This window comes from Chamaea fasciata, unplaced genomic scaffold (genome assembly GCF_029207755.1).
Source record: "Chamaea fasciata isolate MVZ Bird 193981 ecotype frontalis unplaced genomic scaffold, bChaFas1.0.hap1 SCAF_6, whole genome shotgun sequence".
Taxonomy (NCBI): domain Eukaryota; kingdom Metazoa; phylum Chordata; class Aves; order Passeriformes; family Sylviidae; genus Chamaea; species Chamaea fasciata.
Window position 1 is genome coordinate 1,923,747 of NW_027094091.1, and position 141,334 is coordinate 2,065,080.

The 141,334-nt window shown below is 45.2% G+C and overlaps 1 protein-coding gene across 1 annotated transcript; it reads left to right on the top strand.

The window, feature by feature from the left end:
- The first annotated feature begins 12,670 nt into the window (after positions 1-12,670).
- Positions 12,671-79,208, top strand: DNAAF9 (dynein axonemal assembly factor 9). Its single transcript, XM_066185197.1, has 37 exons — positions 12,671-12,755; positions 22,114-22,193; positions 27,260-27,379; positions 28,266-28,390; positions 31,649-31,745; positions 32,831-32,937; positions 35,258-35,335; positions 36,454-36,552; positions 37,358-37,413; positions 38,411-38,546; positions 40,058-40,139; positions 40,802-40,838; positions 43,483-43,570; positions 43,993-44,069; positions 44,352-44,396; positions 44,860-44,905; positions 45,220-45,331; positions 45,793-45,863; positions 46,585-46,635; positions 47,445-47,532; positions 49,619-49,722; positions 52,306-52,452; positions 55,013-55,101; positions 55,335-55,433; positions 55,690-55,807; positions 56,617-56,705; positions 57,724-57,882; positions 59,712-59,837; positions 61,779-61,816; positions 66,281-66,416; positions 66,762-66,848; positions 68,299-68,405; positions 69,088-69,162; positions 69,311-69,513; positions 71,128-71,193; positions 71,527-71,620; positions 73,072-79,208. Exons 1-37 carry the CDS (start codon positions 12,673-12,675, stop codon positions 73,182-73,184), a joined length of 3,528 nt encoding a protein of 1,175 aa, XP_066041294.1. The 5' UTR covers positions 12,671-12,672; the 3' UTR covers positions 73,185-79,208.
- The last annotated feature ends 62,126 nt before the right edge of the window (positions 79,209-141,334 follow it).

Below are 141,334 nucleotides of genomic sequence, written 5' to 3' on the forward strand. Positions count from 1 at the left end.
TGGGAGGTAAAAATCTTCCTGGGGCAGAGAATTTCCTGTATGAGCAGAGATTTCCCTGGTGTGTAAATATTTCTGAGTGTCATTTAGGTTAATAATGATGTGATATATTCAATCATGGAATATCCTGAGCTGTAAGGGACCCACCAGGGTCATTTAAGGAGAAAACAGACCCAGCTCAAGTGAAGGTTTTGCACATGCAATGGGCACTTGACTCTCACCCTGCTGACTTCTCATCTGCCCTTTCCTGCGCTTTGGCTGAATCCTCTTCAGATCTTAAACGTGGTCAAGAAATGACTGATTGCCAGCTCTAAGCCTCCTGATATTTTAAAGGTGCATCCCCCAGTGGCGTGGAGGTTTTGCTTGATGTTTTTGTCCATTCTTGGACATAATTTTCCCCATTTTTTTTGTTGTTTTTTTTTTTTTTTAAAGTCAAATGAGAGTTTTTTAACTGGTTTAGAATTCCAACAGAATTCAAAGAGGAGGAACAGGGTGATGCTCTTTGAGGCTGATTTCAGCAAGATCTACCATTGCAATTACAGCTCTACCAACCTGCCCTTGGACAGTTTGAACTCATCTGCATCAACATCTTAAAAAGGGCTGATGGGTCTTTTTTTTTTTTTGCATTTTATGATGGGATAAGTGAAATGAGATGTCAGGGGTGAAATCCAAACCAGCTCTGCCCGAGCTCCCTACCAGCGAGATCTTCCAACAGGGAACTAGAAAGCACAGATATAAAAAAAGAAATATTTGATGATGAGAGTTGTGAAGCCCTGGGACAGGTATTCCCAGAGAAGTTGTGGCTGCCACATTCCTGGAAGTGTCCAAGGCCAGGTTGGATGTGGCTTGGAGCAACCTGGGCTAGTGGAAGAAGTCCTTGCCCATGGCAGAAGTTGGAACAGATGTTTTTTAAGGTCTCCTCATATCATTTCATGATTCCATGATTCTAATTGTGAAAACACCCCTTCTGACAAAAGAAAAATAGGATATTTCCCACGTTTCCTTTCCAATATTTGGCATCCTTCGCCTTCAGAGCAGCTCAGCGCCGGGAGGCGGCGGCAGGAGCCGGCGGGGCCGTGCCTTGGGAGCGCTCGCTAATGAGATCAGTGGTTTGTTTTCATTTAATGGGCTGCCGGAGGCCGTGGTGTAAAACCCCGGCCCCTTTGTTTCAGCTGTAAATTGCCATTTAACTCGACAGCTCCGCTCCTATTGTTCGCCGTGAAAAGATGGAGCAAGGTAAAGGACGAGATGAAAAGCTCGGGGTGACACAAGGGAGAAAGGCAGACGCGGTCAAAGTCAAGGTCAGAGACGGGAGATTCCCCACGCCCTTCTCTTGACAATAGGGCAATTTATTTCTGTTCCCCCGGTGGAAGACACTTTTATATCCTAATTTTAGCTTCCTTTTAGCTGGTAAACAGGGAATATTATCGCGCTGGCAAGAATAGGAATCGCATCCACACAACCCCCGCTTGCAGATGCTTTCAATCCGATGTTCAACCCTTCTTCCTCACGTTATAATTTTACAGTTAGGAAAACCAGCGGCGATCAAATCTCATCTTGTATCCCCAGCCCTTCCCTTGTTACATTGTGTTGCCAGCACAACACAGAGGAGCAGGAAAAAAATGAAGAGAGCATCAACACGAGGGGCTTTGTGGACGTTCCTGCAGATGCTCTCCCAGCGATTATTCCGGGCAGCTTCACCCCTCCTCCTTTTTTTTTTTTAAGCTCTTGTCTCGCTTTTACACAGTGCCCTCCTCTACATAAAGACTCCAAACCTCTCCCAGCTGGTCGGGGAAGAAATTGTGATCATTGTCCTCAGCTCTGTCAGCGTCGGGGCTATGCCAGGCGAGCACCGCACTCCTCCTCCCCCTCGCCCAGCGCTCTTTAGAGAACAGAGAATATCTCACAGATATTTTGGAGGCAGCAATTTGGCCATTTCCTTGACACTGGCGCAAGACTGGATCATTTCTAATTATCTGGGATTGTGACTTAAGTGTCTGTTTTTGCGCAGGGAGACGGCAGAGCTCCCTATTTTTAAGTATTTTATTATTATTTTTTTTAATCTAGGAAAATAGCTTTTCCTTTGTCTCCCACAGAACAAAGAAACGTGAACACACGATTTAAACAGCGAGGGCTGTGATGGGCTGAGCCCATCCCCAGGGTGAAGGCGCTGCCTTTAATGGGGTTACACGCAGCAGAAATAAATTTGGCCGGGAGTCTGTAATCACTGCCTGAATTAATGGAAAAAAAAGGGGGTTCTTTGGAGCAGGCTGAATAGCCCAGCTGCAGCAATTATCTCGTCACTCATCGGAATGACGACGAAATTAGTTCCAGATATAAAACTGGGCAGTGGAGGCGAGACACACACCGGGGATTTATTTCCCAGTTAAGGACACTGGAGGTTCCCTTTCCACCCATGCTGGTGCCACATGCTCATGATTCGCTGGGGGTTCACGAGAGACAGAGACCTGGACATCGGTTTGTGCAATTTCATTCCTTTTTCTCAGGGATTTGACAAAGTTTTGTTCCAAATCACCTCCCTGTTCTGCCTTTAAAACTTCCCAGCGTGGCTGAGCCTTGTCGTGGTCACCGCTGGGGATGCAGGGAGCAGCATCCTCACACCTACAGTGACTTACCCAGATATTTATCCATCTGTTGGGAACCCACATCTCTCTTGGGGCTTCTAGGTGCGTGATTTGGTTCTTGGGAAGGCCAAACATAGGACTTTTTGGCTGGACATGCCCAAGCCATGCTGACCCTCAGAACCCCCTTGTTCTGAGTTGATGCCCCAGTTTGGGCACCAGGGGAAGGGGGGGATTCTGCCCCTGTGCCCTGCTCAGGTGACACCCCACCTGCAGAGCTGCTTCCAGCCCCGGGTCCAACATTAGAAGGATTTGGAGTGGCTGGAGCAAATCCAGAGGAGGCCACAGAGCTGCACCAAGGGCTTGAGCCCCTCTGCTCTGGAGCCAGGCTGGAAGAGCTGGGAATGTTCCTCTGGAGAAGGGAAGGATCCAGAGAGACGTCAGAGCCCCTTCCAGGGCCTAAAGGGGCTCCAGGAGAGCTGGAGAGGGACCTGGGACAAGGGATGGGAGGACAAGACAGGGAGGAATGGCTTCCCACTGCCAGAGGGGGCAGGGATGGATTGATAGTAGGGAGAAATTCTTCTCTGTGAGCATGGTGAGGCCCTGGCACATTGGAATATTTCATTCCACCCCCTGTCAAGGGATGCCTTCCACCATCCCAGGTTGCTCCAAGCCCCAGTGTCCAACCTGGCCTTTGACACTTCCAGGGCTGGGGAATTCACAACCCCCTTGGGCAACCTGATCAACTGACACCACAAATCTCCTTGCCATGTTCAATACGAGAATAGGCAGCTCCAAGCCTAAAACAACTCAATAAATGCTGCATTCCCTGTTTTGGGGGACTTAACTGGTGCACACACGCTGGCAATTTGCACATCAGATACAGCTGCATTGGATGGTGGACAAAAAAGAGAATGGGACATTAATTTCGTGTTTTCATTTTCAATATCTGCAGGAAGGACATTTAAAAAAAAATTATAATAACCTGAGTTGACTCATTGCAGTCTCCCATTGAAGGAGGTTCACAAGACGCAGTGAAGAAAAGCCTGTGATTTATTTAAAGACGGCTTTTCTTTTTCCCCTTCCCCTCCTGGTACTCAGAGGCACGCAGCGCTTTTACTTCAATGAAAGCCGTGATTGCACTTTGGCTTGTGTGCCCTGCATCCCTCTGTGAGCAGCATCCAGGCACCACTTTGTGCATTGTGCTCGCAGGCGGCGAGCGGGGCCGCGTAAATAACCCAGCTGCTGCCACCGGGTGTCACACAGGACTTCCAGGAAAGGGCTGACAATGCCCCCTCCCCGAGGAAAGCTGGCAAGTGCGAACCTCGGCGGTGGGAAAACCCCTTGGGAAGAGGCTGCCCAGCTGGCTCAGCGCTGAGTTTCTCAGGGAACGGGGAAACCGGCCGCCTCCATCCCATCGTCACAGTCACGGCGAGTGACCTCAGGTGACAGCCACAATTCTGTGGCTTTGTGGGATTTCTGGAGGTGGGCCCTGTCTTTGGGGTGAAATACAAAGAGACACCACTACCAGAAAGTCTTCTCAGCCTTTTCCCAGCTGGCAGAGCTTTGGGAAGCTCTCTGTGCCTGTGCAGAGAATATTTTAATCTCTGCTTGCCTTTATTAGTATTATCGCTGCTAATGGTAATCGATAAATTAAGGGCTGTGGGATTCCCCACCGAGATATTGCTCAGCTGAGTCTTAGCACTTTGCAAACACCCGCTGGGAAAGCCATTCCTGCTGGAATCGCTGTGGAGCCGGCTGGGAGAGCCCTGGGGGAGATAGAGAGTTGTAAATCACCGTCTTGTAGAGGCTGGTGCTGGTTTAGTGCGAAGGATAAAGAGCCCACAAAGGCTTTTGTGATGCGGGTTGGAGTGACACAATTCCTGCCCATGCCCAAAGGATGGGAAATCACGGATGCTGTCCTTATCAAATCAGGATTTTTTTTCTTGTGAAGAGCCCAAGATCTTTGAATTTGGCTCATAGTGTGTGCGACAACGTAGTGAGGCTGGCAAAGGTGAAATAATCTGAAATGTTCCAGGTAACAAGGGACAGGATGAGAGGAAACAGCCTCAGGTTGCTCTAGGGTGGGTTAGATTGGATATTAGTGAAATTTTTTTCAAGGAAAGGGTTATCCAGCCCTGGCAGCCCAGGGCAGGGGTGGAATCACCATCCTTGGGGGGATTTAAAAGCCATAAGGATGTGGCATTTGAGGACATGGTTTAGTGGTGAACATGGTGGTGAGTTAATTCTTGGACTTTGTGATTTTAGAGGTCTTTTCCAACCTCACTGGTTCTATGATTTGATTCTCTGAAATCACCCCCTGCCCAAGTGCTTCCTGCTTGTCCCACAGCACAGACCAGTGGCTCTCCCTGCAGTTATTTGGGGAAAAAAACCCGATGTAAGCCACAAAAGGGGCTGGGACAATGCAAGATTAGAAGTTTCTTGGATTATGGAGAAGTAGCTCCAGCAAAGCCTGACCCCTCCAACATCAGCACTCAGTCCCACAGCAGAGAGCAGCCAAAAAAGCAGATTTTGGGCTCTCATTTCCTAAGATGTGGGGCCAAAACAGAGCTCACATGAGCCTCTGCAGTTGTCCATGCCCCTGCTGTGGCTTCCCAGGAAGCTCTTCCCAGTGGGGTCTTACGTCTAGAGCTCCCTTAAGTTCTCTGAAGACTTTCTAGCTCACGAAACACAGCAAAGGCTGCTGGCCAATGCTGGAATGGAGTTCTCTTGGATTCTGTAGCCAGCTCGCTTTTCCAGTGGTGATTTCCCCAGCATGTTAAGCAACAGGTTGGAGCATTTCCCTTCCCAGCTGTCCTAGACAGGGAGAGAAGATTTCATTACTAGCCCCAGATTTACAGCTCATTGTGCCTGTGTGCTTTCCCAAGCTGTGTATTTCACAAGGATAATTGGGAAAGGGGAAACTCGCTGCAGATTTCCGTCCAAAGGCTTCATTAAATGACCAGCTCTGTTTTTCTTGCCTGCAGCCGTGAAAACGCGGTGCACCGAGGGGCGACAAATTGACCAAATGCAACATTTTTCTGTGGGCATTCCCTCCCAAATCTTTGCAACTGCATGTTTGATCTGCAGAGGATCCTTTTGTGGTGGCCTCCAGGCTGACCCGCTCGGAGCAAGCCATAAAAATGAGCCGTGTTCCTCTAATTTGTCTTGGTAGCGGAGGGATGCGGCGGCTCGCGAGCCCGGAATGCTGCCATGCAGAGAGGCCTTGCTGAGCACATCCCAGTCTGCCTCTGGTACAGCTCCAGGATCCATGCCGAGCATCAAATCCATGATTAAATGGCTCCGGGGGACACAATGCATTCGTCCCCATCCATCACTGAACAAAACCCGGGAGCTGAGCCCGGCGCGGTGCTCCGACTGCTGGCTTTGTCCCAGTTTTGTCCCTGCTGGTTCCCACAGCCCCTCCACCAAACTGTAAGCTCAGCCTTCCTCCCTCCGGAGCGAGGCAGGATGGAAGAAGAGGATGGAGTGCTGCTGGTTGTAATTATCATCACCTTTGTTTTCATGGATGAGTGAAAATGAGTTTAATTTCAGTTTCCGCAGAGGGTGAAAGGAATCTCTGCTTGCTGTTTGTTGACCACACTCCTGGATTTCCACCGGGCAAGCCAAATCTAAAGGAAAAAAAAAAAATCTTTCCAAGTGATCTCATTGTTGTTTCCTTCCCCTGGAGCCAACAGAGTGCACAGTGAAGTGGTCAGCAAGGTACCGCTCCATCGGATATCTGGGAAACGCTGCAGGGAACCTGCTCAGGAGCTGCGTTTTGCCATGAACGAGGCTCAAAAGGAGATTGAGAGGCAGTGGTGGCTCTGCAGCGTGGAAATCAGTGATGGAGCCTGAGGACATAAACCTTCTTCTTTGGAGAAAAAGGAGGGTTTCAGATGATTTAGGCCCCTGATCCTACTTGCAGTGCTGGTGTTTCCTTCCCCTTGCAAAGGATGTGGGAAGCACTGGAATGAACATGGAGGTGGGTGGGAAGCTCCTGGAGATGAATCAGCAGCATGAAAAGCCTGCTTAAATGAAACGCTGACAAAAGGAGATGAAGAGCTTAGATGGATTTTCCCTTCCTGACATCCCTGGCATTCTCAGCTCACATTTCTGAGACAGAAACCATTGCAAGCTGAAAACGGGGAGTCCAGGAATGCAAAATTCCTGCTAAGGAGAAATTCTGGCTGATTTCTGGGAAAAATGGTAGGTGAAAGGAAATGGTCTTAGAGAGAAAGAGCTTCTGCAGGTCTGTTTGGAAGAGGAAAACCAGGAGAATTTTTCATGGCTCATTCATTACAAGGGCCTGGAGTGCCAGGAGAAGGGGAATGGCTTCACACTGACAGAGGAAACACTTAGATGGAATATTGGGAAGAAATTCTTTGCTGGAGGGTGCTGAGACCCTGGCACAGGTTGCCCAGAGAAGCTGTGGCTCTGCTCAGAGCAGGGAGGTGGAACAAGGTCATCTTTAAGGTGTCTTCCAACCCAAACCATTCTGGAATTCTATGTTCCATATCTTCATAGAAACCCTAACAATTCTGCAGTGTGATGCCATGGAGTTACAGTGAACAGAAGCATCCTGGCCAACTTACTTTGCTAGTAATCTCCTTGTGGGTGCCTTAGGAGAAGCCCAGAGCTCTCCAGGACCACCAGCTGAGGAGCTCTGCCCAACATGGAGAAGCTTGGAGATGCTCTTCCCTTGCACATCCAGCCTTTGAAGACTCTGCACTGCCTGAACTCGCAGCCTCTCCCCAGACCAACAGGCAGAGACTTGAGAGCCAGCTGGGGAGCTGCAAAATCAGATGGTGCTGGCTCAAATCAGGTTTTAAGCAGTGTATCCTCAGGCAGTGATGAGAGGAGGCTCCTGGAGAAGGGTGAAGCACAATGAAGGGAGGGATTTGAGCTCTGGAGGAAGCGGGATGGGAGAGGTGGGAAGTTGTTCCTGGAGATAACGAGATGCAGGGGAGGCCACACAGCAAATGCTGTAGGGCCTGGCTTCCTCTGTTCATCTGAGGCTCAAAGACTGGGAAAAAAAAAAGAGATCAGTGTAGGGTTGGTTGGCTTCAGGAGGATGTGGCCACACACCTGGAATACTGAGGTTGGGTAGGGGGAGGCTGTGGGCAAGTAGTGGGAGAGGAGCAGATCCCAGGGATATCTTTGTGGTTCGGGGTACCAAGGAGGTTCCCAGGGAGGTTGCAGTGTCTCCATCCTTGGATGTTTTCAGGAGCAAACTGAAGACAGCTCAGGGCAACCTGGTCTGACCTCATAGGTGACCCTACTTTGAGGAGGAGGTTGGACTAGAGACGTCCTGAGGTCCCTTCCAACCTGAATTTCCCTCTGATCCAAAGCCATATCCAGACTGTTCCTTCTTTTGAAGAACCTTTCCAAAGCATCTGGGGTGTCAGGGAAGAAACACCAGCACTCCACTCCAGACAGCAATTCCCTGATTTTTTGCAGACCAAATCCCACGTTGGTAAATCTGATATGGCCAAACGAGACGGTCTTCAAGGCCCTTCCAACCCAAGTTATTCCATGACCCTATAACACCTGGAGATGTCCCAAAACACATTGAAATGAAGAAGCCATGACATTCAATTATTCTCAGGGACAGTGGGTCGTTTCCCCATGTGGCAGCAAACACCTCTTTGCTCCACCCACTGTTGGAAAAGCCAAAAGAAACTTCAGCAGTGACCACCACCAGCCCCAAATTCCCTCCTTGCATGGAGCCAGTTTCTAAAAAATCCTTCCCATTTCCTGGTCACCCTCAGCCCCCTCTATTTCTTAGCCAAACTCTTCATTTACAAAGAGCGGTGGCTATAACAAAACAAGTCTGGGTAACTCAGGGTCAGCACTGCTATTTTTTGAAACGTTTCCTGTGCTTGCAGGATCTTGGTGTGTTGTGTCTCCATCGCCTCCTGCATCTCCACCCTGTGTTTGATGGCTGTGCGGTGCCAGATTCAGGGTGGTATAAACAAGCAGATCTCAGCTTGTTGAAGTAACTCACCCTTTTATTTTCTTTGACCTGGGGGCTGCTTTTTTTGTGGTAAGAATAAAACAATAATTTCAGGGCAGAGGAAATTTCAATACCTCTCCTCCCAAAATAGCACTAGAGAAGAATGAAGATCTTCTAGCCTGAAGAACTTGGACAGATGGAGTAGAAAGGTTTTTATTGCCATCATCATTTATTACTTAATTTTCCCTCCCCAGGTAAAAGTGGAAAACTTTTTCAAACGGTCTTGTTTTATCCCTTTCTCATGCTATTCATAAATTTTTCAATAAGAGCTCTGTAGGCAGCAGGTTCATTTGCAGAATGAACATCCATTGCCTGGAGGGTGGACTCCTCTGAAACAGTCATGGGATCCCATAAGTACAACAGGATCCCATAAATCTGAGCAAAAAAGGAAGAAAAACAATTCTTATGAAGCACAGCAGGGACTACCTTGTTTGTTTACCATGCAAGTACAGCACAATTCATGTTTTCTCTCCAAGAAATCGAAATTATTTCCTTAAAAGTGCCATTACAGTAGAAAAACAGCTCCTTGATGCTACTAAGGGATAAGGAAAAAGCAAATTGAAAGCCCTAAAGGATGGATCCTTGGCTCTTAGGATGCTGAAAGTGGGATTTGTGAGTCATAAAGCTTTTCTGTTTGGTTTTATTTGGAGCTGCTGACTCTGGTTTTATTTTTGGGGTTTCGTTTGCCCAGTTGAACACCAGAGGTGGAGACAGGTCTTCCTGGGGTTCCACCATCCTGGGAAGTCCTGCAGGGTGGCTCATAGATGGTTCCTTGGTGTGAACCAAGACGTCAGAGCCACTCTACACCCCACATTCCCAGCAGCCAATGTTTTCCACAGGGAAGGGTTGTGCAGGTCCAAGTATCATGGGATGTATCCATCAAATTTTAAATAAAATTCAGCCTCCAGTCTCATGGACCAACCCTCAGCCCAGGGTGGGAAATTTAGGCATTCCTCATGGATGGGAGAATAAAGGACCTCTCCAGGTGCACATCTCAGTGTGAACAGCTAATTTTGGCCACTCTGTGTGTACAGCATTGTTTTCTCCAGCAGGGATTTACTAAAAATAAACAGGTATCCATGGAAGAGGGTGTGAAGGCAGCTGTTTCCATGGGCAGATGCCAACGCTGAGGTACCCAAGCTGAAAACACAGTGAGGAACAGCCCTACCAGGTCACACGAGCAGACTCAACCCAGATCTGGTGTTTCCTTTGGGGCAACATCTAGGTCAGGAGGACCCGCTAAGGAGCATCAGCAGCAGCTTCCCCCCTCTTTCCAAGCCACTCTGCTCCCCTCTTCCTCTCTTTGGGAATTGTTGTGGGTTTCATTCAGCTTTTGCAGTCCTCAAAACGTGCAACAATAGTGGGACAGCGAAGCTCAGGAAGCTGGAGAGTAGGAACAATAGCTGATGTCATGTTCTTTCCCCTTCCACATCTCTCCTTCTCCAGGAAGCCTGACCTCTCTGTTGGGTGTTTTCCAGGTTGTTGACCTGATTTTTCATCCCAAGGGAAACACAAGGCTACAGGACACAGCCTGGTGTGATGCACCAGTGGTGTGAAATGTCTTCTCTTGTTGGCTGAAAGAGTCTTAGGGGCAAAACATTCCTAAATCCTGTCCTGGGAAGATCCCTTTTCCCTCTCCTCTCCCACCACAGCCTTGCTGTGTTCCTGGGGCTTTGGACTCCCTGGGCAGGCTCATGGGGATGAGGAGGAGATGGAAGGAGCCAACACAGCACCCAGATATTAAGGATGGTGCCTGTTGCAGGGAAAGGATTTGCTGTCAGGAAGTGTCTCCTTCCATATGTGAGTGTTGGATGTAGAGGGGCTTGGGAAAGCGTTTTGGAAGATGGTGGTTCACAGACTGGGATGGGACAACCAGCAGGAGCTCTGCAGGAGACTGTCCCACTCGGCAAATGACAAGAGAAGCAGGAGGGATGCATTTTAGGAACTTTCTAGAGGATAGACAAGGCTTTTTAGCAATCCTATCCACTTTTCCTTCCAGGCCTTCAGCTCTCACTGCTGATGCTGCCCTAGCAAGCTCAAAGCATGTCCAGGGGCTCAAAAAACAGGGAGAGTTTGGGATTGAGATGGTGCCAACTCCTTGTCAGCACAACCTGTGCCGTAGGGACGTGTCCATACATGGAGCCATCAGAACTTTATCAAGACCAGCTAAAACGCTTCCCAGCGGCTGCAGGGCAGCTGGGCTATGGCCCAGAATATTTATTTATCTTGTCTCTGCTCTGTGGCAGCGAGCAAAGTCCGATTTGGTTTTTGGGAAAAAAGGAAAGAACACTTTGGAATGTGTTCTCACCTGCACCAGGTTAAAAGTGAGGTGGGAGTGAGAGCCCCTGAGGAATCCCCACTGGTTTGGGGTCCTTTGGGAAAGGAAAAGGAGTTTGCTCCGAGCAGCCCCATGTCTCCATCACACTCCAAAGCTGCAGATTTTGGGCTTTACGCTGCTATTGGCAAACACTGGTGTAATTAAGATGTAGACAAGGGGTCTTATCCCACTCTCCACCGGGGATGAGGAGCCAGGGTGATTAATGGGGATGGACACGATGCAGGGAGCTCGTCACAGATTAGCACTGGAGGATGGGGATTAATGTTCTGGGGGAGAACGAAGGCCTCCACAGCAAATTCAGTTTTCCTTGATGCTTACCCAACCTCTTGTCATGCCATAGGGCAGCTCTTCGTTCCCCTGGGGTTGGATGGGGAGGCAGGAGGATGCAGGAGGAGCAGGATATGTTCCCCTCAGCTGAGGGATGTGTGATTAACGGGTTTCCAGCCATGTGCCCCTCACGGTTCATTAAAGCCTGGCTCCAGATGCTTCCCTGAGTTATGATGACCTCAGTCCTTTATAGATCCTTGGAGGTTTTCTGTGCAGGACCTCAAATCCCTGCTCCTGCTCCCTGCAAGCTGGGAGTGCTGGCTCAGTTCTTTGGCAGTGGTGACACATCAGTAAAATAGGAACAGACTGGGAAGACTGGGAAAGGGTGTCAGAGGCCAGACAAGGCTGGAATCTCCGGGCTGAGCAGGATAAGGCAGAGGAGGCAAAACTCCCTGAATTTCTGGTGTAAAGAGAATGAAGCGTATCTGTAAGGATGGTTGTGCTGGTACTAGGACGCAGCCAGCACAGAGGGGTGCTGGTTGGAAAGAGAGGCTATTTTGGGGGGATAACAAGAAAAGGAGAACCATGTGGGGTGCTGGTGACACCCCAGAGGGATGCCCAGATGGGGCTGTGGTGGTTTTGGGGCAAATGGGGTAGGGAATGACAACCAGGGAGGGGTCCCATGGGGGCGAGGGGTGCAATGCTGTGGGGACACGGGGGGTCAAGGCATGTCTATGGGCTGTAGAGTGTTTTGGGGGGGACAATACAGGATACATCACTCCGTGGAGCTCCAGGACACATCATCCCTCGGGGTTCTGGGTGGGATCCTGGAAACAACATCCCGCGGGGCTCTGCGGGATGTCGGGGGTCTCCGTGTCCCCCTGCCCCTCGGGGCTGTGTGTCACCCCTCCCTGGCGGGTTTTTGCGTCACCCCTTCTCGGGGGGGGGGGCTCCGTGTCACCTCTCCCCAAGGGTTTCAGGGGGTTCCAGGGGGCTCCGGGTCACCCCTGCCCGGGGGTCCCAGCGGGTCCCTTGTCCCCTCCTGCGGCTCCCTGGCATAGGACGAGCCCACGCCTGTCGTGGGGGGGGGGGGGGGGGGGGGGACGGGGACATCAGCAGCGGTGGGGGCTGGACGCGCCCATAAGCGAGCGGGGGGGGGGGGGGGCGTGAGGGGTGTGTGAGCGGGGGGCTGGACTTGGACGAGCCCATTCCTGGCGGAGGGGTGACCGACCGCATCCCCGCTATGTTTACTCCCAGCTAGGGCCGCTGTCCGAGAATTCCCGAGCGCACTTCCTGCCAGGCGAGAGAAAACTCGGGATAAATCTTCGCGGACAGAAAGGCTGTGTGAGGGGGGAGCGGTGCGGATGTGTCATGTCGTTCCCCCCCCGAGGCGAGTGGTGCGCGCGGCGCGGGGCGGGGCGCAGGGCCGCAGTGGCGGAGCCGCCCCGTTCCTCCGGCGCATCGCGGTCGCCATGGCGCTGTGCGGCCGCTCCGCGCTCCTCCCGCCGCCCCCGCGACACCGACCCCGGCCCCGAGCCCCGGGGCCCTTCGTCAGGTACCGGAGGGGGCAGCGGGGAAGGCGAGGAGGAGGGTGACAGCGAGCGGCAGGGCTGCGCTGAAGGAGCTGTGGGGTGGGGAAGGGGTATGCGAGGTGGGGGTCTGTTGGAGGGGCGCGGAAGGCGGGGGTGTGGAGGGTTTTGGTGAACCGAGATGGAATTTGGTGTGCGAGAAGCTGAGGGGTTCACAGCTGTGGCGCTGCTCGTGGAGGAAATAGGGTTAAACGTCTATATGGGGGCATTGGGGTGGGAGGCATGGGGGGCGCAGGGCTCTGGAGGTGCTGGAGTGCGCTGGAATAGGGGACTTGGGGAGAGGTTTTAAGCGGTAGGATGGGGTGTTAAGGGGTTTGATATGGGAGAAGGTGGGGTGTTCACAGAGCTGACGGTGCTGATTTAGGATAAAATAGGGTTTAACACCTAATTGAAGGCGGTGGGGTGGGAAGGATGGGGGTGCACGGCTTTGGGGGTGGGACAGAAGTGATGGAGCATCGAGGAGAGGTTTTCTGGCGCGCCGGGGCGCTGAGTTTTGGGGGGTGTTACGGTCGGATTTGGGGTCATTGAGGGGGTTTTGTGGGGCTGGAGCAGCATGTGAGGGGCTGGGAACGGGAGAGAAAGGATTGGCCGTGATGAGAACAGGTAGATTTGGCAGGTGGCTACCGGGAGGGAGGTGTTGGTGGCCCTGACAGGGCGGCAGACAGGGGCCTGATGTGACCTTGTGGATGGAGGGATTGTCAAAGGCGGAATCTTGCTGGAGGAGGCTGTGTGGGAGGCTGCGGTGGATGAGGAGCAGCAGGACATCAAGGGGGGCTTGGTGCAGGGCTGGTGTGCAGAGAGTGGGTTTGGGGTTGTGTTTCCTTAGGGGATAAGCCTGGGATTGATTTGGGAGGGAGTAGAGGTGGGCTGTCTTGGCAGTAAGGAGGGGAGAAAAAAGGCTTGTGAAGGTAGGAAAAGTGAATTGGGGTAGGGATACCTGAGGTTTGGGAGGGGCTGAGGGATTATTGAGAGAAAGGAGATGCTGTATTTGTGTGGGCACTTGCTGGGGGGTTTGTGGATGCAAAGGTCGTAAAATTTCCTGAGCTCTGGAAATGTGTTGGGTAGGGCTTCATAGGAGCTGGGGCGTGGGGACATGTGAGATGGTGGCATTGGCTCTGTGGGAGCTCAGGTGTCAGCTCAGGTATCCTTGGGTTGCCAGAGCTGTTTCCTTTTGGAGACTTAAGGTGCACCCATGTGTATGAGGCTGCAGCCCATTATCTGAAGGGTTTGGATAGAGGAAACGGCCTCAAGTTGTGCCAGGAGAGGTTTAGGTTGGATATTAGGAAACATTTCTCTGCTGGAGAGATTGTCCAGCACTGGAACAGGGCAGTGGTAGAGTGGCCAGGTATTTAAAAAGCATTTAAAAGACATTTTTGTGGTGCTTAGGGAAGAGGTTTAATGCTGGCCTTGGCAGCGCTGAGGTAATGGTTGGACTCGATGGTTTTGGAGAGCTTTTCCAACCGAAATGATTCCATGATTCTGTTTTATAGTACGACAAAGGACAACCCAGGAACTGAAGTGCTTGATGCTTTCAATAGTTACAGCACAATACATGGAAGTATTCACCAGTGGGAAGCCAGATAATCAGGGAACGGAGACCTCGCACGTGAATCGCAGACAAACGCTTGGCCAAGCTACCTGGGTCTGTGTTTGCTGCAGATTTTCAATTAAAAAACAAACACCAAAACCAAACGGCTTTTAATGTTAAGGACAAGAAGGGAACAAAAGCATTTTCACTTTTTGGACAATTTGCCAGTGAAATGAGGAATCCTGCAGTGAGAGAGGAATGGAGGTTGTTCTTGCTTGAAACACGTGAACACGGCTGTTCTGTGCTGGTTATGTTCCCTTTCTGCTTGCAGTTAGAAATTGAATTGAAAATAAGACAGGAAAAAAAAGCGTGACCTTTTCAAATATTTTTTTTCACTGAATAAATTAATTATTTAGAAAGAGCTTAGTGTTTCTTTAGAGCTGTAAAGTATCTAAAAATTCACGATGGGTAATGAAATGCCAAGATGGTAAAAAAAAAAAAAAAAATTGCTGAAAGAGAAAATGGTTTCCACTCAAACCTTCCTCTTCCTGAGTGATTTTTGTAATCTGAGACCCTGTTTTAGAGTTGTCATGAGAACATTCAGACTCTGAACATCTGCAAGCTTTTGAGCTCCACTGGGAGATGCAGCCAGCAACTGTAATTTGGTGCATTTGTAGGAGCCATGTCATCTGTTAATTTTTTTTTTTCCTCCTTAACATTCATTCTTGTGCAGTTCTTTTTTAAATTTTTTTATTGTCAGGCCAGATGGAGGGCCAGTGTTTGCAATAAATTTCCCAGGCAGTCAGCAGATAGCAGGCAGTTAGTAAAAAATAACTTAAAACAATCCATTACCCTCCTCCCCCTGCTCCCAAGTTCCCAAACAGGAATGGAAAAATTCTTCAGCCTATATAAAGACTAGAGAATAGGCCAGAGATAATTCTTGGAGTTCTTCCACATACTTGAGAGTTTTGGTCTGCTGTGTGGCACCTTGGGAGCTGGCGACCCTCGGCACTGTAACAAGTAAAGAATGGGTTTGTAAATAGAAACAAAAAAATCCCTTAAGTAAGAGAGGAGTGCTGCCCAAAAAAGGGGAAGTCTTTTTGGGAGGTGATGTCATCTTTCATGCGCCTGTGTTTAGTGGTGAATGAGTGTTTTCCTTGTGAATACAGGCATTTCTGAACAAAACTCCTGTGAAGTGTTTGTTTTAAATATCTGCATTAGAAAATAAATGCGGATTGGTTCTTTTTCAGAGCGCTCTGCACCCGCCCAATCTGAATTACCTTTATGTAAAACAGAGCGAGCAAATCCTCATTATTCATTATCCATGGTGGTAACATAATACAGATGAATTCTCACCATGTGTCCATGTGGGGAAATGCAAAATGAGTCCTTGGGTTAATTTTTCTGTTGCCTCTTCCTGTGTGCTTTAACATTCTCCTGCCCTAAACTGTTCTGTTGTTAATCACATCGTGGTTAAATATGTGGCTTTTTTTTTTTCCATGAGTTGGGTATTTGGGAGCACGGGACCAAAGAGTTGTTGTGGTTTCCCAACCAGTTTTTGTAGGGGGCTTGTCTGTGATGAAAGATTAACAGTCTGTGCCCGTGTGTTCTTTATGTAATTATGCTGGGGTTCAAGATTTTATAAGAGCACAGTTTCACTGGATTTTTTTTTCTTTTTTTTTCTTTTTTTTTTTTTTTTAAGGAATGTGCTGTATTTTAGCAATTCAAAGAGCTGATTTAACTTGAAGTACATGAGGAAAAAAAAGAGAAAACCCCCTGTTCCTTGAATATGGATGGTTTTCTGCCACCCTAGGGAAATAAGAATGCTACAGTGAAAATTGAGGGGGCTGGAACCTTTTGACTGATGGGAGTAGAGAGGTAGAAGGGAAATTTGCCAAGGAGAGGAGCAGAGCTATGGCGTGGACCTTTAGCTGGAATTCTCCCTTTGTGATCATCACAGCATCTGATTTGGAGCTTTGTGGCCACGTGGCTACAGAGGTTCTGGCCCAGGAATGAGCCCTGAAGGTGAATTTAGTCTTGAAGCCCCAAAAATCAACTTCTGATCTCTGCCCAAGTGCCAGGCAGTGCCCTGTCCTTTTAATCAGAGTGAGTGATGGCTGAAAAAAATCACCCTCCAGCTGCTGGTCTTTGTTGTTTCTTCAATTATTGTAATTTTCTCAGCTGGTAATATTTTTGGAAGAGAATAGTCGATGCTCTCCGTAATGTGCTGCAGCATAAGAAAATGAAAAATACAGACGTGGTTTTTGTAAATCAGCCTGTTAAGGAGAGAGAACGTCAAGGCTGAGGGTCTGACTGGTGTGTAAGTGATGGGCAACCCATCGTTTGATAAATAGCCTCAAAAAGTTTGTGATTGTGCAGAATGACATCAGGCAGTTCCAGGTGTTAGGTAAGGAGATATTCAGGCTTGTTCCTATGTGCTTTAAGGTCTCTGGATGACAGAATTGAATATTCCTGTCCACTTAAGGTCAAGATTCGGTCCTGAAAAATGCGCATAGAGTTAAAATTTGTTTATCTGTGTCCATTTTTTTCTCACTGTTCCTAAAAAACTACTTGATCTCCTATTTATAGTCAAGATCCCTGTGTTCACTGTAGAGAAATTTGCAAAATAGCTGGGAAATTGACGTATATTTTAAGATGGGTGAATGTTGTCTTCTATGAGTGCCAAGCAGTGAGAGTTATTTTGAAATCAATGAAATTCTGAGAGTGTTCAGCTCAGTCTGACTTCTGGTGTCTGTTTTCACAGCTACACGAAGGTGGGGATAATGTCAGACTGTGGGAAATCCAGGGAAATCCTGGAATTCTCAATACAAGCAGACAACGTTTCTCATAGAAATCGTGAGGTCAACAAAAAGACCCAAGAAATATAAACTTGATTTCTCGGGGACCAAAGTGGAAACAGATGTTCGCGACAACGAGTTAACAAGAAGTGAGACCTGGGGGGAAAAAACCCTGTGATTTATCATTCTATTTCATGTATTTATTTAAGGTAAGCGGGGCAGCTAATGGTAAAACCATTGGCTTCGGTAGGCAGCACGAATCTAGTCAAGTTGTTCCCCGCTAATGTTGAGGATTCTCCCTGGTTTGCCGGGGTTGTATCTCCGGTTTTCCCTGCCATCCATCCAACCTCGGCCACGTGCGGGTTTTTTAGGGCTGCCAAGCCTTTGTGGGGGAGGAGCGAAACATCTGCCAAGACCAGGCGAAACACACGGAAAGCGGCGAAATCCCAGCCTTTGTCAGCTGAATTGAGTGTTAAAAGCACAGCTTGCGGCCTTGCCAGGAATCCACCGGGAATTGGGAATCCACCGGGGATCGGGCAGGGCTCAGTGATATCGGCGCTGCCTCAGTTCTGCATCACCACGCCGGGGAAAGGCAGCTTGCACTGCACGCAGGTTAAACCCTGCCGGCAAGCCGGGGAGGGGAAAAAAACCACCGCATTGTGGGAAAAGAAACGAGATCGAATGGAAATTCAAGCACCGCGTGGCTTTCTTGAGGAAATGCATTTGTCCTTTGTGATTGAGAAAGGCACAGTTGTTAATATTCTCTTTATTTGCCAACAGACGTGCCTTGCAGCGCCGTGTCTGTTACCAGGCTGTGACAGGCTGGCTGTTGTAAAGCGAGGTACTTTGCATAATTAGTGTGAAGACGTGAACAGATGAGCACTAATTCTTAGAAGTTAATGATTGTCAATTATCTCCCCCTCCGTTTTTTTTTTTTTTCTGGATCTAGTCCAAGATTAGCGGAATATCAAGTACCTCAAGGTATAGTTCCTTAATTGGCCCAAGCACACTTTATTGCCAGATGTCACCCCAAAACGTGGCTTTGCCTTTTGACCTGCCTTCATCAGCAGTCAGGTCAGCTCGCTGCCGTTTGAAAGCGTTGTTTTTTTCTTTTTAATTCCTGGGCTGGAGGTTGTTTGGATCCATAAGCTGATCCGACCTGACACATGGCTTCAAGATCGTTAGTGCGGACAGAAAGGCGGCGAGGAGGGCGAGACTGTCCCTTGCAGCACCGGGAGATTTTATCCTGCCTTAAACCCACAGAGAAATCCCAGCTTCTGCCTAAAAAAGGGTGCAAAAAAGCCCACGTTACCTATTTCAACATCTTGCCCACATCAGAAATTGATGGGTGGAAAAGTAGCGTCCAGCTCTTGTCTTGCTCAAATCTCGTTGAAATCCAGCATTTTGGAGCTTCCTTAGGACCACGTTTCCAAATACACCTCTTTTTATTTGTCTTTAGCAGCAGGTTACTGTATGTTTAGCTGTGATTATGTAGATGGTGGATCCAGAGCCACAACTTCCAGGGAAGCATCCCAAGGCCCACGGGTTTGTGTGGAGCTTGTTGTTTCCGTTCGAATTTGTGCTGCTGGGGTAAAATGAAAAGGAGTAAAAAAGTCAGTGCTTGTTTTAGAGATGGGAAAAGTCATGGATTTTTGTTCCCAGGACAGTGTCTTTGTTTTTGTCAGATGACTGTTTAATGTGAAATCCAAGAAAATGCCTTTATTTTCCCCCCTCTGACTTTATACACAGTTTAGCCTGTATTGTTTAAAAGCATGTTGTAAGAATTCTAATTATTCTCTTCCCTATTTCTGAATGGCATCTTTCTTCAGGCACAGAAGTCTTCTGTGTTTAGTGTCAGCCTTTGAATCTAATGATTTATCCACACTTGAGATGACGTTGAAAATTTTTCAGTGAAGGAGCTTTTTCGAAGAATTCTCTCATAGAAACCACTTCTTAAATAAGGCAAAGAAATATATTCTGCTAAAGGTCTGTTTAATATGAAGAACGAAATAAATGATCTTCATTGGACGTGACATCTTATTGTGAAATAATGAACGTATAAGTTGCCCTGTGCTTTCATGTTTTATGTCAGGACACACAGCACTGACATCCAGATTTACCTGGCCAGAAATGTTTTTGGCAGCTTAATCTGCGATCTTTAGATGTTTTTAAGGGCTACACCAAAGTTCGAATTTATTTGAAAAATAATGCAAGTAATTCTAGGAGAGTAAAATTTCTAACCTGAAAACTTAAAGAAGGAAAGAAATACCCAACCTGTGAGGACTCTCCTTCCCCAATTCTTCTTCCCCTTTTCTACTCAGCACCTGAACTGATCAGAAAATATTTCCCAGAACTCAAGAAGACAGAAACCCCATTTGTTTTGCTTTTCTCTGGTCTGGTATTCTTCCACAGGCTCATAACACCACTTCTTTTGAATTATGAATGTGTTTTATTGGGTCACTTTTTTTGTGGAGGCCTTTGAAATTAAAATTTAAATATCTTAGGAATGGCTTACCTTGTTTCATATGGTAATGTTTTTTGATAAATGGAAAAAAGTCTTTCCCCATGAGTTTCCATACTTGTTCTTTGTCAGATTGACTTCTAAACAGTTTTCTATAAGTGATCAGTACAGGGAGGGAAGAAAACGGGAACAACATCAAGGTGTGTATTTCTGCTGTGTTTATAATTCACAAGAGTTTTAAAAAATGTTACACAGTCCTTAAAAACCTGTTTTTGGCTGGAGAATTAAATTTGCCTTCAGAGTTGACCACGAGTAGCAGAGGGATTATTGAATCTTGTTTCTGAGGAGCTGAAGGAAAATCTCCTTCTTGTGCCCTCAGCATTTTTTCTGTTGACTGTTTCTTTCCTCACTTTGAGCAGGAACAGGAATCCTCTGATATGGCAAAATGTTTTATTAAAAGTCTCTCTGGGAGCTGCTTGTTGTGTCAGTGCAGAAGTCCTTGGACATCCTTTGTCTCCCCAGTCCTTCCAATTTGTCCTTCAGATCCTCTCAGGAATCACGGGAACAATTCCTTTGCAGGCCGGTCAAGAAGCATTTTGAGAAGGATTTCACTTATGGACAGCTTTGTACAAAAAGTTGCTTCCATGTTCTTGTTTTTTTTTATTTTTTACAGAGGCTCCAGCAATCCTGCAGCTGCTCCTCAAATAACTGTGGGCTTGTGCAACTTGTGTTGCTGTTTCCATACCAACAAATGAAATAAGTCCTCTTTGTGCCCACAGTGAAGAGTCTGGGGATTTTTTTCTGCTCTCTATCTCGTGATATGGGAAATATAAACATATGAGCTCTGAATAGCTTGTAGTGAATCATCTGTCACCCAGCTGCCCTGGGCTCCTGTTTAGTGATGGGATGAAACTTTTCCAGAAGAAGAGACAAAACCAGTGAGATTCAGGTTTAGGTGAGGTTTGAAAGAATGAATAATTAGCAGTTGCTTAAATGTGCAGCATAAAGTTCAGTGTGGTTTTCATGGATTTCCTGGCATCGCCCATGTGGGCAAACATCTGATAGTACCTGATGAAGTCTTTGCTGTCATCAGTGGCTTTAATTTCTGTTTCCATATCTAAGACTGGATCCATCCATCCATCCATCCATCCATCCATCCATCCATCCATCCATTCAGTTGAAATCATAGAAATGGAATTGTTCCAGGTGAAAAGAACAATTGAGGGATTCAGAACTGAAACATGTGACATAAAAAGGGGAAAAAATTAATGGTGGAGGCTGCAGTGACTTTGTGTTTCCCCATGAAAGTATCTCGAAATGAAGTGTTGTCTCTCCTTTGTCACTGATGTTTCAATTTCACTTAGATTCACCATAATGGAAACCTTTAATGTTCATTCTCTTTCAGAGAAAGTAGAGCACAATAATTGTAGTATTGCTGAAAAGACCTATTGGCTTTTTTTACTTGGCTAAAGTAATGCTGAAAATAGAAATATTTGACCCTACTTTATTGTTTGCTTGAACTGCTCATAAATTTAGGTCTGTTTGACTGTTTCTGTGAGAGACATTTGTTTCCTGGAGCTGAACAGCTCATAGTTCTATAAATAAGTCTATAAACAAGAAATCCCATTCAGTAATATCAACAGTGAAATTTCTTGGGTTTTTTTATCTGTATTTAAACAAACTCATAGAATGTTGCCTGGAAGCACAAATTGTGTTGCTCTCTGTGTGGCTGTTGTAGCTGAAAGATGCATATTGGGCAACTCAATTAAAATTTGTATAATAAACTATTCACTTTGATTACTAAAAAACCTGTCTCGCTGTTGCAGATGGAATTTTTGCCTGGTTTAAAGATAAATATTGGACAGCTGAATTAAAATTTGTATAATAAACTATTCACTTTGATTATTAAAAAACCTTTCTCGCTGTTGCAGATGGATTTTTTTGCCTGGTTTAAAGATAAATATTGGACAGCTGAATTAAAATTTATATAATAAACTATTTATTTTTGTGGTAAGAAAATCTCAGACAGACTTGGCATTGTTTCATTTCTCTTTAATGTTTGAATTGATGATCTTGGAGGTCGTTTCCAACCTTTATTACTCTCCTAATGGTGCTGGGGGTGCCAGAACTCTTTCCCAAACTCCTGTTGGGATATAGGTGCTCCTGTGGTCCCTTCTGGTGTTACTTTGCTTTTTGCATCTCTGATAGGAAAGGGAATTTCTGCTGGCCTGGTGAGAGCAAACCTGAGCAGCAGTTCTGGCCAGGTTGGAGATTAACAGAGCTCATGGGTCGAAGGAATAGTTACAAGTTCCTGTCTTCTCTCAGTGCTGTGGCCTTCATCTTTTAGTGGGCAAAAATAATCAGGGATGATTTGATTCTAAGATCCACATCTCAAGAAAAAAAAAATCCCCGGATTGAAGTGTGTCCATTTACTTTCTGTTATAAAGAAAACAAAGCTGGGTCAGCTCTTCAGGCTCCTCTTCAGTTTGACATTTCACAACAGTGACCTTGAGGACAAATTCTCTTTTCTTTTGCAGCTGCAGCCGCCTCCGAAACATTCAAAGCATCCTGACACAGAGCAGCAAATCTCAGCCTGATGGAATCCTCTGCATTTTAGGTTAGTATTACATGTTTTGTTGTCATTATGCCGATAAAGATGCCACGAGTTTCAGAAAGAAAAAAATCCTCTCCTTCCTGCTCCGAGCTCCAGCCTGGTTTCTCTGGGAATGAGCAGCTGATTGTTACACTCTTTTCTCCTTAAACAATTCTTCAGCCTATTTACTAATTTTGGGCAAAGAATTTTGAAGAGTGGCCTAAGAAACCCGTGAAGCAGTTAGGAGTTGAATGTTGGCACATCTACAGCATGTGTCTTCAGTGCTTTATTTCTTCTGGGATTGGGAGAAAAGGGCAGCAGGAAATAAAGGTGCATGTGCAAGTGTGCTGTTGGAAAATAACAGGGGTTCTGTACTGCTTCAATACCATTTCATTGACTCTTGTTTCGTATTGTATAATCAGTGTCAGGATATTAAAGGAAAAACGCAGACATTATGATTGAAAACTTGACTCCTTAGAGAAAAGGACTGAAGAGTGATTGTTTAAATAATATATTGCAGTTAAAGAGAAGAAGCTCTGTGTAGGAAATGATACCACAGTCTGGTTTTTTAGGGTTTTATTGTATTTTTTAATGATGTTGCAAGAGAAATTAAAGCTCCTTTACTGGACCACAAAATTAAATTTATAAGTACATATAACCTCATTCTGTTTTAGTCAGTGCCGACTGTACAACATGACCCTTCCTACCCTACATTCTCTGGGGTAAGAGGTTAAGTCTCTGGCTAAGTAGTAACTGTACAGCCAGCAGCTCTGTGAGGTCACTGTGTCAGCCTTCCAGTGAAACTTAATCATACAGGATAAACTCCTTGGGTTTTGCCTTAGCTGCTAATTTAATTTCATAAAACATGTTAACTGATGACACTGCAGTATTTCTTAATTATTGTCAATTCTGAGACTGCAGAAAGTCTCAGGTAAAGAGCAGCCACTGAAAACATGGCCCAGCTTTAAGGGAAGCAAAGGAATTGCTTTGTGTAATCCTCAGTGTCGTGTGGAGGATTAAATTCTATGCACAAGAACATACCTCTTAATAAATAAGCACTTGTGGTATGGAAATATAGGAGGTGTGTTTTGTTAGGAGACTTGTGCTTTGCCCTGATCTCTCAGCAGCCACAATGAGGCTCTTGTCTGCTCTGCCCTGGCTCCTGCAGCCTGCAGAATTTCTGGCATAACTTCCATTAAACAGGCATGTCACTGTTATAAATGCTTTAAATCTGTCATCAAATACAAGCTTCAGATGACAAAAAACATGTAGTTTTACATCCTGAGTCCTCTTTGACTTGTGTGGAAAGTGGATACTCACAACTGTGGTTTTTTACAGTCAGGGCATGTTCTGTTTCACTTGGCTGCTTTTAATGGCCTGGAGTTAATGCAGTTCTCTCACCTCAACTTTAGTTTCGTACTGAGTTGTGAGATAAAAACAGAATAAACTTCCACAGCTTTGCTTCAAGTTCATTAATATTTGTACTGAAGTTAAACCAAGCATTGTGAGATCCCAGAGAGAGATGAGAACTGATCCTCTGTTGATACAAGTATTTAAATGTAGCTCCAGCTGATTTTTTTAGAAGAATCCTCTAATCTGATTTTGAAGGGGTTGCATGGTAACATTCCTGCATTCTTTACTGGGGAGAAAAGGCCTCACAACTGACAGGAAAAAGGAATTTGGAGGTTGGCATGTCAAATGTCTTTCAAAAGCTGTGACGACTCAGCTGAGTTTGTTGCTGTTCAAACTGGTCTACCTAAATTATACTGTAAACTGTTTTTTGTGATAGTGGTGTTTTCTTGGCATCTTACCTTTCAGCAGAGATTTTCAGGTTGTGGTTGAGTTGCTCTGATTTCTGAGGATGTGCATTTAGTGTGAATAGGGTGTGTCTGTAACTGTACTTGCAGCTGCTCCGATTGTGGATGAAGCTCTTTCACCATTCAGCATAGCTGAGCTGAATTTTTGCATTGATATTTATTTTTTATTCTCCTCAAAGAGTGTGGGGATACTTTCAAAGCTGTTCCAGTAAATCTTTGTTTTACCTAGGTTCTGTTCACATATTGCTACTTTTTTTAGATTTCTCTCCATTATATCCATCCCACACAGACCTTTCCCTGCTGGGGTTTCTCCCACATCCTAAGAACATTTAGTGCATTGCACTGATTGTTCATCCCTTTCCAAAGAGAGGCTATTTTAAGGATTATTCTGCCAGCAGTTCCAGAATTGTGTGTTGGTTTTGGACCAATATCTAAAGGTGATGTGTCCATTCCCTCCAGCCTCACCTTCCTCCTCCCTCCCTGCTGTCCCCACGTGCAATTTGCATCACTGCTGGTGCTCTTCGGTATCTTGCACCTACTTTATCTCAGCGAGCAGACAGATTTTTTTTCCCCCCGGATTTGTCCAGAATGTTTTCTGCCAATTTAGCAAACTGAATGGGGAGCAGGAGCAGGAACGGCTCCTCGGGGCTCAGACTGACTCATTGTGTGCCCACACCCCGGCGATGAGTTGGGAACAGGCGGGGGAGTTACCAAACTCCCAGCTCAGCTGGAGACAGGCGTCGGGGTTTCCTAATTAATGGTCTTGCCCATTGTTCTGGGGAGGACTCCTGATAATGCTCTCGGGGGGTATCTTATCTTGGTCATTGTTTCATTTCCTGTTTGTTTTCTGCTAACTATATCTGTTCCTTTAACTCCATATGTTTCTGTAGAATAGCACCAAAGCCTCACTGTGAAAGCTCCCATCTGGACAGGATACTTGGAAGACCCAAGTAAACCACAAATCCCAAATACTCTGCAGAATTCATGGTTTTATGTTAAATAAATGTCTTCCCTGCCTGTCTGTCCATACTCTGCAAGCAATAATTCACCCATGTCTTTTATTATAAGAGTTAAATTTGTCAGCTGTCTCCCTTTAACATCTTTTTGTTTTCCCCTCCTTCTGTCATTAACTGAAAAAGCAGGCATTTGGAGTTTGGCCTGGAAGAAATCTTCCCTGCTCAAAGCTGCTGTGCCCAGACAAAATGTCAAACTCTTCCAGTGATGGTGACATCATAACTGGGTTTTTTCTTTAAATTAGGGCGGATTCTCATTTTTCTTCTGATCTTCCAGGAATTAGAATCAGAGGATCACAGAATGGTTTAGATTGGAAGAGACCTTAAAGATTCTGTAGTTCCAACTCAGTGCCATGGGCAGGGACAACTTCCACTCTCCCAGGTGGCTCCAAGTCACATCCAGCCTGGCCTTGGACACTTCCAGGGATCCAGGGGAAGCCACAGTTCTCTGGGCACCCTGTGCCAGGGCCTCCCCATCCTCCCAGCTGGGAATTCCTTCCCAATATCCCATCTAACCCTGTCCTCTGGCAGTGGGAAGCCATTCCCTGTGTCCTGTCCCTCCATGCCCTTATCCCAAGTCCCTCTCCAGTTCTCCTGGAGCCCCTTTAGGCACTGGAAGGGGCTCTGAGCTCTCCCTGGAGCCTTCTCTTTTCTGGCCTGGACATTCCCAGGTCTCTCAACAATAATCTGCCAGATTATTGCTCCTCTGAGCCTTCCGAAGGTGCCTCAGTTAGGCAGGTAATCAGTGAAACAGATTTTCTTCAGGACATTGTGTGTGCTCACTTCTCAAGGCTGTAGCTGATTCTGAGGAGACTGATTACATTTAAATGGAGTTCCCTAAAACAATGGGACAGCTTCTTCCTGAAAGAAGGGAGTCTGCACTTGTTTGTGACTAAAATCCCATCTAGACATGAGGACTTTGGCAGCAATGTTTGTGTGTTGAGTCCCATTGAATTCCAGATGACATTGGTGTGGCTGCTTTCATGGGACTGAAAATGTAAATAAAACAGAGGGACACATATGAATGAGAGGTCAGAAACAGCAGGAGAATGAGGATTCAAAGATTTTTTGAGGGCTGAGAAAGGTGGGACAGATGTGAGGCAGCTTTCCCCCAAATACCAGATACCTTGTAATACATGTGAGCTCCCCAAAGTTACTGAGCAAACAAAGAGTTTATTAAGATGTGGGATTCAGTAGCTGGATGCAGACACTTCATCTGGTTAGCGCTTTAAAGCTGAAGAATTGCATGAAAAAGGAGCACAAATAGGAGAACCTGAGGTTTGTTCCAATTTTTGCCAGGTTCAGGTGACTCTTAACTGGTTTGGTTTCCAATTCAGGTCCTGAGACTCAGATGTTCAGGCCACGTTATTACATTATCAATGTCCTGATCTCTCCTTTGGCAGTGGTAACAAATCCTAATTTGTTGGCAGCCGTTCCACTGAATCCTCATATAGCTTGGTTGGAAAACTTGCCATTAGAGGAATTTTTTGGCAGTCAGGACTGGTGACCTCTGTGAAGTGTGGATGGCGAGGATGCTGCTTTATGTGCAGTTGTACTTGTTTGAGAATACTGGATTTATTACAGTAGAATTATGACTGACTGTCATCCAGAGAGATGAAGATTGATGAAAACAGTTTCTAAATCTGATAGGCCTCATTCCTATCTTCTTGAATTTATCTTCTGTCTTTTCATACTCCAGATATTCAGATTTTTTAAATTTAATTTTTCCAAGGATCAGGAAAGGTTTCCTTGGAAGCTCTTTGTGCCCCATGTTTTGTCAGAATATCTTTTCACAATTTGTCAGAAGTCTGCAGTGGCTCTCTGGTGTCTCAGGGATTGCTCTATAACACTGATAAGATAATGTTTAATCATGTATTCTAAAGCAGGAGATTTGGGTCACGGGATTAGTTTGTTACGAAGCTTCAATCAAGAACATATTAATTAGAATGCATCCTGCATCCAGACAGATGTTTGAATTACTAGAAAAAAATGGATTTTTGTATGCAGAGCACTGCAGAAAACAACACATTTAAAATTTTTAAGGAATACTCGTGGATTTAGGTTGAAAGGGAGATGTCAAGCTTGTGGCAGTGATGTTGCAAAAACTCCTTTTCCCCTACCCTGTTCTCTCGGTGTGTTGAGTAGAGTAGTTGAGTTCACACTCCTCCTTTAAAGTTTAATAAACTGGGGAAGAAAACAAACTTTTCAGGTGTGCCGTGTTAGGACACACCACAATTCTCCTGTGGTTTTGCTTTTGCAGGAATAGACAGTCGATACAATGAAGGGTGCAGGGAGCTGGCAAATTATCTGCTCTTTGGTTTGTACAACCAGAACAACAATGACTTCGAAAGGACAGGCTTTCCTGAGGAAGTTCTGGATGGTGAGTAATGTTCTCAACATTTTTACCTGTTCTGGATGGAAGATGAGCAGAAAAAGGGACATGGGGGAAAAAAAAAACGGTCATTAAGTCTCAATTGTCCTCATATATCTGTCTCAAGGTATATGAAGTCTCAAATATCTTCTAAGAAGATATTTTCAGTGTATGCCTGAAAATATCTTGATAGAAACACTGCTGCAGAGCTCATTTTTAAACATAAAAAGATGTATTTCATATGTTTTATGCTCCACAATTTATCTCTAGTGTTGTAAACCGACACAATTACAGTCCATTAGTTCAGTCAGTGTATGTATGTACGTTGTTATTAATCATTGTGTGATCACACCTCTACACTTGTAAAGTACTTGAGCCCTTTTTTACTTCACCACATTAACTCACCTTTGTCATACTTGGGATGTGGCCAGTCCCTGTGATCACAGCTTATTCCTTTATTTGCATGAAACTTTTGGATATCTCCCCTGTAGGCTGTGGTGTTGATGGTTTTTAGTTGAAGCAACTGTGATGTAATGTCAGGCAAGAGCAGCTGGAGTTTATAGAGTTTTGAAAGTGCTCTGGGAAGACTCATCCTGACCCTCTTGGCTGCACAAAGGACAGGCTGATGCAAGTTCTGTGCAAGACTTGGGAATAACCCCCCACCCCCCCCCAGTTGTCTGGAACAGTAACAAGTGCTCTTGTACTTGGAACTGTCTGTGGCTGCCAACTGCTTCTTCTGCTTGTTTAAAAGAAATCAGGAATTTCCCTGCATTCAGATAGCTGAACAATTTTCTTTTTTAATGAGGTGCATGATAGAAAAAAAAAAAATGTTTTCTGTTCAGTTTCTCTTGCGTATGGAGTCCTGATGCTGGAATATTGGTTCTGCTTGTTGCAGATATAATCATATTAATAAAACCTGACAGTGTTCATCTGTACTGCAACCCTGTGAATTACAAGCATCTTTTGCCCTACGTGGCACACTGGAGGAACTTGCATTTCCACTGTCTGACTGAAAATGAGGTAAGTGAAAAATGAATGCAGGCAAGATTTGCTAATGAACTTGTTAATGAGCTGAGCCTTAAAGTGAAACTTTAAAAAACATTCTTTCCAGAAACCCTTTTTTCCTCCTCAGCAGGGGAGTCATATGGGTGTGTATCTGGACATTAATCATTTGCTAAAGTGTGCAAGAAGAATATGTTGTCAATACTTTCATTTGTTGGAGTGTGAAGACAAATTGCTCCTCTCTCCCACTAATTGCTGTTGTTTTGACCTGAGTCAGTGATCTTTTAATGAGGAAAAAAATGTGGGTTGTGAAAAATGCAAAATGTGAATCAAGTGTCACAGTCAATGCTGAGATTTCCCACATCAGCCTTGTTTGCTGCCAGAGCAATGTTTGCATTGGTTGCCAGTAGTTTCAGAATATTAGAAAATTTGGCTTAGTTCTTTAAAATGAAGAAACTTCATTATGTATTTTCATTTTAACTATTAAATCTTTCTGCCAAGAACTATTAACCCCACTTCCACAACATCCCATGACTGGTGAGAGTTTCGTCTTGCACTTAAATGTCAAAGTATTCTAGAAAAAGCCCATTTATTGTTGTGAGGTATTTTTAGAGGAGTAAAAAACGAAGATACTCTTTGTCTGGCTATAGAATAAAGACCTTTTAATTCCAGTGGAGACTGGAAATGCTTCTTCCTACACTGAGTTCTGTGTAGTTCCTTTTCTGAGTTAGAATTATACTGAATTCCGCAGGGAGTGAGTTTGGAGCCTGTGATGGTGAGTGAAGCCAGTGGAAAAATGAATGGGAGAGTCAGGGAGTGAAACCTTTTGTTCCTTTGAGTTTCCAGCTTGGAAGTGATGGAGCTTATAATAGACTGATTGTGTTTTTATGTGTCTGGTTGATACCTCACATCACGGAATTAGGAAATAATTCAGATTACAAGGGACCTCTGGAGATCATCTTGTCCAACCTCCTGCTTCAGTGGTGAGATCAGATCAGGTTACTCAAGGTCTTTTTGCAGCTGGGTGTTGAAAACATCCAAGGATGATGACTGCAGAACCTCTTCTGGCTGGCTGCTCCATTTTCCCACCGTCCTCCTAGTGAAAAAGTGTTTCCTTTTGTCAAAACTGAACCTGTCGTGTTTTAAATCATGACTTTTGTCACGACTACTGTGGAGAACCTGAGTTCACCATCTCTGTAATATTTTGGTGGGTTTGAGGTGCAGGTATTGACCAAGCCTGGATCTCTCCTACTGGGACAAGTTCTGCATCCCGCTGATCTTGCTCCAGTTCGTAAATACCTTGTCCATGGATGCCAAAACTTATGGACACAATTTCAGGAGTGCTGCAGAGAGGGATAATTCGTGTCAGGATAGAACAGCTGAGCTCCAGGTTAAAACACGCCGCAGCAAAACCTAAAGCTTGGCTTCACAAGGCTTTTCTGTTGCCAAAATCCCTGCTGAAAGGGCAAATCTGATGCTGGGAGAACACGTGCACTCTGAAATCAGGAACAGAGCAGTTCTTACCACACAGTTGCCTGTGCAACTGCAATCTCAGCTATTGAACTTTAAGCTTCATCTGCTTATGGGCTTTGATATGATTTATTGTGGTAAGCAGGAGCCCTGATCACACAGTGTTGCCTTAAAATGATGATGTAACTGGCAAGGTAAACCTTGTTCTTTGTGGAAATGAGGGGAAAGGTTTGATTTTTGGAAGCTGAGAATACAGTTCTGCTTCACTGCTGTTTGGTGTGAGCGAACTGAGCACTTCCAGTCAGCCCTTCCCAATGTATAAGAATTGCCAGTTTCCTAAATTACTGCTGAAAGACAAACAAAACCTTGCTGTGTCAGGCTTTCAGTGCATCCTGTTTACAGGAGAATTGCCTGCAGTGGCTTTTAAATACTTACTTTAGTGATAGAAATAACTTCATAAAAATGAAACAAACGAAGGGCAAGAATTTTGGAAATAAATAAAGCAGTGCTGAACCTGGCTCTGTCAAAACATAGAGCTTCTCCTTCCTTTTTTCCTTCCTACTTGCTTTAACTAGACCACAGGAATTAAGGAGAGTATCCTAGTCACTGGGGAAAAAAATCACGTTACTAAAAAAATGCCCATGTTCAAAGTGGGCAAATAGGAGAAAATACACAAATGTGCTGTAGTGAATTTTGGGGTGTCACAGTTGAACTGGCAGTATTTATTCCTGCAACAGCAGACTGTGAGCAAGCCTTTAGCACCCTGCCAAAATCCCAGTTCTTATTCCAATGACATTTTTAAGTCTTGAGAAACTGGCAGTTGTTTGGGGCTTGGCTTTGAACTGCAACTTTGATCTGCCTTCCTGGGATCGAAGAAGAAACACAGCACGGAGGAGCTGGGGCTGCATCTTAAATTCAGGCTTGGCTTAAAAGAACTTGTTCTCAAAATAAATGTGTTGGGTGTACCCTGAAGCTCACAAAATAGTTCATAATCATGTCATTTGCCTTGATAAGAAGCTCAGAGCACTGCATATAAAAATAAAATAGGCAAAACACCTCTGCCTTCTGAACTTGCTCCAGAAAACAAGTGGCTCTTGAAGAAGCCAGCAGGACTAGACCTGTTGGTTCCAGGCTTGCTGCTAAACAGCTTTTCAGGTCAGAGGCAGTATGTTTTCACGTTTGTGTCCTGTTGTAAAAATGACTTTAGTGTGATTTGTCTCTTCAGTCTGGTTTTTGTACTTTTCTGAGTTACGATAATTGCTCTTCAGTCTGCTGAAGTCTTCAGTTCAGTGTTGCATGGGGGTTTGTCCTCTTCTTGCCTCCTCCTTTTCCTGCAGTTCACCTCTCCCTCCGACCAAAACTGGTTCTTATTGACTAATCTGTGACCTGGGGCTTATTCTGTCGTTGTTTTTCCTTGCTCAGCGTTGTTTAGCTGGTAATACAGTATCTTTTTTTTTTCCCCCTCAGTGGTATGTTTTTCATGGCACATCAGTTGGGATCCTCAAAATGACCTTTATCTTTCAAATCTAGATGTTGAAAGACTTCACTGAAAGCTGAAAGTAAAGTCTGTAATTATGCCTTCATATGTCATGATTAAAAACCTTGCTTTGAAGTTTGATTTTTTAAAATTTCCATTGGCTTGACTATATTCCTGCCATGATGGGATTTCCAAAATACAGAAAGAGGTACTTGAGCTTCTGGAGGCTATAGGTGATATTTTAGTGCTTTACATGCTGCATCTTCCCTTTCCTACCAATCAAATCAGGGCGTGGCTAATCCAATTTGATTTTAAATGGCTTCTTTCAGTACGAAGATGAAGAAGCTGCAGAGGAATTCAAGATTTCCAGCTTTGTGGACATGGTCCGGGATTGCAGCCGCATCGGGATCCCCTACAGCTGCCAAGGTAAGGTGGGTGGTGCTCAGAGTGGAAGTGTTTTGCATCCTGCAGCTTCAGGGAGTGAAGATTTCCTTGCCGTAGGGGAGAAATAAGGATTAGTAAGCCATTAGTTTCCTTTTAGCCTCTTTTTCCTTGAGAGTTGAATTTCTTTCTGAGAGCTGGAAGCCCTCAGAGTTCATCTGGGGAGTGAATGCCCCCAGCGTGAGGCAGAGAAATGATTTGCATTCAGAGCAGTGTCTTCAGCTGCTACAGAAGTTCTCTGTTCCCATGGGAGCTCCAGATAAATCCTTCTTTATGGAAGGGAAGAATAAACATTTCTTTATGCAAGTTGCCTTTTTTAGAACTGAAAAAAACTGCCCTGCACGGCTTCCTGTTGGGATCTGGAGCCAGCCTTGAGCCTCAGCAATGTAATCTTGCGTTCTTTTTTTATTCCTAATTCTTTATTGCTTCCCTTAGGGAAGGGTGATATGCTCTGACTGCCTGGAAAGTCATTAATGGATGTGCCAGGAGGATGAGTTTTCCTCTCCCCCAAATTAAAATTCTGATTAAATAGGGATGATGGAAAAAATTCCTGTCTTTGTTGGTGGTGAGGCCCTGGCACAGGGTGCCCAGAGAAGCTGTGGCTGCCTCTGGATCCCTGGAAGTGTCCAAGGCCAGGCTGAACAGGGCTTGGAGCACCCTGGGATAGTGGAAGGTGTCTCTGCCCATGACAGGGGTGGAATGGGATGAACTTTAAGGTCCTTTCCCATCCGAACCATTCTGGGATTCTGAGATATTGACAGTATTTACTTAAGGCCCAGTATTTGAGGAACTGGAGTAAGCAAAGCTCCCTGCTTATGATCTTGAATTTTAATTGTTAATCAGTTTGTAATGAAGTTTGAAAGGACATGTGGAGTGTCCTGAGAAAAAGGGACAAAATTTAGGGCGTAGAGGAGCATATAAAATTGCCATCTGCGCAAAAAATACTTTTCTCTTAAAAAGATTTTCAGTTGTACAAAGATGGGATAATTGAGATCCTCTGAATCCCAAGAACTGAGGGAGAGCTGAAGTGCCAGGTTTTGTGAGGGAATGTTGCTGTGTTTGCTTTGCAGGCCACCTGCAGATATTTGACATGTTCATCGTGGAGAAGTGGCCGATCGTCCAAGCCTTCGCGCTCGAGGGGATCGGGGGCGACGGCTTCTTCACCATGAAATATGAAGTGAGTGCTTCGCTTTGTCTTTTCATCTCTGAAGCAGACGTTGCTCATGGAGTTACTTTGTTTGGAAAGCACTTTTTGAGATGATCTAGTCCTGAGTCACTGCTCAAGTGAGCTGCTAAATTGGATGAAGATCTTGTAAAACCGTGGCAGGATGGAGACCCCGTGGTGTCGCCGAGATTCTGTTCTGGGCTACACAGCACTTCTCCCTGAGTAAAACATTGTTTGGACTTTATCCCCAGGCCTCTGCTGTGATTTAGAACTTCTTTCCTCTCCTTCTAGAGCCACCTCTGCCAAAACCCTATTTTTTTACCCCCAGATGGATTTCTTTTACTCCTGATTTTTTAGATGGGCTCTAGATCTTCAAGAGCAGAGCAGGAGGAGCTGGTTAGTGACAAACACCTTGAGATGAGCTCAGAAAATGTGAAAAGACCATTTCTTGTGTCACTGGTTTTGACTGAAGAGATGCATCTCCTTCTCTCACTGACATTGTACATTGATGGGTCATCATACCCTGCTGAATAGGGCAACAGTCAGGAGTTAATTGCTGCTATATTTAATAATGATTTGCTGTTTCACTCTGAGGAACTTAGGTCATTGATTTGCCTATTTATTAATTATGCTCTGAACCGCATTTTCAGATAACAGCTTTGCATTTGTGTGCTTGTTTAAAGCTTCTTGGATTTCATTTTTTGAACCTCTGCCACAGCAGTGCAGATGTCCCATTTTTCTTACCACTCCTCCATTTTTACAGCCACTATGGGCTTTGGTTTGACTCCTGATAGCTGCAAAACCTCCAGAGAATTAACATTGCCATTGTTAAAGCCTCATCATATTTAGAATTGTACATACTTGCTCAGAAATATGCTCTGTGAGTTCCCGTCCCTTTCTGAGCACTGTTCTCTTTCCACTGGTTCCTTTCTTCAGGTTTTTTTTTCATTCCAACACCTTGTGGTGTGAACCTGTCCAAACCATTTAACACAAAGTGCAAACAGATGAGCATCTTTGGGGAGGGCAATCAATCACCCTTCTTGATGTCTGAAATGGGTCAATGAAAATTTGGCTGGCAATTTAGGTGCTGTTTGGGTCTTTAATTGCCCTTTAATTACCCCAGTTCATTTCACAAATCTGTAGAGGCTTTGAAAAAAAATGTTCAGACACGGTGGCACAGACAGAACCTCCCCTGTGTGACCCAGGGAGCTGATACTGTCTCCAAGCACTCCTGAATGCTTATAAAGGAGCAGGGAAAAATTCTTGGACTCCTTTTTTAAGAGCAATCATGTTGGCTCTGGCAGTCCAGCCAGCTCCAGCTGGAGTTCTTGCTTGCTTCCTCCTTGAAATCATGAGGGGATTTCAAATGGGAAGTGACATTCTTAACTTTTTACGTGTTTGTGTGGCTCTGTGTCAGGCAGCTGCTCTGTGTCACTGATGGGGGAGGAAACCAGGCTGGAAGTGCATTGGGGATCACTATATATGATCTATAAAATAATTCTTCTGCCATTATTAAAAGGGGAATTTTTGGGTGTATTTTTAGCTCAGACTTTCCCTCTGAGATTTCCCCTTTGCTGTGTGTTCTCTTAGGTTTGAATATAATCGAAGGATGATAATTCAGGATTTTTCCCAGTCTTTTTAAAGGCGGTTGTGCTTTTAATGGAGAAATCAGCGTTCCTCAAGATGCTGTAATTTAGAAAATTTACTGTGTTTATAGGAATGGAATGGAAGCGAGGTCTGGGAAATCATTATTAACATACATAATTACATGAAATAATAACTGGAATAACTGTAAAGCACTGGGTTAAGAAAATTCCAGCCAGTGTTGCAGTTTTAACTAAGTGGGTGATGGGGAACCCTGCAAATGCATAAACCATTCAGAAGCAAGTGTCCCTTAAGAATATACTTTTAAATATTATTCTCATATGCATCATCCTGCTACTTGGAAGAAAGTATTGCAAAGTTAAACTGTTTTAGCCTAAATTTACATCAGCTTGGAGCCACTATTGGCTGATGCTCAGGATGAGTAACCCTGGAATTGGCTCTTGGCTGTCTTAACTCAGAAAACTCAGTCTTGCCCTTTTGCCTGCACCAGCTCATGCAGTTTTTTGCAATTAAACTGAAAAATTTTGAGACATGATTCATTTGGAGGATGCAAAGAAAGCTTTGCACAGATTAAAAATTTTGTAACAGAGTGAAAATATTTGTGAAATCAGAGTTAAGGAGCACTGTTAAACAGGGCAGTGTTCCCCAACGCTGTCTCAGCTTAAACCTGAATCTGTGGCCTTCTTTGTGGTGGTTTTCACAGAAATGTGTTTAAAATCTCTTCCAGTTAATGGATGTCAGTGCTGACTTGTGGAAGACCTACAGCAAAATGGATCCTGTGTCCTTGGAGGATTTGCTTTTTGAGGTAATGCAGGTGAAATTTTCTGCCTCAGCTCCTGCTTGGTGTCACCACAGAGTAAAAGTGTTCTGATTTTTCTTGATTTTAATCAAGTTTATGGGTTTAATCTACAGACTCTGCCTGCTGTTTCTTGCAGGGTCTCTTCCTGTTCCTTAAATCTACCACAGACTCTGCAAAACACTAAAATAACTTATCTCGGTTTCCTTAAATTTATTGCTTTGTCTGAAAATCTCCTAAACTTTTTCCTTCATGTCATTAAACGGTGTACAAAATACATGAAGTTTCTGTGGTTTTGTGTGTTAATCCTCCATTTGCAACAAGGAGGGTTAAAAAAAATCCCCTTTAACACACAACCATTCTGCCAGGAGAAAAAAAAAAAGGCACTTTTCAGATGTTTTGTAGCTCCTTTAAGTGGAGAACAGTGACACTCAGTGGCTGCCGTGATGCTTTGGGAAATACAGACAGTGGGAAGAGATTCTCACAGTAATGCCCTGCTTTGATCTCACTGCTAGAGGAGAAAACATTGTATAAATATTAATATTTGTAAGTATAATTTATATTTATATTTATAATTTATTAGTATTTATACTTTAATAGTATATATAATAATATTGGTATGTATTAATTTTTTATCTATTTCTAGCTTGACAGCAATTTAATATTTATGAAATTCAGCAGTAATTACCCTTTATTAATAAAATATTGGTAGCTCAAACCAATTTGGTTGTTCAATCAGCTGCTGTAATGAAAATTAAAATGTCGTAGAGTTTTTACAAGGCTCTCAGTCTAAGTAATCACTCTCCGATATTTCACTTCCCGTCTCTGTCTGGAAGTGAGATTAATGTTTGGGACTTGTCCTACACTCTGAGCAGACCTATTAACCATAATTTAAAGTTTTCAGCCTGAAAGTTGTTAAATAGACTTAAATTTTCTGAAGAAAAAATAAACATAAGGCACACACCCACAAAAAGACACCCTGAAATCAGCGTAATGTCCTTATTTTCTAAAATATATTTATTTTCCTGACCTTATTGTTTCATTGGGGAGTCTGTATTCCAGTGAAATGTCACCTTTGCCTTCATTTCCCTTGCCTTGGGAAGTAATGTCAAATATTTTCCTTCTAGGATTTAATGATTTTTGAACGCCAGTGGACCAACTTTTTTGCTAATTTCGACACTGAAATTCCCTTCATTCTGGAACTCTCAGAATCTCAGGCGGGGGAGGTAGGCCTGCTTCAGAAATCCTTGAGAATCCTGCTGGTATCCATGCAGAAGGAATAATTATTCAGCATTATTTTGTTTCTTTTTTTTTTTTTTCCCCTATCCCATCTCACTTTTCATGTTTGGGGAGTAAAAACTCGTGATTCCGGGTTTTAGAAGTTCCCACCCACCTTTAAAAATCCATGGTATGTTGGCTTAGGACTGCTGGGGTAGTTCAGTCAAGTGTTTGATCACTGATAATTCAATTTATATCTGCACAGGAGATATTTGTGGGTGGATTAACTTGCATTTGGAAGGCATCTGGTATGTGCAGGGCTTAACACGTAGAATTTGCACATCTCAAACCTCAGACATAACTGAGGGGGTAGGACAGAGCGTGGGAGAAAACAGCTCAGGATTTCTGGGGGTGGCTGTTGCTTTTGAAGCGTTTTGTTGCGTTTTTGATGCATCTTGAAGCATTTTGGTGCTTTTCTGAAGTGTTTTGTTGCTTTTTTGATGCATTTTGAAGCATTTTGATGCTTTTTTTGAAGCACTTTGTTGCTTCCTCTGGGATAGTGGAAGGTGTCCCTGCCCATGGCGGGGGCTTGGAACTAAATGGGCTTTAAGGTCCCTCCCAACCTAAACCATTCATTGTTTTAATAATGTGAGGGACTTAGTGGTATTTGTGTTTGTTTGTGGAGGTCGGAAGTCTTTTTTGAGGGTTCAGGAGTTTTCTCTGAGAAGGGTAATTTGGGTTTAATTAATGGAAGGATATTTCACACCTCTGTTCATGTACTTCTTAATAATTTTTGTTTTCAATTCTTCACAGCCCTTCAGAAGTTATTTCAGCCATGGCATGATCTCAAGCCATATAACAGATAACAGGTAATTATTACTCATTATTCTCTCTGGTGTCACTACTACCTCAGTATTTTATTTCCATATCCCTGATCCCATAGTGCTTAAAATTCTTTCTGGTATCACGTCAGTATATCAAATCTCATCCTGAAAAAAACCCTGTGCGAAGTTCCTTCCTATCCTTGGGAAGGATAAGCTGAATTTTCACAGGGTTTAATGCTGTAGTTCTTACATATATCATAAAATTTTGTGCATTATGATCAGTTCCTTCCTTGTTCCATCCCTATAAAAGGTTGGATGGGGCTTGGGAAAAACCTGAGATAGTTGGAGGTGTCCCTGCCAGGGCAGGGGTTGGAATGAGATGATCTTTAAGGTCCCTTCCAACCTAGACAATCCTGTGATTCTGTGGGAGAGTTTTAACCAAAAGTTACTGTTTAGCTGAAAGTTCTGTTGCAAAATCCACATTTTGCTGTTTTGAGCTAACCAGGGTTTGTCTAGCTACTTCAATCTCTCTGCACATTCTCCTGTATTTGGAATAAACCATGGAGTTCAATGGCCTTCACTGCTGGCAGCATTCTCTGGTGTTTGCATTGCAGTAAAGAAAAGAAAATCCTTGACCTCCCCAGCTGAGTCTTGGGCTCAAAGCCAGAACTAAACCCAAAATAGTTTTGTTTGTTTCCAGCAGGGTCATTTCAGGCTTTTTCAAGATGGTGAATTTTAAACTAAGCAGCTTTTCAAGGCAGTTTAAGATAAAAGAATTGTCTAAGAGCATTTGGGAACAACCTTGAGATAAATTTATTGTGTTTGAAAGAAATTAACATCTTTTTAATGCAAATAGATTTTTTTCTTTAGAACTTGGTCATTTCACTTTGAAGCTTTGTGCAGCTTTAGCAGGTTTTTTTTTTTTTTTTCTTATATTGAGAATTTCAGCAGCTGGTCCATCACACTTGAAAGCTTTGATTCCATTTGTTGGTTGTAAACTTTCTGTGAGTATTTTGGTGGTGATTCCCTCTCTCCTCTTCAGCCCGAGCCGGCAGCCCTTTGTCCTGTTTGGCAGCCACTCCACCAAGGAAAACTTGAACTCTGGGAACTTTAATTTTCCATCTGAAGGACATCTGGTTCGAAACACTGGCCTTGGTGGAAGCACTGCCAAGCATATGGTAAGGCTTTGGAGAAGTTATCTGAGATTTTGAAGGATTGTATATTCTCTTTTTCTTTGTATATTTTTTGTGCTTGTCTTCCATGAGTTAAATACTTAATTCTTCTTAACATAAAGCACTTTAGCAATCCATCAGTTTAAAGAACAAATTTAATTTTTCTTGCTCTTTCCAAGTTAAACCGTATTGAATTCTTAATCAGGGACTGCTGAATGAGTTAAAATAATTTATTCTCTGGGAAAAGAGAACTGTTGCTGTAAGTGGGTGGGGGAGAGGGAAATGCTGCTTATGAGGGTGTGTGTCCTGGCCACAAAGTGAAAACCTTCTGTGATACACTGAGCTGTGACACACACAGATTCTATTTTAATCGCACTTAAAAAAGAAACAAAAAGCCACTTCTTTTTTTTTTTCTCCTTTTTGACAATACCTTTGTGAATAAACCTGGGATACCGACACGTATCCAAATTCCAGTGTATGCTTCAACAACTATTGATGAAACTCTGAAAAGCCTTTCGTAGTTCCAGGACTGTTCTCATGAAGTTGCAAAGATTAACTTGTTTCCATTTCCAAGTAAAAGCTGGGTTGTTAAACATTTGCTGAGGTCCGTGGCTCGTTGCACCCGCGGCGCAGGGGCCGTGCCTGGGCTGGCGACCCCAGGGAATTGGGATCCTCTGGCTGGAGGGCCTGGGTGGCTCCAGAAGGCAACTGGCAGCGAAGGAGGAGAGAGGTAGAGTGTGGAGAGAGCTCCCTGCTGCCTCCAGGGGCTCGGTGGGAGTGGTGTGAGCCCTGAGCAGGTGGATGTGGCCATGAGGGAGTGAGCGCATGAGTGAGGCCATGAGTTCATGAGCTTTGTCAGCATTTCATGTGCAGCTGCCTCAGGGATGGATGGACGTGGGGTTTCTGGGCACAGATCATGTGTCCAGAGCCTGAGAAAAGAGTGGTTCTTGCATCTTGGTGAAATCTCATCCTCCATTTGCTGCTCTAACACTGTTTCTGTAAAAACACTTTCAGTTCTGTCTTTCCTTCCCTTGTTAACAATGAGATGCCATTTGATACCTTTGAAAATGCAAGTACTGTGTTATTCTGATGTACTTGCTCCTTCTTTTGTCCTCAGATTCTGATGCTGTTCTTAAAAAGGTGGTTTATTTACAGGTACAGGTGATACTGTTTTAATAGGGTGTCATGAAAATAGTAAATAAGACCAAGTGCCAGCATAGTTATGGGAACCTGACACACTTTCCTCTTCATGAAAAGAGCAGTTGACATAGGAAATTGAAAACACAAGTCAGAGCTCATCTCCTTTCCAAAGTCTTTCAACCATTCAGGTCAAGTCAAAAGTGAAATAGACCTTTGAAAACGTAAGTTGCTTTTTCACAATCCAGTTCCGTCTGTGTTGTAAACTTCTGTAGTCTGTCAGTGCTTAGAAGACTTAAGGGGAGCGTAGTTAATTGTTAATTATTGCACCAATTTGTTTTTACTGATGTCTTTTGTATCTCATTAATACTGACTGCTAGGTAGTGCAGTGTGTATCTCCAAAGGGACCTCTGGCTTGTTCGAGGACCTATTTTTTTGGAGCCACTCACGTTCCTTTCCTGGGTAAGTGCATTAAATACACCATGGCAGTTATTACCTCTGATTCCATGAAAATTTGTAGCAATAAAAAGCTTTGCTTCCTTTATAAGCATCAGGCCATCGAGTGGTAGATTCTGTTGCCAGTGCATGAAATCATAGCAGATATCATGGATAAAGTCTGTCAGAACTGAGTGTTAAACTTGAAATCTGTCAGATCTCAGTGTGAAGATCTTTTTAAAGTATTAAATGAATATTTAAGTCCATGTTCCATATGGATTTATAAAAAAACAGTCCCCAAAATACAGTAATTCAAACTGGTAGTTGTCAAGTAACTGAGGATTTTTAGAAGGATGAAGACAATTCTTTCACATCTATCTGTTATCCTCAGTAAAATGAGTTACAGTAGCTTTACTCCCAAATAAAAATAAGCTGTGTAAATTTTAAAAAATCATTTTCTTACGTATTTTAAATGGCTGGAAGAGTCCATGGATAAAATCAGTCCTTAGGGTTATCTTGAAACTAGACTGGGCTCAGAAAAGCTGAAGAGAGGATGGTTGGAAGATTGGAATTACAGCCTGTGTTTGCCCGAGTAGCATAAAATACTGGATAAATTCCATGTAAGATGTGCAGCAAAAATGTTCTCAGAGTGTTTAAACCAAACCAAACCTTTTTTGTTTTTAATACAGGAAATGACAATGAGATGCACAAGCAAGCTGAGCAAGTGTAAGCTGCCAATTTTTTATATTATTCCTTAACTCTTCTCTCTTTCTACTTCGTGGCAGTAGGTGAAACCCGCTTTTAGTGGCTGTTGGCATTTGCAGAGACATTTTTATTCAGAATAATGTGCATGGGACAGGGTTTCAAAGGCAAAATGCTTGTGGGGAGCTTCACTGGGTACATGAGGAGTTCTTAGTGTGACAGCAGCAGAGTAGGAAAGGAAATATTAGTAAATTTTGCTCAAATTGTAGTAAAAAATAATCTTAACAGTTACTTGAATAATTCTTAAAGATACATTATGTAAACCAAGGGGAAAATGTCTCTCACACTGTAGCATCTTGCACAGATAGAAGAAAAAGCAATTTCTTGACTAGTTTCATTAACAGTGTGTAAGATTGCTGATGCTTAGTGAAAATGCCAACAGGGAGCACTCAAACTTGTGAAGAAATTCACTTTGTTAAAGTTAGATCAAAGTTAATTTTTCCCAAAAGTTGGGAAGCTGCAAAGCTTCTGCACATTTTAACCTTCTCAAAATCACACTTTGTTTATCCATGTTGATGTCCACTTCCTCTGCATGTTGTAGATCCCTGTCCAGCTTGGAGAGCACAGTAGATAATCTTCTTTGGTCCTGCTCTCTCTCTTGATAAACCAGGCCTTTCCTTAGAGATTTTGTCCTCCTTGTTAGTTGGAATCATTTTAGGAGCCTGTCTTTGCTTCTGCAAAGCTGCATGACCTGGCAGGAAGATTATTAAAGATATTCAAGATGTGTCAGTACTGTCACACTAAATGCTGTTGACTCCTGGTAATTGTGGGACAAAAAATGGAGTTACTGCACTGAGCAGCAGATTTTCCTTTTTCTTTTAGAGGAAACTGAGCTCCAACAGGTGTTTTTTCTTGCATCTACGTTCTGCTCAAAGATTTTTTTGTCCTCCTTCAAAAATCCTTTGTACTAAATACATTTTAATCAAGATGAGTAGAGAAGCTGTAAACAAAGCAGGGGTTGACAAAGGCAGTGATTTAAAAATAATACCTTTTTCTTGGGAGAATCCCTGTATTGGTTCAAATAATCTAATTTTAACAGCAGTAGCATAATTGGCTTTTTTTGACAAACCTGAACTCATGATTTTCGACTTAGTTTGCGGTTGAGTCCTGTAACTGCTTCTTACACGTATAAAAAGTGAAATAAAAAGTATTTTATGAGCACTATTCATTCCAAATTTGGCTGTACTGATTGCCTGGAGTGCATAAACCAACTCTGTAAATTGAACGATAAACTGGGATAAATTTTGTGGTTTTCTTTTTATTTTAAGAAAATGCTTCAAAAGCAACACAACAGAAATCCTGTGCTGTGGTGGTTTTTTTTTTTTTTCACTGCTAGCTTTAAAATGTTAAAATGGGAAGAAGAATAAGATAAAGGACACCTCACTGAGGTGTTTTCTTGCAAATATATATGTGAATTTGAGGAAAAATAGGAATGGTTTACAAAGTCTGGAAGAACTATAATATAAAGGAATCGCTTTACTGGGTGCAGTGAAAACATGCTAAATGCATGGAAATTACAATCCAGAAACCTGAAAAAATAGTGAGAAAGCTGAATTTTAAAATCACTTGCTGCTGTTGGGGATGATCAAAGACAAGTTTTGGTGTGTTTGGAGGTTCCTCTGTGTTTGGAATCTTCAGGTGATTTTTTCCACCCTTCAGGAATGCTTTGCATTTGGCTTAAATGCTGTATCCTTCTCTTTCCTCCCCCCTCTCCCCTCCCTCAATATTGACAGTGGGGTAATGAGAAAACTTGTAAATTTAGGCACTAATTTTGTTGATCTGCTCATCTTTTTGTTGTAATTTAACTGGAAAACAGAGGCTGATGTTCCTTGGTTGGGCACACGTGGGTTTTCCCCAGTGGTCCTGGAGCTGTAGATGTGTCAATAGCTGAAAGTCACTCCTGGCTTCACCTGACTTGGGTTTATTTCTGTACAATCTTTTTTTCAGTCCCCTTTTAAGAAGGGAATTGGACTGAGCTGGGATGGAGATTTTGTGAAATCATGGAATGGTTTGGGTTGGAAGAGATCTTTAAAGATCATCTCATTCCAATCTTTTCCCAGGAGAGGGAGGAACAGCAGGGATGCCTTCCACTGTCTCTCAGGTGGCTCCCAGCCCTGCCCAACCTGGCCTTGGACATTTCCAGAGATCCAGGGGCAGCAACGGCTTCTCTGGGAATTCCATTCCAGGGTCCCCCAGGCTCAAAGGGAACAATTCCATCCTTGAATCCCCCCTGTCCCTCCCCTCTGTCAATGTGAAGCCTTTCCCTCTGTCACTCCATCCCACATTTAGGATGTGATTCTTAAACCCAACTGCAGCAAAGGTCAACTGTAAACCACATTTTTTATTCCTGATTAACAAAAGCACCAGATACATTTATGTCGAGTTATTTCCCCAAAATATCCTGTAATTCGAGCAATTTCCTTGCTCTAATTTGATTTTCTTAAACAGAAAGCTTAACTATAAAACTACTTCTCCACTTATTCCAACAAGGACCCCTTCCTTATTATTAAGGGAGTTGTGCAATGAGAGGAAAAAAACTGCTCCTTTAAAGAGAGGAGGAAGAAAACTCTACCTGTCCAGTAAATGTTGTGTTTGTATTTCTCTTCAGTACGCTGTTGTCGCAAATATATTCTGCTGTTGTAGAGGCTGTGCTTGCTGGCATTGAGTGCTATGCTAAAACTTCCACTGAATCCAAGGTAAATGAAGCCCCCTGTAATTGTTCTCTCTCTGTAACTGTTGATTTGGATTGCTTGCAGGATGAGATTTACATGCAAACCAGAATGAAAACCAAAAGAATCCTGATGTTTCGCTCAATGGAATAACACAAGGTTCATACCCTGGCTTCCAACCAGGCTCTGAATTCTGTTAAAAAAAAAAAAATAAAATAGAGATTTAAGAGTGTGTCTAATTTTACCCATCTCCAGCTGGTTTTCCATCTTCTCATGAATTTTCCTGACCTTGTAGTGAGGAAAATGAGATCTGTGAAAGAACAAATTTTAGCCTGGTGCATCAGTGTGTTACTGTTTAGTGTCTCTTGTTGATCTTATGGGTTCTCCTGGAGCTGCTGGGATTTGGAAGGATGGGAAAGGATATTTTATTCTTTATTTCCTTTTTTCAGGCAAAGGAGGTGGCAGAGCAGGTCCTCCTGTCTTTGTTAGACACCCTTGGCTTAGCACAGCTGAAATCTGCTTTACGGTGTGTATTTCCAGAGTTGCTCATTGCTTGTTGTCTCACTGGATTGGCTTCTTTGGGGGGGACAAATATCAGTTATAAACAGAAAAATATTAATTTTAAACTGAACTTGCCTGACTGCCAGTTTTCAAGACTTGATAATGCATTCAGCCTTCAAAAATCATTATTATTATTCCATTTTCCAGATTTCTTATTAACTTCTTTTGCTTTAAGTCTATTCCTGCTTATTTTTTCCGTTTAAAAGTATAAACCACATGTTTCACCTGTACAATTTCTGTTCTACAGCTCCAAAATCGCTTTTCAAATCCAGGCTGTGAACAACCATGGCAGGTTTGTATCACTATCTTACAACTTCTTGTTATTAATTAGTGCTTTTCATACACTAATAAATTAATTTTTCTCCTCTTGGAACTCCTGCAGAAACCCTTGTGTTTGATTATTTCATACCAGATGTGCTAAATGCATTTGTGTATATGAGGTTGCTCAGTGATCTCATATCTGTAATTCTGTGGAATCTTAAAAACATTAAAAGGAATAAAAAAGAATTGGTCAGACTAATTTTATTAACTGTTGAAGAGTAGAAGCAGCATGAGCTCATTAAGAGTTTCCTTTTAAAAATGCTTTTAACTTAGTTGATATCACAAATATGTGCTTATTTAATCCCCACACTAATTGACTGAAATGACCTGCATAAATAAGAGTTTATTTTAAAATAAAACAGGTTTTTTGGCTGCTCCGGAGTCACAGAAAGATGATCTAACGTTTAAATATTTAATTATCATTGTTGTTCTAGAATTACTCCTTTGGATAACGAGGACAGCCTCAGTTTGATCAAAACGGTAAGAAATAATAATACTTGTTTATTTAATTAGAAAACAGAGCTCAAGTGTCTGTTTTTCTGGGGCATACTGAGATATTTATGTGAATACAAGTGTAAGGGGAGAGATGAGAAAGATTTCAGATGCTTGAACAGGTTTAACAGAGAGTCAGAATTCAGAATAAAACATTAACACAGATTTATGGTCTCAGGCTTTAACTACAATAGAGAAATAGTGGTTTAGGATGTTTGAACAATACAGATTTTGCTGTTTCAATTGAAATGTTTCAAGTTCTGCTTTCTCTTCCCTTCCCTCCAACTGCTGGGTTGCTGCAGGCATCCATGATGGTGTTTGACATTCCAGACCTGCTGACGGGAAGAGGATGCTTGGGATCTGTTGTGTTCTCAGAGTCCTTCCTGACATCACAAATACAGGTCAAAGAAAAAGGTGAGTGGTTTAAATTCTGACACCACTCTTGTCCTTCTGTTGGCTTTGCTGTGATGGCAAAGCCGAAGGAATTCCAGTGGATGTTTTTGCTGTTAACCTGATTGGTTTGGAGCACTGAGAGCAAAGGAAGAAGCCATGGAAAAATCAGAATAAATCAGGATTTCTTTGGAACTCTGTAGCAGCTCTGTGTATGTCAGAGTACAAGAGAACTGGGCGTTTGTCTGCTGTGAAAGCTTCACTTAAACACTCGGACATCCTTAAAATAATAAAATGTTCATATTTACTAAAGAAATTTCAAGTCTTAAAAGTAACATACTGGGCATTCTGAAGTATATGGGTGGTATTACTTTAGTGACCATGGTGATACTCGGTCAAAGGTTGCATTGAGTGACCTTGGAGGTCTTTTCCAACCTTAATAATTCCCTGATTCCACTGCTTTGCTTCCCGTGGCTTCCCTGCAGATGGCAGCATCCATCCAGACTCCAGGCACGTTATTCTGACTGCTGCTATCCCGAGATTCGCTTCCTGGCTGGTGAGTGGGAGCACACAGCCTCAGCTCTGCTCATCCACAGGGCAAAATTTGCTCTGGGAGTGTGGATGTCTGAGGGAAAATGTGGAACTTGAGCATTGAAACAGAGTGTTGTAGCATTAACATACCCTGATTTTTAGAATTTGGACATTAAGTGAAAAACTAAGTGGAAACAAAGTGATGGTTCCATCCATAGCATGAGTTTCAAATTATTTCATTTTCACCACGTTGGGTTTTTTGGCTGTTTAAAGGTCTGAGTGTTTTTGAAGTGCACAGTGTGACTTTAGAAAATTCTGTTTATTGTGGTGCATTTTAGATCACCCCAAAAGAAAGCAAAGTCAGATTCAAGACCTCTAATGCACTACACTGTGTGAGAGATAGAATTCCAAGGAGTGTGACAAAGCTGGGCATTGCCCTTTGGCAGTGCATGCTTGAACAGTAATAAAAAATAAAACTGCATGCTTTCTATCTATATAATATAATTTTAGTCTATAAAACAATTTAATGGGGAGAATGTGGTGCAAGAAAATATTTTGGTCCCATGGTAACACAGTATTAAGAGCACAAAATTGTTTTTGAAACACTCTGGGCTCAGGGCTTTTTCTGTCTGTGGTACCTGAGGTCTTTGTTGGCCTCAAAACTTCTTTAATGCTTTTTATTTAATGTTAAGACTTGCTTTATTTATATAAGTCACAATTCAAATGGAAGCTTTTTCTGGCTGCAGGTTGAAGACAGTGATGTGAAACTGTCTGAAAAGGCACAGCAAGTATTGAAGGTAAAATTAAATATTTTTGTTAAACTTCAGAAATTACACTTTGATGAGCAAGTATTTGAAAAACTTGAGCTACTACCAAACTCTCTTTTTATTATGTGTGTTACTTCTCTTCTACAAGACTTGCCTGTTCTGCCCTGTCTTTTTCAAACTTTGACATACAAAATAATACATTGTTTGTAAAAGTTTGAGGGTTTCTTTATTTCAAAGAATCACAAAACCCAAGAGCAGAAAGAGTCCTAATAAAACTATGATTTCATGGAAGTCTCACTAAACATTACTCATGGAGCTCATGTGTTTCCAAAAGCCCCTTAAAACTTGATGCAACTTTCTTTTAACTTAATTAGCATGCTAATGTCTAAAGGAAAACACTCTAAGCACTAGGAAAAAAAAAGAGTTTGGAATCTGGGAACATCTTAAATCACATGAGTTTCGCATTTGTGGTGTAATTTGTGGTTCCCAGGAATGTTCATTATAAATAGATTTATTTTCATGTAATATACTTTTAGCTCAGTAGATTGACAAACTAAAAACAAAAAGCTCAGCCTTGTGGTTGTGACAATAACTTGTAACTTCATAGCTGCTGGCAAAACCAAAATGGGGGGAAGGCTTTAAAAATTAGCTTCTTGCCTTGCTCTCTTTCCCTGGTCCTTCTGTACCCATGCAGGATAAAACTCCTCTTTTAAAACTCTTGACAGATGCTATTTGAAAATAAAATATTTTCTCTCAGAGCAAAAGCAGGAGAGAATGTTCCTGCCTGGATTGGTCCTTGATCCAGTCTGTGATGTTGCTGTTTGTTTTGTCCTGTTTAGGAAGACAAATCTTTCCTGGGCACTTTACTCACTGGAGGTGATGGAGTTTATATCTGTTCCAGCAATCCACAGGCCATGCCTGCAGAAGGTGAGATGTAGTTGAGGTGGTGGGGTTTTTTTTTGCTTGTTTTTTCTTGTTTCGGTGGTTTTTGTTTTGTTTTTAAACATTAGAGAGAGATTCTGGGATTCCCACTCTGGTGAGCCAAACTGTGCCATCATCTTAAGCTTTCAATTTGCCTTTACAAATCTCTTATGTTTAATTCCATGTCTGGTTCTTTTGTCCCCAACCTCTGCCTGAAAATCCTGGTCCTGGAAGGTGAATTTCTACTGAGCTTTGGGCATTGAGGCTTTGCAGACCTGGGAGGTGGGAGTTGGATTTTCCCTATAGCTCATGTTCAGAATATGCACAGACTGGCTCTTCCTGTCGTTAACAGATGAGGTGCCAGATGTTTTCTGCCTTTTCTGTCTCTTGTAAACATGAGGTTGGAAAGACTGGCCATTGCAGAAGTGCTGTGGGCTCCCAGCTCAGGAGGAGAAGGGAAATACTCCTCTCAAAGCCTCCTCCTGGAGCTGACGTGTTCCAGTTTTCTACCATTGTCATTTTCTCTCCGGAATTCAGAGTTTGTCAGCACAGGGTGCTCACTGTGGTACAGAAAAATGCCTGATCTTGGTCCCTCTCAGATCCAATCCAGTTACAGCTTTTTGACACAAGATCCCTGGCAACAATCTTGGATTATTCCTCCTCTTTCGGTGCCTTTTCCTTCAAGAACTTAAATAACATGGATATCCCAGGAATAAGACTGAAGACAATTTGATAGGACTGTTAGATTTCTCTCCCTCCTTGTACCTTAAATTAATAGATACTTTTTAAGGCATAATAACACTTTTATATTCTATATTTATATTTTATATAAATATATTTATAGAATAAATATAAGAGAAGGTGTTGCTGTCACAGTGCTGATGTGCAGCAGAAGGTGGTGAATATCTGACATTAAGTGCTTGGTACTGAAAGTCTTTAGAGGAGAAAACCTTCAGCTTTATTGTCTTTGCCCTGGAGTGGTGAGAATAAATAATGATGTGCAAGGCAATTGAACAGCAACCCTCACATAAGGGAGCTGCTTTTGCTCTAATTGATCAGATTTCAAAGAGGAGAGGTTAATGCAGAGTGTGATACTCAGCTCTTTTGCAATGCAGTGCTGTGGGCACTTGTTCACTCAGTAAATAACTGGAGAATGCTCGATTTTTTTGGGGCTTTGTTAAAACTGGCTCTGTGTGCCCCAAAGGAGCACTTGACTTTTTCCTTTTTTTGATTTTTTTTTTTTTTGAGGTTTGTGAAGTTCAGTGTTTCACTAACTCTTTAGCTGGAGAGTTACAAGTAGGTGCCCTAAAGACCATTATGAAACACTGCAAGGAGTGAGAGATTTTTTTAGGTGTCAAGGAGCAGCAAAGCTGATTTTGTTCCCCAGTTTGTTGTGCTCAAATTTGGGCTCTGCTGAGGTTGCAGGGCTGTAGTCTGGCGCTGTGAGCTGCAAAAAGTGCATAAAATTCATGGAATAGTTTGGGTTGGAAATGACCTTAAGGAACATTTAGTTTCAACTCCTTGCCATGGGCAGGGACACCTTCCAGTAGCCCAGGTTGCTCTGAAAATTTTAATAAGTTAAATTTTAATTCAAAAGGTAAGTTTTAAGTTATTTTTTTAAAGTTTATATTAAACTTAGGCAGTGTTTAAATTTTCCACTTATACGTTTTTACACTGTTCATTTTGTTACATTTAAATTTTCAATTGTTTTGGATGCAATCTTTACTTAAGTTCCTGTATTGTCAGTTTTGTGTTTGTGGAAGTTTGGAATTTGACAGGATGGAATTTTTTTCCTTTTAATTTAAAAGAAGTGCCTCAGAATATTTATGATAAGTGGTTCTGTGGGGTCAGATGAAGTCAGATGCAGTGGTAATCAAGATTCCTGCCTTTGGTAGCGAGATCTAGTAAAAGGCTGAATGGTTGTGCTCCCCAAATATTACCCCAAACCAAACTTACAGCTTGTTAAATACAACAGAATCCTGCAGGAACACAGATTTCTTCCTCAGGAAGAAGAGACAGTCGTCCCGAGAAGCTGAAATGTTGATTTATACCTCTTGTTGATTTATGCAATTCTTTTTCCTTCAAATTCTAGGCAAATTGTATTTCTTTTCTGATGGAATTCTGTTCTGTGATCCCCACCACGGCAGCATTTCCATTTCCAAGAACCACATGAGTTCCATTTCTCTCTATGATGGGGTGAGTATTTTGTCTCTTTCTTTCAGAAAGTGTATATCAGCTTTTAACGATGATTCTGTTGGGTGCTGGTACAAAGTTTAGATTTCAGTTTTAAGTGTCTGTAATAACTGGTGCAAATCTCTGCAGTTTTGGTGCTGATTAACTGAAATTAGTGAGTAAGGAGGAGTTAATTTTGTGTTGCAGTTAGCAATGTGGTGTTAATTGCGTGAAAACTGCTTTTTATTAAAAGAAAAATTACAGAACAGGACATTCATCAAATATCTCACAGTGTGAAGGGATAGGTAGAGAAGAGTTCAAGGTGTAGTGAAGTCATAGGGTGTTTTGGAAGGTGAAATGCTGCCTTTTATTAAAAAATATATTTGAATCTCTCACTTAGCTGCCACTGTTAAGGCTCAGTGGGAATTGAGAGCCATTAATGATGGCAACTCAGCTCTGTCCACCTCGAGGCAGAGACACTGGGTTAACCATCACTTCTTCAGGGTGGAAAAGAGAATATTTGTGTTGGTTACTGTTTCCTAAACACTGGGGGAGAAAAGAAAATCTGTTTCCTTTAGTTTCTCTTTTGTTCAGGTACAGTATTCCCCATTTGTTCAGTGGCCTCCTGCAGCATTGTGCAGGGTGATTTCATCACACAATACAGGAAACCAGGAAAATACAATAAAAGTGTGTGATTCAATTGAGATGAAAACACAGCAGCTCAGAGAGCTTTACCTTAGCTGCCTTTTCTTGGACATCATATTGATTGCCCCTTGGTCGTTTAAGAAGCTATTTTAGCACTGACCTTCCTTTGATTGTTTGAGTCAAGACACTCACTTTCATAAAAGTTGCTATTTCTGGGACCTGGCCATCATTCTTGAAATGATGCCAGATTTTTGTGTGAAGCTAAGCCTTGACAGGGAGTGTATTATTGTTCTACTGACTTGGCAGAATACGAGGGTGGAGGGTTTTTAAACTGTTAAGAAGTGACAGGAGGAGCTGGGGAATCGTTAGTTGTTCTTTCCAAAAGTTATTGCAGCAAGATGGATGGGAAAGAAAAAGGAGAATTTAATGTTCTGATTAAAATAAAAGATACCTAGCCTTGAAGTGATGCAAAATGCATTTTTTTTTAGCAGCTTTAGCATGATGCCAGTGAGATACTATCCTTTTTAATGTGAAAATTTCTGCTCCTGCACATGCTGCAGTCTCCTGTGCTGTGAGGAACTGAGCTGCCCCTGAGCTCCTGAAATCCCTGGGGCTCGTGCATGGAGGGCAGGGGAGATTCTGGCCGTTCATCAAGTGAACAAATATTACCCAGCAATATTTAGATTTCACAACGACATTAACATCTTGTAAAACTTGAAGCTGGCTCCTTTCAAGCTCATGTCTGTGGGGATTATTGCTGCTGCTGCTTTTCAGCTTTTTTCAATTTGTGGAGCCCAAAATGTTTTCCAGGAGCAGATTTGTTGGACGCTTCTCGTGCTGACAGCAGCGTGGATGAGTTGGCCTTGGAGTCGCTTCTCAGGAAATCTCTAAGCCGTCCTGCAGAATCTAGGATCTGTGGATTCTGTTCCTAAAGCCAGTTTCTCTTAAAAGAAATTGTTCTCTCTGAGGAGAATATTCTTGTATGTTCTTCAGTAACCTCAGTGACTTTAAGAGGATTATTTTTATAATTTATCCCTCAGTCAGCAAAGCAGGGAGATTCTGTTTGCAAATGTCTCTGAGTTGATACCAGTTCTTATGTTACAGTTCCCCAACTTGAGCTTTTTTTCTCAACAACGAGCACAGTGAGTTCTTTGCCCATTTCTATTGAAAGTGAAATGGATGCCACTAAAATTCTGATTTGAACCCTACATAATTGAATTTCCATTTCCCAGAAATGTTTCATGCTTCTGAATTGTTCTGATTTTCTAAAACTTTGATGTCAAACGAGTTACAAGTTGGAGCTTGAACATAAAACACTTCAGCATCTTGCAGATCTGTGTATAGAATCCTGTCCTGAATTCTAGAGTCTTGGAATGATTTAGGTTGGAAGGAACCTTAAATTCCATCCCATTCCACCCCCTGCCATGGGCAGGAGGGACACCTTCCACTTCCCCATGTTGCTCCAAGCCCCGTCCAACCTGGCCTTGAGCACTTCCAGGGATGGGGCACCTCCCACCACTCTGTGGAAAAAAAACCCCAAAACAAACGAAAAAATAACCCAAGAAAAACAAGTCAGTGTTTTCTTAGAACAAAAATTGAACCTGAGTTCATTGCTTCTGAGGGCAACACAACCTGAGGGCTTCAGCCTCCCTTGTCGCCTTTTTAGGTGTCATTTAACTCATTTTTCACATGGTGTAGACAAAGAGTTTGTTATTTGAAGCAGTCGCAGAGGAGGGGGTCTAGATTTTGGTGTGGACAAGAGAAAATATTAAAATTCAAGCTTTGCTTTCAGCACAGAATTTTAGTGCTTTGATCAGACTCAGTTCCTTTATTTTAAGCTTGTGATATCTCCAGTAGCTGCAGAGTAGAAACTGAGGGGTGCCCCACCCCTTCTGCTCCATCCCCGTGCCACGCTAAGTAGAAAATGTTAATTTTAACTTGTCCTGTTTCTTCCTTTTGCAGGATTCCAACAGTGTTGTTGCTGCTCTCTTTATAGACTTCAAAAGTTCCCTCCTTCCTCATCTCCCCATTGAATTCTACACCCAGAACAACTTTCTGATGATTGCACTTTTCCCCAAAAGAAAGATTTATAAAGCTTTTTATTCACAGGTAAAGTGAAAAAACTTTGGTTGGGGGGGGGGGGGAAGAAGCCACCTAATTGCTCTGCGTGTGTAAGATGTGTGAGAAACTTGAATTTCTGTATGAATTTCCAGTGATGGTGCTGCTTGTTCAGTCTAATGCTCCCCATGTGCTTTCACTTTGCCTTCTGAAGGCAGTGAGGGCCCTAAAAACTCCTTTTCTGAGCTGCATTTCAATGTAGCTCTGGTGTCTTAATTTGCTGCAGGGATTGTATGGAGTGGCAGAGGGTCCATTGTGTGTTTTTGTGGTCAGACACATTTGGATCGTGATCCTTGGGGAAGTGGAGTTAAAGTTTTTTAAGTCTCCCATATGGCATTGTATTATTCCCTAAGTAGATTGGCTTCGTGCATTGTGCTGCAGAGGCTTTTAATAAACCCAGCTTTATAACAATAGTGCTTTTGAGGAAATGAGCCTGGAGATTTTAGGACTTCACACGGGTTTTAGGATGTGCTCATCACACTGGGTTGGAAAAGACCACCTAGCTCAGTGAGTAGTCCCCTCTGGTCGTATTAATGGTACTATAAAATGTCTCCTCCTTTTATCTTAAGTGTTTAAATTCCTCCCACTGTTCCACTCTGTGAATGGTTGGCAATCTGTTGTTTGTTTGTATTTGAATTTTCAGCCTATTTTATTAATTCTGCTTTTATATCTGTTTTATTTTTCTTCTCTCTACCAGAACACATCCTCAAGATACTCACAAATCTCAGACCTATTCTTTCTGCTTCATTCGGCCTAATAAAACAAAACCAGATCCTTTTTAATCTATGCCTATAAAAAGTTCTTTTTTCTTCTGATAGTTGTAATGCTTTTCTTTTGATCTGGTTTTTGGTTGTAGATATCCAAACTGTGTGTAATATCTGAGATGAGGGTGTTTGTTTCCTCTGCTGCTTTTTCTCAGGGCTATTTATTCCTGTTCTCCTCTGAGTTAATTTTTTTTGCTGAACAGTTCCACACTGAGGTTCAGTTTGGGCAGTTTAAGTTTCTCATCTGGCACAACACCAGTTGCTTTGCTCAAGCAGATAAAACAAATCTTTTGTCTTCAGAGTGTTCTCTCATGACAAAACTCTTCATCAGATTGACTGTACCTGACTCTGTAAACCATGAAAATGTATTATTGTGTTTTGTCAGTATTTACCTTCACGTGTTCTATTGATTTGCTCCAAAATTCTTTCTAAAAGTCTGTGTGCCTCACAGGTTACAAAGATCCACTAAAATGTAGGTGCTGCTTCTACTCTTCTCAATTCTCTTCCTTGATACCTCACTCACTGCACCTATGCTTTGATTATTCCAAACCTTCTGGAAATGGGGAATTGCAACTGCCCTGTCAGCCAAATCTGAGTTTGTTAAAAACGGAGATGTTGAGCCCACAGAGCTGAAATCTGCTGTGCAGACCCTGTGAGGAGGATAAGGTGATGCCTTTCCCATCCTCACTCTGAAGGGTACAGGAGAAGAAATTGTTTAGGCTTTGGGATGTGTTGATTTCTTTCATTTTCGTTAAGTTATATAACAGGGCCTGATATATTTCCACTTTAGCCTGACCTGTGTTTTCACTTTACCCCCAACCCTTTGACACTTACAGAACACAATTTTCCCTTGACCATTCCTTTTTTCCATCCCTCCCGGGCATTTCTTTGAGTCCCTTCTGTGTTTTGAAGTGGTTGTTTCTTCAGTTCTGTGGATCCTTCCGCATGAGCAATATTGCCTTTGTTAATATCAAAAGTATATTTTATTTTGATGTTTTTTATCTCCTACCCTTGTGTTTGGGATGCTGAGTTTTTAATGGAAAGCAGTCATGTCCCCTCGCCAGTTGTTTTGTCTTGCAGACAGTTATTGTGAAAATCGACAATGGCTGTTGCATTTACTTCTGAAAAGAAGGGAAATTCCAAACCCTGACAAGACTTTGTGATTCATCTGAATCTGATTTCTAGGTTCCCAGTGCCATTCAGATTAATGTGTCTTGGCTGGAGCAATTGGATGTGAGCCAAAAACATTCCCTAGAGGAACGAAGGGTTTCCTTTTCTTTTGGGAGGGAACAGAGTTTTTCTTAAATTTCGAGTAATGATTGCTGCAGTCTCACCTTGTGAAAATTACAGCAGTGCTTCAAAGAGACTTGTATTAATTCAGTTCCTGCTCTAGAGCACTTGGGCTATAAACACCTACATTTTTATCAGGGAAAACGAGGCTTTTTCAGTGAATTCCTAAAGCACTTTCAGTCTAGCCAAAGAAAAGGTTGCGAAATCTGTTTGGTTCTTTTGATTTGAATTCTTTGATAGTTTGGGTTGGAAGGGACATCTCATTCCGTCCAGGAACCTTCCACTATCCCTGGTTTCTCCAAGCCCCATCCAACACTTGGACATTTCCAGGGATGGGGCAGCCACAGCTTCTCTTGCAGCAAAACCTTTATTGTGCAATGTTTAATGGCTTGTGAAAATGTGTCTATTTTTTTAGGTGAGCAAAACCAATTCTTGAACAAATTCAAAGCAGCTTTGGGAAAATAATGATGCTCATGCATAGATTTGGTTTATTCCAGGTTTTCTCTTCATGGCAAAACCAGACAAACTCAGGATTATCTTTAAGGGTTGTCCAGGAAGAATTCCTGTCTGAGGAACAAAAGAGGCTGTAAGTTCCTATCAGTGCTGTGCAGTTACACAGAAGCTGCAATCAGAAAAATCCTGTTATTTTTTTGCTTTGTTAAAAATTAAATTTTGATAATAGTTAAAAAGAATTGTTGCATTCTTGGTGCAACACTCACCTTATTTTTGTTGGTACCATTTAGTGTGTAGCCATGTGGTTTAAAGAAGAGAAATTTTTAGATTTCTTCTTTAACTGATAGAGTAATTTCCTTCTTTTAGGCATTCCAGTGTTCAGAAGCTCTTTAACGCCTTGTCTTTTTCTTCTGGGGAAAGAGGCAGGGAGCTGAAACTGTCTGCTGCCATTCCAGAACTGGAGAGGTGAGAAATTACTTCTGTCTTCAAGGGATTCACTCTGTCAGAAATGATACAAAAATATTTTGGTAGATGTGATAGCCATCTAAAAATGTTTCTTAAATAATTCTGTCTTTACACTAGGATGTTTTTATTCTGAGATGAATTATTTCCTCTCTAGCTTGACCTTTTAATACTCTTGTTTTAGTAATTTCCCAGCTGTTTGTATGGATGAAATCTTTTGCTGTCAGTTGTAAGGAAGTAAACCTTTTATTTTTGGAAGGTTTGTGCAGCACTTCACAGTCAGCAGCGTCAGTACTAAGCCAGTGATGAGAGCACATCTTCCCATCCTTCTCCAACAGTCAGAAACCATTTCTGACAGCAAAGCAGAAGGTGATAAGGTAAGGAAACAACTCCGCAATAATTCCTAGCCCTCATATAGAATATTTGGAATATTCTGTCAGTAGTTCTCTTGTAGTGTAATAAAACACTAATAATATTCAGTTTTGCTTTGCCTCCTACTTCACTACCACCAGTTTTTTTGCCTTGTTTTCCTGGTTATATACCTAATTCTTTTCCATTTAAACAATCTTTTGGAAATGCAGATGGCCTTTCAACCAGAAAGTCTGGTTGAAACTGATGAAATAGAGGCAGAAAATGAGGTGTTGATCTTTAAGTGAAGTGTTTTCTCTGAAGTCCAGAGAGACTTTGCCCTAAAGCAGCAGCTTGTTTTTATGAATTGCTGAATAATGTAGCTGAATTGTTCTCTGGAACATAAAAGTCCTTTAAATAGCATAGAGGTAGCACATGATATTTAACATTTGCTGATATTATCTGTACAACACTCCTTTCTCTATAGGGGCAATAACAATTGTCCGACTTAAAGCGTGCTTTAAATAGCTTTTTCAGAGAAAATATTGCCTTGGAGCTTCCCAGCTTTTGAAATCTGCTGGAAACAAAGCCAAAGCATCAGGAATATAGTCTTTCCTTGGAATATTGCTAGAGTCTGGTTCAGAGACCATTCTGACAATTAATAAACCCTTAGGAATGTTTTTAAGTCTGATCTTTAGGTTGGTTTAACTGTGGATTTCTTTAGAAAGAAAGAAAAGCCTATATGAATCATGGAAAACAGCCTTTTTGGTGTCTGCAGCAGTGCTTCTGTGGTTTTTTTGTGTTTAGACTTCCCTTGTCCCCTGTTCCTGTGTTGCAGGTGGTCATCACCATCATCACTGGGCTGCCAGGATGCCGTTCCAGCGACCTGTGTTCTTTCCTTGTCACTTTTACCAAGGAGCATGGGAGGTTGGTGCATCTCTGCTTACACTGGTCATCAAAAGAACCAGCTTGGCATGAAGGGAAAAAAAAAAATTATCGCTGTTTCATTTGGTGTTTTTTTTAAACCTAATTTCAGACTGCCAGGTAGATTTGCCCTTGAATTTACACATTTAGACAGAAAAACAGCGCAGGAGATTTTTTATTTTGTTGCCTATTCCATGTGGTGAAGAGTTTCCATTTATTGATTTGTAGTGATTCTAAAATGATTTTTTTGGGGGGAGGGGGATAAGACTGTATTAACAGTCCTTACAGCACTGTTTTTAATTTAGCCTGATTTGAGGTACATTCAGGACATCTGTTGGATGGCAATAAGATAAATCTGCTGTAGGAATTTGCCATTCTCTGTGTTGATAGAGCTTCTGGAATACAAAAAATCTTATCCCTTTAAATCTTACAGCCCAACACCTTAGCATTTAATCTTAGCCATGTTCTGCACTGTGTTTTTACTTTTAACTCAATGTCTTGATTTTATCAAGTTGATTCAGAGCAGTTTTGTGGTTCTGTTATAGGGCAAACACATAAGGTGACTTTTGAAGGTTGTGTAATAACACGTCTCCTCATGTTTTCCTGCAAATGTCATTGTTACTTTCTATTTTTGCAGTGAAATATTTTCATACCCAGAGTCTCGAATTGGATTTGTCAAATTTTTGTTTACTGCATCACTGCCAGCGATCAGAATTACTCATACGATGTACAGCTTTGAAAAAGCTGGTGAACATTTGTTTTATTGAAAAACAACAAAAAGCACCCACAAACCTTTGGCAGTCATATAAAGAACATGGAAAATGATAGAAATGATGGAAATGGTAGAAAGCCAAATAAATTCCCCTTTCCCACGTGGAACGAGATCACGATGAGGTGATGAGCGATGTGGAATCTTTGGGCTTGTCAAACTTCATTTTGGTCTGTTGGTTCAAAAGAGGAAGAAAGCAGAGCTGTTGTGTCACAGCACGTGAACTCCTTTCCTCATTTGTCTGTGCTTCAGGTGGATTGTGTATCGACAGACCATGGATAGCCCCGAGTGTTTCAGTGCCTCCCACTTCCAGCGGTTCCTGGCCGGGGTCCTGGAGGCCCAGCAGAACCTCGGCGTCCGTCAGGCTGCCCACGCTGGGAAGAGCAGGAGGCTCCTGGTGGTGCTGCAAGGGTAAAGCCTTGAAACTCTTGGAACTGTTGTGTAGATTAAGGGAATTTTGGTTTACTCAGCTTTTCAGTCCCTGTTGATTTTGTTGTTGCTTTGGGAAAAAGGTGTCCATAGCCTTTATTTCAGTGTTCTGGAAGCGGCGTGCACTCGAGCTCAGAAACCCCCCTGTGCTGGGCTGATCCCTCAGTGTGGGCAGCTGGAAAGGGAGGATTCTGCACCTGTGCCCTGCCTCAGATGAGACCCCTCCAGCTCTGGGGTCCAACATCAGAAGAATGTGGAGCTGCTGAGCCAGTCCGGAGGAGGCCACAGAGCTACTCCGAGGGCTGGAGCCCCTCTGCTCTGGAGCCAGGCTGGGAGAGCTGGGAATGTTCCCCTGAAGAAGGGAAAACTCCAGGGAGAGCTCAGAGCCCCTTCCAGTGCCTAAAGGGGCTCCAGGAGAGCTGGAGAGGGACTGGGGACAAGGGATGGAGTGACAAGACACAGGGAATGGCTTCCCACTGCCAAAAGGCGGGGATGGATGGGGTATTGGGAAGGAATTCATCCCTGTGAGGGTGGTGAGGCCCTGGCACAGTGTGCCCAGAGAAGCTGTGGCTGCCCCTGGATCCCTGGAAGTGTCCAAGGCCAGGTTGGACAGGGCTTGGAGCCACCTGGGCTAGTGCAATGTGTCCCTGCCCATAGCAAGGGCCTAAGATGACCTTTAAAGGTCCTTTCCAACCCCAACTATTCTGTGATTCTGACTCCAGAACTGGCAGCAGAAATCAGACTGTCAAAAATCTCCTATTGCTCAATAGATAGCAGAGGAAGACTTAGTAATGTGTTTTGGATAAATGCCTTTTTCCTTGTGGGATAAAGGTGAAGACTGAGCCACCTCTGACATTTCCATCTCCAATGTAGCATTTGGGAACCAGGATCATCCTCTGAGTCATTAGGAGGTGACATAAAGCAGTGTGAGGGAGGCGCTACTCTGACCTGGCTGGAATGATTTCCAGTTTATCCTTTTCACTGAGGTTATACAAATGGAACTCAACATTTCGTTATGGTCCATTCTCATAGTGTTAAAAGCTATAATTTTTTCCATGTTGAGGCCAGATTGATTTATTTTTTTGTGTCATTAGTAGGGATGGTGTAAAGTCCAGGGATGGGCAAAATAACTGATACTCTGGTAGCAGCACTGGCTTCAGGAACAGATGATTGGAAGTTTTCCATTCTTTCTGAATAGTTGGATGTTGGTATAGACAGCTTTGGAGTAGCTGGAGTTCTCTAAATATCTCATCCAGCTGATAACTGACAGTAGAGAAAAGTTTGTAACTGGCTGAGAAATAAATACCTGAAATTAAAACTAGATTCACCTGAACCCTGATGTCATACAGAGATAAAATACAACAGTGGTTGAAGTCCTGATAACAGATGGATGCATTAATGATAGAAACATTGGGATCCTGATAAGTGAGAGATGCTGATATTTTATTCCTTTTTTTTTTTTTTTTTTACTCAAATTGTGCTTAATTTGCTTGGCATTAGGCATAAAATGTTTGTGTTATATTGTGCTTTTTGTGCTTCCTGCAAGCTGGACTTTACAGTTGTTCAGTGCAAAGTTTACACTGTTTGTCTTTGGAGTTGTTAATAATTTATTTTTATTGTAACTTCTGATCAGCTTGATTTGCCTGGATTTGCTTAATTTGTCTGGATTTGGCAGGTTCTGAGCTGCTTTCCGTCTCTTTTGGTAACTCTTTTAGAAATCCAATTTTCCTCTTGGCGATCGATTTCTTCCTGGCTGGGGAACTGTGTCGTTCTGGTTTTCTGAGCCCATTTTTCATTTTGGTTTCTTGCAGGTACACTGATGTTATTGACGTTGTGCAAGCTCTGCAGACTCACCCTGACCCAGATGTGAAATCTTCCTTCATCATTGGAGCAGTCAACACCTGTGTGGAGCCTCTGAGCTGCTACATGGAACACAGGTGTGCTTTGAAATATTTTTACAAGTTTAAGAATAGATATGTCTATTTTTGGTATCACTTTTATAGTAATTAGTGATTTGTGATGGTTAAAAGTCACTGAACGGACTTAAGTCCCATAAAACTGCTTAATAATCCATCTTGGAGAAACTTGGAAGTGCTGTTTGGTTTATCAGGATGGCACTTGGTTTCCACTGGATATATAATTATATAGAATATCAACGAAAGTTCAGCTCCTAGAAGAATAAACAAAGATTGTTTAAATACAAATCCTCTGGTTAAGGGCTTTGTAACATTTGGGCAGTCACTTGTCTTCTGAATAATTCTATATTTTGCAATCTTTTTGTAAGTCAGACTAAAAACGGAGACGTGCATCTCAGTTTGGGTTATCGATTCTGCCACTACTTTTGGATGTTCAAAAAGACTTTGCAGGTTTAAAATATGGAATTTAAGGGAAACAATCCTTTAAATGGGGAAGAGAATGACAAAGCACGGAAGCCAAAGCATTGCAAGTGTTAAAATCTGATATCCTGGGTTACTGCAGAGCCAGGGTGGGGAGGAAATGGTCGCAGAGCCAAGTCACTGACCTTTTGAAATAGTTTGGTTTCATAGTAAATGTGTGTGCTCCAGACTGCAGCAAACATGGAAATCATTTCTCAGACCTATCTGTAAAATTGTAACACTCCAATTTTTTAATTATGCCTTGCAGCTGATTTGATAAAAGTAAGTTCCAGCAGTTAGAGTTTTTGGAGTTGGTAGCACCGCTTCTGTTTGTGATCAAACTGTGCCTCACAGCTTAGAGGTGAACTGCCCAAGCAGTTTCTAAAAATGCATTCCTCACATTTCCTGGCTGTTCTTAAACACTAACCAGCGTGCTGCTTGTGCTTTGCAGTAGTCAATAAATAGACCTTACCTTGCTGCTGCTTCTTGTCTCCGTGACAAAGATACCAAATAAATATTAAAGACTACATAAAATATTGGTGAATTGATGCTGGAGTGCTGTTTAAACTTGTTCTTTCCATAATTATAGGAAAGACGAGTTCCATTTCTGTTTTATTTTTAACTCACTAACGTGTTACTAGTCATGGTGTAGTGTTATAGCAGCAGCAGCCTGCAGTCCTTTAACACTGTTTGTCTCCTGAAATGCAGAAGCAATTGAAGGAAGAGGCTCAGCCCGTGCTGTAGATTATTTTTGTTTTGCTTTGGAGTTTGTTCTGATAAGAATTTACCAAGTAGCCACACAGTGCCAATGGCAAACCTTGCAGTTGGGAAGCTTTGGTGATTTCACTGTGAGAATGGAACAGAGTGGATTTCATGTCTGGCTTGGAACTTGCACTGAGAAAAAATCAAACCCCTTTCCTGCCTCAGAGTTCAGCACTGTAGAGATCCAGCTCTTCCAGGAGCATGGGATGAAGCTTTTCCCTGTTCTGAATTAGCAGACCATGGCAGGGGAGAGGGAGTTGAAGGGAACAGGTAAAATCCTCTCTTGAGGTTTTGTGTCCATGGTAAAGCTCCTGAAAGTAATTGTCACTTGTCTGACACAACAGCAGAAATGGGCATTCTGTACATCCAGTCTCTCTATGAAGAGTTCCCACTCTTTGAAAGGCACAATTCTTTAGGGCAAACTTTAAATTCCTATTGTTTAAACAAGAATTAAAAAAAAAAAACATTGAAGCACTTCTGACTCCTTAGAATACAGAGTAAATTGCATGGTGGGAATTAGCTCTTAAATCTGTTGGAGAATTAAAACCATCTACAAAACTGATTTCTGGGGGAAAAGTCCTAAAAGACATAACCTGTGAGGATGTTGCAATTATTTGGATTGAGGAAAGGAAGCATGAAAATGGTTTGGTTCGTGAGACTCTGTCAGTGTCCAAGTGAATGTAAATGTTTTACTTAAATGATAATATCTGTTCTTGATATGTGAACTTTTTGGTTTTTTAGGCTTCTTTTTCCCAAGTTCTTGGACCAGTGTTCACAAGGTATGTGTCACTTCTGCTGACTTTGAGCTCTACGGAACAATAACTGAGCCATGTGGCCAAATAAATATCTGTATTTATTATTTTGTGCTGTTGATACACATAGCCAAAGGGTCATGATAAACTCTTGGAGTTAAGAACAGACAATCTGTCTACACTCTCAAATCATAGGCAGGAAATGAAAGAATTCTGGAGCATTCTGAAAGCATCCTGATCCATTTTGAAATCCTCATCTGCAGGATGGGTTTCTTAAGACCATGAATTAAACTTGAACTGTTGTAGCTGGGAGCGAAGTGCATTGGAGTTCCAGCCTCCTTTGGGGATGTGTGGGGAAATGGAGCTTTCCTTTCATTTCTGCTCTGTTAGAAAGAGAAAAATGAGGGGTGATCTTGCTCCCCAAATCCTCCTCTTGGTGTGGCCTGGAGGGTTCTTGCAGGGCTCATCACACATTGCAGCAGACAAAGCGGCAGGGCTGGTCCTTACCCTGTGTGTTCAGTTTTATATCCTGAAATGAATCATTGGCTCAATTGTCCTCCTTGTCGGGCTTGGGGATTCGAACAGGTAGTTGGCATAAATGGGATATGATCCTTCCTCACCTGCCCTCAAATCCCTGCTCTATCCCTGCAGGTGTTAAAGGCCAGGTTGGATTTATTTTGTTTCCATATTTAAATGCAGTTGTAGGAGAATCATAGTAGGATGCTGTGCTCTTCTTGTGGCTGCTTAAACTCTAATGGCTCTGCTTGGCTGCCAGAGTTGTGCCAATTCTTTTTCATTTGTGAAAAGAACCCAAAAGAATAAAGTTGTGAACAAGCTGGACAGAAAGTTGGTGCTGTTATATAAATCAGTATTTTATTTGGAGAAGAATGTTGGTGCTCCGAATTGGGAAACTATCGTGTGTACAGCCACTGGTAAATTTGAAGACAGAAGGAGAGTGTTAAGAATATAAAGAGTTATCAGTCACTACAGAGAAGTTAAAAGTGCAAAAATGCCTTTTTGTTTTATGAAAAAATAAATAAATACTCTAAGCTTTGTTTTTCTTAAAGTGCATTTGTACAGACTGGATTGGGTGAGAATTGGTCATTGTTGAAGGAGAAGCTGCAAAATGCCCAGGACAAGAGTAGCTAATTTTCTTACAGTCAAAACACTGCAAGAATTACAATTACTGGAGGTTAGAGGAATGTTCATGTGGCAGGGAGTAATTTCTGCATGTTGCAAAGTGCTGTCATCCAGTTTTCTGATACAGAATGTGACATCCGAATTTTACACAAATTTCTTTGTGTAAAGAAATTGTTTCATATAAATAGGGGCAATTCTTGTTTAAAAGTTTCAGGAGGAAAAGTATGCTTTGAAGTGAGATGCGGCACACTTTAACTTTCCAGACAGATGCAGAATTGCGGCACTTGTGTAGTAGAGAATTTACATCTGCATAATTCATAGAACCGCAAACTGGTTTGGGTTGGAAGGGACCTTAAAGACCATTTAGTGCCACCCCCTACCATGGGCAGGGACACCTTCCACTACCCCAGGGTGCTCCAAGCCCTGTCCAACCTGGCCCTGGACTCTTCCAAGGACTGTGTTCTACTGGGCATTGTGCAGATCTGAAAACATAACATTGTGAGTGTAAGAAAAGCCAAGTGCAGCCACAGGCAAGTGGGAATTAATTACACTTTGGATTAGTAACTTCTCCTCGGAACTGTTCCAGATTTGGGGAGTGAGTTTGGTTTGTTTTTTGCTGCCTTTCTCTATAACACAGGGGGCCCTGAGCACAATATCAATGTGACATTTTCTAAACTTTTTGTTTGGAGATCTCCAAGACTCACAGAGGCAGGTGGGGACTGGGAAGAACTGACAAAGCCTCGAGCAGAATGACCAACATGAGTATCCCATGCATGCTTGCTTAAACTTCTCCAAAAAATCCTACTACCATCTGTGTGCTGTAATTCCCTTTTGTCTCTCTCTTTCTTTTTGTGTCTTTCGTTCCTTTCTTTCATTCTTTCTTGCACAGAAGCTGTAAGATGATATCTTCCTAGTCCAAAGGCACCCTGGCATCCCTTGTGAAACAATTTCATATAGAACACAAATTAAGACGTCACCATTGTTAAATATTCCCATTGTAAGTTTGGGAGCAAAGAGGAGCCATTATTTTCATACAGCATATGTATTTTTAATCCATCCCTCCTGTTCCTTTCCTGCTTCCATTGAACACTCTATTCCCCAGGCTGCAAGGGTTCTTTTCTTTAGAGGAGTGTATAAATAAAGATTTAAACAAAACTGGGTGGTCTTCAAAATGCATCTTTTAGAAACAGAGATGGCAGTGGCAGTTTAAATAGAAAAGGTTAAATTTGTTCATTACTGAAGCTGTGGAGGCACCTCCAGTTCTCAGGAAGGTGTATTTCTGTTGGATTATGCTCCCTGTCCATCAGTCCAGGGTCATGAACTGATGCCTGTGATCCCAACACCTGCAGGATTTACAGCTGGGTGTGAACAGAGCCAGAGCTCCCAGGTTCCTGGGCTCTGAGCAGGCTTCTCCTGCTTCCAGGCTTGTGTGGGAGTTTCCAGTCAGGAATGACGGGGAGTGCCCTGGGCCAGGCAGACAGGGAGCAGAGATTGATGGAGAAGGATCAGGGTGGTGAGATGAGGTGCAGAGGTGTGTGATTTGCTAGATTTGATTTTCCCTGAATCTCTTTTTTAAACTTAGAGCCTTTCCAGCTCAATCCTTGACAATTATGGATCCTCTCCAAGGCACGGTGCTGCCAGTTGTCACAGGGACTCTTTGGGGTGTCTGTAGCGCAGCCACAAGGTGGTGGTGGGTGATTCAGGAATCCCAGAATGGTTTGGGGTGGAAGGGACTTCAAAGCTCATCTCATTCCAAACCCCTGCCGTGGGCAGGGACACCTTCCACTATCCCAGCCTGCTCCCATCCAACCTGGGCTGGAATATTCCAGGGGTGGAATTATTATCTTACTCGTAGCATGGTTATCTTACTCATGTTTTTATCCTAATTTCATGATTAATATCCCCAAGCTTGATATAATTTCAAGCCTGTTTGAGGCTTAAATTTCAAAGGGTGTGCTTGCTGTTCTCCTTCCCTTTCCCCCTTTCCCCCTTTCCTCCAAGAGCAAGTATGTATTGGAGAAGACATGGATGTTCCTGAAATTGGAATGGAAACTTCTGTGCAAAGTTAAAAGAAAAGAGAAATACAGTGATGGAGATTTGTGCTGTTAATAAAGTTCTGGCTTGGAAGGGTCAGTGATGCAAAGAGCAGTGACTGGGAGTGTGTGGTGCAATGGAAGTGACCCAGAAATACTTGGTGCAGGAATTTGTGTGTAAAGCAGCCTTTGCATGGATTGATGTGATTTAAGACTTGTGTAAAGACCAGGAGTTACTTCAGGCAGCAGATCAGGTGTGATCAGTTGTTCCATCTTCGCTTTAAATAGTTGGAGGTAGAGGAAATGAATCCTGACTCAGTTGTTCGTGGGTGTTGGAGATGTTCTGTTCTTCCTTCCACTCCACTTGTAGTCACAGGAAAGTGTCAGAACAGGGCTGCACATCTTGAGCAAAGAAATAACATTAATGGTAAAATTACAGAATTGTTTAGCTTGGAAAAGACTTCTAAGATCATCAAATTCAATCATCAGCCCAGCCCCACTGCCCAGTTCCCCATTTTACCGTGTCAAGAGCCGCATCCACGTGTTCTTTGAACACTTCCAGGGATGGGAACTCCACCACTGCCCTGGGCAGCTGTGCCAGGGCTTTACAACCCTTGCCATGAAGAAATATTTCCTAATATCTCATCTAAACCTCCCCTGGCACAACTTGAGGCCGTTTCCTTTCCATTTCCTCTTCATGCCTCACACATTCAGGACAATACAGACATCCTAGGGAGTCACCAAGTGTTGACACTGCAGTTTCTTAGAGGAACTGGGCTGAAACTCAAATAATCTGTAATTGCAAAGCAGGGATCCTATAACTGAAATTAAGTGGATGGTTTTTTGTTATCTTTTTGATGCCTCATGGGTTCAGTCTTGCTGCCTGAATACCCTTTTGGAGTCTTTAAAGACAACAAATAACCCTAAATCCTTCTCTTGTTTTTGGAAGGGGCAACTGAGTGTCCAAAATACTGTTTTTTAGCTGTTTAGTCTCTTACTGCACATTGAGTTCACCAAGAGACTTTACACCTTAGTGTTTTTTTTTTTTTAAACTATGCCTGCTCAAATTGATTCTTACATGGTTTTGTTATTTGAATTAATTGATTCTGTGGATTGAGTCTAAATGGATTCTGTTAGAGATGAAAGATTCTCTGCTTGGTTTTTTTGTTGTAGTGGATTTTCTTTTTGTCTCCAATGAAAGAATGTAGTGAGAGGGAAGGAAAATAAGAGAAGAATGGTTGGAATATCACTGAATGGTTTATTAGTCACTGTTTACATCCCTGAGCTGTGTAAATGATCCCCTGGTTTCCTTCCACAGGACTGGTGAGTAACGTGGTGTTCACAAGTCATGCCACAGAGCAGAGGCACCCGCTCCTCGTGCAGCTGCAGAGCCTGATCCGAGCAGCAAATCCTGGAGTTTCCTTCATCCTGGCAGAAAATGGAATTGTAACGAGGTAACCTTAATCAGGATTTATGGCTTTTGGCACACGGGCCACCAGCACTTAGAAACTTCTGTTCTCTTGTTTTGACTTTGATGATTTATAGGAAGGAAATGCGGATTTTTTCTTAATTGCTTCTCGTGCAAAAGGGATTTTCCCTTTACATTTATGGACTTATAAATACAGGGATTAGGAAATGTGTTTTGTTTGCAGAGCGTGATTTATGCTGCTGTTACTGCCATACTAAAGGAAAAGTGCTCTTAATTTTACTGTCACTAGCACATTATGTTTTATGTGAGTAGATAGCGGCCATTTTATTTAACTTAGAAAATTAAAATCTTCATTTTTATCTCTTTACAGGAACGAGGATATTGAATTAATTCTCTCAGAAAGCAGTTTTTCAAATCCTCAGATGATGAGAGCTCGATATTTAATGTACCCTGGCTGGCAAGTATCTAGACTGAGAAGTATTAAAACTATTTTTCTAATTAACTTGAAGATTAAAACGTTTCACTAACTTCATTTATATTTTTTTTTCCAAGACTACTCATTTGGAACAGGCAGCAGCTGTGTAAATCATTTTTAAGAGAGCTGATGATTATTCTTGGTGGATACAAGATTGCTGCCCTTTTATGGGGGGGGAAGCTCCTTTCTGGACACCATTTAAATCAATGGCAAGATTACTGTTGCTTTCCAGAAGAATAGGCAAGAACCCTGTGGGAATAAACTGAGAAGGATTGGGATGGGTGAGGTCAATAATGACTGGAGTAATTTCATCCTGACAGCTATTCAGCATTACTGGAATGAACTTGCTCTGTCAGTCTGGCCATTAGCAGAACAATTACTCACAAAACCCAGGAACCTCAGTGACAGCCTTGGCACAGCTGAGGCACAAACCCACGTGGCACCAAACTTTCCACTGAACACCGAGGGAGATTTCTCCTGGCTCAGGGCTCTTCACACATCTTGTTGCAGTTATCTGTGCTGCACCTTTTTGGCAGAAATCTGCAGCTGTCAGCCATCATAACTCCTGGCTCTGTGCTGGAAACATCGTTTATTTATCATACCTTGCTGTCTTCTGTATGTCTTTATTAATAAATTTGGTTCTGAATTGGATGCCAGTAGCCAAGTGAAGCTACTGGAGTGAACCAGCACAAGGCTCGGGATGAGGATATTGAATTAATATCATCAGAGCTGCTTGTGGATTGCATGGAGCCAAAGAGAGAGAGCAGGAAAAGAAAGTATTTCAAACTTTTGGAGAGCTGTTAATCTGTTTGATGACAGTATGCAAAAATTGGATCTGTGTAGTGTGGAAGAGAGAGAAAGAGCAACAGGAAGAGCATCAAAAGCACCCAGGGAGACCTTACTGCAGCCTTGCAGTACCTAAAGAGGGCTCATGAAAAAGGAGTAGAATGAGTTTTTATGTGGGTAGATGGTGACAGGATAAGGGAGAAGGGTTTTAAGCTAAAAGAAGGGAGATTTAGATTAGATGATACAGAAAATTCTTTCCTGTGAGGGTGGGCAGGCCCTGGCACAGGGTGCCCAGAGAAGCTGTGGCTGCCCCTGGATCCCTGGAAGTGTCCAAGGCCAGGTTGGATGGGGCTTGGAGCAGCCTGGGGTAGTGGAAGGTGTTCCTGCCCATGGCAGGGCTGGGAATGAGGTGATTTTTAAAGTCCTTTCCAACCCAAATCATTTCATGACTCTATGAAAAGGAGTCCTGAGTACTTTAACCAACCTAATGCTGTTGGTGGCACATTTTCACGGAGCAGAAAGCTGTATGTTTTCCTTCCTCTGAGCAAGGCTCATCGGTGGTGAAAGAACAGCTGTTCTGTGCCAGATGAGAAGCAGAAGCTCCTGTGATTTCTGTCTGTTGAAGGTGTTTTGTTTTTGTCTCCAGGTACGAGGGCAAGTACGGGGCTGGGCCCGTGTTCCCTCCCATGGTTCAGATCTGTGTGTGGTTCAGTCGCCCTCTGGAGAAAACACGATTTGTGACCAAGTGCAAAGGTACCAATGAACTTTGCCTGACTTGATTGAAATCCAAGTTTTGGGATGCTGAGGGATAGAGGGGAAGGAAGGCACTGATGTAATGCAGTTATTTAATCACTGCTGAAGTTATTTTCTAATTGAAAGCTCAGCTTTCCTTCCTAAAAGTACAGTAAATTCTGTTCCTTAGCGTCTGCTCTGGAAAATTGTCCCATGATTTTTGTTCAGATGAAAATCTAATTGAATTTTTGGTTTCTAGCTCTGAGAAAACTTCTTATGTTTGCTTTTTATTTTATGTTTCATTGTATTTAGTAGTGTTGAAATACAGTTTTATTAGTTACCACCAGCTTCTACTTTTTATGCCAAATGATTCTTTGTAGCTATTAGAAAACAGGCTCAGCTCTAGAGTAGATACATTATCAATCCGCTCCTTCTCTCCTTAGCCAGGGAGTGTTAAAGAGGAGGATTTTGCCTCCCACGCACACTGTGTGAGTTCCTTGTGCCAAACACAGCTTATTTCCCAAACTCCATGGCAAAGAATGAGAAAATAGATGTTACATAGTGGGACTCCAAGGCACATGGCAGCTTTTCCTTTGGAACCACTGGGATGTGGATTAGAAATCAGTTGCAGGTTTTACCGGAAGCTCCACCAAGGAGAGGAAAAATGAGTTGAGATAATCTGTTTGTCTTCTGTTTCAAACAGCAATTAAGTCGTTGCTCAAGCCAAGTCCCTTTTCTGGAAACATTTATCACATCATGGGCAAAGTGAAGTTTTCAGGTAAGGGCAGATTACTCCTGAGGTGTTGTGATCACACTGCGTGTTATGGGTATTTAAAAGAGCCTGTCCTGGATTCTGTCTGCACTAGTGTTGATGGTAGATTAGATGAGCAATTATCAGACCCTTCCTTCTGTCTTCTCCTTGTTAGATGCTGATAAAGTCATTGAAGTCTGTCACAACACAGCAGCAAACTCCCTAAGCCTGGTGCCTGTTCCAGAGGGGCCGACTCCTCCTGATTCCAGAAATGATTCCAGAGACTGCAGCAGTCAACAGGAATATTTCCTTGTGTTCATTGGCTGCTCCCTGAAGGAAGAGGATATCAAAGATTGGCTCAGAGAAACTGCAAAACAGGTTTGTGGACAGGTTTCCTTTTGTTCAGTGCTTGGCATTTCTTAAGAACCAAAGGAAAAATCCGAGTGTCTCCATGAAACGTTTGGATTTCTTAATTAATCTCTTTTTTTTTTTCTTCTGCCAAGGTATTGACATTCTAGGGTGCAAATGGATTTCAGGAAGGGGACTAAGAGTTTACAAATGTGTGTTGTAATCTCTGTATTGTTTTAGTGCTTGCTACAGCTTATTCATGGATTGATTTGCTCTTGAATGCTTGAGCAAATGGATTATGTCCAGGATAAACACTGGATGATTTAGCTGAGCTGTGATTGCCAAGGGCTGAAATGTGCTGTGAAATATACCTTCTTCAAGTACCTGAACGCTGGCAAAGCTGAAAATTTGTTTTGATTCACTAAATTAAACCTCCTTGGAAGTAATCCACTGAAATGGAGGGTGGAGTCCTGTTCATTTTGTCATCCTTAATTAGTCAAGTGTATTTCTGCATGGCTGATGTATCCATGTAATGAAGAGTAGGGAACAGGGAGTGTGGCTGTTGTAGGAAGCTCAGAAGGCACAGTTTGCACACAGGGCCTGCCACAGCTGATTGATGGAATCACAGATCCATAGAATCCTGGAATGGTTTGGGTTGGAAGGGACCTTAAATCCCATCCAGTTCCACCCCCCTGCCATGGGTAGGGACACCTTCTACTATCCCACATTGTTCCTAACTCTGTCCAACCTGGCCTTGGACACTTCAGGGATGGGGCAGCCACAGCTCCTCTGGCCAGGCTGTGCCAGTGGAACTTTTTGGGACATTTGTAAGTTAAAAATACTCCCATGTTACTTCTTTGTGGATTAGAATTTGCACAATGTCTCCCTCCTAAAATTTGTGTATGAAGGGAAAGTGTTTCCTGCAGACTGTGGCTGGAGCAGTTTTCTGAGATTTTTCTAAGATTTCTGAGGTTTCTGAGATGCTCAGGTTCTCCTCTCCTGTTCCTCTGTGTCAATTCAGGGAATAAATCCATTTTTTATGTTAATTATCTCATGCTCTGTACTTATCACAGGGGTAATATATGGAGACAAATATTTTGCCATGTAACAAAGCTCTTTGTGGAATACTACTTAAATTTTATGAAAACTTGGAACTTAAATGCTTATCTCAAGTGTGAAGTGTTTCCTCTTTGAGCAATTCAAGACTATAAACACTTTTTGTACAGTCGTGGCTAATTGAGGATTTCAGATAGCTCTAAGAGTTACCACATGCTGCAGGAAAGAAAGGGATTACAGAATTTCTCAGACTCAAAACTAAGTTGCTCTTCTGTTCCTGTGCCAGCTTTCTTACAGTAAAGCTCTGTTTAAATTGTCTTGTTTAAAATACTTGGAGAATTTTTAATTTCTGAGTGTTTTCTGTAAGATCAGTGAATTTTTACTTTTGTTTTCAGAACATAGTTGTGTGTGCCTTCATAGAACTGAATAATTTTAGAAATGAATTTTTGAAATACATGCTTCTCTTTGGCGGTTTGGGTTGGTTTTTTGTTTGGTTTTTTTGTTCTAAATTTATTTTTTAACTAACTAAGCTGCGATAGCACATTGTCACTCTGTAGTCACATAACTGGAATCTCATTCTTCATACAGAAACCTCAGAGGAAAGCCCTGAAAACCAGAGGAATGTTAACCCTTCAGGAAATCAAAAACATTCACGTGAGTAAAAGCAATAATTTATTTACAACCCCTTATTTTGGCTGATTTCCCTTAAATATCCATCTGGGTGACAGGGCACCTGCCACTGCAAGTGTGCTGAGCACTAAATTATTGTAGCACTTTTGGAGGTACTTGGAGCACAACTGGAGCTGTCCAGGAGGGGTTGGAGATATAAATCTGATTTCAGGGCTCCAAATTCACTCTGAAAAGTAGGAGAAAGTGTAAAGTTGGCCATCTTTAGTTGCTGTAATGGCCCTTCCATTTTCTTTTATCTATACGAGTTTGTAAGGGCTGTCCTTACATGTGTTTAATTTAAATTCTTTCCTATTGCAGGTGAAACGCCACTTGGATCCACTTCCAGCTGGTTATTTTTACAATGGGACTCAATTTGTGAATTTTTTTGGTGACAAAATGGATTATCATCCATGTATCCTTTAAAATGAGGGACTTTGGGGAAGGTTTTGGGTAGGCAGTGAACTGTGCAGCTCTGATATGTAAAGTGCCAAAGCAGATATGGTAAAGAACCAGTTCCTTGCCAGCTAAAGCTTAGTGTTAAAGCCTTTTCTGGGAGATAAAAATCTCAGAAACAGAATAGAACCAACAAAACAAACCGCAAACGGCCCATGAGCTCACGCAGGGAAAAATTTATGGACCACAGCTTGTCAAAGAAATATTTTTCAAACCAAATAGTGCTGTAATAGCACTGAGTGCCTGGGCACGACTGATAAAACTTCCAAATGAATGTGATTTTATGTGCATGCACTTAAGTGAAAACAATCATATTTTTGTCCTTAGTATTACCCTGGCATTCCTTGCCAAGGTTCCAGTGTTGGAACACTGTTCCTGTTGTCCTTGGTCACCACCTGGGGACACTGGTGGCCGTGGCAGTGCTGGGTTAACAGCTGCCCTTGATGATCTCAGAGGGCTTTTCCAGCCTTAATGATTCTGTGATTCTCTCATTTTCAGAACTCACCATTGCTTTTGGCTCTGGTCACCAACTTCCAAATTGGTTTTATATTCCCAGTTTACTTTTCACCTTAACTTCACCAAACTTTGTAAAAATCCAGGTGAGTTCTGTGATGCTGCTTTGGAATAAGAGCAGAGTTATTCTCTGTGCCCTGTGGGACAACTTTAAAATTTTAAACCAGCAGATTTCTGTCTGCAGGGCACAAAACCCAGCAGCAGACTTGGACTTCAGTATTCACTGGAAAATTATTCATGCCTCATTCCTGGTAGTGTCCAAGGCCAGGTTGGATGGGGCTTGGAGCAGTCTGGGATAGTGGAAGATGTTCCTGCACATGGCATGGGGTGGAATGAGATGTCTTTAAGCTCCTTCTGACCCAAGCCACTCCAGAATTCTTCATTCCACCTCCCCCTTGGTGTTTGGCAGTGAAAGCTGCAGGCCTGGTTAACCCTTTCTGGAGGATTTGAATTTTGGGCAGAGGTTTGGACTTCTGCTGCAGCAGAACAGCTGGAAATGTGTTCAGAGTCCCAGAACGGTTTGGGTTGGAAGGGACCTTGAAGCTGACCTCATTCCAGCACCTTCCAGGTGTGGGGAGTCCATATCTCTTTGGGCAACCTGTGCCAGGGCCTCACCACCCTTCCAGGAAAGAATTTCCTCCTGATATCCCATCTAACCCTGCTATGGTTCTGCTGTTCTTAGATCCTTCCTCCTGGCTGGGAAATACCCCTTGTGCAGCTCTTTATTCCCTGGGAGCTCTGAGTTGTGATAGCTCTGACTGTAGACTTCCAGAAAGCAATGCATTGAATTTCTGCTTTCACTGAGCATCCCAGAACTGGCCCTTCCTTCAAACCTGGATGTTCTTTTCTACTAAATTCCCTTTGCGCAAATGTTCTTCCTTCACCTTTCCCAACCAGTGATGGACCAGTTCATGAACGATTACTTGGAAGAAGCCAACAGGGAAATTGAGAAATACAACAGGGAGCTGGAGGAGCAGGAGTACCACGACCTCTTTGAGCAGAAGACTTAAGCACGTGGGTCCTGGGTGTTTCTGTCCTTGTGTCAGGAACCAAAAATGCTGTTTTGTCCTTCTGACTCATGAGAAATTGAGTGAAATGTCTGTTTTCAGCACTCCTTCCCAAACTAAGGGATCGTTCCCCTAAGGTTGGCATTTAGCACGGTAACTGCTTAGCTGTTTGTACTGTCAGGTTTGCTTCCACTTCACCTTAATTCCAGACTGTACAAAGCATCACCTGGAATCTCTGGCTTGTGGTGGAAATGTGGGGAAAAAGAAGAAGGAGGAGGAGGAGAAACGAAGCAAAACTGGATTTATTTCCTAAAAAGGTCAGAATGTAATTGTGGAATTGGGTTGTGGTGCAGATATCAAACAGTCCCTGGGTGTCCCTTGGAAATAGTTGCACAGGAGCATCGATGAGCAGTGGGGGAATTCAGGATGTGGGATTGGGGTGTTCCCAAAGCGAGAAATGGGGGAACAGACTCGGAAGAGTCCCCAGTCCCATAACTGTGTGTTCCTGAAGCAAAAAATGGGAGAATAATTAAAAAAATTAGAAGAATCCCTAATCCCACAGCTGCTGGGATGTTCCCAAAGCGAGAAATGGGGGAACAATGGGAAAAACTCAGAACTGAGTCCTTGATCAACAGCTGTTGGGATTCCCAAAGCGAGAAATGGGGGAACAATGGGAAAAACTCAGAACTGAGTCCCTAATCCCAGAGCTGTTGGTGTGTTCCCAAAGCGAGAAATGGGGGAACAGTGGGGAAAACTCAGAACTGAGTCCCTAATCCCAGAGCTGTTGGTGTGTTCCCAAAGCGAGAAATGGGGGAACAGTGGGGAAAACTCAGAACTGAGTCCCTAATCCCAGAGCTGTTGGTGTGTTCCCAAAGCGAGAAATGGGGGAACGCTTTCTCAGAGTCCCTGATCCCAGAGCTGTTGGTGTGTTCCCCAAGCAAGAAATGGAAGAAAGATTCAAAAAAACTTAGAATCCCTGCATCTGCAGCTGTTAGGATGTTCCCAAAGCGAGAAATGGGGGAACAGTGGGAAAACCTCAGAACTGAGTCCCTGATCCCACAGCTGCTGGGGCATTCCCAAAATGAAAAATGTGGAAAATGTGGGAAAACTCAGAAGAGTCTCTAATCCCAGAGCTGTCAGGTGTTCCCAAAGTGAGAAGTGGGGGAACAATGGGAAGAACTCAGAACTGGGTCCCTGATCCCACAGCTCTTGGTGTGTTCCCAAAGCGAGAAATGGGGGAACACTTTCTCAGAGTCCCTGATCCCACAGTTGTTGATGTATTGCCAAAGTGAGAAATGGGGGAACAGAGGGAAAAGCTCAGATGAGCATCTAATCCCACAGCTGCTGGCATGTTCCTAAAGCGAGAAATGGGGGAACAATGGGAAAAATTCAGAATTGAATCCCTGATTCCAGAACTGTTGGGGTGTTCCCAAAGCAAGAAGTGGGAGAATGATTAAAAAATTTTAAATCCCTGAATCTGCAGCTGTTAGGATGTTCCCAAAGCGAGAAATGGGGGAACAGTGGGAAAAACTCTGAAGAAATCCTAATCCTGCAGCTGTTGGTGTGTTCCCAAAGCGAGAAATGGGGGAACAATGGGGAGAACTCAGAATTTTGTCCCTAATTCCAGAGCTGTCAGAGCATTCCCAAAGCGAGAAACGGGAGAATGTGAAAAGCTCAGATGAGCACCTAATCCCATAGTTGTTAGGATGTTCCCAAAATGACAGATGGGGGAACAGTGGGAAAAACTGAAGAATCCTTAATCCTGGAGCTGTCAGGGTGTTCCCAAAGTGAGAAATGGGGAACAATGGGAAAAACTCAGAAGAGTCCCCAATCGACACTTGTTGGGATGTTCCCAAAGCGAGAAATGGGGGAACAATGGGAAAACCTCAGAACTGAGTCCTTAATCCCACAGCTGCTGGGGCATTCCCTAAGTGAAAAATATAGAAGCAGTGGGAACAGCTCAGAAGAGTCCCTAATCCAGAGCTCTCAGGGTTTTCCCAAAGTGAGAAGTGGGAGAACACTTTGTCAGAGTCCCTAGAGATGTTAGGATGTTCCCAAAGCGAGAAATGGGGGAACAATGGGAAAAACCTCAGAACTGAGTCCTTGATCCCACAGCTGCCAGGGTGTTCCCAAAGTGAAAAATGTGGAAACAGTGGGAACAACTCAGAAAAGTCCCCAATCCCAGAGCTGTCAGGTGTTCCCAAAGCAAGAAATGGGGGAACAATGGGAAAAACCTCAGAACTGAGTCCCTGTTCCCACAGCTGCCAGGACGTTCCCAAAGTGAGAAATGGGGGAATACTTTCTCAGAGTCCTTAATCCCACAGCTGCTAGGGTATTCCCAAAGTGAAAAATGTGGAAACAGTGGGAACAACTCAGAAAAGTCCCTAATCCCAGAGCTGTTAGGATGTTCCCAAAGCAAGAATTGGGGGAACACTCCCACCCCCACCTTTGCCAGGGCACAGCCCATCTGAAAACCTCAGCACAGTTTGAGTCTGCACTCAAAATTTTGACTTTAAGGAAAAGCTATTTATACATTTCAGGGTGAAATCAGTGGAGAAATCTTAATTTCTTCCCAGTGCTCTCAGTGGGATTCTGGAAAACATTTCCTGGCTGGCTGCAATGTGCACCTTGCTGTTGCTTAGATTATCCCTGGAGGATTCCTGTTTCAGTCCTAAAAACTAAGCAAGGCAAGGCAAGGGGGAAATTCTTCAGCTCAAGAATTCCTTTTCATGAAGATGAGTGATTTCCAAAGGTAAAAAATAGCAAAGGATGTTACTTGAAAGAGGCAGGAACTCGTTTGTGGAGCTTCCCAGAAGAGTTTGCACACCGTAACATTTCACTGTGCTGGTGAGAAACCAGCTTTTAAGTACTTGCAACAGAATTTTTGTAGTTCCTAAATGATAGAACAGGAATGCTGGCAGCCTGTCCTGACTTAATTCAGTATCATTTTAAAGGGGGCTTTATAAATCCCTGACTGAAGGATTATAAAGTACCTTAGCAGCTACTTACAGATAATTATTGGAGTTTCTTTGAATAAGGAGATTATTGTAGCATGCATGTGTTCAGAATTTAGGTGAGAACAGCCCAGCAGGAATTTTTTATTTTCATATTCCTTTGCCTTAGGGACAGCTCAATCTTTTACTGCAACTGCAGCTTTTCTTTCTGACCAGATGTTTGTGATACAGCAAGAAATGGAATGAAAAGTCTCTTGCAGGATACTTAAAATACTTCAAATGTATCTGCACAGCCTCATCCCGTGGCAGGAAAATGAGATTTAACCCCTGCCATCAAACCAGAGGCTAAATTAGAGTTTATGCTTTACTAAAGAGATGCATTTTTTACCTTTGGAATATGAAATAAGTGAAATTTCAATGACCTGAAGCACATTTTAGGTGGTTTTGGTCTTCATTGCTGGGTGCCTGTCCTGTGAGGGTTCCACAGTGCAGAGGTGGAATTCCAGGTGCTGCAGGCTGGGATAGAAATATTAATAAAGGTTTCATTCCTCGCTTTCCTCCTAGATTTAAAAAGCTGTCTGAATTGAAGACTTTAATACTTTACTTTTTTTTTTTGTTTGCACACCACGAGACTTTATATAAAAAACTACTTGTATCCTGTTAGAGGCCAGTAAAAGCCAGCAATTAGTTTGTGTTTTTAGGCTTTCCTGGGATGTATTCCCTGGATCACAAGTGTGGAGCATCCTGATAAAGCTCGTGAGTTTTATCTATGCATGGCTAAATTTTAGTCTTAATATCCTGTAGTGCCTGTAGAGCAAAGGTAGCTAGCAGTGGGTTTGGGGGGCTGCCAGGGGTTTACAGCTAAATCCAGTTGGTTGCATGAAATCATTTCACAGCCCAGAATTTTTAGGAGTCCCCAAAATTCTGGTGGTAGCGCTGCAATAAAAAGGGGCATTAGGAAATTGAACTCCAGTTGGAATTGCTTTGCCAATTCACTCAGTGTAAACCCAGCTGTTCCAGTCCCAGTTCTCTCATCTGCAAAGCCATATATTTAGAGTAGTGGGATGTGATGTGGGAAGAAATTCCAGTGGTTGGGACAGCAGGCACGTGGTGGAGGCTTTGTCTCAACTCGTGAGTGGATACAGAGTAGATTTAAGTGCAATTGATTGAAAATAGATTAAAGATGCTGTAGCTGATTTTTGCTCTGCTGAACTCTTTTTAAGAACTCCAATTTGTGCAGCTCTCAAATCAATATGGATGGGGCTGATCCAGCTGGAATTCCAAGCCCTGTGAACAACAACAACAAAAAAAGGAAATAATTGGGGTGTGACTGTGCAAATTGAGCTGTTCCTTAAAAACTGGAGCAGAAGAGCTCAGAACAAAGGCCTAGAACCCTCCTGTCCTGTGCTGCATGTGCTCTATGGTCATAGCTGTGTATTACAAAGACCTTTCACCAGACTGGTACTGGCTCAATTCATGTATTTTGGTATTGAAAGAAATTGATTACCTCAATTTTTATCGTTTATTTTTTGAACTGTGACTTTCAACCAGAATGAAAAAAAAAAAAGAAAGAAAAAAAAAGAAAAAAATACCGAAATAGTGAAACTGTGACAATGGTATCCTTTAAATGTAGTAGTGCCTTGCAGATGACACCATTTATTCCCCAAATAAATGGATGTCAGGGGTTGCATCCCCACCTTTTTTCTTTTAAAGGAAAATAACGGTTTTGGTGAAAGGACTTAAAAATTTAACCTAGTGACAAATATTAGCACAAATGGTTAAAGTGTTTAAAAGAAAACTCTTTGAGGACTGAAATACGTAAATGCCTAATGCTGCTGCTGTTGAAGAGCAGTTGCTGATTTTTTGGGAGTCGATTCTAACGATCAGCAGCGCTTTTTGAATTTTTTTTTTTTTTTTTTTTGAAGAGCGTAACTTTTGTACTCTGGTCAGAGCTGTTTGTACTGTATGGAATCCCCAGCCCAGGGGATTTGGTGTCCTCACTCCTTGGAAGTCGAGGTGAGGACGGAGCTACTCCGAAGGACGGAGGTTTGAACTTTTTTTTTTTTTTGCTACTGTACAATTAAAAAATAAACAACAACAACAAAAAAAGCACCATTTCTAACCCACTGATGTTTGGATGCAGCAAAAGTGCCATTACACCGTTCCTTTTCTCTTTTACTGTACTTGGAAAAAATTTGTGTCCAGGCATTCCTGAGCTTGGGAAGTGCTGAAGAGTCCTCAAGGGGTTTCCACGCTTTGCTGACCTCTGTTAGCAGCTTGTGGTGGTGTTTTTTTTTTCTTTCTCCTCACCGAGAATGAGTGTGATCAGAAGTTACTGAAGTTATAGGCGTTCAAATGTGACAAACTTAGCAGGGGAACCTTTGCAACTTGAGCTGCTCTGCAGTCTGGGAGTATCTGAATTTTAAGCTGTGCAATTTATGATTAATCCAGTTTTACACTTTGCAATTAACACACCAGATTGCAGGAAGGAGTTGAGTTGCATGTGCGGGGTTCCCTAAATAAGTTGGGTTTTTTTTTTTTAAATTATTGTTATTTTTTAATCGAAACTTGTCTGAATTTGCACAGATTTAAGCTCTGGAATACTTCGGTATTCTTGAAAAGGGAAAAAAAAAATTGTGACTAGTATAGTGAATTGTGAACTGTGAGTTGCTAGAATCACAAGGTTGATCTAATCTTAGGTTGTTAAAAATGTACCTCAGAAAGCTCGTGAGAAATCGCTTCATTTTGACACAACAGCCGGATCCCGACGTAACACTTCTCACTTTACAATGTGCCAAAATTCACTTTTATACTAGTTCTCAATGCTTTAATAATTGCAAGTCTAAGTTAAAAACGTGTTATTTACAAACACTACTGTAACTTCAGTTCAGCTGAATGGTGTGATTGAAGCTTTTTGCCTCTCGTATTTATTACACAACTTGATTCAGTAAATATAAAATTACCTTTCCATTTATTTTTGTATTGTTTTACATGTTTATACCTGCAGTTTGTGTGACTTTTACACCTGTAACTCAGATGTGATGGAAAGAACCAATAAACAGTATCCATCCACTGCCTGGCTTTGACTCCTTTAATAAACTCACAGGTTCCTAAACTGGGATTTTTAGACTTTGAGTGGTTTTCCTTTAAAATTTTGAAACTGGTAGAAAGGTGAGTTGTTTATAATCAAATAAAATATAAAAATTTAAGGTTTTGTGGGTTTTTAAGCTGCTCTTTTAAGTTTAGACCTTCTTGCTTTAATTGGGTAAAATTCAAGCTAGAAGAAGATTCATCTGCTTTGTGCTGCTGTCTCGGTTTTTCAGCAGCTATGTGTGAGCATAAGTTGATATTTACAGATTGACAAATAGAGGGAGGTGCTAAACCTTCCTCCTTGTGCTCACAGAAATGAGGATGCAGCTTCAAGATCCACCGATCTCAGATTTGGCTGCCATGGAGAGGGCAATCCCGCCTTACCCTTCTTTTCCCTGAGGGGCTGAGCATGAATCAGATTTTTGCTGGTTAAACTGAGCCTGCCGCTGATTTTCTGTCTGTGCTTTACATCACTTTTGCATTCACTGGGGGGAAGTTTTTGCATTTGGTTTTTTTACGAACAGTTTATGTAAAACCTGTTAAATGCAGCCTGCTTTGCATATTCCAGGTGTGCACATAAAACAGCAGCTTCTGGGGCATGGACTTTGGACTGGAATCCAGGAGTTCTCCCTTGCTGTGCAGCTGGGTTTGGAAAGCCGCTCCCATCTGTAAATCAGGAATTTCTGTGGCAGCCCTGAGGTGGCAGCAGAGCCAGGGCAGTGCCTGTCCCCTGTGCTGGCGCTGCTGGGGCACCTCCAGTGCTGGGGGTGGTTTTGGGGTCTCCAGGTACAGGACAGACATTGAGGGGCTGGGGAAGGGTCTGGCGCACCAGGAGCAGCTGAGGGAGCTGGGAAAGGGGCTCAGCCTGGAGAAAAGGAGGCTCAGGGGGGACCTCGTGGCTCTGCACAACTCCCTGACAGGAGGGGACAGCCAGGGGAGTCAGGCTCTGCTCCCAGGGAACAGGGACAGGAGGAGAGGGAACGGCCTCAGGCTGGGCCAGGGGAGGTTTAGATTGGATATTGGGAAAATTCCTTCATGGAAAGGGTTATTACACATTGCTCAAAAGCTCTCCAAGGTGGACCAAGTCCAACCATTCCCCCAGCACTGACCGTGTGCCCAAGTGCCACATCCGCACAGCTTTTCAACCCCTCCGGGGATGGGGACTCCAGCCCTGCCCTGGGCACCTGTGCCAGGGCTGGACAACCCTTCCCATGAAGAAATGGGAAGTTAAAAATGCTTTGAGAGGGTTTAGATGATGGGGAACTGTCTGAGTTTCATTTTCTAAAGGAGATGAGGTAGGTTTTCCTGAACATACACCAAATCAGGGTTTTTAGTCCTGTTTCTTGCTCTTCATTATCTCATTTTGGTCAATCTGGTTGTATCTGGAGAGGTTTCCAGCTCTCCTCGGCTTTTCACAAGCTCCTCTTTCTTCCATGTGAACTCATCTGGAATTTCTCTGCCTACGTGTCCAGCGACAAACGGTGCCTCTTTAGCTTCATAAATTACCAGCCTAATTAAAGTAATGAATTCCCAACAGGAATTGCATGGAAATGGGAACACTTGTTAATTGAATAGCCCTGGGTTCGGCTCCCATTGTACACGTTCCACAAGGTGCTTGTGTGATCCCTCCTATTGAATTGGCTTAAAATAAACCTTCAGGGCAGTTTGATGTCTTGGTAGGAAAGAAAACACCCAATGGGCAAGGCCTGGAGGATTTCAATAGTGTTATTGCTCCAGGACAGACAAAAAAAAAAAAGGAAAAAAAAAGAAAAAAAAAAAGAAAGAAACAACAAAAAAAGCATGGAAAGTAAAATGTGGGTGACCCATTCATGGCTAGGAAATCAGCAGGCACACAATGCATTGTATAGATCACTGCAAAACCGCCCCACACGAGTGAAACAGGAAATTTCTAATGGTTCAAATTGAGCCTTCGCTCAACCCCACCAAAAATCTTCCATTTTTCTGTGTTATCAAAGTTAGTTCAATATTTGCTTTATATACATCCTGTTCCGGACTTTGATTCCTCTATACAGCACCTTCCTGCCTTCTAATATCTGATTTATTGCAGAGCCCTTTTTCTCTTCCAAAGGTTTGGCTTCGCCTGCTTTAACTCTTTATCTTGTCAGCCTCAGAGCTCGGCCTGGCCAAAGCCTTTCCTTGGGCCTTTGGATGCTTTGGGAAGCTCTGGAGAAAGAATGACAGAGGAGCTGGAGAAGAAGGGGAGGCTGCAGGGGCTGTAGGGTTGGGTCACAGGATTTTTTTGGGACAGGGATGTGGAATATCCAAGGTGCTTGAGTGCATCAAACCAGAAGTTGGGACCTTAAAGACCATCCAGTTCCAACGCCCTGTCCTGGGCAGGGACACCTTCCATCATCCCAGGTGGATCCAGCCTGGCCTTGGACACTTCCAGGGATCCAGGGGCAGCCACAGCTTCTCTGGCCACCCTGTGCCAGCGCCTCCCCACCCTCACAGGGAACAATTTCTTCCCAATATCCCATTTATCCCTGCCCTCTGGCAGTGGGAAGCCATTCCCTGTGTCCTGTCCCTCCATGCCCTTGTCCCCAGTCCCTCTCCAGCTCTCTTGGATCCCCTTTAAGCACTGCAAGGTGTTTGAAGGTGTCCCCAGAGCCTTCTCCAGGATCTGGAGGCTTCCCACACCCTCCTGGTTGTGGTTCTGGATTGGGATCGCTGTCCTCCCTGTGCTCTGGGGTTCTTGGCAGCCCTCAGCCATCCCAGGGAAATGAGGAGGAACTTCTCTGCCCTAGGTCAGGAGGGATGTCACCAGCACTCAGGGAAGGTCCCAGAGGCAGGCTGGATGCTGAAGACTGCTCAAAGATGTGGTTCCTGTGCAACAATAGGGAATTTTGTTGTATTTCCCTGAGGAACCTCTTGAGGTGAGTGCTGAAGTTCCTCCTGTACCAGCAGACACATCCCTTCTCCCTTTGCTGGCACAAAGAAGAGCACAAAGACAGAATTGCAAATTGTGGTGCCTCTAAATGCCTTGAGCTGCCAGAGCTGAGCTGCTCCATTCACTGTATCCCATCCTGAATGGACTGTTGGGATCGTAGGACACTGGGAATGGCTTCCCGCTGCCAGAGAACAGGGTTAGGTGGGATATTGGGAAGGAATTGTTCCCTGTGAGGGTGTGAAAGCCCTGGCACAGGGTGGCCAGAGAAGCTGTGGCTGCCCCTGGATCCCTGGAAGTGTCCAAGGCCAGGTTGGAGCAACCTGGGACAGTGGAAGCTGTCCTTGCTCCAGGGGTGGAACTGGGTGAGCCTTAACGACCCTGCCAACCCAACCCATTCCATGATTCCCTGCATTCCTTGCCGCTTCCTTTCTGCTGAAGATGGAGTAAAAAATCTTGAATTATTCCATTTCCTCCCTAAAATCTAAAAGGCCCTGCTGTACCTGGCAGTGGGATGACACAGCAGGGCTGGTAAGAGATTTCTCTGCTCAAAGGCAAGGCCTGGGCTCGCTTGGTGTGTGCTTCAGATTAAAATCACTGCTGCAGAGCAAATGGAACACAAATGGTTTGGGCTTGGCTGGGTTTGGGAAGGGTGTCCCTTCCGCTGGCCGATGTTTGTTTGCTTAGGTGAGGTGGGTGCAAGTTCTTAACAATAAACTTTCCTGGGAACATGATGGGTCTCAGAGAGGTCAGGGAAAAAGCACAAACCAGCAGCAGGCATCGGATGGGATCCTTGGGGGGGGAATGTGGGAGGATGGAGTGGACACAGAAAGAGTTGGGATGTGCTCCTTCCTCTGTGTGTGTTTCATCCACCTCACAGGGAGAGAGGGTCATGGCTTTGGGCCTTGTGTTCTTTCAGCCCCTCCTGCCAAGGTAGAGTCATTAAAGGGATTAAAGCAGTGTGGAGTGAGAGAAGAAGGGATGCAAGGTGGTTATGGATCCCTGGAAGTGTCCAAGGCCAGGTTGGAGGAGGATTGGAACAGCCTCGACTGACCTGACCATGGGAATTTTCTCTCCCTGTTTCAACCAGGCTCAAACTACAAATTTCCTTCCTGAAATTACAATGATGGAATCATGGAATGGATGGGTTGGAAGGGACTTTAAAGATCATCCAATTCCACCACTGCCATGGTCAAGTCAGACCAGGCTGCTCCAAGCCCCATCCAACCTGGCTTTGGACACTTCCAGGGATCCAGGGGCAGCCACAGCTTCTCTGGGCACCCTGTGCCAGGGCCTCAGCACCTTTATAGCAAAGAGTTTCTTCCTAACACCAGTTCTAGAAGCCAGCCCCTCCACCTGGTGCCGAGGGACATGAGGAAGGACAGCTCAGATTCATCCAGGATCTGCTGAACTCCATCCTGCACTCCCTGTTCCCTCTGGGACGCAGAATTCAGTTCCTGGGAAGCTCCTGCTGCCTCTGGCTCCCAGACAGTGCTGAGCTCAGCCATCTGCTCAGTCTTGGCAGCAGGGGAGGGGAGCAACAACAATAGTTTTCAATCCAAGCCTAATGTGTGCACAAAGAACCCCGAGGATTCCTCTGGCACAGCCCACGGCGGGGGAAGACGCTGCTGGAGTGGGCCAGGGAGGCATTTTCCCCCTGTCCTGGTTCAACCTTTTGCTGGAAGTGACTGTTCCTGACTGTCTGCAGCCAGCCTGCCGTGGCTGAGCGTCTCTTGCTCTCCATGGAGGTGTTCTCATCCCTTTTGTGCCTTTGGGAGTCCTGCCCATCCAACATTTCCAGCACAATTCCTGCACTGTTGCAGAGAGCCTTCAAAGGCTGAGCCATGAGCACTGGTTTGGGACTCATGGTCTTCTCCCAGCAGTTTTCCTATTGCTGTCCAGGCCAGCAATCCACATTCCCATCCTACTAACAGGACAGCGAGGGGCAAATCAACATTTTCCTTGTGATCTGGACATTGGAGAGGTTTTGTGATAATTTAAATCCCTGTTTTTCTGCTCTGGGTGTGCAGTTATCTGTGCAACCTCATCCAGACCTGTTTTCCTTCCTGTTTCCCCCCCAAGTGTGGGCACAGGTTCCTAGAGAAGCTGTGGCTGCCTCTGGATCCCTGGAAGTGTCCAAGGCCAGGTTGGACAGGGATTGGAGCACCCTGGGATGGTGGAAGGTGTCCCTGCCCATGGATAGAGTGGGATGAGGAGATCCTTAACGTCCCTCCCAGCCCAACCCATTCTGGGATTCCATGATTCTAAAGCAATAGGTGAAGGATTCTCTCAGCTTTTCATGAGGAACTCATTGCTTAATGGGTTGGAAACATCCTCAAGGCTGTCAGTCAGCCCTTGGTGAGTTCACTGACACCTGCACAAGGCTGAAGTTTAGGGAAAACCTGTCTCAACCAGAGCATCACACCAGAGAAATTACTGTGACAATTCAATTGCTTTCCCCCCCCTCTCTCTTTTTTTCCCCTTCTTTTGTCTCTAAGTCAGAAGCTTTCAGTTATTTACGTATCATATGAAGCCAGATTTCCTCTCGTTTCCAGTGGAAGAAAAGGGAGCCGGTGAACCCTGCCCAGAAAGAAAAGCTGCAGGCGTTTGGGGTAAATGGTGGTTTCTGGTTCAAAGCCCAGCCCTGGTGCTGTGGTGTTTGTGCCTTTGCTTCACCAGCAGGTTTTTGCACCTGGTCTGCATGGAATGAACCCTCTGGATTCCTCCTCCCATGGAGTCTCATCCTTCTTTCCTTGAAGGGGTCACTTGATCCACAGAGGGGATTTCGGACTTTTCTGTTGTGTTAAAAATCCATTCTCAGCCTCAGTGCTGTTGTAGAGCTGCCTCTTGTAGGAGAAAAGTGGGGGGAAAAGCAAAACTATGGGAAAAGGATGCAGAGTGAATCCCCTCTCAGGCTTGGGAGGAAAAGCTCAGCTAAAGACGACTCTGAACATCAAAATCCTCCCATCTGCTCCTGCTTTTTTGTTGACCCTACAGATGATGTGAAGGAAGGGGACAGCCTTGATTCAGCTGGTTAAATCCAGGTCAAAGTGCTTAAAAGACCCCAGAGTGAAGTTCTGTGGGGCTGCAGACCCCTGCATGGAACCCTTGCCCCAAATCAGCAGAGCAAGGAGCAGAAATTCCTCTGTTTTTCCTCCCGAGTGAAGATAAAAAGAGGGTAGGAGAAAGAAAACCAAGAGCAGAGCTCTTTCCCTGCTCCTGTGTTGCCTCTGCTGATGGTTATTTTGGGATCTGAGCTGTGTTTTGTTCCCTTTTTGAGATACCTGAAATGTTCAGTTCAGAATGTCTCAGGGGAAGGCTTAGGGAAAAGAAAAATAAAAAAACAACAAAAAAAGAACAATGGATTCAGCACATTTCTAGTAAAGTTACTGAAGTAAAACCTGAATTTAAATGTTTATAACATGACCTGGAAACAGACCCCCAGCCTGGCTGTCCCATCTTATGATGCCACCTTGACCACAGGTGACCAAGGAAAGAAGAAATTCTGGAGATAAAAACGCCTAAAACAACTAAAAAAATAAATTAAAAAATCCATTCTGTTGTGTTTATAAATCATAGGTGAACAAAAGTTCTGAGTACAGCAGCTGGATGTTCCCTCAAGTCCTCTCTCAGCCCTTGGAAAAGGGGAAACCAGACACATCCTCGGAGTTTGAGGCTAGAAAGTGTAAAGTGAGAAAGTTTGTTGATCACTGGTTCCCTTGTTGCTGCTGGAGATCTGCAGCCTCTTCCCAGGAGGTTCAGGGGTGCTTGATCCTCACTTGGCTCGTGGTCATTCCCAGAAACAGGAGCCCAACATCCTCTCCTCCAGCTGGATAATCAGGAATGCCATCAATCCATCATTGTGTGTGAGGACTGGGTCAGTTCTTACCCATTCCTTGCAGCAGGAACTGCCATGAGATAAAAAAATCCTACATCAAATACCTCAGTGTTTCCCAGCAGGGCTGGATTGAGACTCCAGGGTCCCTTGGGGCTCTCTTGGGAACAACCTGCAGCTCACCCCAGGAGCTCCTGCTGTGTTGCAAAAGAATTGGAGAAGAACTTCTCCTTCAGGAGGCAGTAAGGGAAATGGAAAGGTAAATTTGGTGTGTGCCAGGGTGGGGATGCAGGATGCTGGAAACTGGAAGGGTAAGGAGAGGTGAAGCTCTGGCTGTGCAGAGCAGGATTTGGGGGAGACCTTCCAGTACCTAAAGGGGGCTTACAGGAAGACTGGAGAGGGACTTTGGACAAAGGATGGAATTACAGGAATGGCTTTAAGATGAGGGAGGGCTGGGTTAGATGGGGTTAGATGGGATTTTGGGAAGAAATTCCTGGCTGTGAGGGTGGGGAGGCCCTGGCACAAGGTGCCCAGAGAAGCTGTGGCTGCAGCTGGATCCCTGGAAGTGTCCAAGGCCAGGCTGGAGCAACCTTGGCTCGTGGAAGCTGTTCCTGCCCATGGCAGAGGGTTGGAAGGTGGTCTTTAAACCCCTTCCAACCCAAACCATTCCATGATTCCGTGATTTACTGACTGCTGTGGGATCTGTTTTCCTGTGCTCAGGGTTTGGTCCAGCAGAGCCCTGTTCCATCCCATCAGTGCACCACCAAAAGAGGGAGGGGGAATTTTGCTTTCCCTGGGAACAAAACTCACAGGAGCAGAACCCCAGTAACCTTGGTTACCACATTCCGTTTGAAAGGCTGAGAGGAAGGATCCTTTCCTCACGGATGCTCCGAGCACTCCGTGTACCCACGGAGGGGAAGCAGCACAGCAAGGAGGACTTTGGTGAGGCAAGGAAAGTGTTGTCAGTGTGGTGTCACGGGGTTCTCATCACTCCAGTGCTTTTGGCAAGTCCCTCCTGAGGAGTTCCACTCTTCGATACAAGGAGAAGTTGTTCCTTCTCCCCTTTGTTCTTGCCCAACTGATGTCCCGTGGAGATTTGTTTTTGCAGCTCCTGGAGATGAAACAACCTCTGACTGAAAATGCTAACGAGGTGCCCTTAAATCCTTAATCAAGTTGGATTTGGGAGGTATTTTTGCCCAATCTTCAGCCTAGCCAGGACAATACCTGGGTTCTGTTATAGAAATGCCCCTTTGTGGCTTTCCCCCCGTCCTTTGGCTCTGGAAGGTCTCTCCTGCCCCACGCAGAAATTCCTGTTCATAATTTCCTCCCTTTTCCTATGGGAAGTGGGACTTCCACAGCCAGAGCTGTGACTTGTGTTGTGTCCTCGTTCTCCTCCTCCGGGAATTTCCAGGTTCCTCTCTCCCCGCGTTACCAATATTGTATCACCAGTCTGGTGGGGAGGATGGCACCTCCAGATGTCTGTTTATCTCCAGTCCCTCCTGTGCTCCAGGCCCTCTGGAGACACATCCCGCAGCCAAGCTTTCTCTGAAGAATATTTTTAACCCTTCCTCCCTCCCACTCGTCTTCCCAAGCCAGATCCCCTGGGAACTCGCTGAACAAGATCGTTCTCACTTACACGGTCTCTGGTGGCTGCACAAAAGAGCTTAGCTCTGCTTTCAGAAATAAACTCCTTACATGTATTTTTCTTGTCTGTACCCAGTTTTTTTCCCTTGCATTTTCACACGAAATCCCAGTTGTCAGGCCGACAAGGGGAAGTTTGAAGCCTATTTGAATTTAAAGTTGAAGTGGATGATTTTTTTTTTTTAGATTTTTTTTTTTTTTCATCTTTCTGTATTTTGAAGTCCTTTGGGCAATGTTAGGCCTGTTTTTCCTGGCTCTGACCTGATTGACCAAACTTTTTGTGCTGTTCTCATAATAATTTTGGAACTTTTTTGATGACATGAAGGCTTTTATTTATTCTGGTCTTTTAGAGCTGGGAGTCCTACCCCAGTGCAGATATTGTTGCTGTTGTACCCTACACTTGATGATTGGACTGGATGATGTCGGAGCTCGTTTTGAATCTTAAGGATTCGATGATTCTGATGCCTTGGGAAGGCTGACCTGGAACAGAAACTGGACAGAGCTAGAGAATAAAGTAGATATTTATTAAAAGGCCTTTAAGGACACACCTTGGGCAGCACAAGAGCCTGGCCAGGGCTACACCCAAGGTGGACCCAAAATGGTCACAAAAGAGACACCCAGTCACAAGGTCTCACACTTTTATAAGTTTGGGTCCATTTGCACATTGGGGTTTAATTGTCCAATTACAGCTTCAGATAATGAAGTCCCATCCTTCTTGTCTTTCCTCTTTAGCCCACCCTTGTTTGTGCTTCTGGGCCTGAAAACTTGTACGCGTTGTCCTTGGCCTTCAGCAGGAAAAGGATTTGTTCTGTCTATCTGCTCTGTGAAGAATACAAACTCTGTGGAGAGAGCTGACTAACACTTCATGTGAGGCTCAGAACTGCACCTCTAGGCAGCACAGAATCCAAAAAACACGAAAGCCAAAACATAAGGCATGAATTCCGTCACTCCCCAGCTCTGGGAGCAGCACAAGGGAGTCTCTCATCCAAGATGAACCCCAGAGTGGGGCAAAACCTCCTTGTATTGGGTTTGTGTGGCCAGGTTTTGGTAGCCAGGGGCTGCAGGACTGGCTTGGGGGAAGCTGCTGGAATAAATTAAATTAATTCCCCCGGCTGAGTCTGTTTTACCCATGGCAGTAACTGGTGAGTGATTCCTGTTCAGTTTTTGGCCGTGCACAGCTCGGTGCCTGCCTGGAGGCCTCCTCCTGACTTTTTGAACTGAGTTTGCTCTCAGAACAAGGTGTGTTTTATAGCTGCAGGTATGCGCTGTAATCTCTTCCTCCCTGATTTAATCCTGCTGGGCAGAGGGGGAAGGAGGAGCAGAGATGTGTGGGTTTGTTCTCATTGTTGTTTCACGAGTGACGCTCAGCCCGGGGCTGTTATTTTTGGAGAGTTTGGTGCTCGTGTTTATTGCGGAGGCTCCTCGAGCTCTGGGGCTTTGAGGTGCGTAAATCTAAATAAGGATGACATTTAAAATAGGTTACATGCTCTCCCTGAGTGCGCAGAGAGGAAATATGAGTAGACTGACTTCAGATCCTTCAAGTGAAAAATCCCCCGTGGGAGTGTCATTAAAGTTCTCAGCACCTCCAGGTAATTATATTCTGACATAAGTTGTTTGGACCACAATTCAAGGTAACTCTAATCTGGACCTCATTATGAAGGATAAAGAGGAATTAATCACTGGGCTGGAAGCGGGATTGTTCCCTGGAGGCGTGTGGTTGTGACCTGCCTGCTGAAATTTGGGCAAAGATGGGACAGTTTTAGCTAAAAACGTGTGTGTAAACACAGATTCAGGGAGAGGCTCAGGAGGGTAGGGCAGCATAGCTGAGAAAAGTTAATGGGAAAGGAAGGATTGGGAAGGAAAAGGACATGGAGAGGGAGATGGAAGTGGGAACTGAGAGTCGTGGAATAGGGTTGGGAGAGACCTCAGAGACCACTCAGTTCCACCCCCTGCCATGCAGGGACACCTTCCACTATCCCTGTTTGCTCCGAGCCAAATGTCCAACCTTGGACACTTCCAGGGATCCAGGGGCAGCCACAACTTCTCTGGGCACCTTGTGCCAAATCATTTTTCTTCTTCCAGACAAAATTCTTCCACAAAACACAAGAGAAATTACAGTTTTTGGGAGCCTGTTGGGTCTGCAGGTACAATTTCCCTTCCAGAGCTGCCCCTGGACAATGGACAGCTGGGAATGGAGCTCTGGACAGTGGAGGAGCAGCATTCCATTTCTCTTTGGAAAGGAAGGCTCATGCACAGGTACTCAGCCGATGGGGGGAGTTAGGAGGACAACAGCCACTTCCAGCAGTTTTCCAGGCTCTGACTTTTAGGGCTGGGCTCTGGATTGCCTGCTCAGCCTTGTAGGGAGCAGAGGATTTTTTGTCTAGAGTTATTCCCAGGCCTGGCACAGCTGCCCGGAGCAGTGCTGGAGTCCCCATCCCTGGAGGGATTTAAAAGCTTTGTGGCTGTGGCACTTGGGGACATGGGTCAGTGGTGGCCTTGGCAGTGCTGGGGGAATGGTTGGACTCGATGATCTGAGTGGAATGATGAAATAAATGTTTCTGTGAGTCTGATTCTGAAAGACACACAAGGGGTCTCAAGTTCCATTGTGCTTCTCTTTCCCTTATCCCAGGTGGATGGCCTGATATGGAATATTGGGAACATGGTTGAGGAGAGGAAGGTCTGGGGATCTTTTCTTCTTCAATTGTTCTCCAGCACCACAGGCAGGAGTTCAGCTGATCTTGACTGGTACAAGCTCTTCCCCTGGTTGAAAGTGGTCCTTGTACTTTGTCCAACGTGGATCCTGGTATTTTACCTGCAGTAATTATTTCCTGGCCCAGAAAAGGTTCAAACCTTCTTGGGCTTTTGCTACAACTCAGATTTAAATTGCCAGATCTGAAGAAAGCAAATCATGCTCCCCCACTACCTTTGGTGCAGCACCCAAAAAATAGTCCAATTTTTTTTTCTTCATTACTGCAAACAGAATCCCCCTTCGAAGTATCAATCCAGGGCGGCTATGGAGCAGTATTTCCTCTGTGCATCTTTTAACCCACCTAAGCAGGAACATGTGGTTTTATATCAGGAATTTGGGGGTTGTCAGAGTTTAAGGGCAGAGTTGCCTGTGCTTTCTGTCCAGTGATGAGATGTTTTGCTTCCTTGCCTGCTCCCTCTCTTTGTTTCAATCCTTTTTATATCAATCCTCAAGATTTACACACCATCCTTGAGAATGAAGGCCTGGAAGATACTTTAAAGATGATTAAATACTGCATCTCTACTTTCTTTCCTCTGCCCAGGCAAGGAGGCTTTACTTGCTTCACTATATATTTACATTTAGAAAAATCTTGCTGCCATCTGAAGCTGCTGGCTCCAGTTTGGGCTTTCTTGGGTGTATTTAAAATGTTTTTTAATTTGTTTTTTTTTTTTGTTGTTATCCTCCCGAGAGAAAGAAACCGCGCGGGTTTCCAAGCTCCTCGAATAAATGTCAAATAAAACATTCCAAACAATTATTCAAGCTGGTAATAAGCAGTGAGACATCCTTCCTGTAGAGAGGCTGAACAATGGTTTCCTCTGACAGAAGCACAATATTAGGAGCCTTCCATATGTTGGTGCTGATTTAAAGGGCGGCAGCATCTCCGAGAGGGATCGGAGGCCCCAGTGAATATCTGGACATCCTGTGGGAAGAAAAGCTCTGTGGGCAACACCCTGACTCCCCCCCTGGATGAAATTCTGGGAGTTTCATCCCTGTCTCCTCAACATCCTCCAGTTTTGAGAGCATTTTTTTTTTCCTTCCCTGGGATTTTTAATCCTTCCCAGCACATCCAGGCTTGCCCTGAACGCCTCCAGGTGAGCCATCCCTCTCCTCCAGCTGCAGGATGGCCTCCAGGGAGGAGCAGCTCCAGCTCCCAGTTTGATGTGTGTTCCTGCAGCCCCGGTGAACACATCCCCTTCCCATTTTTGCTCCAGCAAACACCCTCTCTCCTCCATGGACTGTGTTCCCTGGGGAAGGGATCCCACCCGGGGTGGGAAAACGAGCAGGTTAACATTGACAGACATGGACAAACTCCTTATTTCCCTTGCTTCTCCCCATTTTTAGAAGCCCAAATGTGGGAGCACAGTGCTCACACTGACTTTGCTCCTCAAGTGGTGACCAGGATGGGCCTCTCCAGGTGAACCTGGCACCGATGGTGTTGTCCTTGCTCGAGCTGGTGGCCGCTATGACGTTGGGGACGTGTGGAAGGTGACAGTGGGGACAGAGTGGCCACTCTGAGGTTGGAAAAGTGTTACAGTTCTGGCTTCTTTTTCTCTGCCAGTGTCAGGATGAATAGCACACAGGAAATGTAGATTTCAAGTTCGGACTTGGATGTTTATTGTTTCTTATCTACGTACAGACTCATGAGGCGTGAGCTCCAACTAGCAATTTAGAGAAATGAGGTAAAATGGAGTGCTTCTAACTCTTGCCAAGGTTATTTAAGTGCCAAACACCCAATAATAAGATGACACCTATATTATTTATGGTTTTGACCCAATAATGACCACCCAAGGCCCGCAATGCAGGCTTTTTTCACCCAACTACAGTAAACCACCCAAACCCACGAAGAAGAAGGAAGAAGAAGGTGAAGAAGAAGGACTAAGACAACGCCCAAAGCCCTCCAATATTGCTTCACATATACTACTATATACTAAACCCCCAAATGCTCAGCTTCCAGAATTCCAACAGAAAGGCTGTGGCTCCTGGAGCTGATCCCACTCCTGCAGTCCAGCCTCAGCCTCCAAGGGAAGAGCCCGTTGTGGCTGATGGGTCCCAAACAACGTGTGAGGAAATTTGCTCCGTTCCTGGATGTGCTGCCTCCTAAATCCTCTCCCGAAAACAAACACGGAGGGCCAGGAGTAGCCCTGGAGAGGGCAGAGCTCCTTGGGTAGTTCTTGCTCAGAGCAGCATCTAAATCTTTATTAACCAGTTCAGACATGGCCAACAAGGGTCGGGATGTCTGGAGAGTCAGGAGCAAAGTTCCCCTTTGGGCTGCTCTCCTTGGTGGCAAAATCTCTAACCTTTTGGTGAAAACCCCAGAAATTAAAAGCGTTAAAAGCAATTTTTCTCTGTTGTGTGGCCTCAGACACTGGATCTGGAAGAAGCACCCCCAGCTGTTGTCCTGGGAGTCAGTGAGGTCAAACAGGCCCTTGGTTGGGGGAGTCACCTCGATGGTCACTTGTTCATCACCATCCCGTGAATTATCCTCACCATTTGCGCTGTCCTGGATTTTGAAGAGCTGGAGGTGAGCCCTGTTCCTTGCTTGTAGGAGATCCCAAATCACTGCCATGTTTTAGGAATTAATTTGATTTTCCCACTATTGTCATTGGTAGTGTTACTAAAATAATTTTTTTTCTAAATTTTGGCCTCCCCAAACCACAGAAACCCACAATCTTCTGGCTTGGGCTGTGTGCAGCCTAGGGAGCAGGGGAGAGCAGGAGGTCTGAAGGAGAGGTGCTGGTGGCATAGCAGTGCTGGGGCTCTTTCCCAAATATTTCTGCTCCTTGGGTGGACACAATCAACCTTCTGTTCAGCATCACCACTCACCACCCAATGGTCACCAGCAGCAGCTCTATCTGCTCCTCCAGCCTTTAAAACCCACCTGGACCCACTTTCCGAGCAGAAATGAAGCCACTCTGGGGAGGTCACTGTGGAGGGGAAGTGTTGTGGTGGCCTTGGTTTCACACCAACTCTCCAAGTGCAGTGCCCTGCTCCTCACAAACCAACTCTGCAGTACAAGGGACCAGATTTTGGTGCAGAAAATCAGAAAATCCCCTTCTCAAGGGATTTCCCTCTGCTCCTGGGCAGAAGGGATATCTGGCTGATTTTGCAACAGGGACAGGGAAAAGTTTCACAAGCCCTGAAGAAGTTGAAGCTGTCTGACCCCAGCACCTCATGAGCTCCACACCCCGTGTGAAGCCACAGCTACGGGGCAGCCTGGCTAGAAAACCCTTGATAAATGATATTTCCCACCTTCTTTTTTTTCCCCCTCCAGGTATAACCAAAAACGTGGGGGGAAAAAAAAGCCACAGAGAGCAAGACTTGGAGTCCTTTTAGCTTTGCAGAGCCTGGCACTGGCACAGGGATTGCGCTGCGTGCCTCAACCCAGCGCCCTCCAGGGCTGTGCAGATGCAGCCTGTCCTGCCTTCCCCAGGCTCCCCCAGTGCCCAGGGATGGATTGTCTCACGTCCAGCGTGTGGCTGCTCTGCATCCTCCCATCCTCACCACGATTTTGCTGGAGAGAGAGGGGAGGAGGGAGCCCTCGGCCGGTCTCGGCACCCGCGCTCTGCACAATGTCCATTTGTTCTGGGTGCTAACACGAAATGACAAAAGACTCCAGATTCATGCTGAACAAAATTGTCCCCTTGCTAATTATTAGATTATGAAATGTGTTTCATAATGTAATGAATAATGGGGGGGTTGGGGGTGGGGGTGGGGGGGATGCTGGCATATTTTTTTTATTTTATTTTTTTTTCCTGCTTGAATCTGGATTTTTTCATTGTTTGCCCCGGAGTTTTTGTTGGTAGGTTTAAACAGAGATGCGAAAAGAATGGGAAAGGCTGGGTTTTATTTGTGCCTTGCCTGTTAAAGCTGTGACTTGGCTCACACAGTAAGTGCAAACAATTCTCTCCTGGCAAGCGTTCAGTGGAGACATTACTGATGACAGACTTTATTAAGTGCAGGTTTGCTTGTTATTAAATTCGCTCTGTGCTTGTTTCCGAAGCTGCTGGCCTGGCCGGCTGCATCCCATTAGGATCTTTAGGAAGAAAAGAAAGGAACAGAACATTGTATGCAGCACAGCCAGCGATGAGGTGATAGGGAAGCCAGCGATGGGGAAGGAGACCCAAGGAGATAATTAATTGCTACGTTTAAAACAAACATTTGTTTGGTTTATTGAGTTAATTCGAGCCATCCCTTGGAGATTCCTGGTTTCCAGGTGAAGCTGGGCATGTGTTCCCATGTCAGCATGCTCAGGGCTGTGGGAGGTCAATGTATGTTGCATTAATTGTTTGGGGGTGGGGGAAACCACCATTAAAGTAGAGGAATGTTTCTAATTTCTCAGAGCCTTGTTTAAACTCTTCCCTTTTCCCATCCCAGCTATTGTATGGACAGCACGCCACCAATGACAGCCTTTCTATACAAAATAAATATCTTTTAAAGTCTTAATCTCATGACTGAATGCCTTCATTACTGCAGTTCCCAACCCTAATGGGTCGGGCCACGTTAAAAATTAAAAAGTTTGAGTGTCCAGCAGGTGGGTGCCAGGTATTTCCTGAAAATCAGGTCCCTTTTCAAGGGGACCCAGCTCCAGATCCCATCAGAGGGTGATTTGTGTGAGGAATCTTGGCGGACAGCTTGGAAGCACTTGAAGCAAATGGGAGCTGCTCAAGTTTAATAGAGCAGGAATTGATCCACAGTAGTCAAAGAGGAAAAATTGGCTGATTTTGGACTGAAGATCTCAAGCGTTCTTAGACTGAGATTTTTCAAGTGTCCCCTGTGAGGTGATACCTTGCTCCTATCAGCCTAGATCAATATAACCATAATTTTGGATCAACAACTGGTTGGGTGTAGACATCTGGGTGTTTTTTTTTCCCACTCTGAGTTTGCAATTTGTTCTTTAAAGCACATTTCTGATGCGGGGCTGGCTGTTGAGGCTGTTGCAGTGGTGAAACTGCTCAGGTTACGTCCAGGAATTATAGGTCTTTCCCACCACAAGGTGAGACATTCACAAAGAAAAACAGAAAAAGAGTTGGATTTTCCCCCCTCCCCGGTTCTAATGGAACAATCTCCTTTCACTTCAGTTTTTGGGAGAAAAAGGAAACTGTGGCTGCCACCCTGTGAATTTTGCAGTGTAGGGACAAGAATTCCTCCAGCCAAAGGGGTTCCAAGGAATGATGAGGGATATGCCAGGCAGGTTTGCTCCTCTGGCAGCCAGCAAGGACCCAAAGCCCTGAGCTGCCTCTGGGCTCCATCTCTGTGTCCTTTGGCTATCAAAAACCACGGGAGGGAGGGGACAGAACAACAAAATACTCCTCTCTTCCCTCGTTCTTCCCTTCGGGCATCTGAGCCACCACTAATGGCCGTGGGTGAGAGCCTGTGTTTTGCAATTTATCACTTTGGCACCCGGATGAAGGGACTGGCTGCACTCCTGGTCTCCTCTTTTCCCTCTGAGGTCACAGACATTGCGTTGTTTGGGTTCTTATTTTTTTTTGCCTGGGATCCTCCCTGGAGACCTGGGCCTGGAAGGAGTTTCTCCAGGTCTCCTGCTTTTGCCACTGAGGTGACTTTGGGTGAGAGGTGAAGTCCCCTCCCTGAGATGCTCTGAGGTTCTGTGGTGGAGAAGCACCACGAGAGCATTACACAAAAGGCAGAATTGACCTCTCAGCTATTCCCAATTTAATTTGCTTTACACAGGCCACTCTCTGCTCAAAAGCTCTGTCACAGCCCATCTTGGCATCCTGGAAATACTGGAGCAGTTTGATTTCTGGGTAAGTAATAACCTCCCTCAGTCAAAAGCTTTCCAGGGTGCTTTGTCTGCTGTCCATTTATTTTCTATAAGGCAGATGACTCCCTTCAACCCAAGATTGCTTTATCTCCCACTTTGCTCTCTCGCTGAAATAAATTGCAGGAAAAATCCATATACTCCTAGGACCATCCAGGGGAATGGATGTACAAAGGGTGCCTGGGTAAAATGAATATTGTGCTGATTCAATCTGAAAAATCATTATAAAGCTGCAGTCACAGAAAACCAACTCCACCCCCCCTCGTTTCATTTAAAAAAAAACAAAACTGGAGCATGAATGTTTCAGGCCACATTTTATCTGGGAGTCTCCCTTCCCAGCTTGGGAACACAATGAGGATTGTGTCCCAGGTATGTCGGAGCTATTTTGCTACTGTTGGTGAATTTAGATGGGAAAAGTCAGGCACAAAAGGGCTTAAGTGATTTGGTTCAATTAACTATAATTTATGAACCCTAATTCCCCTATTTCCCAGTTTACTAATCAGAGTATCACACAATGGCCCTGATTTCAGAAATTGCTAAAATATGTGCCTCTGCTCTGGTCGATGTTAAACATGTGCATAAAAATTAGACATTTTGGAAGGAGAAATGTTTTTCAAACAAGATTTTATATCACTAAAATTTAGCCCTTGTGTTTCATTTACCTGCTGTGAGGAGGGGAGAGTTGGGAGGAAGGAGGGAGAGCTGAAGCCTGAAGGGCTCTGATGTTTTAAAAACTCTCTGCTCAAAGTCTTCCCATGACATGAAGGGCTGGAGGAGCAGCCAGTGAGGGCTCTCAGGGATGGTGGGTCCCAATGAGGTGCTCAGGGTCAGAAAGGAAGAAAAAAAAAAATCATTGTTCCTGCAAGGTGAGAGGAGAAGACACCATGGAAAGAGCAGGAAAACCCTCAGCATCCCATGTGGTCATGATGGGATGGATGGAAAGGGAAGGGAGGTTCCTCCACACCATCAGAGCTTCACCAGCTTCAGCAAAGGAGGACTGAGCTCACATTTGGCATTTCAGTGTCTCCTGCCCTTATTTTTCTCTCTGTTTTTCTTATAGAGATGCCCAGAGACTGCAGTTCCCAGCTCTCCTCAGCAGCCTGTTGGGATCACCTGCAGAGGAGATAATTTTATGGAGTGATTCCCCTAGCCAGGCCTGTTACTTGAGGACATATTCCAGTATCCCATCTGACCCCAGTTTAAAGGTCTTCCAAGAATTTATGTGTGATTTAACAATCAAAAGGCCTCTCGGTTACAATTTGTGCCTACCCCCACTTTTCAAACCTTCTGGCTCTGCACAGGAGGGAGGCAAGTGGGGTCAAGCTCTGCTCCCAGGGAACGGGGGCAGGAGGAGAGGAAATGGCCTCAAGCTGTGCCAGGGGAGGCTCAGGTTGGACATCAGGAGGAATTTCCTCATGGAAAGCATGGTCAGGCATTGGAAGGGGCTGCCCATGGAGGTTTGGAGTCCCCATCCCTGGAGGTGTCCAAGGAACACCTGGATGTGGCACTCAGTGCTCTGGGCTGGTGACGTGGTGGGGATTGGTCACGGTTTGACTTGGTGATCTTGGAGGTCTTTTCCAACCCCAGTGATTCTGGGATTCATCCCGTGCAGTCCTGTTGACCTGAAGTTTTGAGGACACCGTTGGATCCATGAAAAGCTGTTACCTCTGCCTCTTGCTCTAGGTGATGTTTCATTCTCCTTCTCGTTTCCCCATGCTCAGCTAAAAACAACCCACACTCACTGGTGTTTTAAACTGCTCTCAGCAAGATAATTACCTATTAGAAATTCCGCAATTATTTCATTATGCATTATTACAGGAAAAAAAATTAAAAACGCAATCCCATAATGCAATTAATGGAAATTATTAAGTTCTACAAATAACTTCCATGAGAGTCATTATTTGCTGAACACGGGCTGAGGAATCCCAGGCAATTACATACGGAGCGACATCAGGGCAGAGCTGCTGTGAAAATGAGGATTTGTCACTTTGTAAGTGACACTCACCACAGACTCAAAACAAGCTGCAGGGGGAAGGTCATCATCTGCAAAGTTCCTGCCCCAGGAATGGTGATGTTTCCATGGAGATGATCCATGTTTCCATGAGATGCCTGTGCCTCCACCATAGCTGAGGATGAGCGGAATAACTCCATGGATCTTCTGCAAGGAGGCTGTGGGAAATGCATTTATAGAGGATTTTCAAAGTTTGACAGAAAGCTCCCATAGTGTGCATTTATATGTGAACTCTAAGATAAAATAAGATGACTTAGAAAGGCTACAGAATAGGACAGACATTGTTGAGAGAGAAATGGAACTAGAAACACGTTTTAAATGATGGCTTTGCAAATACTAGATATTTTGGAGAAATAGAACTACGAAAGATTTGTTGTAGTAGGACCTACGAGAGGTATGTTTAGATGGTTGGCTTTAAAGCATTAGCAGCCTTGTGTGGCAAAAGCTGATTGGCCAATAAATGCTTATAATATATTGTAATTAGGAAATAGTTTGGCTTCTGATTATGATGGCATGAATTGTAATATCTATATGTTCTCACCCTTCACATGAGACTGAAAATACAATAAAAGTCTTTAAAACGCCTCTCAGGAGCCCCATCTGTGGGTCAGAAAAAGGGATAATTCAACAAAATTTGTGCCCTCTGCGAGGATTGAACTCACGTCTTTCAGATGATGAGATTGATTGTTGGATTATCCCCTCTGGCTCCAGGTGAATCCAGACTTTTAGGAGTGTGTTGGAAGGGTTGGGATGGCCATTCTGGGATATGTCCAAAGTCAGGATGAGCCTTGTGTGTGTTACTGGGGACCCTGCAGGGGTCTCATCTGGGCATGACCAACAGTTTGGTTTGGAAAGGCAGGTGTCTGCTAAGGAAGGCAGGAGCCTCCCTTGGAATGGAGAATGTAAACCCCCTCTCTCCGAATTATTATGGTTTTGATATTAAGGGGCTCTCAGGCAAAGATATGGGAATAAGAATAATTGTTCTTTACTAGGAAAATTAAAATAAAAATGTAGTAGTACAAAAAAAGAAGCAAACAAACAAAAAGAAAACACTGACAGAGTCAGAATACAGCCTGGCACCCTGTTGGTCAGGGTGTTGGGAGCAGTCCAGTCAAGTCCTCCTGGAGTGACAGATGTGGTTCTGTTGGAGCAGAGATGATCCTGTGGAAGGGTGTCGTTTTCCTCTGAAGGTCCAGTGGTGCTGAGATGGATCTGGTCTTCCTCTGGGAATCCAGTGCAAACAGGCTGTGCTGGTGTTCTGAATCCCAGGTTTTTATCCAGGTAGGAATGCTGGGCTCCTCCCCCTGGGTGGAGCATCTCCCAGTGGGATGATGTAATTGTATCAGCCATGCAGTGAGCCTCGATGGCCCATGAACAGCAGATATCCCCAGGAGGGAGGATGGGTTGTGGAAGAGATAAAGAACACTGCCCCACCTGGTTTTAACAGCTGGTAATAGAATACAAACTTTTGGTTACATCTTGCACCGCAACCCAAAACACCAGACTGCCCCAGGCAGAGTCCAGGAGACACCGCTGTCCTTCCATCTCCGTGGCGTTCCAGCCTCTCCTGCTGCTGGCACCACCCGCCTCCACGGGAGCCTGGGCTCCAGCCAAACCCTGGGTTCTCCACCACAGTCAGTAGGGGAGATAAATGCAGACCAAACCCTGCTCTGTCCTTGCTTTCTTGGAGAGCAACCCAAACCTCATGGTGAGTACAGCTCCTTCCTGTTACAGCCACAACCCCGCTCGTGCTGTTGGACAAGTTGGGCTTTGATCCAGCTCTCTTCTGTCCCCACATTGACTCCCAACCCTCAGCCCTCATATTCCTGGTTCTGGTAAATCTGTCAAAGCCAGATGTGCTCCTCCATCCAAGAGGAGGAGGAGAAGGGAGGCAGCTGCTTTGCCCGAGGAAATGGTGGGTCCATGAAATGGCAGAATGGTTTGTGTGGGCAGGGACCTTGAAGCCCATCCAGTTCCACCCCCTGCCATGGGCAGGGACATCTCTCACTGTCCCAGGGTGCTCCAAGCCCTGTCCAGCCTGGCCCTGGACACTCCCAGAGATCCAGGGGCAGCCACAGCTTCTCTGGGCACCTTGTGCCAGGGCCTGCCCACCTCACAGGGAAGAATTTCATCCCAATATCTAACCCCAATCCTGCCCTCTGCCAGTTGAAATGATTCTGGTTGTGTGGCAAATCCTGGGTCAGAGGTGTGTCCCCTCCTCAGACCTTCAACGGCCTGGAGGAGGAAGCCCAAGGTGAATTTTAGCTGCACATCTCCAGGCAAAAATGGACATAACCAGAGCACAGAGGTTTGCAGGACCTGCTCTGGCGTGCGGATCTTCTGAGAGACCCGAGATTCCATCCACATCATCCTCTAGGAAAGGGAAAACACCACTCAATTTCAGGCCAACATAAAGGCCTATTATTCCCCAAAACGATCCCATTCCTTCTGCCCAACCCTATTTCTGTGCCTACCCACCCTGGAAGCCACGAGAGCTCTTCTATCCATCATAGCTCAGGGAGCAAAGAGCTGCCAAGGCCCTGGGGCTGCTGAGTTCCCATGTAAACAAGCCCTGCCCCATTCAGGGGAGCACAGGACACTTGCATTGTCTGCCACACATGGATGTCATAGGGTGAAGGACACAAAGCCACGCATTGTGCTGGCATTCCCGTGTCCCCAGATGACTGCTGCCAGCCCTGCTGCATTCCCATTATCAGGGAAACAACCCCCAGGGCACTGAGGGGGGTGGGGGGGGGGGGCTTTACTGGTGTCTCTGGGGATCTGGGCTCACCTGAGTCCTGGAATCATTTTCCATGGTGGGAATCAACCCCTGCTCCAGGCATTTTCCTGAATTCAAGAGGGGGGCATTTCAATTCACATCTGCAGCAGGAATACTGTAGGGTCTGCTCTGCTCTCCCTGTTTGGATTAGACCCTAAAAGTCTGTTCCAACCTCAGTGATTCCATGCAGGACATGAAGAGCCTGAATCCAGGAGGTGGGTTATGATGAAAGGGCCCTTTCCTGTCTGCAAAACCATGGAACCAGACTTAGAATCATCCTGCCCACACCATCTCCAGCTCTTTCTGGGATTTGGGATCAGTGGGATGATGGTGGCCTGGATGGACAACCTGGAATGCCCAGACTTCACCTGAAGTGGGGAGGATGGGTGAGCCAAAGGGGACTGGGTGAGTGGGTGACTGTTCCAAGTGTTGGATTTGCTGGAAAAACAATGAACACCACAAACCCCCCAAACCTGCTTTTTTCCCCCCTGCACTTAGAATTTAAAATGTAAAAATGCGAATTATGGCAGAATGGGCTGTTCCTCCCATTTTTCTAGGACTGGTTTTATGAAAGCCTGAGAGCTGGAATTGCAGGCTGGAGGAAATGAAGGCGGCATTTCCCATTCTTTTGGATCAGCTGGTTGGGATGGGCAGTGTCATTGCCCTGGTGTCCTCTCTGTCACTTCAGTGTGTCCTCTGGCCCAGAATACCTTGTCCGAGAGATGGATCTCTCCAGTGGAGCTACTTTGCAACACTCAAGCAGTGCCAGAAGTTTTCCAGCCCTTCCCCAGTTATCATCTCCCTGTATTTGTGCAGAAGAGAATCAGGCTGGTGGCTCAGTTGCTTTTTCTTTTCTTTTTTTTTTTTTTTTTTTTTTTTTTTTTTGGGGCTGTGAAACCCCACTCAAACCCACGCACCACACTGAGTGGAGAGGGATTTTTTTTTGCCCTACCACTAAAATTTCACTTTTTAAATCCCCTTCCTGCCCCTTCCTCCCATTCGAACATTCTCATTTCTGGGCTCTTCCCTCCTTTGTGATAGCATGAGCATTTTTAGCAGCAGGCTTTTCTTTCCCTGGGTTAAATTTAGTCCAGCTCATTCCTCCAACGTCCTGCCCCTGCTATTTCATTCCTCAAAGACTTTCCTGTCTCAACCATCTGTAAGATAGTTTCACACAGATGGAAATTCCTTTCTTTTTCGCTTCTGGGAAATGTTGGTGTTGTAATGGCCGAAGATTTTCCTTGGGATGTGGGTTTTGAAAGGAATTAATGCAGCCAGGAGAGCACCTATGTCCAAACGATGGTGCTCCTGCTGCTCATCCACATTTCTGTCATGAGGCTCTTGTGAGTCTGCAGTTGTGAGGCAAAAAAAAATAATAATAGTTATTCTCAAGGAAAAAAAAAATATATTACTCAGCCATCCAATATCTACCTCCTTGCGTGTCCCAAACATCTCAAATTTGAACATCTCAAACTGATCTCAAGTCTGGGCTATTCTTTGTTTCAGACACTGATGGTAAGGGGTAGGTCCCAGGTAAGAGCTGCAATGTTCCCAAGGAATCCCAGCCCCGACTATCATGGAATCATAGAAGGGTTTAGGTTGGAAGGCACCTTAAAGGTCATCCAGATCCAACCCCTTGCCATGGGCAGGGACATCTTTCATTACAAGGTGGACTTGGAAGATCCCAAAGAAATGGGCCAGAGCATTCTGTGTTGCAGAATTAAACAGTTAGGTATTAAACAATACTTAATCTTGGTATGAATAAGTTTTGGCAAAAAGAATCTTAAATTGCATTAACTTGATAAAACTTGTATGCAATAAAACTTTAAACTAATAGGATATAGATCTAATATCATCCAAACTTTATAAAACTTAAACTTATCACAACTTAAAAGTAGCCTAAACTTAACAGGGCCCAAACTTAACAGAACTGAACATAATTTGACTGAGCAATACTTAACCTAAACTTAAACTAAACCACACAGAAATTAATCTTAATATTAACAGAATACTAAAATATGACTAAACTCAGACCTAAATATAGTTTGGAGTCGAAGCATGGAGCTGTTTTCTCCAAAGCTACCTGGGAAATGCTCCTGCCAAGATGTTTCCACATGGAAAGGATGGATGGATGGCTGTAAGCAGTCTGGAAACTACTCCCAAAAGGCCAAGACACAGGTTCAGCTCTGCACCTGCACTGCCTGGGGCTCTCCCCTCCAGCACCCTGGGGACTGGCAGCAGGGCTTGATGGGGACAGGGGACAATCCCGTGCCCCAGAGCAGCAGAGCCAGGCAGCAGAGGTGCAATACCCCACTCGTGGGTGGGCAGTAAACTCCTCCACTGCTGCCCCTGGCTCCAATAATTCCTGGCTCGGAGGAAGAGATGAAGTGCACTAGGTTTTAGTGCAGCTGGAGCTTTGAATAAACAGGGAAACAACGTGTTCCCATGACTCCCCACTGCCTCGGAGGTATTTTTGGTTGTTTTTTACCCCCTTGTTCCTATCTTCCAAATCCCTCCTCCTCTCTCTTCTCTTTTTAATAGACTAGGTAGACTCTGAAATCCTCAAGCATCCATCTTCCCGAGGGATGTTTGGCCTCGGGCGAGGCACAAATTACAGGTTTAACAATAAGGGAGAGCACAATTATCCCTTGTGCCTCTCGGCTGTCGCTAACGAGCTGACACAGGAGCTGTGATGGTTCAGCATTTGCAGTTTAGGAGATTGTGGTGATCCTGGGGCAGAGATTACACGGACAGCGCCCGGGTCAGGGAACCGGCAGGAATTACAGGATTCAGCTCCCTCGCTCCGGGCTCCAGAGCATCTAGAAAGTGGGAGCATCATGTAAGGACAGAGAGCCTGAAAGGACACCACCCAATGCTTCCTCCTCGAGGAAGAGCAGGATTTGGGGTGCAAAGGGTTGGTGGACACGACCAGGCTGTGTGGTTGTTGCTGGATCCGTGGGGTTTTTATGGAGGAAGAACATTGGAAAAACACAGCCCGTGCTGCCTCGAGGCAGCCTGTGCCCTGTGTCCCTTCCTTTCCTCTCCTTCTTGCATCTTTTCTAGGTTTTCCAGGATCCCTCCAGCCCCAGCAATCCTGTCTGGGACCTTGAAAAATTCCTGTCCCATGATGAAACCTGCTGTCAATCTGAACTGGGAAAGGGGCTCAGCCTGGAGAAAAGGAGGCTCAGGGGGGACCTTGTGGCTCTGCACAACTCCCTGACAGGAGGGGACAGCCGAGGGGGAATTTGGGCTCTGCCCCCAGGGAACAGGGACAGGAGGAGAGGGAACAGCCTCAAGTTGTGCCAGGGGAGGTTTAGATTGGCTATTAGGCAGAAATTTCTTCATAGAAGAGGTGGTCACGTGTTGGAGTCCCCATCCCTGGAAGGATTTAAAAGCCGTGTGGATGTGGCACTTGGGGACATGGGGCAGTGGTGGCCTTGGCAGTGCTGGGGGAATGGTTGGACTGGATGATCTTTGGGGATTTTTCCACCTTTAATGATTCAGTGATTGTATCTGCTGATGGCACCATGCCTGTTCCTGCTGAGTGACACCAGGACCTCCCTGCTGGCCCAGGTGTAGGACAGTGGTGTCTACACGGCTTAAAAACTTCCAGGCAGAGAAGAAATCCCTCCTCTGGGAATTTTTAGCCTGTTTTGCTTCCTCCAAACTGCCAAGCCCTTCTTTATCATGGAGGGCTGGAGACAAACTTCCCACAGTGACGGGCAAATTCTGCCCAGGGAGGTGGTGGAGTCCCCATCCCTGGAATTGTCCAAGGAATGGCCGGATGTGGCACTCAGTGCTCTGGGCTGGGTGACAAAGTGGGGATTGGTCACAGGTTGGACTCAACGACCTTGGAGGCCTTTTCTAACCTCAGGGGTTCTACAAAAATCTTTCCCTCAGGAGAAAGCCCACCTCTCCTCACCCAGTATCTTTCTGTTCAGCTCTGATCCACTTCTGCCACTCAGGCAGAAAAAACCCTTTCATTTTTGGCAATACTTCTTCGCCCTTGAAATGTGGGTGTGCTGGGCGAGAAGCTTGCAGGATAAAATACATGAAAAAGTGGAATGGAAAGTTCAACCCAGGATCAGTGAGGTTTAGGGGTTAAAGCTGTGGGTAGAACCAGTCCTTGCACCTCTCCAAACCTCTGCACGGCGCTCGCCAGTTTTATCTCGGTTTCGCTTCTATTTGCTGTTGTTGTTTTTAATCATAAAATGACTATTTGTGCAATGCAAATAGCAGAGCCTGCTGTGAGCCACTTAGCAGAGCCCAGAAATGTCACTCTCCGCATTCATCCAGCCTCTCCCACGCTGGGTTTTCAACAGCTGCGCTGGGGCGCCGGCCGCGTTCTTCCAGGAAAGCGCGGTGCCACTCATCCCTCCCTCCACCACCCTGCTTGTCCCCTCCCTGCTTGGCATTGAGGCTTCCAGATTTGGGACAGCCTTGTCCACGAGGGATAAGAGGTTGTGGCTGCTCCAGGCTTGCCCTTTTTTTTTTTTTTTTTTTTTTTTTTTTGGGGGGGGGGTTTGTTTTGTTATTAACACACACTCAAGCGTTCAAACATTGCAACAGTTCCAAAGGGTTAATCCACGCTGGGAGGCTCAGGTTCACTTCCTGACTTACGGATTTCTGGAAACCTGGATTTCGGGGTTTTAGTCTGTAGTAATATGTGTGAGTCAAGATGGAGGATTTTGGGTGTTGTCTAAGTCCTTCTTCTTCACCTTCTTCTTTCTTCTTCTTGGGTTTGGGTGGTTCTCTGTAACTGGGTGAATAAGGTTCCCATTGCGGGCATTGGGTGGTCATTATTGGGTCAAAAGTATAAATAATATGGGAGTCACCTTGTTATTGGGGGATTATCGCTTAAATAACCTTGGAAAGTGTTAGAAGCACTCCATTTTACCTGGTTTTTCTAGGTTGCTAGTTAGAGCTCACGGGTGGTGAGTCTGTAAATATGTAAGATATAAAAAACAACCAAGTCTGAACTCAAAATCTACGTTCCCCGTGTTATCCGTCCTGACCGAGGCAGAGATAAAGAAACCAGAACTGCGACACCTGACATGGTGGTGTCTGGTCCAAGGTTGGAGTTGATGCTCTTGGAGGTCTTTTCCAGGCTTTGTGATTCCATGATTCTACACCCAGAGGGTGCCCCAATGGCAGGATGTCCCCTGGATCCACCCCGAGTGCATGGGATGGTTTTCCTTGCAGGGCAATCACAATGTGTTACTCTTTGAGAAATTGGAGGCTTTCAAGCCTAGTTTTTTTCACAGCCATGTTTTATGAGCACAAGATTCTGTCCTGCCTTCCCTCATGACATTTGGGATAAATAGTTTGGGGCCAGGGTGGAAGATGCCCCCACAGGACTTAGTCCATCTCAGAAATACTGGAAAACCTGCGTTCTCTCTGCTGACAGAAAATGTTCAAGAAACATTTTTTTGGAACCCTCACTTTCTTTGTCCTGTTTTATTCTTTAATCTGAGCACTTTCCCTTGAGTTTGAACCGATATTTTAATTCAGTTCTACCTTGCTTCTGCATCTGTGGCTCCAAAAGGAATTTAGGCAAAAGCACCACTTTGATATCAGCCTAAAGACTTTTCCCTCATGCCTCAAACACGATGCTTCACACACAACCTCCGACTGAGAAATCCCTAAATCACTGCTTGCCAACAGTCAGAGCAGAGGATAACAGGGGACTACTGCTGCTTCCTTACTTTCCCCACAAATTTAATCTGTGACTGGAGAAGACGTATGCCATCCCAGGGACACTTGTGCTATCAGCAGGCTCTGGGAATCACAATCCCACACAGATATTCCAGACTGCTCAGAGCAGAGAAATGCAGTTTTAAAGCACCCTGGGCAGCATTAATTCTGGCAGCCCTGTGCAGTGGAGCACAGGAATTGCTTTGCCTTTGGGGGCTGTAATGGCAGCAGCTCAGAGGTAAAATGGATCAAGTGGAAAACTCCCACAAGATGAAGAGGAAGAGGCCATCTGAACATCCCTGCAGTATCCATGCTGTGGCAAAAAGCCTGGAAGGAGGTGAAGAGAGAAAGGGGGAATGCTTGGGAAGGGCTCAACTGGCAAAAAAAACCCCCTGTTGGGGTGCAGAAGATTTGGGGCAAGAAAGGTGGAGGAGATCAGGAGTCAGGGGATGGGAAGGAGATGATCTTTAAGGTCCCTTCAAACACAAACTATTCTGTGATTCTGTGATAAAATAGGGCACCAAAGCAGAGCCAGGCTGGACCACACTCCACACAGGGATGTGTCATTTTTCCTGCTGTCCTACAGGGGATGAAGTGGATGGAGCCAAGGGAATAACTGCAGAGGGGTGGCAAACACCTTGGGGGATGATCCCCAGTGGGTTTGTGAGGTGGCAGGAGACCCTGCAGAGATCCAGAGGGGCAGACACGGGGCTGAGGCTGACCCAGCAAAGCCTTTGGAAAAGGGGGATGCTCCTGCTCACTCTGCTCCTACTTACCCTGCTCCTGACACAGTGTCTTAGTTTGGAAAAACAGGTGTCTGCCAGGGAAAAGCCGGAGCTTCCCCTGGACTGGAGAATGTAAACCCCCTCCCTCTGAATTATTATAATTTTGAAATTAGGGACTTTCAGGCAAAGATATGGGAATAGCAATAACAGTTCTTTACTAGGAAAAGTAAAATAAAAATGTAGTAGTACAAAAAAAAAAAAAAGAAAAAAAAAGGAAAAAAAAGAAAAAAGAAAACACTGACAGAGTCAGAATACAGCCTGACAGCCTGTTGGTCAGGTTGTTGGGAGCATTCCAACCAAGTCCTCCTGGAGTGACAGACGTGGTCTGTTGGAGCAGAGATGATCTTGTAGAAGAGTGTAGCTTTCTCTGAAGGTCCAGTGGTGGTGGGATGGGCCTGGTTTTCCTCTGGCAATCCAGCGCAAACAGGCTGTCCTGGTGTTCTGAATCCCAGGTTTTATCCAGGTAGGAATGCTTGGCTCCTGCCCCTGGGTGGAGCATCTCCCAACGGGATGATGTAATTGTATCAGTCATTGGTGAGCCTCAATGTCCCATGAACAGCAGATATCCCCTGGAGGGAGGATGGGTTGTGGAAGAGATAAAGAAACACTGCCCCAGCTGGTTTAAAAGCCGCCCATTAACAGAAGGCACCTGCCCCCTCTGCCCCGGAGTTATGAGATAAAGAAAAAACACCTCTTCAACAAGTTTCAACAGATTGGGAACAGAATATATCTTGCATTGCAACCCAAGACACACAGCCCTGGCTCCCTGGCTGTAGCAGAAGGCAGGAGACTCCTGCCAGCCCCTGTCCCTTTTATCCAGGTGCCAAACCGAGCCTGTCTTCCTTCTTTTGTGCCTTGCTCATGTCAGCAGGGCTGAAAACGCTGTAAAACATTGAGGAATGTGCCAACAGAGCTGCTGCCAAGCAGAGCCTCCACTGCCCCGGCACTTCTGCTGAGCACAGGGTTGTGTTTGCAGGGGGTTTGGGGGGAGATAAGAGGTTTTCCCTTATCAGTGGCCGGGTTTTGGCAGGGCATCCTGGCTAGCTCCTTTCCATGCCCCCTGCCTGGGGAGGGCAGTTGCCTATGCAGGCAGTTTGGGTATTTCTGCAGGGTTCCTCCTGCCTGCCTTGGTTTCATTTCTGGGCATCTTTCACTGTGTTCTTACAGTGATTTGAGTTTCATCATGCTGGCTATGCCCTGGTAGGGATTTGGGGAAAGCCACGAGCTTTGTGATTGTCCTTTGTCCCTCTCCTTAGCACTGCCTGGAAAGATCTTGATGTCTTGTGAGATGCTCACAGAGCAACTCATCATTGCAATCCCTGAGCTGATTGCATCCCTGATTTTTCCCACTCTTCTGAAAAATTCCCAGTGCCATCAGGCTGCATCTGCAGGATTGGAGGGGAGACCCTTTTTTCTGTTTTTTGACAGCTCAGGCTGCTTTGAAAGGCCTGTACTCTGGGAAGTCCCCACTGCTCATCAGGGTTAAGAGCACGGTCTCATAGAGGTGACCAAAAATTTGCACTGTAGATGTTGGAATATTCATCGTTATTATTATCCATGTTCCACTAAGTGGCATCATATCCCTTGTTTCTGTTCCCTCATCATAACTCTGTCTCCAAATATTGAGAATTTTCTTTATCAAGCAGAGAGGAAATAATAAGGAAGGAAAAATGTTTGCCAACTGAAGGGAAAAGCATTTTTGGAAGATCCTTTTTCCCAGTTTCTGGCTGAAAAAAAGAAAAACAATTGGAAAAAAGAAGAAAAAAAAAAAAAAGAGAAACATTTAATTTAAACTTCCCCCCGGCTTGCTCCCTTTGCCTGAGGTTTGGGATGCACAGGCTCCTGATCCTTCAGGTTCTCTCCAACTCCCTCAGGTGCAGGGTCCACTCTGTTCTGGATTCAGCAGCCTCTGTGTCATTCAGGTCCCTGCACTGAGACCTTTCTAATTTGCAGAAAAATGTTTTCAAAATGAAATTTTCACAGCGAGTGGGTTTTGGCAGCGGGAGGCTGCCAAAGGGAGAGCCTGGGTCTTTGGGGAGAGGGAATGAGATTCCATGGCTCCAAGATGTTTCCAGTTATGTGTGGCCAGTGATGGGTTTGGTTTGAAATTGGGGACCCTGTGCCGGCCTCTGCCCAGTCCAGACAGCCAAGGAAACCCTGCAGGAGGTTCTGTCAGGCATCACTCCCACGGCTCATGTGGTTCTGGAGCAAAGGGCAAGAGGAAAAGAAAAAACAGCTTCAAATTGCACCAGGGGAGGGTTAGGTTGGATATGAGGAAAAAATTTCTTCATGGAAAGGGTTGTCCAGCCCTGGCAGAGCTGCCCAGGGCAGTGGCGGAGTCCCCATCCATGGAGGGGTTTAAAATCCATGTGGATGTGGCACTTGGGGACATGGGTCAGTGGTGGCATTGGCAGTGCTGGGGGAACAGTTGGACTCAATTTTAGAGGGTTTTCAGCTTAAACAACTCTGTGATTCCATGATTTGGGTTATCCATGCTCACCAAAGAACCAAGTGAGGATGAACTTTGATGCACAGGAAGTTGTCTCTGTCCTTGCTGAGAAGCTCTTTTACCAGATGAGTAAGAGAGGAGAGATTTAGGTTGGAAATCAGGAAGAGAGGGTGGGTGGACCTGGTACAGAGTGCCCAGAGAAGCTGTGGCTGCCTCTGCATCCCTGGAAGTGTCCAAGGCCAGGCTGAACAGGGCTTGGAGCAACCTGGGCTAGTGGGAGGTGTCCCTGCCCATGGCAGGGGTGGGAATGGGATGATCATTAAGGTTCTTTCCAACCCAAACCATTCCATGGTGCCTGAAGGGTGAATTATAGCTTTTGCAACCGAAATTGAAGGAAAAACCCACACCAGGCTGACCAAGGGTTCGCCAAAAAAGTGATGAGCCAACAGGAGCTGCCATGGCTGGGCAGGTCCATCGACCATCCAGGGGAGGCAAGGGGGTTTCCAGGTGTTGGAGGAAAATCTGAATTTCCAAGGAGGGCGTAAAACAGAGGGAGAAGGTGCTGCTGTGGTTGTGTTTGGGGGCTTTCCTCAGCAATGCAGCCAGACAGGAAAGTAGCACAAAATTCCTTGCTTGGAGATCCCAGCAGCTCGTGGAGGATGACGCAGGAGCCTGGAGATGGAGGTGGGACCTGAGGTGGGACAGGAGGGGGCACAGAGGCTTTGGAGAACAGAAGTCAGTCCTTTCTTTCCTCCTCTCATGGGGGGAAACTGTGCAGAGGGTCAGGATACAGAAACCTTGACCTGACCACTTCGAGGAGCTAAAAATCCCCTTGCACAGAGGGGTTTTGCAGGTGCAATGGAGGCAAATTTGCATCAGAGGAGCCCAGAGGAGAGGCTGTGGCAGCGACCCTGTGCAGAACAAGAGCCCTGATGAGCTGTTGGGAGGGCAGTGCCTTGAAATTCCAGGGGCAGGGATGAAGGCTCCAGAGATGGAAGAAAACCTGCCCACACCTGCTGAGGCTGCTGAGGTTTTGATCCTTGCTATCCACAGGAAAGAGAATTTCTGCATTCAGGTGGAGCTGTGGGTGGGTATTTGAAGATCAGGCCGGGATAAGCAGAGCTGTGCTGAGCCCACCTTGGTTCCAGCACATGGAACAAGATAAAAATTCCCTCCTGGGTTGGACATCCCCATCCCTGAGTCAAGGCTTTGTTCATCCTGCACAGCAAGGAGGGATTTGAGACAGACAAACTCTGGAGGGCCAGGAGAAGCTCAGGATTCCAGGGCTCTCTGAGAGGGACCAGCTGTGGGCTCCCAACCCAGGCTGTGGATCCTGCAGCTTCCACATGCACAGTCATTTTCATTGTCATCTTTTCTTTTACACTACAACCCTCTAGACTCAGGGAATCTCTTGGCTTAAAAGCTGGGAGCTGTTTTTTGGGTGGTTTTTTTATATAAAGAGCTCAGCAGGAATCCAGAATTTAAGATACAAGAGAGAATTGCTCACCCTTCAGATGTTGGCAGCAAGCCACTCTTCCAGCGTATTTTCCTGGAAAGAGGGGAGGAAGACACGGAAATAAATCAAAACCAGTGCTTTAAAACCCTCCAGATAAGCACCTTCACACCTAAAGTAGGTGTGGGATGGCTTTTCAAGCCAGCAGCAGTTTTCCTCACCTGGCAGATCCAAGCAGGGAAATCCAGAGCTGGAAAACCAGCCCTGGGCTGCGCTTGAATTGATTCTGCGAAAATGTTCTATGGAAATGTGCACTTCTTGTGAGTCAGGGTCACCTTGTTGTGCTGTTTGTACCACACCTGCTGGGCTGGGGTCAGTGTCTGAGGGATGCTGCTCACGTCTGGTTTTTTCCAGCAATCCCAGCTGGGGAAGGATTTGTGTCCTGGGGCTGTATTTGAAAGCAGGAAATGTTAAAAAAAAAAAGAAAAAGCAAAAAACCAAAAAAAGAGATTAGTAAGTGATGCTTCACAACGTGTTAATTTGGAGGGTTGTGTAACACTGTATTTTGAGGGGTTTTTGAAAAAAAAAAAATCATGATTTTTTTTTTTTTTGTGTTCATGAAAAAAAAAAATTGAAAACTGGGATTTCTGCTTTCCCACCTGAGGCTGTAAGGTCACATCGGATCATGGACTCATGGAATGGTTTGGGTTGGAAGGGACCTTAAAGACATCTAATTCCAGCCCCTGTCACGAGCAGGAACACCTTCCACTATCCCAGGTTGCTCCAAACCCCATCCAGCCTGACCTTGGACACTCCCAGGGATCCAAGGGCAGCCACAACTTCTCTGGGAATTCCAGCCCAGCCAGGAATTCCTTCCCAAGATCCCACCCAAATCTCCCCTTTCCCAGTGGGAAGCCATTCCCTATGTCCTATCCCTCCATCCCTGGTCCCAAGTCCCTCTCCAGCTCTCCTGGAGCTCTTTTAGGCCCTGGAAGGCCACAGCAAAGTCTCCCCAGAGACACATCACAGAGGTTTGGCCTCTCCCAACCAAATGCAGGCTGTGGTGGGTCCAGCTCACCCCTCTTCACCAGGAGCTGCTGTGGTGCCAAGGAACTTAAGGAACAACAGAGGAAATAACACATCAGACACCTCTGTCACCAGGTTGCCTCATCTTATGCATCACTGTCTTAGATGACCTTTCTCAAGAGCTTTCCTTTAATGAACAGTTATTTTTCCCTGACCGAGGAGGGACACAGCGCTCCTGACGCCTCCCTTCAGTCATCGTTTCCTTTGTTTGTCTTTGCTTTGTTTTGTCATTTCTTTCAGGTGAATTCTTGAACCAGAAATGAATCAACTTCTTCTTCTTTTTTTTTTTTTTTTTTTTTTTTTTTTTTTTTTTTTTCCTAATTTTTTTTTTTTCTCCTTTGGATCAAAAGCACGAAATGTCCCGCAGAGACCGGGCACATTCTGCTTTCTGAACTCGGTGTTGGCACCACCCCACGATGACGAGGATGTGTCTGACGAGCTCCTAATGGCACTGCAAAGAGCTGTCCCCCTGCTCCTGGCTCCAGGGTGACACCGGAGCCCTTTGAAGCCTGGACAAGGATTTAATTGACATCACTGAGCTGGCCCCGGTGTCGCCGTGCCGGGGCTGTCAGAACAAAGTGAAGGAACAATGGAAGTGACCTTTTTGTTTAGAGCAAGTTGGAGTGGTGGGAAGAGCAGCCAAGAATTAGAGAAAATGTGATTCCTGGGACTTTTCCATGGTTTTCTGCCCTATGGCATGAGGTATAGAAGGGACTCTGAAGATCATCTGGTGGGCAGGGACACCTTCCACTATCCCAGGTTGCTCCAAGCCCTGTCCAAGCTGGCTTTGGACATTTCCAGGAATGTGGCAACCACAGGTTCTCTGGGAAACCTCTGCCAGGGCCTCCCCACCCTCACAGGGAGGAATTCCTTCCTAATCTAATCTAAACATCTAATATCTAATTTAATTTAAAGCCATTAACACCTTTATCTGCTGTATCCCAGAAGAAACGAGATGTGCCGGATATCCAGTGAGGCTCTTAGCGCTGGGAAAATTTCCAAATGCAATTTTTGGGGCAAAGAAGGTGGGGGGGGGAAAAAAAAAGTTGACCAAACCTTTCAGTTCCTTGAGGTCTGTTTGCCAAAGGCAGAGAGCCCACAGGATCCACATGGATCCTACATCAGGTTCCTGGGACATGGAACTAAGATGTGACCCCAACCAGCAGAAGAGGCCACCAGGAGTGTGGTGACAAAGGGACCTCCCCAGCTGGCACCGGCCGCGTCACCGTGTGGTGTCTGCTGGTTTTATGCTGGTTCCTGTCTCCTTTTCATCCTCCCTGGCTCAGAGCAGCCAGGACAGGCTGTTAGCACAGAAATGTGCTGCTGATTGTTTTTACACATCCCTGCTTCCCAAGGAGGGAGCGCGTGGGAAGAACAAATGATCTGTCCTTGCAGATTGGAAGGGAGGGAAGAAGTAAACAGGATTTTAAAGCAAGATTGGGCTTGAAAAGCAGCAAGCCTGGATTTTAAAACGTGATTGGGCTCAGAGGTGACTTTACAAGGGAAATGGGTGGTTTTCATGCCTGGCACAAGCAGGAGGAGAGAAAGCCAGGCAGGAGAAAGCTCTGAGAGATGTAGCCAGGCCTCCTGCAAGGGTCAAGAGGAGGGATCCTCTTCCACAGGAGCCTGGCCATCAGCACAGCAGGCACAATGGCTGTGCTTGGACTGCAATCATGGAATCATCATGGAATGGTTTGGGTTGGCAGGGACCTTAAAGCTGCCATGGGCAGGGACACCTCCCACAGGTTGCTCCAAGCCCCGTCCAACCTGGCCTTGGACATTTCCAGGGATCCAGGGGCAGCCACAGCTTCTCTGGGAAATCCATTCCAGGGCCTCACCACCCTCACAGGGAAGAAGAATTCCTTCACAATATCCAATCTATCCCTGCCCTCTGGCAGTGGGAAAGCCATTCCCTGTGTCCCGTCCCTCCAGGCCCTTGTCCAAAGAAGAATTTCTTCCCAATATCTAATATTGGATTGTGCAGGATTCGTGGGCACCCCTGGATGGCGTTTTCCAAGGGTTTTGCACTTTTCAGAAGGACTGGGTGAGTACTGGATGCTTCAAAGGAAAGGTCTGATCCCGGCTGGCATCAGCTGTGGATCCAATGTTCTCAGCCCAGGACGATTTTATTGGATTGATTATCCTTGCTGGTGTAACCAGCAGCTCTGTAATCATAACTCTTATTCTTCATGGGTCTCCACAGACCCATTAAACCCCATTGTAATCTGTGGGATCCCTGGAGGATAAGAAAATTAATAGCAGTGCCTGTGCATCACAATTACCACCAGGCAGAACTCGGACATTCCTTTTTACTTCTCAATTCAATTCTCTGGGAAACAGTGATTCAGACTTACCAAATCTTAAGAAAACAGGAATACTGAAATAAAACACCAGAACTCTTTCTCTCAGCTATTTCAAAACCTGCACCTTGAGCTGCTCTAAGGGAGACCAGACTATTTTTCTTTTAATTTACTCTTAGTGTTGTATGAAAAAAAATCACCCCACCACAACCAGCTGCTACTCCAATTAACAAGGAGTGAAACAGCTTCTTTAACCATCTAATTCAAAATGTCAAGCAACTCCCAGCAGCGAGACACACCTCAAACAAGCAGATAAGATGTTTCATTAGAGCAGCAGCTGCTTGCAATATTGTGGAAAATTGATAGCAGGCGAAAAGAAAAGCAGAAAAATGAGGAGCTGGAGTGGAAGGCAGGCAGGAGAAATCTTAGGTGAAGCTGGCACCCAGCTGTTGTTCCAGGCAGATTGTTATGTGCAATTTTTTTTTTCTCTTTTAATTCTATTTTTTTTTCCTGGGAAATTGATTGATTTCCAAGAGAAATTTTCAGTCTTGCCAAAACTTCCTTTTTCTGAGAAGCTGCAGTCGTGATAAACCTGCAGCTTCTCTGCCGTGAGGTTCATGCACACCCCCAGGAGATCAGACAATCCATTTCCTGCCCATTTTACAGCCAAAGAAACAGCTCAGGAGTGACCGAGTCCCTTATTTAGGGGTTGGAGCTACAGGCTGGTCTTTAAGGTCCCTTCTAAGCCAAATCATTCCATGATTCTGTGATGAATCCATGTTTAATCACTGGCTCGTAGGAACTGCAGCTCCTCCTATGGAGCAGGAGCTTTGCAAATATTCAGAGGACTCCCTCTACTTCGGAAAAAATCTCAGCTTCAGTTCATATAATCATAGTCAGGGACGAAAACAAGAATAATGAATGTAGGAACATGGAAAAAATGGGAATAAATTCCTGACTGTGAGGGTGGTGAGGCACAGGGTGCCCAGAGAAGCTGTGGCTGCCCCCAGATCCCTGGAAGTGTCCAAGGCCAGGCTGGACGGAGCTTGGAACAACCTGGGATAGTGGGAGGTGTCCCTGCCCTTGGCAGGGATGGAATTAGATGATCTTTAATGTCCCTTCCAACCCAAGCCATTCCAGAATTCTGTAAGTGTATAAAGCAGCCATTATTCCCCATGGAAAAGGAGTGGAGGCCCCCAGGTATTCCTGAATTTGGCACATGACTGCATCTCCAAGGCTTGCAGGCAGCCCCTGAGGTGAGAAGCAGGACCTCAACCTTATAGTGACACTTAGAGCTGTGGAAAATGCCTGGGAAATATGGAATTATAGATTTGGCGAGGCTGGAAAAACCCTCTGAGATCATCCAGTCCAACCATTCCCCCAGCACTGCCAAGGCCACCACTGCCCCACGTCCCCAGGTGCCACATCCACATGTCTTTTAAACCCCTCCAGGGATCTTCTGCTAAGCTGGATGTGAATTTCTGCTCTGCTTTTGACCCCTGGTGTCCAGTGAGGGCTCCAGCCACCAGATGTAGCCGTGGGTTGGGTTGGGAGGGTGAGTGTGGACTTTTGGTAGGGGTCAGAGGCTGTCCCACAGCCTGACCACATTTCTGCTATTTCCTTTTTGTCTCCTTGAGGATTTCTGACAGAGAATTTTTAGAGGGATCCCTGCTCCCCTCCAACCTTTGATCATTTGTAGCTGCCTGTGCAGGGAGTGTGGGCAGCAAAGGTCAGAGAGGGGCTGGCACCACAGATGGGGTGAAAGAAGAGGTAGGAGGAAGCTGCACAGACGTGTTTGACTCGGCTGGAAGTTGTGGGAGAAGCTGGGAAGGCAGATGGAGAGCTCTCCCTGTGGGAGGTGAAGAGTTTACCTCCCTCCCTCAAGTGGTGTTTTTAGAGTTCCCCAGGTCTGACACGGACAGGTTTCATGGGATCACAGATTATCCTGAGCTGGAAGGGACCCACCAGGATCATTGATCCAGCTCCTGGCCCTGCACAGACACCCCAACAATCCCACCCTGTCCCTGAGATTGTTGTCCAAACCCTCCTGGAGCTCCGGCAGATTTGGGGCTGTGCTCATTCCCTGGGGAGCCTGGGCAGTGCCCAGCACACACTGGATGAGGAACCTTTCCCTGATATCCCAAAATAAACCTCCCCTGCCCCAGCTCCAGCCCTTCCCTGGGTGCTGTCCGTGTCACAGAGTGCAGGGACTGGAGTTTGCTGCGGGATCTTTGTCACCCTGGGCGGGCTCTGTGTCCCTCTGCTGAGTCAGCAGCGGTCACAATCCATCCTGAAGCCCCTGCAGTCCATCTCCATCCTCATCTCTGCTCCCTGCTGTCCCCTGGGACACTCAGGGACACCAGGACAGCAGGGAGCACGCTGCACATGAAGAGAGGGCAGCTGTGCTGCTGCTCCGAGTGAAATCGAGTCTCCTCATATTGTTTGAGTAACAAACAGAGGAAATATCTGTAATCTCTCTTCCCTGCCACTCCTAAGGAGCTATCTCGTGGCCTTTCCTGTGGAGTCCTCTGCTCTGCTTCTGCCTGTGGGAACTGCTTCCCAAATGGATTATTCAAGCTTGGAGCAGTTCTTCTCAGGGCTTTTTTTTTTTTTTTTTTTTTTTAGGGGGTGGTTTGTTTGTTTGTTTTTTTTCCCCCCACAGAGTTCCCCTTTTGCACATCTGTCTTTCCTGGCAGGAGGATAAGGAACAGAAGGATCTCTAGTTTCTGTCTGAGTTGGGATGCTCTGGCAGGTCCTCTCCTGCCAAAGCTCACTTCTTGATGCTCTGATTATTGCTGGTACCCTTCTGAGTCAGAAAGTCCCCCCTGATCCCCCTTTTCTCCAGGCTGAGCTCCTTTCCCAGCTCCCTCAGCTGCTCCTGGGGCTCCAGATCCTTCCCCAGCTCTGTTCCTAAAAGCACCTCAAGTCATGCCATGGTCACTGAGCTTTGGAGAGCAGCTGAGGATCCTCACTCCTCTCAATGAAAGCTCCTAATTAAATCCCTGCCAATTAAATCGCACTCTGTACTCTCCCCTGGAGTAGATTCCCATTCTGCTTGTGTCTGTGCTCCCTGATGACCAAGCCCTCACCCCAGCTGGCACAGAGCTGCTTCTCTGTATGGCTTTTGGGGGAAAAAAAAAAAAAAAAGAAGAAGAAAAGAAAAAGAAAAAAAAAAGAAAAAAAGAAAAAAAGAAAAAAGAAAAAAAAAAGAAAAAGAAAACAAAAGAAAAAAAGAAAAGAAAAAGAAAAAAAAAAAAGGTCTTTCTAAGCTTTGGAGGTTTAGGATGACCCATGGCCATCCATGCATCCATGCTGGGAGCCTGGGAGCCTCACAGCCTTTCCCAGCCAGGGAACTTCTCTCCCAGCAGCACACACCTGGATGTCAAATACCCTGGAAAGAGAGGCAGGACTTTTTTCAGCTCCCTCAAGTCCCCCCGTTTGGCTGAAAACTTTGATTTTTCCATTCCTGCTCACCCTTGCACCACTCCAGCATCTCTTTGCTTTAAGGCTGGCAGTTTGAGTTCAGCCTCCTCCCAAAAGAAATCTCATCAGAACTACCCAGGATGCTCCAGCTGTGGTCTCACAGTGTCGTCAAAGCTTCCCGACCAGCCCTGGAGCATCCCACATCCCAGGATGACAGTTTCTGCCTCAGTTTCTCAAAGACAGATATCCCTCATCTCCTCATTTTCTCCCCTTCCACCATCCCCAAACTGTAATTTTTCCTCTTTCCACCCAAGTTTTTGTTTGAACCCTCTCAGCGCACACTCTCTCACCTTATTAAATTGTACCCCTTTTAGCTCTCAGGCTTTTTGTCTTTTATGATAATCTCCAGTTCTTCCCTCTGCAGAGTCTTTGTCTCTCTACCCGCAGCAATCATCAGCTTCCTGCTCTTCCTTCAGTCCTAACTATTAATGAAAATACATTTTTTAAGAAAGGTGTCAAAAGTCTCACATTTCAACTCCATCAGGATCTTAATTCCCGTCCGTTGCTTGCCTCCCATCAAACCTGGTTGTTGTCCACCCCTTGATGCTGCCTCATCTTCACAGATTCCAAACAAATCCTCTTTTGTTGGGACATTATTGGATAAATGAGGTGCCAGGCATGATGCCAGCAAACAGATCAGCGAGGCTCTCAGACAGGAGACCTCTCATAATTCACTTTTCTAGGAAAACTTCGGTTTGTGGCAGATGGAGGCACTGGAGAAAAGGCTCGGAGGCAGCTCCTGTTGCCAGGAGCAATTGTCTTGAGCTGCACCTGATTCTCCTGAATCACGACAACTGGGGTTCATCCCACCTGGAGTTTGATGCCCCAGGTGCAAGATCCACTTTGAATTCCTGCTGCTCAGGAGGAGGAGCAGGTCCAGGTCTGTCCCCTCGCTGATTTTATTCATGTGATTGATGCCACAGATTTGTCTTAATCCCTGCAGTGTAAACAAACAAACAAACAAAAAGCTGAAGCTGCTGGAAGAGCTGCTCCGGGCTGAGCTCTGGATGGTTCCTTGGCATGGGAACATTCTAAACATGGTTTAATAAGAGGAAAAAGATTCAGTCCCCAAACTGTGTGCTGGCAGGACACGAAGTGGGAGATGGGCAGCACAGGGAGTGAGGGGGGATGAACCCACAGGGTTGAGTCCCACAGGAGCCCCTCTGCTCTGGAGCCGGGTTGGGATAGCTGGGAATGTTCACCTGGAGAAGGAAAGGATGCAGAGAGAGCTCAGAGCCCCTTGCAGGGCCTAAAGGGGCTCCAGGAGAGCTGGAGAGGGACTGGGGACAAGGGATGGAGGGACAGGACACAGGAAATGGCTTCCCACTGCCAGAGGGCAGGGTTAAATTGGATATTGGGAAGGAATTCTAAATAGAGTGATAGAATCATGGAATGGTTTGGGTGGGAAGACACCTGAAAGATCATCCAATCCCACCTCCTGCCATGGGCAAGGACACCTCCCACCAGCCCAGGTTGCTCCAAGCCACATCCACCGTGGCCTTGGATATTTCCGGGGATCCAGGGGCAGCCACAGCTGCTCTGGGCACCCTGTGCCAGGGCCTCCCCACCCTCCCAGGGAACAATTCCTTCCCAATATCTCACCTAAATCTCTCCTCTTTTATTTACATCTTAGTGTGACAAAGCCAAATGTTGTTCCTGTCTTTCTAGATCAACTCCAGACTGACACTAAGACCCCCCCTAAAAGATAAATTTTCCCACAAGGCACCAAAGAAAGAGAAAAAATATAAAACATGCGTGTGTCAGGTGCAAATAAAATATTCAGTGGGGAATGAACCCGTTTATATGGTCAGAAATTCCTTGTTATAGGTGAGATGAGAGGTAGGAAAGAATTGCTGATTTTTTCAGAGCACTGAATTTTCTTTAATTGGCATTTTCTTCATGCTGACCTGTTGGTGACAGTCCCCAGGACAGAAGAACTTTGCTCCATCTCTGTTTTTTTTTTTTTTTTTTTTTTTTGTACTATAAAATCTTTCAGGCATAGGCTGAGGTTTATTTTGTCACCCCAGGTGGAAACGATGGAGACACGACCATGAATTTATATTTTCTATTTCCTTGGATGCTTTCCTTCCGGAACTGGGCATTAATGAAGCCCACTCCCAGGCAGAACTGTCTCACCAGCCTCATTTTGTGCGCTGAGAGATAAGGGAATGAATTTGGCTGGCTGTCAGTTCATTAACAGGCCACTGATGAATTTGTGCCACTCTCTGCAGGGTGTTCTCACCCTCCTGGGCACCTGCTGAGCTCTGGGGGTGGAGGACAGAGAGTTCTGTGACATCTCTGATGCAGAGCCCGGGGCCCCTGGGGTCTGTGCCCCCCTCCAAGGCTGAGCACTCTTGCTGCTCCCGGATACCCCCAAGCAATGGATCCCTCTAAATTAAAACAAGAAAAATCCATGGCAGGGTGCTCCCATGGCCTCCATGTTGTGCACACTCCCAAATTCTAATTATTCACTTGCAAGAAAATCACACTTCTTATTAATATTTTTCCCCCTCTGAACAAATGATAAAAAATCCCAGGGTTTGGCAGTGCAAGGCTGCTGTCAGCAGAAGATGGAGGGCAGATGAAGCTTTGGGGAAAATCCCTTTCTGCTGCATGTTTTGGGGTCTGAAATCCCTTTTCTGAGCAGGGGTGCATCTGCTGAGGGATGAGTGAAGAGAAAACAAGTGGCAGGGGAAGGAAATGGGAGCACATTCTCTGGATGTGCAGAGAATTATCTGAGCTCAGGTATGAAAATAGCAAAATAATAATTTGTGGGTTTTAAACCAACTTAAATTCTTCAATTCTTTTCCACTCTGTCTTGTTCTCCTTTCTTTGCTTCTAGTCTAGAAGGAAAGAAGCAGAAAAAAATCCATATAATAATCACAAGACATTTTGGATTTTGGCAACATTCAGTTGCTCAGAGAGGTTGTGGACTCCTCTTTCAGCTCATTCCAACCCAAACCACTCCACGATTCTGTGACTTCCATAACATCTGTGGAGTGGTCCAACTATTGATGAGAAATTCCAGTGGCAGCCTGAGAAGGTTTTACAGAGAAAATGGGACAAATTTCTTCAATTTTGATTCTCTACAGAGCACCCCACAATGCTGTGCAGAAGATTGGCCTCAGGGATCTCAGAAAAGCCCCTGAAACACAAACTCATGGCCTAAATGTGTTTATTTCCACGCCATCAATCCAGAAGGACATCAGGTAAGCCACGTTGGGATGGTGGGGAATGCTGCCTGGGAAGCAGGGACTGGAAGGATTTGGGGGCTGGCCCGTTGAGTCCTGGTTCCCAGTTTGATACTGTGACCAAAAATAGCTGTCAGGGCTTTTTGTGTGTGACGTGGGGCAGCTCAGGGAGGAAGGTGAGGTCAGGTTGGAGACCTCAGGTAACTCAACCTCCCTTCAAGAAATGGAGTCTGGAAACAGAATTTTTGGATACACCATTATTATTTTTTTTTTAAAGGTTCCTCCTGATTAATCACAGAAATGGCCTTCAAAGCCATTTTTTTTTTTTCACCCTGTGCAGATCCAGCCCAGATCTCCCTGGAGCTGTGAGTTGTGTTGTATTAACTGGGAATTATAAATTCCAAGGCAATGCAGGGTCTATACTTTCATTGTTGATGCAACATTCACGTTGTGTTGCTAAACAGGAGCCCCAAGGGGACCGAGACAACCAAAACCTTGGGATTTCAGCACGGGGTGAGTGTGGGCCTTATTCTCACGGGAAATAGGTGGCTCCTCTTTAATCTGTTTTGCCCTCTAAGCCAGAGAAAAGAAAACATCTCATCTCGTGGTGAAGGGAAACATTTGTGCAGGTCTCCCTCTTCTTAGGTAATAATCCTCAGCCATTTCTGGTTCGTTGTTTGCTTTTCTTTCTTCTTTAATTGAAGCCTTGCTGTAAAGGATTAAAAGCAAACTATTTTGTAAAAGGGCTGCAGATGGTCCCAAGTAAATCTGTGTGAGCTTTCCCCACTGCTCAGAGCTCTGGGATTTGCTGATCTGTGCCTTTCTGTACTCTTTGGCTTTAATTAAAATTTGGTCTCTGCTCCTTTGCCTGCGTCTGCATCCCTCCGCTTCCCTGTGCTCCCTGCCAGGTTTGGAAATGCACCAGCTCTGATGGAGAACCTGCGGAAGGAGTAGGATATAGACAGCAGCATCCCTTGAGGTGCACCACGCTGGTGGCCTCCCATCAGCTGCACATCTCCCTGTCACCAGCCTTCGCCTCTCTGCTCCCATTCCACGGCTGTCAGCACCTCCTGGAGCACAGGGCCAGGAGGAAATCAGGGAATGAGGCGGATACATCAGCAGGGAGGGAGAGGTGAGGGGCAGGGAGGATGTTTCCACACTTGGGTGGGAAGATCTGGGGTTTAAAGACGGGGAATAAGCCAACCAAAGGGGGGTTAACACGATTCAGAGCTGGCCAGCAACTCCCTGTAGTCCAGTGTCATCCCCAGCTATGCACACAGAGGTGAATCCTGGTTGTGGAATCCCCTCCTGCCCCGTCACCCTCGTGGACAAACTGATAAGCCTTGGGAAGCCCATCTGTCCTGTACAGCCCAGGGCAAGGATAAATAAGGCTGGATTTCAGTCAGGAGGCACCTGGAAGCGCTCGCAAGGCGTGCATTTGTCTCCAAATCCGCTGTGGAAGGGCTCGTCCCGCTCCAACATGGGATGGAACATCCCTGATGGATATCAGGTGCTTTCCCTCGGTTCAGATTCACTCTACATCTAATAAGAGTTTGCAGTGAGTTTTTAACTGCTCTGGAGAAGCCAGCCCAGGCACCAGAGAGAGCAGAAAAAGGCAATTTCTGCCGATGGCACGGAAGGGAAGAGTGGTACCAGATGAGGATGTGCAGGGACAGCCATGGAGCAGAGCAGCTTGGCAGTGATTCCGCCCCCCGGTTCCGATTATTGGGGTATCAGTAACAGGCCTAATGGCCCTCTGGTTCCAGATACAATGTGCAAGGCTGTTTACAACCTCTGCTGAGAGCCTCTTACTTTTACTCTCGTTTGGCAGATCATTGTTTACGTCTCGTGTTTCGAAATGCAGCTGGGTTCCAGCCTTTCCTCACCCACCGGCGGAGCCGGGCGGGTCCGTGCCCCATGTGCTGCTCTTTAGCAACACAAACAGCACAGCCAGATCCCACTTAGCGGGGTTTGCTCACTCCCCAAACACGCAGGGCTTGGCTCCCAGCACGCCGGCTCCTTCCCGCCGGCTCCCCGAGCGCCGTGGGAGAGGCACGGGAGGGACAAAGGGTGGCTGAGCCCCCCCCGGGATATCCTGGAAAAAACGGTGGGCTGGATTCTGGTGTTGAGGTCAGGGGTTGTTGGGATCCTAGAAACTCAAAATTTGGGGTTCTAGTGTATGGCGGTACGTGTGGGTCGAGATGGAGGATTTGGGGTGCTGTCTTTGTCCTTCTTCTTCCTTCTTCTTCCTTCTTCTTCATGGGTTTGGGTGGTTTTCTGTGGTTGGGTGTGGGGGGGTCCACACTACGGGCCTTGGGTGGTCATTGTTGGGTCAGGGATGTGGATGGTGTAGGTGTCACTTTGTTATTGGGGGATTCTCGCTTGGATGACCTTGGGGAGAGTTGGAGGCGCTCCATTCTGCCTCATTTCTCTGGCTTGCTGGTTGAGCTCACGGCTTGTGAGCCTGTAAATACTGCAAATAGGTAAGATATAATAAACATTCCAAGCCCGAACTCGACATCTTAGTTTCCCGTGTTATTCGTCCTGATCTTGGCAGAGAAGAATAGAAGACAAAAACCTTTACAGGGGGTGTGCTGTGGTTCACCTTCTTGGCATGGCCAGGTCCCTTCCCACTTTTTTTTTTTTTTTTGAGGGCTGAGTTGACAGCTGGGCTTGATGAGGTTGGAGGTCTTTTCCGACCAAAACGGTTCTACAGAACCATTGAGTGATTGAGGTTGGAAAAGACCTCCAAGCTCGTCAAATCCAACCTTTGATTGATCAACTTGACCCTGCCAACCTCGTCAAGCAGCCCGGAGCACCGAGTGCCACGTGCAGTCATTCCCTGGACACGTCCAGGGATGGGGATGCCACCAACTCCTTGGGCAACTCCAAAGCCTGACCGCCCTTTCCATGAGGAAATTCCTCCTGATGGCAAACCTGAGCCTCCCCTGGCACAGCTTGAGGCTGTTCTCCTCTTGTCCTGTGTAGGCACTCTCATCCCTCTTTGTGGGTTTGCTGTCAGCCATGGGAAGAAGGGACACGGCATCCAAAAAGCTGAAAAACTGTGGCAGAAGTAGTCGAGTGATGGGTAAACGCTGAATTTCAGCCATGTGAAAAACAAGAAATTGCTCAATGAGAAGGTTTGAGAAAGAGTGGCTGAATCTGTATTTTGAGCAGAAGGAAAGAGAGGAGAAAGAAGGAATTTAGAAGAAGGATGGGCAGAGCACTAAGTCAGCCCAAAGCTTGTCAGTTTGTCCTGTAGAGGAGGAAAAATTCGAGGTCACAGAATCACAGGATGGTTTTGGTTGGAAGAGACCTTGACGACCATCTCATTCCAACCTCCTGCCATGGACAGGGACACCTTTCACTGTCTCAGGTTGTCTGGTGGTCAAATGGACAAAAAAGTTCAGAAGAACTGGAAATGTTTGCCACTCTGCCACCTTAAGCCCTTCAATCTACAGAGAGGAAAGATCAGCCTCCATCTCCAGTAACCCCCTCAATGCTCAGGGGAAACCTCATTCACTGAATTTGCTCAAAAGCGTTTCCACTTGTGTCCTAAACCATCTCAGGACCTGCTTTCATGCATGCCAGGGCTACTTCACAGTACAGGTTAAAAACCTTTCTTTTTCAGAGCAGATGGAACTGTTAAACAGATTTATTCTGCATTTTTTCATGTTTGAGCAAACAGAACACATCATGGGAGGATTGCTGCCTGATGGGCACACTGGGATCCCATGGAGCTGTGTTTGGGGGGCTGGGGCTGCCCCGTGCTCTGTTCCTCCTTGCTGGGAAGCAGGCAGGCCTCAGAATACCTGGGAGGAATCACTAATTTTTGTCTCCCACTCTGGTCCCAGGTCCAGGTCGCTGATGGAGCAGGGAGAAGTGGCTGACCTGTGTTTCCCAGGAGCCCCACAGAGCTCCTGACCCTCTCTGGCTCTGTGTTACATAAAGGAGACAACCCCGTGCCAGATGTGCTGCATCACATTCCCCTTCAGCAGAATCCGTGGGCTCTCCAAACCATGCCATGTTTATGTAGACTCCCGAGCACCAATTTTGCAATCTTTCCCATTCTCTCCAGCCAACACACATCCAATTAAACTGCCCAGTTACCATGGTTTCCTCCTCACCAACCTGGGGAGCTTGGATGTGGAGTTTGTGGAAAAGAAAAAGTGTTTTCTTGTTAGGAAGTGTGCTCGTTGGGCTGATGGGCCTAAAATTTTGTGTTCATCCCACTTTGTGTTTGGAGGTTTGATGGTGTCATTGTGGGGGGGTTCTTTGGGTACCAAAATCCATGGAAAGAGAAGAGCTTGTGAATGGTTTACCATGACAAATGCATTGTTTTCAGAGTCAATTTAAGCAGCCAGAGAGGAGGACTGGAGCTGGGGGAATGTTTGCTGGAGTGTCTGAACGTGCTGTTGGAAATAGTTTGTTGTTGGTAAAAGCTGGGTTTAATTGTAGTCTCTTAAAACCCCTGAATGTCATATAAAGGAAAAAAAAAAAAAAAAGAGCTTTACAACAAAACATGCCTTTCAGGGCAAAGTTGGAAATGAATGTAGAGCCTAGAAACAGACTGGGGTTGCCTGGACTGGATTAGTAAACTCTGACTGTTGTCATGCAGCTCATTCACCATCCTGCTTTTCAAGATCCTTCCACGGCAGAGGAAGCTGGACCCAAACCCCTGTCTCCATGAAATACTTTCAGAAGCAAACAAGGAAAAGAAGATTAAGACTCACTGAATGATCTGCAGGGAGTTGGAATTCATCATGTGTAGTGATCATCAAGTAAGTGATAAAGGTGGCTGACCTGGCCAAGCCAGGTGATTGGCAAGGTCCTGGAGGAATTTCATCCTGACGTCTTTGGCTTCCTCTGTTTTATTCCTCCTCTCTATGGTCAAGGGAGATGAACTGAAATTGAAAGAGGTGGGACAGAGAAGAAGTAATAGGATGATATTAGAGGACACCTATTCTACAACCCCCCCCCCCCTCAATCCCCACAAAAAAGAACACAAAATCCAAAACAAAAACCCCAACAAACAAACAACAACAACCAAACAAACACAAACAAAAAACCCCCCACCCAAACCAAATCAAGAGTTTGCTGGCCAACAGACCCAGATTCCACTAAACAGACATCATGCCATAAAAAACCAGGATGGAAAAACGGGTTAAAAACCTGTCAGATGATCACCCAAATGGTTTAATCTCCTCAATACATTTTGGCCTGGTCTGTGCCACATCCTGCTCTCCCTAGCAAAGTCTGGAAACTTCGCAGGGGACAGCAAGAGTCAGGGGCTGTCACCTGTGGGGAATACGGAAAAAATTTCCCATTTTGCAGTAAGGGGCAGACTGTGATCATAGGCCTTGCTGCTCCATGTGTCTCCAGGGCCAGAGGGGAGGCCTTGGCCCCATTAAATTTGCTGCTCAACACTTGACCCTGCCTAATATAGAGCCTGGTTGAACTGAGAGGGCGTGTTTGGTGTGAATAACAGGGAGGGAGGAGAGTTATGGAAGGTAACAGACTGTCTGCACCAACACTGGTGGTGTGAACTGTGGAGGAATCAATTCTGGGTGAGGTTTGGGAGGTGGCTGTTTAACACCATAGCTGTGAGGAGGTGAGCAGGTTGCTGGTCTGAGGGGTGGGTGGGCAGCTGGAGACAAGGACTGGGGGCTGAGCAGGCACCTGTTCCTTAGTGGAGATGTCCTCTGATGGAACACGGTGCTGAGGTCCTCAGGGGACTTATGAGATGCTATGGAAATGCACACGGGGTCGAGATGATATCATGCAATATGATATCAGCTGGGGAACTGCAGCCATCCCCTGGTTTTATCCCTGTGCAGAGGGGAAGTCGACTTCCATGACTTTCCAGCTTAGGGAAAAATTAAAATTACAGCCAGAAGTCTGCACCTTAGCACGTAAACCCAGGAATAAGAGGGAACAAGATGCTCCAGAGGCCAAGGCAAAGGATCATGGAATGGTTTGGGTTTGAAGGGACATTAAAGATGTTCTGCTATCCCAGGTTGTTCCAAGCCCTGTCCAACCAGGCCTTGGACACTTCCAGGGATCCAGGGGCAGCCACAGCTTCTCTGGGCAACCTGTGGGTCTCCCCACCCTCAGAGCACATCAGAGGCTGCGTTCCTCCAGCCAATGTATGAGGATTGGAACTACAAGCTCTCCTGTTTCCATCGGCTCCCTTGTGAGCGTGGCCCGGGCAGCCTGAGCCCATGAGCTCATCTTCTTCCCCGAGGTCAGCACGGAACAACATTTCACCACTGGTGCAAACCTCAAAGCCAAGCCAAGCCGCTGAAGCCATAATTATGTCTTTATTGTGCAGGGCCGGGCTGTGTGCGGGCTGGCAGGGAGCCCTTCATTTCTGCAGGGCCCGGGGCGTCCGTCCTGCATGACACATTGTGGGCTGGGGGTGCCGCTGGAGCCCGGCGAGGGCAGCTCCATTCACAGCACTCCCTTGGCCCTGCTCATCCCTGCAGGGCCACGGGGACGGAGAGCCCTAAAAGAAGGATTTTTGTTGCCTGTCTCCCGAGCAAATCCTGGGCAGCGCCACAGGGAGCGATGTGGAAAGGGCTTTGTGTGGATTGTCAGCGGGAAGGCTCCAGCTGGGACTGGGAATGGCACACACCAGGTGGGTACACGGCAGGGATGGGGCAGGAGGGGAGGTGTGGGAAGTCAGGACTTCTGGGTAACCAGCTAACATGATTAAGCAGAAGCCATTTATTGTTTTACATTGAGCTGTATTTATACATTCTAAAACTACTGTTCATTGATCACTTGATTGGTGCCTCTATCTTGTCCACATGTTCAGGAAATACGATTGCTTACAGTCCAGTGCTTCATGGCCCTCCTTTATCTAGTTCTTGCAGTCTTGGTATTCTGCCTCTCAGCCTCTTCTTTCTTATTTTAGAACAGTTTATGTCTTAGTAACCTTGACGAGTTCCAGAGGGTTCTGGTAAGGATGACTAAAGACGGTTTGTCTGGAGCACATTGTGGCCTAAGCTGTTCAAATACATTGCACAGGGAAGTGTGGAGCAAAGGTGGGTGGAGAAGGGTGGGAATGGGGTATGGCTTGTTGCAAAGAGGTTTTGGAAGTGCAATGGTCTGCTGAAGAGGGTGGAAGAGTGGGAAGAAGGAGGCTGGATTGGCAGGATTAAGGCCTCACGGAGGGGATTGATGGCAGTAGCAGAGAGAGATAATGGAATCCCAGAATCCCATTACCATTAAGATCGGAAAATCCCTCCAAGGTCATCGAGTCCAACCTGTACCTGATCCCCACCTTGTCACCAGAGCAGAGTGCCACATCCAGGCATTCCTTGGACACCTCCAAGGACAGGGACTCCACCACCCCCCTGGGCATGGGAACTTTCCAGTGTCTGACAACCCTTTCCATGAAGAAATTCATCCTGTTTTGGATATGGGGTGTGAGTCAGGGCCCACTGAGCAGATGATTGTGATGCTCGAGGATGGCAAAGCAGCCGAGGGCTCAGGAGTGTGGTGGGAGATGCCATCGATGTGCCAGGGGTGACCAAAAGGGACAAATGTGGTGGAGGTGGCAGGAGAGAGAGAAGGGATGAGCTCTTGAGGGCTGGTGAAAGGCAGAGTAGAAGGAAGTTTAATTATTGAATGACAAGGAATGAGAGAGAAGAGTTGAATCAAGATCTGAATGGGATGAGAGGAGGGGTGAGAGGAGGAGGGTTTGAGAGAGGCTGTTGAGGTGTCAAAGGGACAAACTGCAGGAGTAGGACCACTTTTCAGTCCGGGATCTGTGGTTGTCCCTGACTGAAAGGAAAAATCCAGGATTTGATGAAACGGACATGATTTGACAACTCCTCCTATCTTATTTCTGATTAGGAGGCTGCAAGATGGTTGTGGTGGTTGGACCTCGAGGTGCTGGGCTGGATCAGCAAGGGAGGGATGAGAAATGTGCACAGGGACATGCACAGTTTGAACTGTTGGGCTGTGGACACATGTCCCCATGCCTTGGAAATCCAAGGGGAATGTTGAAGTAGGCTAAGAATAGCCTGTCAGCCCAATCCTCAGACACCAGTGGCCATGGGAAGAGGAACACCACACAAACCATGGCAGAAATTCAGAGTGAGCGAGGTCTCTGCTAATAATCAGACATTATCATGCCATTGCTGCAAAATGTGTTTCTTTCCCACAGAACAGCCTGTCCTGACCTCCTTCCTTGGGAGGAGAAACTGAACTGACTGTGGGGCAGCAGCAATCCATGAAATTCCCCAGGCTCCTCAGTCCACCTTGGCCATGCTCTGACTTTGTGTCACGAGCCAGGGCCTTGTCCAGGTGAGTTCCCAAGGGAGATTTGGCTGTGCAGGAATGGGATGAAATGCAGTGCACTGCAGTTCATCCTCCAGGGGGGTTTATTAGGGGGAAACACTTAGGATGTGCTCCAAAGGACACTTGGGACATGTCTGTACCACAGACAGAATGAGCAGGGAAAAACTCACCATGGGAAGATGCTGGAGATATCAAGACTGCTCAGGATGAAGAAGTCATGGGAAGTCTGTTGGGTCCAAAACAATGGTAAATTATATTTAGGCACGACCAGACCAGTTTACCCACCAGGCTGGGACTCAGAGGCTCTGCCAAACTTGAATAAATTGGTTCACCTCGTGTCACCTCAGCAGAACGGGGACGTTGCAGGCTTCTTCAGCAGGACTGTCAGCATTTCTGTGTGTCCTGCTGTGCACCACAAGTGGCGACAGCAGCTGTGGAAAGCAGCAAATCCCTGGATGCAGCTGAAAGGTGTCACAGTTAAATCAAATGAAAGCATGTTGGAGTTGTTCCAGGCCATACCTGAGCTGAGGAGCATTCATGGAAAAATTGTGAGGATGAAAACCCCCACGATGAAAAACTCAAAATTACCCATTTTGAAGCAAAAGTCAGGGAGATATTAACTGGAGAAGGGACCCATGCTGCTCTGCAGAAGGTATTCAGATCCTCCTGCCTCTTCTGGAGGGAGGATAATGAATGCTACATCCTGATTCCTCCAGGCAATCCCATGTCATCCAGTCAGCAGAAAAACACCTTTCCCTCCCCAGCTCTGCTTGTCCTGGTGTGACAGGGAGGCTTCCCTGGTGGAGGGAGTGCTTTGTGCAACACAAATGCATTTTGTCACAGCAGGGCAGGGACAGAGCATTTCCGAGTGTCTTGGCTCTTCCACGTTCGGGAAAAAGAGAAATTAGCAACCTGAGTTGCCATGGTAAATAATACAGCAGCACCCTTGCTTAAAGCCACTCTGCAAATACTTTAATATTGAATGACTGTAATTTTGCTTTAGAGTCTGGAAAATAGATTCTGAGACTAACTTGAACAGTAGCTGATGAAAGTAATTTTGCAGTGGTCTCTTCACACAGCCAGGCAGGCAGAGGCCAGAAAAATAAGAAACCTTATAGTCAGAGCTTTTTAAAGAATCTCGAGACAGCAATTGGATGGAAGATGTGCTATCAATGCACTTCGTAGGGATGTGGGTTTGGTCGTGCTGAATGGCAGGAATGCCTTCAGTGTACATCCCTGTTATTTATTGAGTAGTGACAGTGGCTTTAGAGCAGCACATGGCAGAGGAGAAGTCCCAGTTCTCCAGCACAGGGTTTTAAATAGCTCTTGGGAGCAATGTAGCTTCAGGGGAAGTGCTGAATGTGGTGGGGAGCTTTGGAAAAACAAACTAGTCCAGGACCCTCTTCCCTTCCCTGATGCTTTCTCCCCAATTTCTCCTCCATTCCCCTCTCTCAGCAGCTGTGGTGACTGGAGAGCATAAATCATACTCTCTGTGGCAGGACAGAACACAATTTCACACCCCCATAACTTGATCCTGGCCTGGTGAACCATCAGTCCATGCTTTCCCAGGCTTCTTCCCAGGGGAAATGCTCCATGATTCAACTGCAATGGAGGAGAGGAAGAGCTCAGCAGACTGCTCAACAAAGAGTCAGCAGGGCTGGACTCTTCCACTGCTGTCCTGTTTCTCCTTGGTCAGGGGATATGTCTCTGTGTTGTCTTTTTTGGGTGAGGAACTCATCCCAAATCCAGAGACGCTGTTCCTCACTGGGTTTGTCACCTCCCACCAAGCACACGGGGTTGGCACAGGCTGAGGTGACCTTGCAGCTGCCCCTCAGACGTTCTGCCAAACTCCACAGAGCAGCAGTTTTTTATCATGGGGTCACAGGGGAGCTGGACTGAAGTCCAGAGGGGGGACTGTAAGTGGCACTGAAAGGAATTTAGCCTTCATCCAAGATACTGATCTTGGCACTTGGCCTTTATCCAAGATATTGATCAGCCAAAGGGCTTCCTGAAGTGGTGGATTGTGGATTTTACATATTCACTGAGGAAAGGGAAAGACAAACACTCAGTAAGACTCCTCAGAGTTTTTAATTTGGGGCACTGAAGAAGTACCAACCCCAAAGCCCATCTGGAATATATTCAGTGTCCTGCCCTGTTGCTGACAGAAGATCACAAGAGGAGAAAGGATTAGCAGGTGTTGGATTTTTGTCTCCTGAGGGTCTGAGAAGTGTGGAAGGCTGTGGTGAGCAAGGTGTGGAAGCATATTTGATTTCATTTTTCCATCTTTGAAAAAACCCAAACCAACAAAACCCAAGCAACGGAGGGCTTAGTTGAAAAAGTAATAGAAAAGTTGTGCACAAATATCTCAAAAAAAAAGAGAGAAAAAATAGGAAAAAAAAAAAAAGAAGAGAAATTGTCTCCTCCAGAAACAAGCTGTATCCTCTCCTGTATCCCAGTGTGGAGGAAAGATGACAGATCCCTTGCCCTGACAAAACACCAGTGGTAGGTCTCAGAACAGCATGTGAGACACCAGTTCCTCCAGGAGGTTTCTCATTCATTCACAGGCCCGGAATACATGGTGTGCTCCAACCACTGGGCAGGCTTGTACTGTCATGTTTTCATTCCTCCCTGTGGTTTTGGTGGCGGAGGAAGCTGGAAACTGGGATTACTTGATATTCCTCTGCCCAGCTCCACATCATCCTGCTCTTTTCCCACACAAATATCTCCTTCTGACAGGGCACCACCACCAACTGGAGACAGCAACCTTTCTTCAGGGCTTCGGAGCTGCTTGGACACAAACCACCCAGGTGGGCAAGACAAACCTTGGTGGTGGCTGCAGCACTTGGACCTTGTCTCTAAAACTTGGGTGATGGTGATGCCTTAAGTTTTAGCTTTCATATTTTCAGATTCTGTGCTGCCTAGGGGTGCAGTCCTGAGTCTCACATTAGGTGCTCTCTTCACAGAGCAGGGAGACAAAACAAATCCTTTTCCTGCTGGACACCAAGGACAACTTTCAGGCCCAACAGCCCAAACAAGGGTGGGCTGAAGGGAGGAACAAGAAGGATGAAACCTCACAACCTGAAGCTGTAATTGGACAATTAAACCCCAATATGCAAATGGACCCAAACTTATAAAAATGTAAGACTTTGTGACCAGTTGCCCATTTTGTGACCATTTTGGGCCCACCTTAGGTGTAGCCCAGGTCAGGCTCTTGTCCTGCCCAAGGTGAATCCTTAAAGGCCTTTCAATAAATCCCTACTTTTTTCTCCAGCTCTGTCCAATCTCTGTTTCAGGTCAGCCTTCCCAAGGCATCAATGGCTTGGGCAGTGATAAGAAAATGAACTTCTATTTTTCAGGGCATTTTGCTGAATTTCTCTCTAACACAGCCTGGTCCTGGGAAGGTTTCAGCCTTGCTCGGCACATCGTGGGGTTGGTCTTTCAGTGAGTCAAGCCTCTGTCTCCAGAGATGGCTAGGATGGATTCTCCGTTGCTCCAGGATGGTTTTCTGTGATGTGAGTGCCCACCAGAGCTGGTCCGTGGTACCCTTCCCTCTGGGGAGATGCCCCAAGCAAGGGATTGAGGTAGAGCTGAGCATTTGGGACAGGAAGGGCAAGGAATAGGGAGCAAAGAAAAAGTTTCCACTCATTCATTGGACTCGATGACCTTAAAGATCTTTTCCAACCTAAGCTGTTCCATGATCCAATGATCCCTTCTTAGGGACAACTTCCACCTGCATCCTGCTGAGGTGGAAGCTGCTGCAAGCTCAGCACAGGCCCCAGCAATGATGCTTCCACCCTTTTCCTCCCAACACTGGGCAGCCATGACTCCACACCCTTGAGGAATCCCAGATTTGCAGAGGAGAGGGATTTCACACAGATTTGGAGATGGAGAGCTGTAGTTTCAACCCTCCTTGTGTCTCCTCTGTCAGCATCTGCCATCACTGACAATGTGTTTGATTTGCCTTCATGATGTTCATGTCCTACAGAGAGAGACTTCCCTTAAAGGTGGTTTATAAAAAAGATGAAGACAGACTTTTCAGTAGTACCTGTTGTGACAGGACAAGGAGTTGTTGGCTGCCCCTGGATCCCTGGAAGTGTCCAAGGCCAGGTGGAACAGGGCTTGGAGCAACCTGGGACAGTGGAAGGTGTCCCTGCCCATGGCAGGGAGGTTGGATTCCATGACTTCTAATATCCCTTCCAACCCAGCCCATTCCACGATTCCTCCTCTCTGAGAGCACCAGAAACTCCTCTCTGACTTGTGGGCTGCACACAAAACATCTCCAAGAAGATTTCTCAAGCTGCCAAGACCTCCTCTCCTTCTCCTGGAGGAGCCTTTGTCACCCTTATCCTGATTGCTTCAAAGCCATCCCTGCAAGGCCAGATCTGTCAACGAGAAAAAGCAGTCAGGGCTGCTGATAAGGGCCCAGCACCCTCAGTTCCAGGGGACATTTGCTGTGGGCATGGTTTTTAGGGCAGGTTTTCATTATGTGGAAAGCATGTATCCAAGCCGTCCTGCAGGGTGGCGTGGTGCCTGTATTTACAGCGCTGGCAGCTTTCAATAGCAATCTATTTTTAATGAATCCAAGCTGGAACGCGGTGCCTAAACCCCTGATTTAAGGCAGATTTCTAAAAGGAAGATTTACGCAAATTTGCTTGATTGGAAATTAATTACTGCAACAGTCAAGTTCAGCTCAAATAATCTCACAGAGACGGCTGCAGGAGTCAGATAATTCATGTTGGAGAGAAGACATCAATTTACATTCCTCACATTTCCATCTGGAAGGTTTCCTAATTCTAGAGCGAGCCGGAGGCATCACAGACAAAGCCAAGGGTGAGGGGGACTGGGGGCAAACTGGATCTGCTGAGGGGGACTCGGTGATCTCAGAGCTCTTTTCCAGCTTAAAAATTCTGTGGTTCTGGGTCATTCCCCAAAACGCTCCCAGGAGAGCCATTGTGCCACTGAGTTATGGCAAACTGGGTTTCAAAAGGGGTGAAATATTCCAGACCCTGTTGGTTCTCCCGCTCTGCTGGATGTTCCTGAAGAGGATTTTTGGGGGTCCAGGTGAGAGAGGGAAAAGATTTGTTGGTCTCAGCGAGGGAAAGGCTTTGATTTGCAAGTATGTTTTTTTTTTTTTTTTAATTATTCATCTTATTTTGCTGTGAGGAGCTCTTATCAGATTTGGGAAGGCTCTGTTGGGCTCTTACATTTCACAGATCCTCTCCCATTTCCCAAGCCAACAGCTAAATTTGGGGAATGGGAGAGGAACTGAGCCAGCTCTGGGGTTCAAGAGGTGATGGGGACATGAAATGTTTGAAGTCACCCTGCATTGCAGCAGTGCCCTTAGCCATATGAGTTGATTATTTCCTGTTTAATTGTACTCCAGTCCTTAAAGCGTTATAGGAAAGCAGAAGTTTGGTGTGCTCACAGAGATGAAAGTCCCTCACCCTTTCAGTCAGGGCTTGCAAACTTGATATTTCATTTATTTATGGCTGGACTGAGACATGGGGCTCACTCTTCTCCCCTGTGCTTTGCACGATGAGCTTAATGATTCATAGAATTATAGAATGAATCACAGAATGGTTTGGGTTGAAAGGGACCCTAAAGATCATTTCATTCCATCCCCTGCCATGGGCAGGGACAACTCCCACTATCCCAGGTTGCTCCAAGCCCTGTCCAGCCTGGCCTTGGACACTTCCAGGGATCCAGGGGCAGCCACAGCTTCTCTGGCCACCCTGTGCCAGAGCCTCACCACTCTCACAGCCAGGAATTCCTTCCCGATATCCCACCTAACCCTGTCCTCTGGCAGTGGGAAGCCATTCCCTGTTTCTTGTCCTTCCATCCCTTGTCCCCAGTCCCTCTCCAGCTCTCTTGGATTCCCTTTAGGCACTGGAAGGGGCTCTGAGCTCTCCCTGGAGCCTTCCTTTCTCCAGGCTGGACATTCCCAGCTCTCCCAGCCTGGCTCCAGAGCAGAGGGGCCCCAGGCTCCTAATTAATCCACTTGGTGACCCTCTGGCCTGTTTGCCAAAAAACCCCACCTAAATCATCCAATACTTAAAAGAGAGCACGAAGCTTCTGAGTGCATTCTCGAGGTGTTGCAGCAGGCGTGTGGGACCTGTCCCTGCACTGTGCTCAGCTTTGTCCTTTGGTTTTGTATTATTTTCTTCTTTTATTCAAACCTTTTTGCTTTTTCAAGACATACTCAACCGTGCCGTCTTGGTAATTATTTGGAGCCATTTTCTGTGAGGTGCTGGACACCCTCAGAGGTATTGAACCCTTGCAGAGCTAATTCTACCTGGTTCTTCAAGAAATCCAATACAAAGTCCCTTTTCCCTGCCTTTCTCGCTCTGTTGTTCTCCAGAAAGCAGGCCTGGGATAGGAAGGATGCTCAGAATCTCTGAAATGCTGAAGGCTACGTTTTCCTTTGAAGCTGGATTGTTTTTCCAGCCTTTTCCCGTTTGCTGTTGATCTCTGCGACATCTCTTCTCCCCCCAAACGCACTTCAGGAATTTTTCTGATCCCTTCCTTGGCCAGAGGGGAGGGCAGAACATGTCATCCCATCTCCTCTCAAAAGTCAATCAAGAAACTGCTCCGAACTGAGCTGTCACACCCTGGAACTCGGAATGATGCCTCACGGGTGGTTTTAGAGGTTCCCTCTGTTTGCCCACAGCTATCAAGAGCTTCATGGTCACTGTGGCTGCAGATCATGGGCTGGGAGCTGCTGCAGCACCTGGCAGCTCCTTGAGGGATTTCTATGAGGAAGAGATGCTGGGTTTGATCCCAGAAATCCATCTTGCTAAAATGGTTGGCATCCCACTGAGGTCCAACTTCAGCCCAGTGCAGTGTGATTAGTGCATGAAAAAGTAGCTGTTTGCAAATAAGGACATTAAAAGAGTAATTCGTCCTGGACTGAAATGTCACCTTGCCCATTCTCTGCCACAGGACAAGAGGGAAAATACAGGAATGTTGTTATGATGCTTTCCTAAATACAGGCTGAGAGAGTTGGGGCTGTTCAGCCTGGAGAAAAGGGGGCTCTGGGGGGACCTTCCAGCACCTAAGGGGGGCTTGACAAGAAGTTTGGAGGAAGATTTTGGACAAAGGATGGAGTGACAGGACACAGGGAATGGCTTCCCACAGCCAGAGGGCAGGGCTGGATGGGATATTGGGAAGAAATCCTTCCCTGTGAGGGTGGGGAGGCACAGGTGCCCAGAGAAGCTGTGGCTGCCCCTGGATCCCTGGAAGTGTCCAAGGCCAGGTTGGATGGGGCTTGGAGCAACCTTGGCTAGTGGAAGGTGTCCCTGTCCATGGCAGGGGGTGGATTGAGATATTTCTGCTCCCTTCAACCCAAACAATTTGATGTTTCTGTGATACTCTCCCAACATCTAACCATTTGTTTAGGATCTTCCCAAACCAGAGTTGTCTGCATGTTTAATATCTTCAGTCACGTTTTTCTTCCCTGGATTCTCCCATCACAATCAGAACGTGTGCAAGGCACAGATGTTGATCTGGAGACCCAAATTCTGCCCCTACCTCACCTCAGGTTACCTCAGTGATGCTTCCAAGTCCCTGGGAAAGATTCCTGCCTTGGGATGTAGAGGTCTGACCCACCATGCTGCTGAGCAGTAGGAAGGATCCAGACTTTTCTGGAAGAGAACATGGGATTCAGTCAGTGGCAGCTTCTCCTCCAGTTTCTGGGAACTGCCAAGTGGCTCTGCAACACCTTGGGGGGGGCAAACAGATGGAGATCACCAGGGAACACAAACTGCACTTCCTAAGGAGACCTGGAGAGGGAAAAATATAATGGTGATTTTTTAGCAAGGAGGAGTAGACAAGCATTTTGTTTTCCTACCACAGGATGCCATGGGTACAACGAGTAACACAGAACATTAGATTTGCTTCCAGAAAGTGGCTGACAGCATCCCCTCCTGCTAATTAAAGTAATTCTGGGTAGCTTTTTCTTGCTTGAAATTAGGCAGGGTAATTTAATCATATTTAGGTCACTCTCAGTGCACACACTGTATTTAGCAGTGCAGGCTTTTTTCTGACTAATGTGGTTGTCTCTGCCTGCACTCATGAATATCTACAGATTTTTCTTTGTAGATATTCATGTATCTTGAAATGAGAGATGAAAGATGAAATCTTGAGAACTGCTGATGGTTGTTCTCGTCAAGGAACAGAGCTTTGAGCTCAAGGAAGGGAAGGGTGGCCTATATTTTGCGTGGGAGATCAGGAATAGTTCTGCACAGACACAAAGATGGTGTTTTCTCTTTGGTTGTTCACCATGCTCTAATTAGTCCAGCATTAATGGGAATTAAGTGTCCTATTTAGCTGGAGTAAGTGCCCATGCTAATGTTATTAGTGCAGTCAGTTGCAGCTGATACTCCTGAGCACGGGGGCTCTGGCATCCCTCGGAGGGATTCTCTCCTTGTCGAGGAATCCAGAATTCCATGCAGGCACCACAGGATTTCATGTGTCTTCACCTTCTCACTCAAGGAGTGTTGCCATCTCTGGGAAGCTGAAAGTGACAAGAAGAGGACAGGGGTTTCAGCAGATTTCTGACACTCGGGTTCTCACGGAAGTTTCACAAAGGAAATGGAAGGAATCACACAGTGCCTGGGGGACAACAAGGACAAAAAGCAAGCAGACCCCGGTCTGGTGTGAAAAAAAGCATTTCCCACACCTCAGAAATTCTTGGCCAGCACCAAACAGAGAGTCCATGCAGAAGGATATCAAAACCTTGTTGTCCTAAGGTCCATTGAGAACAGTGCTCTGTCCCCGAGAGGAAAGCAGGGGATGATTAGAAAAATAGAGAAAAAAAGATGATAAGCACAGTGGTCCATCCCCTGCAGCAACCAGCAGGTTAGAGCTCCAGGGCCAGACATGACAGCTGGAACATCAAATTTCTTGCCAGTGGAAGAGTTGTCCTCCAGAGATTTCATCATCAGCCCAAAAACCTGTGGACAGGGTTCCCTGTGAGGGTGGTGAGGGCCTGGCACAAGTTTTCCAGAGAAGCTGTGGCTGCCCTTGGATCCCTGGAAGTGTCCAAGACGGGGCTTGGAGCAACCTGGTCTTGGCAGGGGGTTGAAACAAGATGGAACAAAGTCCCTTCCAACCCAAAGCCATTCCAGGATTTTATGATAATTGTGTCCTCCTTGATATCCAAGACACTGAGTTCCAGCAGATCCCAGTAAAGGTGAGAACAGCACTCAGGTGTGTCTGTTTGTGTCTGGGAGCTAAATTAAACCAGCACCTTCCCAGCTTGCCATGGACTCACATCTTGGCTGGGTGGCTCAGGTGACAACCTGTCATTTAAGGAGTTTACTGCTGTCCTGTAACACAATCAGGATGACACTAAATCTTTGGAAATATTGCTAAAAGTTGTTCCTTTCTGAGCCTTCTGCACCATTCAAGAGCAAGGGCTTATGGCTTTTCCCATCCCATGCCAGGTCCCCTCAGGGTGCACGAAGATTTTCTGGGGCTGTGGTACCTCAGGGAATCTTTTGCCCAGCTGAAAACCTTTCAGTGAGAAGTAAAACACTTTTTCCAGGAAATGGGGGGGAAAAAAATAAAAAATAAAAGACTTGTCAATGTCTTCAGTCTGGTTTTGTTCTTTTTGTTACTGTAGAAACTCAAAAGTGCCAGTGAAGAACCCAGACAGATCTGTGCTAATTTATGGGATGGAAGGACAGTCCTGGTCCCAAATTGCCCTACAATTGATGTGCCAGACAAGAGACTCTCAGATGGTTTTCCAGGAAGGTTCCTGACTGCTTCCACAGATAACCAGACACCTTTGCTGGTGGATGTCACAGGTTTTTCATCCAATTTATAGGGTTGGAAAACACAAGGACCATGGCAGTGCCTCATATTTCTGGCCAAGAGCAGCCTCTCTCTCCTGCTGGCAGATTGATCCCGTGGGTTAAAACCCTCTGGAGCTGCAGTCACCACATCCACATCCCCGTGTTGCCAAGGCAACCCCAGCATTCACTCCGGGGATCTGGACACACATGGCTTTGTCTTCTGGCTCTGAAACGCTTCCTAAAGCGACCTCCAATCTACTTTTCCCGGGGATAAGTCTATGGAAAAGGCAAATTTCTACACTCAGATGGGAAGTGCTTATTTTATAGAATGATTTAACTCTTGTCCCGGCCTGCTGGAGTTTTCTGAGCTTTAATTCCTTAGTGACACGGGAAGGGCCAGAGTGTGCCAGATCCAGTGGCCAGCCTTACTCCTGACCCTGCTTTTGACATTAATCATTCCCAGCTGCCTCAAAGAAAGATGGAAGAAATGCTCCACTTGATAAATTATGCAATTTTCCCACAGGAGAAGTTTCATCCTAATGGGCTGTTGGTAGCTTGTTTGTGCTCTGCAGCATGAGAATTGATATCCCTTTTCCAGACCAAACTAGCAGAGCTGTAGATGCTCCAAAACAGAGATAAATGCCATTTTCTTTCTCTCTCTTTTTTTTTTTTAATATTAAAAAATATTTCTTTGCAATCTTTCTAACCTCTGAGCTTGCACAATCGCTCTTGGTGATGAGTTCCACAGCTTAATTAGGCATTGTAATCACACAGTTTAAATTGATGAGGTGCTCTGGTTGCCTTTGAACTGAGTTGGATGGGTTGGGGTTTTTTTTCTAGACATGATGAAAACAGTGGAGAACGGGAATCCCAGCCTGGTCATTTATCATTTTTTGTCTTCTTCATGTCACCTCTTCTCCCTCTCTCCTCTGTGCATCCCCCGAGGCAGGGAAAAGCCTTTCTCTACGTCCTGACCTAAAATCCTTTTGAAACATGGGAAGAAAAATCCACCTTCCTCCATGGATGAAGACAAACTGTATTCTTCCAGCTTTATCCTTTGAAAGAGGGAGGAGAGAGAGGGAAACAACATTCAGACTTCATCATCTCATTTTATTTTGACTTCTGGGCTAAACTGAGTCAAAACAAGATGAAGCAAGATGCTGTGAAGTTAAAAGAATGATTAAAAAAAAAATCCCAATAGTTGATGAGATTAAAAAGGAGACAGATTTCAAGCACCCACCTTAAAATTAATTTTATTTTTATAGAGATTTTAAATGTTTGTAGGAACAAATATCCTGTTGCTCAGGAAGCCCAGACTAAAAACACCAAATATTCCTATCGGGAGATAGGATGAATTATGTTGTGGTTAAGAAAACTTATTGGGGCTCAGGGAACGTGGATTTATTCCCTGTCAGGCTTACAAATACCCTCAGTAGCTCTGAACAAGCCACTGGGAAATAAATCTTAGCAGGGATTTAAACATCCCAGTCCTGAGCGCTTCATTACCCGTTTTTGAGGTGTTTACTGCCTTCAGTGGGACTGAATTCCCAGAGAGAAGGGAATGCGGGCCAGGGAAAACATCCATATGGGAGCAGCAGATTTTGAGTCTAGCAGATTTTCTCATTCAACATTCCTCCTTCAATCCTTTCCTGAAAAAAATCTCGTCCTTCCAGTCTCCTCACAACACGCAAAGCAGGGGAAAAGGGAGAGATTTGAGAGGTTGGGAGAGATTTTTTTAGAGGGGGAAAGGGTTGTGATAAAATAAATCTTGGGGGTCTCTTTGCTTTAGATTAATTTTAGTTTATTTGGTCTTTTTTTTTTTTTTTTCTTTTTTGTTTTTTTTCTGTGATTCTTGAAGGCAAAATCAT

Excerpts from the sequence above, each read along its gene's own strand:
- DNAAF9 (XM_066185197.1), top strand. The coding sequence starts at position 12,673 with ATGGCGCTGTGCGGCCGCTCCGCGCTCCTCCCGCCGCCCCCGCGACAC. Across the intron at positions 52,453-55,012 it reads ATAAAGCTTTTTATTCACAG|GTTTTCTCTTCATGGCAAAA; the intron begins GTAAAGTGAAAA and ends GGTTTATTCCAG. Across the intron at positions 55,808-56,616 it reads GCAAAGCAGAAGGTGATAAG|GTGGTCATCACCATCATCAC; the intron begins GTAAGGAAACAA and ends CCTGTGTTGCAG.